The 144,179-nt window shown below is 36.4% G+C and overlaps 4 protein-coding genes and 2 long non-coding RNA genes across 8 annotated transcripts; all 6 read left to right on the top strand.

Annotated features, from left to right (window-relative positions):
- Positions 1 to 47,195: 47,195 nt before the first annotated feature.
- On the top strand, positions 47,196 to 52,846 carry LOC132614114 (cationic amino acid transporter 7, chloroplastic-like). The gene is made up of 5 exons (XM_060328479.1): positions 47,196 to 47,735; positions 47,966 to 48,188; positions 48,503 to 48,854; positions 49,567 to 49,798; positions 52,032 to 52,846. Exons 1-5 carry the CDS (start codon positions 47,354 to 47,356, stop codon positions 52,598 to 52,600), a joined length of 1,758 nt encoding a protein of 585 aa, XP_060184462.1. The 5' UTR covers positions 47,196 to 47,353; the 3' UTR covers positions 52,601 to 52,846.
- A 32,440-nt stretch (positions 52,847 to 85,286) lies between these two features.
- Positions 85,287 to 88,396, top strand: LOC132614312 (uncharacterized). Of its 2 annotated transcripts, none has more exons than XR_009572252.1 (2): positions 85,287 to 86,500; positions 88,137 to 88,396. It is a non-coding gene; the product is annotated as an uncharacterized LOC132614312 (long non-coding RNA). The 2 variants fall into 2 exon arrangements; XR_009572251.1 differs by having other exon boundaries at positions 88,143 to 88,396.
- A 9,098-nt stretch (positions 88,397 to 97,494) lies between these two features.
- On the top strand, positions 97,495 to 100,338 carry LOC132614549 (uncharacterized). The gene is made up of 3 exons (XR_009572337.1): positions 97,495 to 97,702; positions 98,227 to 98,283; positions 99,406 to 100,338. It is a non-coding gene; the product is annotated as an uncharacterized LOC132614549 (long non-coding RNA).
- A 1,366-nt stretch (positions 100,339 to 101,704) lies between these two features.
- LOC132615596 (pentatricopeptide repeat-containing protein At5g04780, mitochondrial) lies at positions 101,705 to 108,909 on the top strand. Its single transcript, XM_060330207.1, has 2 exons — positions 101,705 to 104,086; positions 107,670 to 108,909. The coding sequence occupies exon 1, from the start codon at positions 101,818 to 101,820 to the stop codon at positions 103,693 to 103,695; it is 1,878 nt and encodes a 625-aa protein (XP_060186190.1). The 5' UTR covers positions 101,705 to 101,817; the 3' UTR covers positions 103,696 to 104,086; positions 107,670 to 108,909.
- Positions 108,910 to 110,231: 1,322 nt separating this feature from the next.
- LOC132614138 (small ribosomal subunit protein eS17) lies at positions 110,232 to 112,260 on the top strand. The gene is made up of 2 exons (XM_060328510.1): positions 110,232 to 110,386; positions 111,616 to 112,260. Exon 2 carries the CDS (start codon positions 111,643 to 111,645, stop codon positions 112,078 to 112,080), a length of 438 nt encoding a protein of 145 aa, XP_060184493.1. The 5' UTR covers positions 110,232 to 110,386; positions 111,616 to 111,642; the 3' UTR covers positions 112,081 to 112,260.
- Positions 112,261 to 114,107: 1,847 nt separating this feature from the next.
- On the top strand, positions 114,108 to 124,695 carry LOC132613633 (pentatricopeptide repeat-containing protein At5g04810, chloroplastic). 2 transcript variants are annotated; one of them, XM_060327741.1, is made up of 10 exons: positions 114,108 to 115,031; positions 117,261 to 117,380; positions 118,101 to 118,241; positions 119,469 to 119,555; positions 119,776 to 119,929; positions 120,377 to 120,436; positions 121,492 to 121,920; positions 122,210 to 122,505; positions 123,181 to 123,310; positions 123,952 to 124,695. In XM_060327741.1, the coding sequence occupies exons 1-10, from the start codon at positions 114,142 to 114,144 to the stop codon at positions 124,471 to 124,473; spliced, it is 2,829 nt and encodes a 942-aa protein (XP_060183724.1). In that variant the 5' UTR covers positions 114,108 to 114,141; the 3' UTR covers positions 124,474 to 124,695. The 2 variants fall into 2 exon arrangements, with proteins under 2 accessions (XP_060183724.1, XP_060183725.1); XM_060327742.1 differs by having other exon boundaries at positions 114,108 to 115,014; positions 117,253 to 117,380.
- The last annotated feature ends 19,484 nt before the right edge of the window (positions 124,696 to 144,179 follow it).

The raw sequence follows: 144,179 nt of genomic DNA on the forward strand, positions 1-144,179 counted from the left end.
TTTATTCTATTATTTTTATTTCTTTTCTTTTTTCTTTTTAATTATTTTTATTTTTAAAAATGTATTTTTCTTTATATATATATATATATATATATATATATATATATTCATTTCCTTTCTTTTCATTCGCAACCTTTATTTTTTGTGATTTCATGTAATTGCTCGTATTTTTTATTTTTTATTTTATTCATTTAGCATAACCGTGTTATTATTCTAATATTTGAAACTACACCTCTTAATATTGGAAAGAATGAGTCATTAACAAACTTGGTATAACCTCAAGTGACATTATTAAAACTTATATAATGTTGGAATTTGACATAAGAATATTATGTTAAGCTTTTTCTTTTGGATTTTGAATTTAGGTTATATTTTCAATATTAAGTTATTTGCTTTAGTACTATTGACTTGTCATTTCACATTGCATGTTGTTTATTTTTCACTTACAGTTGATGGATTTTTTGTGTCAAACATTTGAATAATGTTATGGCATTATATTTATAATTTTTTTTTTGTCGAACATCTAATCCATGACGTTCTCACAGAAAAAGTCTTCTTTTAAGTTTTATAATTAATTAAAATTAAATATTATTAATTCAAAAAATATATATCAATTATTTTTACCATTAGTTACAAATATATGATTATTAGTTAATATATTTTCAAGAAACAATGTGTTATTAAATAACTAATTTATAAAGTCAAATATTAATTTTAATTTTTTATAATTAAACTTTATTTTTAAATTAAACTAACTGTGTAGTTACACTTGCGCAATCAAACAGCACGCTTGTAGTTACACCGTAATTAAGTTATGACAAACAAGCAGGTCGTTGTAATTACATTACTGTGTGATTACTAGGCTGTGTAATTACAACCCTAGTAATTACACCAATTCCAATTACCATGTGGCTTTCCAAACAGGCCCTAAGGTGAATTCGCACCAAACGGTAACTTTTTAGTTGTAAACAAAATGTGAGGAGGATCAGAGATATCAAATTTGAATCCGAGACAAAAGATATTAGGTTGTTTTTTTTCATCAACTTAAATTTTAAGGATGTTTAACTTGTGCCTGATTACTTATGGTGCACACATAATGATCTGAACACCATCTTGATCAACAACAAATTAAGATGAGTTTCTCAAATTTCCCATCATATAGGGTGAATGCTGATAAGGGGGAAAAATTTCCAAAAGTAGAGGAAGGAAAAAAAAAAAGAATATGAGCAAGAGACATGACTAATAGGAATTGGCCATTGGAGCCTTAAAAGGGCAATGACACAATTGATTTTCTCTAGATTTTAAGTTGGAACAAGACCAGAATGTCCAATGTCCAACTTAAAATACATTAGCCAAAAATAAAGAAAGGAATTGAATGCAAAAGATTGATTGGTTATGGAACAGCAAAAATGAAAAGAGAAAAGCGAAAATGATGATCTCATTGCCCCATACTGCTACTAGTTGCCAACCACTAACTAGCTAAAGCTTCTCCCAGCCTCCATTTGTGCTGTGTTGATAGACAATTAGCTGTAGAGTGCACAGAGCTCTCTGCAACTTTTGCAGTATATGAATGAATGGAAAAGGGGTTGGTTGATATATATGACACACACATACTTATCCACTTACCATTTAAAAGGAAATGGCCTCTCTCTCTGTGTTGACATGGAATTGGGACAAGGACTAGCTCCCACCCCATATCTTTGGATAAATTATCCACTGGACTCATCATCTTCAGTTTTTGACCCCTAAAATATCTGGATAATATTTTTTTTTTTTGAAGTTTGAGTCAACCGGAAATAATCTTTCTATCTCACAAAAGTAAAGATAAGGTTTGTGTACACCTCCACTCTTCTCATACCCTAAAATAATTTTCTTGAGCCAAGGTCTATGATAAACAATCTTTCTACGCCATGCAAGGTCTATTTGCAGCCCACTCTCTCCACACTCCATTGGTGTGGACTATATTGGCATGTTGTTATCGTTATTGCTGTTGTTGTTCTTTTTTTGTCAATTTTCAAAAAAAAACTTTATTATTTTAACAACGGAAAAGGATAAAAAATGTCCCTAATGTATTGTAAGTAATTCAAATTTGTCTTCCTTTCAACTATTGGATCATAATTGTTCTTAATAATAATTTTTGTATTAAAAATATTCACTCTTCCACCTATTGGACCCTAATTTGCCTTTACGGTTAAAATGTTCTTCCTTTTAAGAGAATTAAGAGGTGACATATGTACGACTTTAATTAAATATGTGGTACTGGTTTATTGGTCCACATAGCTATTAGACTCAACTCATCAATATTCAATCCACTCAAATTTATTTGTTTAAAATTGTTGGAGATGTATCTCTAACAACCCACCATTGTTAAAGGATGCAACAACATACCCAGTTAAACGATGAAGAAATAAAATTAAAATAGATCTGGAATCGGCTGGAACTTATTTGCACTGATTTTGAACCAAAAATTACAGCTTCAAATGAAGGAGATATTTGTCTTTTGAATTCATTCAGTGCAAACCGTGAAGTCTTCAAGCAACTTAGAACAAACAAATAATTTTTAGTTGTTTTGAGTTAACCCAAATAGGTCGATTTTTGTGCTTTGGGCCATGTGGATCAACAAATATGTGTTACCTATTTAATTATAGTCTCACATGCGTCTCATGATTTCCTTAAAAGAAGGAATATTTTTAACCCAAAACTGATGTTAATGACAAGTGGGTTCAATAAGTGAAATTAATGAAGGAACATTAAATTTACATTCGACACCAGAACAACATTCAACACATACATTGGTAAAAACCACGAACAAACTTCTTCAAAATAAATACTGATGGGGCTTATAAAGGCTATGAGCACATTGGTGGAGCAGGAGGACTTATCCTTGGTGCCTCAGGACACTGGAGAGAAGAATTTTCCAAAAGAATCATATCATATTCAACATTTTATACAGTAATTCAGGCACGTATCATTGGACTGGAATTAACATTTATTAAAAATTCATTTCCATTAATTGTGAAACTAAACTCTCGGGCATTAATAAGCCATTTCATAAATAGGAATGTCACATGTGCTTACACAAATGTATTATTGTGTTGCAGCTTCCTGCTAATAGTCATGGAGAATCCTCTAGTACAACACAGGATACATGAGGCAAACAAGGTCACTAACAAGCTTGTAAGTTATTGATGCTCCTTAAATGTTCAAGTGATAGAAGAGGGAGAAATAATATTTTGAAATGTTTCTCCCCATTTTATCATTTCATCGCTAAATAATGATTTTTTGAAGGACTCTTTAGAGATAGCACCGTTAAGATCTATCTCAGCTTTGTAATGCCTTTAATTTTCTGCTTTTATTTTCATGCTATATAATTCCGTCATTTCTGCAAAAAAAAAAAAAAAAAAGGGTTAAAAACTATCATGGTCCAATAGGTGAAAAAATGTCAAATCCTTTTAGAGCGTTTTCCTTTTAAGATTTTTTTTTTAATGAAATTAACATTTTAGAGAATGTTGGGTAACTAATTTTAAATAGCTGGTAAGTTTCAAGTGATAAAATTAATTATATATTATATTAGATTAAAGTGTTAAAACTAATAATAAATTATTAATGTGTTTAGTAAAAATATATTTGAAATTTAATTTTCTGAATTTTTAAGATCGAAATTTATGACGTGATAATTTCCTTATTAATGACTTCATTTAGTAGTAATTCATTTTCAATTGATGATATGACTATCCAGTAACCTCTTTTATGACATTGTTGATCTTAACTAAATTTTTTATTGATTTTAATTATAAAAAGCTTCTTTCCGTAGATAACAAGTACTATATTACATAGTTGATACAACATACTATAACTAATACCGAACATGCTGCAGTATAAACTTTATAGCATAAAATAAGTATCCCAATTAAATACCACACCTAGGCGACGGCCAAACAGATTCTTTGGGGTGGGCAGCAAGTGTCAATTGGTTGTGTGTGTTCCAATTTTTTTTTTTTTTTTTAAAATGCTAAATTTCTCTATTTTTTCACACGTAAAGGTTTAAAGAAATATTTTTTAACATCCGTTTCAAAAAGATTGTTTTCCTTTCTTTTTTAATCTGTTCCAAAAAAGATTGACACCTTTTTATATTTAGAAATAATTTAACTTTATGAGATGTTTTACATGCCACACAAATATTTAAAGCTTGTGTTGGACCACACATTTCAAAAGTCTTCCTTTATTTCTTAAACTTTGTGTCAAGTCAAATTAAAACAATCTTTTTGGGACGGAGGGAGTAATATTTCCATTTAAATTATAAATAATTATTATATCATTTCCTCAATCTAGTTGCATTTAAATCCGTGTTTTTTTCCAAAATAACAAAATCCGTGGTTATCTCTTCTCCCACGAAAAAGCGACAGAACATAATCGTACTTTTATGGCACACGTGTAATCACGAGAAAGCTTAGTTGGCCCCCCACTGAATTGCCGTTATGGTTTTATTTGCTTGTTGCCTACCTTAGAATGTTTTCATTCTGTTACGATAAAATCATCTGAATGACTTTTGTCAAATTAGGTATCACTTCATTCTTATAATTAGAAAAAGAGAATGCATCTCATTGTAATTTGGTTCAAATGGGGTATAGTTGTAAAGTTGGTAAAAGTTGTTTTCGTATGATTTATAGGTATAGTAGAGTTAGAATTTACTCGGAGCAATAGTTTGCTTGGCCAAATTTTTAAATTTGTTTGTTATAAAAATGCTTTTTACATTTTGTGTTTAACAATTAAGTTTCAAAAGCACTAGAGAAGTAAGCTGTGATTCTTCAATGTTCCAAACGTAGTTATGAGAAAAAATTACATCTTTTAGCTTCTGAAAAAAATCTTCTGCTACAGCTCAAAGCTCCTTTTTTTCTCTTTTTTTCTAGAAGCTTGCTTGAACATATACCTTAACTTTTAGTTTTTTAGAAGTTTCGCCAAATAGGCTATAAGTGAATTCAGATTTTGAAGAAGCAAACATACAAAGAAGCTAAAAGAGATTGAATCTAATATATATATACATAAAAATAATTTTAATTTTATATGTATAATGTAATTATTCAATGGGGTTCGGATAAACCCGTTTGCAGTACCTTAGCTTCGCTCATGATTTATAGGTTACAAGTCCAAATCGTGAAACGAATCACCAATTCTTGCGTCACGATAAAATGTTTATATTATACCTCCTTGAGTGCAACCCTTTTTTATACGCTACGCTTCATGCACCAAGATGAGTTTTTAAAGTTAAAATAGGGTAGGCTAGACACAATATTAAGTTAATTGCCTCATTTGTAATTTCATTGTAGGCAGTAGGTTGCATTTGATTGTAATTTGGTTAAACTAAGTAGGCGTTTGGACATGCGATTTCATGTCATGAGATGAAATCAGCGTTTGGACATGCGATTTCATCTCATGAGATAAAATCTCAAATCATTCAAAAAAGCATGATTTGGGATTTCGAATCATGATTTCAAAATTTTTAAATGTAAAACTCGATCCATAAGTTTATATTTTATAAAAAAAAACTTATAAGTTGGTAGATATTTTTAACCATTACTCCTACCAACCATTTACCAACCTCATTAACTTCTACCAACCTTTATTTATATTCTAACTTCTACCAAGTCATAGTTACATTACTATTCATGTTAAATTTTCATAAAGACCTTCTAGTAGCGTATTAATTTTATTATAAACTATGACTTGCTCATTTGGGAAAGTTTTGATAGTTTTCACAACTTGTGGAGTTTTTATGTCTATAAGAAAAAATACAACTTAAGAAATCCAAATTGCATGTCCAAACATGATTTCATCTCGTGATTTCAAATCATGTCCAAACGGCTCCTAAAATATGCTAGACACATTTTAAGGAAAATTGCCTAATTGATTCGCTAGAAGATAGACTGCCATCATGTGCCACTTGTTTTTATTTTTTCCACCATCCATGACATTAGTTTTTTAAATTCATTAAATTATATTTACTAAACTATGTGGATTTTATGTTACCCCTATCAATTATTCAATGATCCTTTCATGAATTTTATTAGGTATCAAGTAAAATCAAGTCTGGCTTAAAAAATGACGTTTCTTTTGATAAATAAATAAATAAATTACTTTGTCAATTTTTGGCAAAATTATTTTTCTTCGTGACATTGTAGACCAGCGATCCTTTTCCATCGTTAAGCTATTTGCCAATAAAAGTAATTAACTCTTTGCCTTTCAACATTGAGATTTCCTAATACAATTGAGTATATTTGTCTACAACTTGTTAGAGTAGCGATCTTTGATGTGCATTAAAAAAGAAAAGTAACAAGACAGTCGAAATAAAATAAATAATATCAAGATCTTGCTTTTCTCTTGGCGGTGTCCTTGCCATATATTTTAACAAGAAACACGTAGAAGTCCAACCTGACCTTTGTGTCGCGTATTATTAAATCTTGATTAGCCGTTAATGTATACTAAGCGATGCTGATTAAGTAAGGAGTCTGGAGCCTAAAGGGTATAAAAATATACGGTATAAATTAAAAGGGAATGATCAAAAATTTACATACCAAAACGGGTATAACGTGGACTAGTCTAGTCCACGTTATACCTCAAAATTTTATTTCACTTGTCAGAACTGATCACCGAAAAATTAAAATAAAATAATATTAAAAGGTATAACGTGGACTGATTCACGTTATACAAATATATGTTGTAAAACGTGGACTGATCCACGTTATACAAAATTATTTGTATAACGTGGATCAGCCCACGTTATACAAAATTATTTGTATAACGTGGATCAGTCCACATTATACCTCTAAAGTTTTTTTTTTTTTTTTTTTTTTTGCATAGCGCAGTAAAATACTGCGCTATAGCGAGCACTAAAAAAAAAAATTGGTAAACTTTTTTTTTTTTTTTTTTGCAACACTTAGTGTGTTTTTTCATACTTTGACCAATGATTAGTCGTGTGTGAAGACTCCGAAACGTCAATATTTTATATAGAACCTGCTATTTTTTCTACGTACAATAATATAGGATCAATACATCAAGGATACGTAGACGTTCGGATCGTCATTTTAGGGGTTGAAAAGGTGCCCGAAGTAAGTTTTGTTTGAAAAAACTTAGTGTTTTTTCATACTTTGACCAATGATTAGTCGTGTGTCAAGACTCCGAAACGTCAATATTTTATATAGAACTTGATATTTTTTTCTGCGTACAATAATGTAGGCTCAATACATCAAGGATACGTAGACATTCGGATAGTCATTTTAGGGGTTGAAAAGGTACCCAAAGTAAGTTTTGTTTGGAAACTTTAGGCTGTTTTATTTTTTAAGATTTTGATTTAAGCGTGTTATTTTTTAATCAAGACATAACTTTGTTTTGAATATAAATATAATTCTAAAAAAAATAGGGACAAAAACTAGTTGTAAAGTTGTCAAACTTTAGATGGTCATAACTTTGCGCTCGAACGTCCGTTTTACGCATTTTTTTTTAACTTGTGTATTTTTCCGAGATCTATGCGGACAAACTGCCACAAGGCGGTTTGGCCGAGCCGATTTAAAAAAAAACACCTTTTACCCCATTCAATTTCGATTTTCCCCCAAATTGGCGTGAAATTTTCAGTTTTATTTACTTATAAGATGATGATACGCAATAGATTTCAACATAAAAATCCGGGGTAATGTAGCTGTGAATGTCAATTTCACTTCTATGGTTTCAATTTTTGAAAATAAAGCTGACTAATTTTCTCGACATATAAAGTTGACTAAAATAACCTTATAGTCAAACACTAAGTTTTATCAAACAAAACTTACTTCGGGCACCTTTTCAACCCCTAAAATGACGATCCGAACGTCTACGTATCCTTGATGTATTGAGCCTACATTATTGTACGCATAAAAAATATCAGGTTCTATATAAAATATTGACGTTTCGGAGTCTTCACACACGACTAATCATTGGTTAAAGTATGAAAAACACACTAAGTGTTGCAAAAAAAAAAGTTTACCAAATTCTTTTTAGTGCTCGCTATAGCGCAATAAAATACTGCGCAAAAAAAAAAAAAAAAAAAAACTTTAGAGGTATAACGTGGCCTGATCCACGTTATTTGTATAACGTGGATCAGTCCACGTTATACCTTTAAATTTTTTTTTTTTTTTTTTTTAATTTTCCGGTGATCAGTTCTGACAAGTGATTTTTTTTTTTGGGGTATAACGTGGACCAGTCCACGTTATACCCGTTTTGGTATGTAATTTTTTTGCCATCCCCTTTTGATTTATATCGTGTATTTTTATACCCTTTAGGTTCCGGACTCATTAAGTAAGATTATAAATGCAGGAAACAAGTAATTTGTTTGCAAAGTGATGTGTAACGTACGTGACTTTAAGAGGACAGCAACAAAATCTATTGCACTTTGCTGGCTTTATATATTGTGTCTATTGTCGCCTTATGTTTAGTTTTGTTTCTTGCTCTTTTGTGTGGCTTTGTGGACATTACTTTTAAATCTGTTCTTTCTGGTTTCACTATATTATTATTTTCCATGTAAGCATGTTATTGTCTCTTTGTATTCCCTTTTGCTTTTATTGATTGTCAAGTCTTAATCTTGTAAAGCTTTAAATTTGTCTTAAATGATTATTACCTCTTCATGTTGTTAAACATCAGCCAAAAAAGTTATTGGTGTTTTGAGCACTCCTCTCCATTACCTCCAAAGGTTTTTAGATTGAGAGATTTTCAAAAAAGAAAGCACGCATATTGTCGCCTTACTTTACTCAAGATTTATTTGTTTTCTTATGCATAAAGAAAATCTATACACACACTCATGTTCCTTATAATATGGGAGGTGTTGGATTGTAAAGGTTTCTTTCTCCATCCGACGTTCATAGTTTTGGAGTTCAACTAATTTGAATTCGCGCTGGAGGTAACTTCTCCTAATTTTCAAGGTCCCAATCTGAGACCTGATTAAAAATAAAGAGGTAACTACCACCATCAATAAAGTAGAAGTAAATCAGTAAGATTCTCAACTTGTCCATGTCTGATCCCTGGGACAAAACTTTTCAAAGAGGAGTGCATAACGACATAATTAAAGCTTCACGCGACTTAAGTAGTATAATAAAAGAAAAGTTGAACCAAAGTAGTACAGAAAAAAAAAATACATAAATAGGATTCACGTACGAATTTCGTGCGTGAAAGGACCAAACTGCAAAAAATAATAGTTTGGCCTTTCACGCACTAAATTAGTGCGTGAATGAGCCAACCAAAAGTCACCCCCTTTTCACCTTTTCAACCAATGACATTTGTTGTCATTAGCTGCCCACTTGTCTTCTCCTCTTCTTCTTAAGTTCTCATTGCACTGCATCGCATGGAGTCCGGAATCAAAATGTCCCCAAAAAAATCACTTTGAACCAAAATATCCCAACAAAAAAAAAAAGTTACAAAACTACCTTTAGCGCAGTAAAATACTGCGTTATAGAAACAGTACCAAAAAGCAAAAAAAATTGGCCAAACTTTATTTTTTGCAACATTTAGTGTTTTTTTCCATACTTTGACCAACGATTAGTCGTGTGTCAAGACGTCAATATTTTATATAGAACCTGATATTTTTTTCTGCGTACAATAATGTAGGCCCAATACATCAAGGATACGTAGACGTTCGGATCGTCATTTTAGGGGTTGAAAAGGTGCCCGAAGTAAGTTTTGTTTGAAAAAACTTAGTGTTTTTTCCATACTTTGACCAACGATTAGTCGTGGGTCAAGACTCCGAAACGTCAATATTTTATATAAAACCTGATATTTTTTTCTGCGTACAATAATGTAGGCCCAATACATCAAGGATACGTAGACGTTCGGATCGTCATTTTAGGGGTTGAAAAGGTGCCCGAAGTAAGTTTTGTTTGAAAAAATTTAGTGTTTTTTTCATACTTTAACCAACGATTAGTCGTGGGTCAAGACTCCGAAACGTCAATATTTTATATAGAACCTGATATTTTTTTCTGCGTACAATAATGTAGGCCCAATACATCAAGGATACGTAGACGTTCGGATAGTCATTTTAGGGGTTGAAAAGGTACCAGAAGTAAGTTTTGTTTGAAAACTTTAGGGTGTTTTATTTTTTAAGATTTTGATTTAAGCGTGTTATTTTTTAATCAAGACATAACTTTATTTTGAATATAAATATAATTCTAAAAAATATAGGGAGAAAAACTAGTTGTAAAGTCGTCAAACTTTAGATGGTCATAACTTAGGGAGAATTTTTTTTGCTTCTATAACGCAGTAAAATACTGCGCTAAAGCAGTTAACGGCTCCAATTTTTTTTTGCTTTTTAGTACTGTTTCAACCCCTAAAATGACGATCCGAACGTCTACGTATCCTTAATGTATTGGGCCTACATTATTGTACGCAGAAAAAAATATCAGATTCTATATAAAATATTGACGTCTTGACACACGACTAATCGTTAGTCAAAGTATGAAAAAAAACACTAAGTGTTGCAAAAAATAAAGTTTGGCCAATTTTTTTTTGCTTTTTGGTACTGTTTCTATAACGCAGTATTTTACTGCGCTATAGGTAGTTTTGTAACTTTTTTTTTGTTGGGATATTTTGGTTCAAAGTGATTTTTTTGGGGACATTTTGATTCCGGACTCCATACGATGCAGTGCAATGAGAACTTTGAAAGTGCAAGAGGGGGGGTGAATTGTTAAAACTTTTCGCTCTGTTAGTCAACTAGGTTAAACCAGTAGTCGACTACCTACTCAGTGAATATTAAGGTAAGGTGCAGAAAATAAATGACACACGTATTTTATACTGGTTCAGATTCAATGTGAATCCTAGTCCAGTCCCCTTGGGTTGCAAGGGTGATCTCTGCAGCTCTTTTATAAGATTTGGTACAATAAAGGTTTTGAATGAAGTTCCTACGTCTACACTCAAAACACTCTTATTCTTTTTGATACAAGGCCTCACAAACTATAACTCTCCTTTCTCTCTTGTTACACTATGAATCACTCAGACTAACAATGTTTGTTTGAAAGTAAAGCAGAGCAATGGAGGTAATGAGACAATTGCATAAGTCTTGCGTTTGTGAAGCAGCCCTTTTATAGTGTTTTAGGCTCTTTACGCAGATGTTCAACCCAAGGGATTTGATCCTTGGAAATGGAATCAGAGATCCTATTTCCAAGAATAAGGCTGAGCTGTTGCTGCTTTCCTTGTGCGTCGAGGCAGCAGCAGATTTCTTACAGCTCATGAGATATGCCTTTGATACTTTTCCTTCTAGAAACGATTTGATGCTGCCGAAATATTTCCTCTCTATTGTGCAGATGTGTTTTCCTTTTCTTGAAAGATATGCGGCTGAAGCTTACAACTGTTTGCCCTAACCACGTTTGGGCTAGGAAGCCATTTGTCAAGTGAGCCCAGCTCGTTGGGGTTGTTCTGTGGGCTTCCAATTTGTTGGGGCTGTTTTGTGGGCTCACATATATTCCTTATGTGATTTAATTACTATACCTGCACAAGTAAAATTGTCATCATAAAAACTTGACACTAACGATCTCCCCCTTTTTTAGGATGACAATTTTAGACAAAGTGTAGTCAACTTCCCTGTAACGGATGCTCCCCCTGAATAGGTGGAGGCTCCCCCTGACTAGTCAAATAGTCTTTGTAGGCTCCCCCTGAGCAGTTGACTGTCATTCTCCCCCTTTGGCATCACTCAAAAAACAACACAGCAAGGCAAAGGCAGAGGCAAAGAACCAGCAAACAACACAACAAAACAGGCAAAAGCAAAGAACAAATAGCAAAAAAAAACAATAACTAGCAGCACTGCTAAGCACAAGTTCCACAAAAACATTGTTTAAACAGTTAAAAAGAACTAAAAACTATTCTTGACGGCGGAAGACTGGACTACGAAGAAAGTAGGCTAATGTATTCACAATAGCATTCTTCATGTCCGGCAGCGGGGTAGTAAGACGTTCAGGCATAGCAGCAACACTAGCTTGAAGCTTGGTGGACAGTTTGACCGCTTCCTTAATAATAGCATCCAGTTTCAGCCTCAGCTTAGAGACATCAGCACCTGTTTTCTTAGTCACATCACGAATCTTCTCTACTTGAAACAATGTGGATACCATTAAGTCTTTGATGGACTCAATTTTTTCATCCATAGTAGAAAGTTTGGCGAGAAGTTCTTCATAGCATTCAGTGGAGATAGCAGAGGGATCTGATTTTTTCCCTTTGGTGGAGGGACCAGGTTGAGATGCCTCATAGACATCCTTTAACAGCCAGGAATCATTGCTCAAAACATATCCCATGCTACCAAACGCCCTAGAGTTGTAGCATTGCTTAACTGGAGTGATGGGATAGTCGACTAAGTCAATTTTGTGGACTTCTAGTATGCGGGAGATAAGCATACCATATGGGAGACTAGAGGGATTTGAGGCGCACTCAATCATGTAATTGATAACAATGGAGGACAAATTAATTTTTTTCTTGGACAGAAGGCAAAATGCAAAAATAACATCACGCTGTGAGATAGTAGAGTAGGACCCAGCACGAGGAACAATGGTAGTCGCAACCATATGAGCAAGCACACGAGCCTCAAACGAGATATTGGATGGACCAATTTGAGCAGGAACAGAGGTGGAATTTGAGAGGATTTTTTTTAACATCGTCAAAAGACACTTCAAGAGATTCAGACCAAAATTTTTTGGGTAATTCCGAAAACCAGAGCAGGTGCAACAAAAAATAGAGTCAAGAACAGAGCAATTTAGCACAATATGAGTGCCAAGAACCAATGTTTCAAGTTCATTAGCTTTAGAAGACCTAAGATTGGCATAGAACATGCGAACAGGAATTTCATCGACATGAGGAGGGGTTTTAAAAAAGTTTTCCCATCCTTGATAGACAAATAATTGTTTAACCTTACAACTTAGAGAGAGCATAAGGTCAAGATCAACATTCCTACCAGAAACGATGGTTTTGTCTTCAAGAGACGAGAACAGTGCCTGATGATGGTCATCCCAAAATTTCTTCCGAAGATCAAGTGGTTTATCACAGATTGTTTTAAGTTTCTTGGAGGAGGTGAAGCATGCAGCCTCAGAAAGGGCTCGCTTACCAAGATTACATATGGGAACTGAGTCGGAGTCGTCAGATGAAGCAGGGACATCGGAGATGACGGGGTCATGAGGAGGAGAGGGAAGATGCTTACCCATTTCCTGGAGCCTTGAGCTTTGACGGGTGGAGGGAGTAAGTGTTTTCGCATTTTTCGCCATTGAGGGGATGGGAAGATGAACGGAAGGTTTGGAAGAGAAAGGTGGGGAGAAAGGTGAAAAGGGTTTATGGGGATACGGGTAAGAGGTTTTGTGGAAAAGTAAAAGGTTTTATGGAAAAGGTAAAAAGTAAATATGGGAAGATGGGAATATAATTTATGGCAAAGATTTGAGTAGCCGAAAATCTTGGCACGGTTTGTTAAGAATTTAGACAGATTTATCAATAATTCCCAAAGAGCTTCTTAGCATGCAGAAACGTTCCTCTAGAAGGGGTTTAATAAAAATATCAGCTAGCTGGTTTTCAGTGTTAACAAAAACTATTTCAAAATCTCCCTGAGCAACATGATTTCTGATAAAATGATGCTTAATATCTATATGCTTGGCCCTAGAATGATGCACAGGATTTTTAGATAGACAGCTAGCACTCGAATTATCACAGAAAATTTTTACAGGTTTAAAAACAAGTCATAATCACTTAGTTGATAAGACATCCAAATTAGCTGTGTGCAGCATTGACCAATAGCTATATATTCAGCCTCAGTAGTAGATAAAAAGACTGATCCCTCTTTTTTGCTATTCCAGGAAATAAGAGATTTTCCTAGAAGCTGGCAAGTACCACTGGTACTTTTTCTATCATCTTTATCACCTGCAAAATCTGCATCTGAAAAACCTTCAAGCGTAAAATCAGTGGTGTTAGGATACCATAAACCATAGTTAGTTGTTCCATGAAGATATCTAATGATACGTTTAACGGCAGTAAGATGAGATTCCTTTGGAGCAGCTTGGAATCTAGCATATCTGCACACACTGAACATAATATCTGGTCGACTAGCAGTTAAATAAAGCAATGATCCAATTATACCGCGATACTTGGTTTCATCAACAGGTTTTCCTTGTTCATCCTTATCAAGAGAGCAAGTAGGACTCATTGGAGTTCCCATAGCTTTTGAGTCAGACATCCCAAATTTTTGGACGAGTTCTTTAGCATACTTAGCTTGACATATAAATATTCCAGTGTCAGTTTGATGGATTTGTAGTCCCAAGAAGAATTTTAAGTCTCCCATCATACTCATTTCGAACTCGCTTTGCATAAGATCAGAAAATTCCTTTCACATAGAGGGGTTAGAGCTTCCAAAAATAATATCATCAACATATATTTGTATGATAAAATTTCCTAAGGAAGATCGTTTACTGAAAAGAGTTGTATCGATCTTTCCTCGAAAAAATCCATGGCTTACCAAGAAGGAGCTTAAGCGATCATACCATGCCCTAGGTGCTTGTTTAAGACCATATAAAGCTTTACTTAATTTAAAAACGTGATAAGGAAATTTTAAGTTTTCAAAACCTGGCGGTTGTTTGACGTATACCTCTTCTTCAATGAACCCATTTAAGAAAGCGCTTTTGACATCCATTTGAAAAAGTTTGAATTTTTTAAAAGAAGCATATGCAAGCAAAATTCTTATGGATTCCAACCTGGAAACAGGAGCAAAAGTTTCATCATAGTCAACACCTTCCTGTTGTGAATATCCTTGAGCAACGAGTCGGGCTTTGTTTCTAACTACTTCTCCAGCCTCATTTAGCTTGTTTCTGTATACCCATTTTGTGCCAATGATTGAAGAATTCTCAGGTTTGGGAACTAGATTCCACACTTTGTTCTTTTCAAATTGATCAAGTTCCTCTTCCATAGCCTTGACCCAGTATTCATCTTTTAAGGCATCACCAACTTTCTTTGGTTCGCATTGAGAAATAAGAGCAAGATTTACATTATTTTTGGTAGATGCTCTAGTTTTCCTCCCTTCATGGATGTCTCCAATAAAAAATTTCTTTGGATAGTCAGGTTCACTTCTCCATTCGTTTGGAACTGCTCCAATAGTAACATCAGTCGACTGAGGTTCATCAGAAGTCGACTCACAGGGTGCCTTTTCTTCAGTGGGTTTTGTAACCACTGCAGTAAGTATTTGAATGTCTTCTTCATCTGCAATTTTCCTTTTCTCGGCCAGGTTATTAGTATCATCAAATACAACATGAATAGACTCTTTAATAGATAAAGTATGTTTGTTCTAAATTCTATAAGATCTACAAGTAGGAGAGTAACCAAGAAATATACCTTCATCACTTCGAGGATCAAACTTGCCAAGCTTTTCTTTCCCATTATTGTGAACAAAACACTTACATCCAAAAGGATGGAAGTAGCTAATATTTGGTTTCTTACCCGTCCATAGCTCATACGGAGTTTTCTTAAGAATTGGTCTAATTAGGCATCTATTCAAAATATGACACGCCGTACTTATCGCTTCTGCCTAAAAGTGATGTGGTAGGCTTGTTTCAATGATCATTGTTCTTGCCATATCTTGAAGGGTTCTGTTCTTTCGTTCAACTACACCATTTTGTTGCGGAGACCGAGGTGAGGAAAAATTGTGTGTGTATCCTTGATCATTACAGAATTCCTCAAAAGCTTTATTTTCAAATTCTCCTCCATGATCACTTCTAATGGAAGTGATGTAATTTCCCTTCTCACGCTGAATTTTCTCACAAAAAAACTTAAATTTTTTTAAAGTATCATCTTTATGAGCAAGAAATATTACCCAAGTAAAATGAGAGAAGTCATCTATTATAACAAATGCGTTCCTTCAATGCTAGCAGTTCTAGTAGGACCGACTAAATCCATATGAAGTAATTGCATGGGTTTTGATGTAGACACAATATCTTTAGAACTAAAGGAGTTTCTAGTTTGTTTACCTTTTTGACACGAATCGCATAAGTGATCTTTTGTGTAGTTGAGTTTTGGCAATCCTATTACAAGATCATGTCTTGCTAGTTTTTCAATTAATCGCATACTAGCATGCCCAAGCTTCTTGTGCCACATCCACGGATCTTCTCCCATTGATGCCAGGCATATATGACCTTTAGGATTTTTGATAGAGTCCAGAGTGTACACATTTTTAATTCTGCTTCCTGGAAGAATCTTTGTTCCAGAGGAGTCTTCTATGACACAACCTAATTTACTAAATCTTATCTCAAGATCTGAATCGCATAGCTGACTTACACTTAACAAGTTATACTTAAGTCCCTTCACCAACCAAACATTTGAAATGTCACAGGAATTATTAAAAGCAATAGTACCAATACCAATTACCGTTCTAGTTGAATTGTCTCCAAAAGTTACCAATCCTCCATCATAGTCAGCGACTGATTTGAATAGATTTTTGTCGCCTGTCATATGTCTTGAACACGCACTGTCTAGATACCATTTTCCTTTTTTCTTTTTCTTATGGTGTTCCTGCAAGACAAAATTTTTATTCTTGTTTAGGTACCCAAGAGTTCTTGGGTCCTTGATGGTTAGTTTCAAAATATTTGATTTTCTTGGGTTTCCATATCCAACCAGGTGCAGTTGAAAAACGAAATCTATAGTTATAATAGTTATGCCCAAGTTTTCCACAGCAAAAAGACGTTTGAAAAGATTTTCTTTCCATAATATAGGAATCGGCTGAACTATGCATTCCAGATTTCCTTTCAGTTCCTTTAAGAGTTCTAGTTGACTTATCAGTGTTCACATAGCCATTTTTCTTTCCTTCAAGAATGCCAGTTATTTGCACAACCTTTTTCCCAGTGAACTTGTGTGTATAAGTTGATTGGTTTGACTTGGCATGGTTATGGTTGGAAGGTTTTAATAAGATATCTAATCTAGATCGTAGATTGTAAACTTCATTTTGAATTGAATTTTTTTCTTTTTCACAAATTTCTAATCTTGATTCCCATTCCTTTTTCTCTCTCTTCAGTTTTCTATATTCATCAAAGACATTATTTAGATCTATAAGAGTTTGATCTAATAATTCTTGAGTTTCTTCACATTTAGCACAGGAATGAGATCTTACCTTGCTACCTTCTTCGAGAGCCATGAAACATATATTTTCACCTTCTTCAGATTCTTCATCTGATATCTCATCTTCACTCCAACTGCTGAAAGATCTTTGTTTTTGATAGCCTCTGGTTGGTTTCTTTCTTATCTCAGGGCATTCAGACGCAATATGGCCATATTTTCCACATTCATAACATTTTCCATCATTCTTTTGCTGTCCAGTGGGGGTCTTGCCTTTTCTAAAGTTTGAGCTTCCTTTTCTATTACTTCTTGATCTTCTCATGGCTTCTATCACATGCCTCGAGATCATAGCTGCTTCTCATTCTTTAAAATCATCATCAGATTCTTCAACTTGAGCCTTGAATGCAACCACTTTATTCTTTTCGTCCTTCTGGTATATTTGGATATGATTCTTTTCAAAAGCTATAAGATTTCCTCTTAATTCATCATAAGTGAACTTATCCAGATTTCCGTCTTCAAGAACAATGGCTTTGGTTTCCCAAGTCTTTGGCAGACTCCTAACAAACTTTCTAACTTGTTGTGAGTTGGTATAGGTTACTCCAAGCGATTTGAGTTCTCTAATAATCTTGCTAAATCTTGTGAATATTGATTCGATGTTCTCATCATCTTTCATCATGAAGGCTTCATAGTCGTGTCTTAGAACATCAATTTTTGTTTCTCTTACTTTTGATGTTCCTTCATAAGTGACCTCAAGTTTATCCCACATTTCCTTGGCCGTATCACAGTTTGAAATTTTTGCATACTCTTCTCCACTCACTGCACAGTAGAGCAAGGCTATTGCCCTTGCATTTATTTGTAGAGTCTCTTGTTGTTCTTTAGTAATGTCGTGTGACTTTAGATCAATTGCTGAAACTTCTGCATCTTCTTTGTTTTCAGTGTCCGCTCTGGGAATGGGTTTAGGTCTTTTTTTAATCACGACCCAGGCTTGATAATCAGTTGATTGCACGAATATTTTAAACCTTTCCTTCAAGTGGCCATAATGTTCTCCATTAAAATATGGTGGTCTTGTTGTGGAGTGCCCATTTTGCAATATTGCTCCAGGAATCTGATATCCAGCCATTTGATCTTTTCTCACGTGCGGTTAAGCACTGAAGGTGAGACCTCGCTCTGATACCAATTGAAAGTGCAAGAGGGGGGGGGGGGTGAATTGTTATAACTCTTTGCTCTGTTAGTCGACTAGGTTAAATCAGTAGTCGACTACCTGCTCAGTGAATATTAAGGTAAGGTGCAGAAAATAAATGACACACGTATTTTATACTGGTTCAGATTCAATGTGAATCCTAGTCCAGTCCCCTTGGGTTGCAAGGGGATCTCTGCAGCTCTTTTATAAGATTTGGTACAATAAAGGTTTTGAATGAAGTTCCTACGTCTACACTCAAAACACTCTTATTTTTTTTGATACAAGGCCTCACAAACTATAACTCTCCTTTCTCTCTTGTTACACTATGAATCACTCAGACTAACAATGTTTGTTTGAAAGTAAAGCAGAGCAATAGAGGTAATGAGACAATTGCATAAGTCTTGCGTTTGTGAAGCAGCCCTTTTATAGTGTTTTAGGCTCTTTACGCAGAGAGTTCAACCCAAGGGATTTGATCCTTGGAAATGGAATAAGTGATCCTATTTCCAAGAATAAGGCTGAGCTGTTGCTGCTTTCCTTGTGCATTGAGGCAGCAGCAGATTTCTTACAGCTCATGAGATATGCCTTTGATACTTTTCCTTCTAGAAACGATTTGATGCTGCCGAAATATTTCCTCTCTATTGTGCAGATGTGTTTTCCTTTTCTTGAAAGATATGCGGCTGAAGATTACAGCTGTTTGCCCTAACCACGTTTGGGCTAGGAAGCCATTTGTCAAGTGAGCACAGCTCGTTGGGGCTGTTCTGTGGGCTTCCAATTTGTTGGGGCTGTTTTGTGGGCTCACATATATTCCTTATGTAATTTAATTACTATACCTGCACAAGTAAAATTGTCATCGTAAAAACTTGACACTAACAAACTTAAGAAGAAGAGGAGAAGACAAGTGGGCAGCTAATGACAACAAATGTCATTGGCTGAAAAGGTGAAAAGGGGGTGACTTTTGGTTTGCTCATTCACGCACTAATTTAGTGCGTGAAAGGCCAAACTGTTATTTTTTGCAGTTTGGTCCTTTCACGCACGAAATTCGTGCGTGAATCCTATTTATGTGTTTTTTTTTTTTTTTCTCTACTACTTTGGTTCAACTTTTCTTTTTTTGTACTACTTAAGTCGCGGATTCATGAACCAGTTATTCAAGTAAACAACTAAATCACGGTTAAAGCAATATAACAAATAAGCTCAAATTGCTAAATTAGACAAAGAAGATATAAACCATGCATGATTGTTGAAGCGTTTGCAACTAGAACAATATTTTTTTTAAAAACGATACACAATAGATCGTAAATGATGTTTTACGCTCTTCTGGACACATCAAGTCATTAATGAATTTATAGGTGAATGAAAGAAGAAAATCTCACTGTCCACACTATCGTAAAGGTTTTGGAGTATAAGGTCTGTATTCTGTAATAGAGGAAGCATTCACTATTTTTGACTTGAAATCTCTTTTCTATTTATACATACATATATATTAACGTAAGATAGTTGAAATAATTTTGAATATTATAATTTAAACAAAATTTGACTTCGTTATCTCAAAGAAGTAGCGATTCTCTTTCTGATTCAAAATTCTTGAATTCATCTCTACGAAATACTATGAGATTAAGGGTGTGTTTTGTATGGTACGGTTGGTCAAAATATTTTTTCTAGAAAAATAAATTTCTTTAAAACGAGAGAAATGACTTCCCTATGAAAGTAGGAAAAACAAGTCTTATAAGTGGCATTCCAAGTTCTGTTAGAAATTAGTACAAACGGGGCAGAAAAATTCGGCTTTGATAGAGTAGTCTTTGTCCTTAAGGAATTTAACCCTCCACTTTGTTGCTGCAGGGATGATGGCTAGAATTCCTCGAGGATTTTACAAAGCCTGTGGGAAACTTGAATTTCCCACAAGAACAAAATTGTGCTTTATATTGAGTATTTAGAGAAGAAGAGAAGAAATCAATATTTGTTATTCTATAATCGATTTGGAGGAGAAACTATGTATTTATAATACTTTAGGAGTCTTTTTTTTTTTCCGTAACAGGCACATCATTTAGGAATAGACACTTAATAAATACCATAAACCAAAATGTTTTAACTAAAAAAGAGTAACTTTCTTCTCTCATAAAAGAGCAACTTTCTTTTGTTTACATAATTCATTCTCTCATATACACCCATCGCCATAACTATTCCAACAAGTTCATTGTCTCCTCCTAACTCACTCAACACTCCCGATTCAAGTTCAGAAATTGAATGTGTCATATTTTACTTCTGAATCAGCCCATTAATTAATATATATATCTAGATAAGAAAGAATTTTACCAGAAGTTCCAAGTCCAAAGATAAGACCATCGAGAGCAACATCCATCAAGAGTGAAGACATTAACTTTTGGTGTTTTTTTCTCCGCAATTCTGTGGAATTTTCTGCCTTTTCTGTTGAGTCATTCATTGTTTGCAGTTGTTGGTTGTTTCATTAAGGTAACGTCTCTGACTAGCCTAACCAAAAGTTTGTCACAAAATAAATAAGTTTCTTTTTCTTGGTTAACTGGGGTAGATATTATAATTAGCAACACAATAATGTCACACAATAAATAAGTTGCTCCTTTCGTTTTCCTTTCTATAGGTAATTATTGAGGATACTCACATGTTAGCTTATTTTTAAAATTTAATTAGAGTAAATATACTGTATACGGTGAAAACCGGATATGAGCCAGAACGGTGATAAGGTAAATTGGTGATGGAAAAGGAGCGAAAACATACCGGATCTGTTCAGTCCTACTCGGAGAAGGCATCTGTACCGGAGCTAAACGAGTCTGTCTTCTCCGTCATCGAAACGACCAAGTCTGCTGATCCGAGCGTCTGTGGCCGTTGCCCCGAATAGCCGTTTGACCGAATATCCGTTTGACCGAATGGCCGTTGGACCGGGTGGCCGTTGGTCCGCGTAACCGTCGCCCGCGGGCCCCGCACCAGTGGCGTGCTGTCATAGTCAACTACCTACCATGCGTGTGTCAGACGGCGCCGTCAGTCTAATCCCATCAAATCCGTGCAGGGCTTCCATTGTCATGATTATTTTATTAGTCTCCATTTGTATGAGATCCAGAAGGTGGCACTATAAATAGGGCATGTCCTCCTTCCTTAAGGAGGTTGGTTCACACATTTCTCCAAGAACACTTGTAATAGAATAGCCCATATATACAATCTTTCCTTCAATTTCTGATCCGGCCACGACCGTTTTGTTCATGTTTCTGGCATATTTAATCCATCAAGCCTTCTACGCTGTTCATAAGTATTTGTGTTCGTAAACAAACCACCATTATTAGCCATTTCATTGAAGAACTCTTACATATATATTTTCTCTATCTCATATATATATTAAGACCCAAGCACATATCCTATACCCGCTTACAAATTCAATTGATTATCCGATTTCGGGGTAAACAGTTTGGCGCCCACCGTGGGGCTAGGATAATAGTGGCTTTCGATCTTGACTTATATCACATTCATCGAAATCGAAAACACCCCTGCCCGTATCTACGAAAACGGACTAAATGGCCGACGCTGAGCAATCCGGTCATGTCAACAATACCGAAATTGTGGCGGAAAACGCAGGCAGCGGATTACGGAGATTGCCAAACCCCGCTGACCCGAACCCCGTCGATTCAAGGGAGGGACTCGACCGGCAAAACACCGTGGATCAAGAGAATGCCGCCCTGCCGGCCACCGATCCTCTAAATACTCACAATTCCGCTACATTGTCTCGGACCCAGGGCCGAGGAAACCCGGATGCGCCAAATGACGGTGTGAGCTTACGTTTAATTTTTGAAATGTTGCAGGGAACAAAGAGCGGCGATTGCCGAGCAAGCGATAGCGATTGCCCAGTTACAGAGCGGGAAAGGTAAACCGGGGCCGGAAAAGGCAAGGGATACTGCTGAGATCGGAAGAAATGAGACACGAATGGTTGAGAGCGACGGTTCCAGAGCCGGCTCCTCTACCGAGGTTCTAAAGATGATCGAAACTTTGGCAAAACGGATAGATTCGACCGAAAAGAGGGTCGAGACATACAATTCTCGGGTAGACGAAATACCGGGGGCCCCACCTTTATTGAAGGGGCCGAATTCGAAAAGGTACATTCAGAGACCTTTTCCGCCAAGTGCGGCCCCAAAACTGATCCCGAAGAGATTCAAAATGCCCGATGTACAGAAGTATGACGGCACAACGGACCCGCACGAGCATGTGACCTCATATACCTGTGCCATAAAGGGCAATGACATGGAGGAAGATGAGATCGAGTCAGTGCTGCTGAAAAAATTTGGCGAAACTCTGTCGAAGGGGGCGCTGACGTGGTATGACCACCTACCCGAGCATTCGATCACTTCCTTTGAAATGCTCGCCGATGCCTTCGTAAAGGCACATGCCGGTGCCATAAAGGTGCAGGCCCGTAAGGCCGATATCTTCCGAATAACCCAAAGGGACGACGAGCTGCTGCGGGAGTTCGTTAACCGGTTTCAGAGGGAACGAATGGAACTCCCCCCGGTACCTGAAGAATGGGCCGCGCAAGCTTTCACAAAGGGGCTCAACATGCTAAGCTCAGCTGCTTCGGCCAAATTGAAGGAAAATTTGTTGGAATATGAGGCCGTAACATGGGCCGACGTCCACAATCGCTACGAGTCAAAGATTCGGGTGGAAGACGATCAGCTCGAATTCTCTCCGGTAAACGTAAAAGTGAATGGAAGCTTCGAGAAACCGAGGAAGGGTTATGAAGGGAAATCTGAATCATCTAAAGAAAGGTTTCGGCCCTATTCACACTCGGAGAGATCAAATTTCAGGTCGGAGAAGCCAAGGGAAGGCCCGGGCCACTTCTCAGGTCGAGGTAGCAAGCAGGTCGAGCGCCCATCAAACAGCCGGGGGCTCTCGTTCAGGAGCGACACCGGAAGTTCTGGCAGCAATAAGGTTCCACCAAAGATCTCGGAGTACAACTTAAACGTCAGTACCTCGGATCTTGTCTCGGCCATCGGTCGCGTCCCGGATGTGCGGTGGCCGAAACCACTAAGGACAGATCCGGGACAACGGGATCCAAATATGGTGTGTGAATATCACGGAACCCACAGTCACAAAACTGAGGATTGCCGCCAGTTGAGAGAGGAGGTGGCCCGGTTATTGAAAAACGGCCACCTCAGAGATCTATTGAGCGAGCGAGCCAAAAACCATTACAAGGAAAGGGAAGCTCAACGGACTGCCGATCTAGTTGAACATCAGCATACAATCAACATGATATTAGGGGGTATTGACATCCCTCGGGGTCCGGTAATGAAGCGGACAAAGATTTCCATTGTTCGGGAAAAACGCACCCGGGATCATTTACCCGGGGGTTCTATCTCCTTCGACGACGAGGACGCAGAGGGCGTCATTCAACCGCACAATGATGCGTTGGTAATCTCTATACTTATCTTTAAAACTAAGGTTAAACGTATCTTGATTGACCCAGGTAGCTCAGCCAACATCATTCGGTGGAGAGTGGTCGAACAGCTGGGGCTGCTTGATCAGATCGTACCAGCAACCCGGGTACTCAGCGGGCTCAACATGGCGAGCGAAACCACAAAAGGGGAGATCTCGTTGCCCGTGAACATTAAAGGCTCCATTCAACAAACTCTGTTCTACGTGATCGAAGGGGACATGAAGTACAATGCATTATTGGGCAGACCTTGGATACATAGCATGAGGGCAGTGCCTTCAACGCTGCATCAGTTGTTGAAATTCCCCACCCTAGAGGGGGTGAAAACCATCCACGGTGAGCAACCCGCAGCAAAGGAAATGTTCGCTGTGGAGGAATCAACGCCCCGGTCCAGGGAGCCGGCTCACGAAGAAAGGGGCGTAACCGGAGGGGAAGCCCCCCAATAGCAATCAAAGAATACCGGGTCAGATCCGGTATATGAAGAGGATGACTTCGGGGTACCTAGATCTTTTGTCATGCCGGATGACTCGGACGCGACCAAATCGACCGTGGAGGAGCTGGAGCAGATCATCCTGTTCGAGTTCTTATCGGACAGAAAGGTATACCTGGGCACGGGGCTCACCCCGGAGCTCAGGCGCAAATTAATTGAGTTTGTTCAGGCTAACGCCGATTGCTTTGCGTGGTCGCATATAGATATGACAGGTATATCACCAGAGATAGCATCACATAAACTCAGCTTGGACGGGAGGTTTCCCCCGGTGAAGTAAAAAAGGAGGCCCATGGCGGAGCCAAAACACGCCTTCGTCAAAGACGAGGTAACAAAGCTTTTAAATATAGGTTCCATCCGGGAGGTAAAATATCCGGATTGGCTCGCTAACGTGGTGGTGGTGCCCAAAAAAGGTAACAAATTTTGAATGTGTGTCGATTATAAAGACTTAAACAAGGCATGCCCGAAGGACACATTTCCGTTACCTCACATCGATAGAATGATCGATGCGACGGCCGGACATGAAATGTTAAGTTTTCTCGACGCTTACTCCGGGTATAACCAGATCCGGATGCACCCGGAGGATCAAGAGAAAACGTCCTTCATTACCCGATATGGGACTTACTGCTATAATGTCATGCCTTTCCGATTAAAAAATGTCGGTGCTACTTACCAACGCCTAGTTAATGAAATGTTCGAAGAACAAATAGGGAAAACGATGGAAGTTTATGTTGACGATATGGTTGTCAAGTCCCTGGAAACAGAGGACCATTTAAAGCATTTGCAGGAAACCTTCGATGTGCACCGTAGATATGACATGAAGCTCAACCCGGAGAAGTGTGCCTTCGGGGTAAGGTCCGGTAAATTTCTGGGTTTCATGGTGTCAAACCGGGGAATTGAAATCAATCCGGACAAGATCAAAGCCATCGAGGACATCGAAGTTGTGAACAACATAAAAGGGGTGCAAAGGCTCACCGGAAGAATAGCGGCGTTAAGTCGCTTCATATCAAGGTCCTCCGACAAAAGTCACCATTTCTTCTCCTTGCTCAGGAAGAAGAACGACTTCGCTTGGACATCGGAGTGTCAAGAAGCTCTACGGGAGTTGAAAAGGTACCTGACCAGCCCTCCGTTGCTGCACACGCCGAAGGTCGACGAGCCGCTTTTCCTCTACCTAGCTGTCTCCAAAGTAGCGGTGAGTGGCGTTTTGGTCCAGGAAGAATCAGGTACGCAATTCCCTGTCTATTATGTAAGTATAACTTTGGGGGATGCGGAAACCCGGTACCCTCATCTGGAAAAACTGGCACTAGCATTGGTGAGCGCTTCCATAAAACTCAAACCTTATTTTCAATGCCACCCTATATGTGTAGTGACCACTTACCCTTTAAAAAACGTCATGCACAAACCGGAGCTGTCCGGTAGGTTAACAAAATGGGTTGTAGAAATCAGCGGTTACGACATCGAATATAAACCACGAACGGCCATCAAATCCCAAATCTTGGCCGATTTCGTGGCAGACTTTGCCCCAACTATGGTCCCCGAGGTCGAAAAAGAACTTTTGCTGACCTCGGGAAAAAGCACGAGCATCTGGACCCTGCACACGGACGGAGCCTCGAACCTTAAAGGTTCCGGGCTAGGAATCGTCCTTAGAAGTCTAGTCGGGGATGTCGTTCGACAGTCCATTAGAACTGCTAAATTGACTAACAATGAGGCCGAGTATGAGGCTATGATTGCAGGTTTGGAGTTGGCTCGAAGTATGAGGCTATGATTGCAGGTTTGGAGTTGGCTCGAAGTATGGGAGTCGAAGTCATCGAAGCTCAATGCGACTCGCTCCTGGTCGCAAACCAAGTGAACGGCGTTTTCGAGGTCAAGGATGAGCGAATGCAAAGGTACCTCGAGAAGACCCAGGTGCTACTTCACCGATTCAGAGAATGGACCGTGCAGCACATACAGAGGGAACAAAACAGCGAGGCTGATGCCTTGGTAAATTTAGGATCCTCGGTCTACGGGGAGGAAACAACCCCGGGACAACGGTGCACCTGTCAAACACGGCCATAGAAAATGGACACGCCGTGATAAACGCAATGGGCCTAACTTGGGATTGGCGCAACAAGTACATTGACTACTTGTGTGATGGTAAGCTCCCAAACGACCCAAAGGAATCACGGTCGTTAAGGACAAAGGCAGCCCGATTTTGCTTAGTAGACGGTCAATTGTATCGACGATCTTTTCTCGGCCCCCTGGCTAAATGTTTGGGCCCCGGCGAAACGGAGTATGTTATGAGAGAGGTGCACGAAGGAACCTGTGGCAACCACTCCGGTGCCGAGACTCTGGTCCGAAAAATCATTCGGGCCGGTTATTATTGGAACCGGATGGACGAGGACTATAAGAATTTCGTCCGGAAGTGTGACGGATGCCAGAAACACGCCCCGATGATTCACCAGCCCGGGGATCTACTGCACTCGGTGGTCTCGCCCTGGCCTTTCATGAAGTGGGGAATGGACATTGTGGGCTCGATACCACGGGCACCAGGTAAGGCCCGTTTAATTTTGTTTATGAATGTCTATTTTTCTAAGTGGGTTGAAGCGCAGGCCTTTGAAAAAATCAGGGAAAAGGAAGTCATCAACTTCATATGGGACCACATCATCTGCCGAGATAACTTGTGATAATGGCCCTCAGTTCGTAGGCAACAAGGTCAATGGTTTACTCGAAGGCTTGAAGATCAAGAAAATCGTATCAACCCCGTATCACCCATGTGCGAACGGGCAGGCAGAGTCCACGAACAAAACAATAATCCAAAATCTGAGGAAGAGACTTGAAATATCAAAGCACCATTGGAGGGACGTGTTACCGGAAGTGTTGTGGGCCTACAGAACCACATCTAAATCGAGCACCGGGGAAACTCCATTCTCGTTGGTTTACGGGGCCGAAGCCCTTATCCCCGTAGAAGTCGGTAAACCGACCCTCCATTTCAGGTATACCACCGGGGAGTCAAACGAGGAAGCCATGGCCGTGAAACTCAATCTCACAGATGAATTACGCGAAAGCGCGTCTGTCCGCATAGCGGCCCAAAAACAGAGAATGGAAAGGTACTACAACCGAAGAGCGAACTTTCGACATTTCCAAGTCGGGGACTTGGTGCTTCGATAGGTTACCTTGCACACCGAGAACCCCAACGAAAGAAAGCTGGGTCCGAACTGGGAGGGCCCATACAAGGTAACCGGTATATCGGACAAATGATCGTACCAATTGGAATCAATGGACGGGCAGCGTCTGCGCAACAACTGGAACGTGGTCCATCTAAAGAGATACTACTGCTAAGGTATGGCCCGTACTCTCTCATTGACTTTTCTCTTTTACAGGGGGTCGAGAACGGGAGAAAAATAGAATTTAGGTCTGAAAACACGTGTTGCACTCTTTTCCTTGGTGCGGTTTTGTCGCAAAAAGGGTTTTCCGACAAGGTTTTTAATGAGGCAACAAGTACAACGTGTTACTGAACAAACAAGAAGAACATAACAGCACTCACCCGACCTAAAAAGCTCGGATCAGTGCTGGGGGAATACTATGCCCATACCGAAGAAGACACCGATCAAAGTAGACGGGGAGACTCAACATATGCTACGGTAAAACAAAGGCCCGGCCACCGGCCATAGCCTTCAATATAAGGACCAAACGATCATAATAAATCGTGTCCCATCCGATACTTGCTACGGCAAAACAAAGACCCGGCCACCGGCCATAGCCTTCAATGTAAGGACCAAACGATCATAACGAATCGTGTCCTACCCGATATTTGCTACGGCGAAACAAAGGACAGGTCACCGGCCACAACTTTCGATGTAAGGACCAAACGATCATATAGAATCGTGTCGCATTTTTACACTTGCTACGGCAAAAGAAGAAAGAGTCAAAACTCTCATATGAACAAACGTTTTGCAAAATCAAAATTGTCAAAATTTACTAAAGTTAGCAGCTTTTACTAAGGCCGAAACTCGGCAAAGGCAACTGGCCAAAATTTGACAAACTCCCCAAAGGGGGGCTGCCACATCAAAAAACTTTTCTAAGCCAAGGCTGAAAAGACACCGGTTCTAAAATACAGTTGAAGAAAAATATCGGCTCTAATAAGACGCTCCTCGAACATTCGGAGACGACGAAACTATCGAAACATCGGCCAAGACCCAAACAGTACCGATGGATGAATCAACGACTACGAGTCACCTCGTCCCAAAACGGACCAGCAATAAACAACAAAAATGAGGACAAACAATCAAAATGAGGAAGCAGAAAGATGCACTTTTCATTTATACAACGAAAGATTCTTTACATCAAAAGAAGAACAAAGCACTATGAAAACAAAAATACCAAAGTACTGGCCCTATGCTACCCGGCACGACTAGAAGAGGATGAATGCTCGGACTCGGTCCGCTCGGAGTCGTCTGACTCGGACCCGAGGGCAAGGTTAGCCTCCTTCTCCATTCCTTTAGCTTCAAGTATCAGGGCCGGAAGATCCTCCAGGCAGAGCTCAGCTTGCTCGAGAGTAAGACGCCGAGACTTCCATTTCTCATATTCAGCGACAATAGCGGTATGAGCCTCGGCCGCCTCCACACTTTTCCAAGCTTCCTCCAAATCGGCCTCAGCCTTGGCCAGTTTGGTTTCCAAATGAGCTCGGTTCCTCTCAAGATCATCCCTCGTAAGATTGGCCGCATCCAGCTCGGCCTTAAGGATATCATTAGCGTTAATCGCCTCCTCAAGCTCAGTTCTAAGGCCCTCGCATGACCGAGCCCGCTCCTCGACTTTCTCTTCGAGTACCCTGCTGCGCTCGTTGAACAAAGCAGCCTCGGACTCATGCTGCCGGTTTCTCTCGGTCAAGCCCGTAGCATTAGCCTTCACCGAGTCAAGTTCTCCCCGAAGTTGGGAAACCGTGGTCTCGAGTTCATCTAACCGCAAAGAAAATTGGGTTTTATCCCGGCAAAGGCCGATCTTCTGGGGCCTCGAGGCTCCGATTGTAATCAGTCATGGCGGCCAGATCACTCTTCAATCGACGGTTTTTGTCATTAACCGCATCAAGCTCGGGGCGGAGGTTGGCCAGCATGACCGCCCGGTTTCATTCTTCTTCCTTCTCCCGAAGAAGGTGTTGGTATTTTTCTGTCTCTCGGCCCTGAGCATCGAGTTGGCCCCGAAGATCGTCTATCTTATGTCGGGCACGGATGAAAGCCTCATTGACCAGCACCACACTCTGCAGATGAAACAAACCAAAAGACTTAGGCAAGGAAAGGATGACATTCTCAAAATGAAATCTATAAGAGGGGCTAAGAATCTTGCCCGGTTTCCCGCGTGCATGCCCTCGTTAATAAGGCATTCCCAAGTAACCCCGGTCATTTTGCGTCTGTCTGAATCTGATACAAGGGGACGCAAATAGCTCGCTACGCCCACCGGACGTGATAGGAAGCTGCAGTCCTCGGGGACGGTGACCACTGCTGATCGGGTTCTCCTTGGCTCCACGCTTGGGGATGGGAAAATGTTCACCAAGCTATCCCTGGTACCGGAATCGGAGGCCCGATAAGCCGGCCTCGTGGCTCGAGGGATAGGAAGGTGACCGAATCCCGCTGCTTCACAGGACGCGGGGCGAGTTCTCGAGAACATATTGTCGAACTCATCCACCCGCGTAGCCGGGGGAGATGAACTTGGAGCAGCCTCAACAAATTCGGCAAAGGCCGAGGGCTCCACAGTTGTAGCGGGCTCGTTCTCGGGAGACGGACGCGCGCCTGTGGGGGCTTCGATCTCCGGTACTGGTTCGGTCCTTTTTTCGGTTTCAATAGCAACCGCTTCCCCGGACCTCTTTCTTTGAAGGGGATCATCTTCCGAAGAAGTTTCACCTGAAATGTCGACAAAGTCAATCGACCGAAGAGGAGCTGGTGAAAGTATTTCTTCCGCACCTGGATGGGGAGCGGGAACCAAGAGGCCTTCGCCAATGCAAGGAAGGGGCGGAACGGAGATCGCCTCTTCCGGTATTGAAGCCACGGTGGGGACGGAACCGACCCTTCGAACAATGATGTCGAGCTCTGCCTCTTCCCTCGAGGGGCGGGCAACGCTCCTTGCTTTCTTTCCTTTCGGTGTCTGCCCCTTTTCGGAGGGGCCGCTTCCTTTTTGCGGCCTCGGAGAGGACGCGGGAGGAGCCTGCTGTGTCAAATTCGGGCGCCGATGCTGATGGGGCGGTCCCCGATTCCGACCTAGGGGCTACCGAGCCCTTAGGCAAACCTGAAAACACGAGAGGTTAGCAGAAACCAGAGGGCGAAACGAGTAAAAGAAGAATACGGTAGGATAAGAATAGAGGGTTACCGTGATTTTGGGCAATCCATCGGCCACGGGACAAGTGGGCCCATGTCCGGTCTTCGTAGGGATGCTGGGCGAGAAGCACTGTGACCCAGTCATTCAAATCCCGGATGAGCGGAAGAACGTACCCATTGGCTAGCAAAAGTAAAGAATTTCAAGGAATGATCAAAATTTGACAAAGCAATTATTCGGGGCTTGGAACTTACGCTTGTTATTCCATTTCTCCGGGAAAGGCATATGCTCGGCCGGAATTATGTCCTCGGTCCTCACCCGGACAAACCGCTCCAACCATCCCCGGTCCCTGTCTTCGTCCATTTTCTCAAAAAAAGGATTCCGGCTGCGCTTGGCCAGTTTCATTAAGCCACCCCGGAACATCCTCGGGGAGTAAAGGCGTATGAGGTGGGCTAGTGTGAACTCCTTCTCGGCATTGTTGGCCAATGACCGGAGACACGCTACGACCCTCCAAACATTCGGGCCAATCTAGGCCAGCGTAACGCCGTAGGTGCGGCACATGTCGAGAATGACCGGATCCATCGGAGGGTTTAGTCTGAGAGTGAAGGGGTATGTGTAAACGGACAAAAACCCTTCACGGTGGTCGGTAACGGATTCATCAGGTCCGGGAGCGAAGACCCGAACAGGATGGGTGTCCCACCCGCAATCGGCCCGGACTGTGTCAAGCTTCTCCTCGGTGACGGATGAGGGTTACCGCCTCACGTCGTATCCCCTGTCTGAAACGGAGGAAGGCTTTTCGACCTCAAGGTCTTTGTTGAAATTAAACTTGGCCGGTATGATATCCGATGCAGTGGGCTCGAATTTAACCGGGGACGCAGGCTCGGCTCCCGAGGACGATATCAATGGGGCATCATGGGAAGTCGATTCGGACATCCTGAAAATATGAAAGAAAGAAGGCCGAAGAGAGGGATTTAAGAAGAACGAAAGAACTGGTGGTTCAAATAGAAGGCAAAATTGAAACAGCAACGCTCGAACAAAGGATACTCGACAGCAGCAGTGATGAGGTTGACTCCTGTGCACACGATATGAAGCAACAGATCAATAGGGAGACCAGATCTGAAGTTAAGTTGTGTGTTGAGCAAGAAGAAAGAAGAACACAGAATTGGAGTAGGGTTAAAGAGGAGGCAAAAACGTGAAAATGGCAAAGTAAAGGGGTAGAAGGCCTTATATAGGCATGTTAGGGAAGGAACGGCTCCCGAGGACGGCCAATCAGATGGCGCCACGTGCCCCATCATTAATTTGAAGCGACTCGAAACGACGTGAAAAAGGCGGTTGACAGAAGCGGACCACCAGGGTTGAGACACGTGGCAAGTAAGGGGCATGCATTACGCGCTCGTTCCCGCCAAAATACGAAGGTGAGGTCGGGATGAGAGAGCCACCGATTTAGGAACTCATCCACTCCCCGTCACTCCGATAGATCGGGGATCCGGGGAGTGGAGGGGCTATCTGTATACGGTGAAAACCGGATATGAGCAAGAACGGTGATAAGGTAAATTGGTGATGGAAAAGGAGCGAAAACATACCGGATCTGTTCAGTCCTACCCGGAGAAGGCATCTGTACCGGAGCTAAACGAGTCTGTCTTCTCCGTCATCGAAACGACCAAGTCTGCTGATCCGAGCGTCTGTGGTCGTTGCCCCGAATAGCCGTTTGACCGAATATCCGTTTGACCGAATGGCCGTTGGACCAGGTGGCCGTTGGTCCGCGTAACCGTCGCCCGCGGGCCCCGCACCAGTGGCGTGCTGTCATAGTCAACTACCTACCATGCGTGTGTCAGACGGCACCGTCAGTCTAATCCCACCAAATCTGTGTAGGGCTGTCATTGTCATGATTATTTTATTAGTCTCCATTTGTATGAGATCCAGAAGGTGGCACTATAAATAGGGCATGTCCTCCTTCCTTAAGGAGGTTGGTTCACACATTTCTCCAAGAACACTTGTAATAGAATAGCCCATATATACAATCTTTCCTTCAATTTCTGATCCGGCCACGACCGTTTTGTTCATGTTTTTAGCATATTTAATCCATCAAGCCTTCTACGCTGTTCATAAGTATTTGTGTTCGTAAACAAACCGCCATTATTAGCCATTTCATTGAAGAACTCTTACATATATATTTTCTCTATCTCATATATATATTAAGACCCAAGCACATATCCTATACCCGCTTACAAATTCAATTGTTTATCCGATTTCGGGGTAAACATATACTTGTAATACGACTTAGATGCAAATATACATGTTGTAATATTTGCACTCCCTATACTATAGATTTTATACACGAATATTTATTGGTTTGTAATACTTTTTTTATGTTACAAGGTGCTAAGTATTTAGTTTTGAAAAAAGTGATATATATTTGTAACTATATTTTGAAATTAAAATAATTAATTGATAAAAATAAATAAATTATTGTAATTAATTTTATGAATTTTAAAATAAATATGTTTGTTTAACATTTTATTATCGTCTTCGATTAAAAAAGATAATAAATATTTCTTGAGACATGTATGCTTCTGATCTCTTAAATAGAACACGACCACATAAAATGGAGTATCAATTATTAGTAATAATTTATGGCATTTTCCTACCCAAAAAAAAAATAAATTTAACATACAAGAATTTCTCATTTTTCTATTCTAGTTTGAATTTTTTATTGGTTCTTTTCAAATATTTTAAATTCATTAGTTGGATGATCGTTCTTTTGTTTATGATTCCAATATATAAGGCGGTTTAAATATTTGATTTTAAAAGGATGGATAACGCCATTAGATTTGGGTAGGATTTCTATAATATTGGAGTGTAATTATTTGATTTTAAAATAAAAAGGACGTATCTACCTCTGAGTCATACTGTGGGAGTGTGTAGTTTAATTTACCAAAACGTTAATCTTTCTTAATATACTTTCTTATGCTTCGAACCAAAAAAATAAATAAAATTACATTCATTATTTGCGTCCATATGACTGCGGACCCTGAGTTTACCCAAGCTTTTACAAAAATAACATGACATCTATTTAGATTTTGGTAGATCAGGTTATAATATACGTAACGTCTTGTAATCAGCGGCCAAGTCATGAATTTTGATAAGAATGTCTAAAATTTGAAATATTCACTTAAAATGTGCTTTATTTAACTCAATACATAATATAATTTTCCAGAAAAAGATATTGTATTGACCATCCTTCACACTGTTGCTCTGCCCCTGCTCGTAATAACCAGACACTGATTTATGCATAACTCTAGACTTAGAGCCCGTTTGGATTGACTTATAAGTTGCCTATAAGCTGTTTTCAGTTTTTTTTTTTTTGTGTTTGGCTGGCCAGCTTAAAACCATTTTGTGCTTAAAATAAGCTCAAAAAATTAATTGGACTCGTTTGACTTAGCTTATCTAAAGCAACTTATAAGCTGAAAACAGCTTATAAGCCAAAAAAAATAAGTTGGACTACTCTAATTTTTTAATTTTTTTTTTGGCTTATAAGTTGCTTTTTTTAAGCCCATCCAAACAGGCTCTTAATGCATTTGCTATTTGTTTAGGCAAAATTACAACTAATGCTGGTTTAAGCTATAAGGGAGTTGAATGTGAACATGTGAATTATTTATTAGGATTCTATCTTTGTTCTTTGACTTTTGGCCAATGGACGATTACGCATTTTCTTGTCTTATTGTGAACTTTTATCAATTCTCTTGCAACATCTTAATCATATGTAAGGTTTCCATTTGTCTTATATGTTCATTTGAAAGTTCATTTTAAAAAATCTTGCAAAGTTTATGTGCTCTGCTCCCTGTTTTCTGTCTCATTTAATTTCTGTCTTTAACGTTTTTTCTGATTTTCTTTTAAAAAATAGAAACTGATTTGAGTAAGTTACTGCTTTGAACACTTAGTAATAACAATATGTTCATTTAAAAGTTCATTTTAAAAAATCTTGCGAAGTTTATGGGCATTCTTTGCAGTTTACTTGATCATTCCAATAAACTTTTTAGGCTCAATTTCCTTTAGAATGCTCAAATTGCACCAGCAAAGGTTATATATCGACTTAAATAGTTTTGGTCAATTTGTATATTACGAAGGGAAAATTAGTCAAATGAAAAATCATTTTACATTAATGATAAATATGATAAAAGAACTATTACAAACAAATCGAAGAAAACCCTGAAAACAGATCTTTTTGTTATAAAATGAAGCTAAAAAAATAATAATATTAAAGGATGAAAACTATAAACATGGAGTGACAAAGAGGAGAGATTTTATTATTCTTCCAAAATGTGTTTCAAGTACATTACATATGAAAACTTATGCCTCTATTTATAGTGCTACATATGCATTCAATATATGAGATAATGGAAGAACCATTAATATGGTGGAAGATAATGGAAGAACCATTAATATGGTGGAAGATAATGGAAGAGGCATTATATTTGTGTAGTGGACATCCATTCTATATTTCATAACACTCCCCCTTGGATGTCCATAGATGATGTGTATCGTTAAAAACCTTATAGGAAAAACCCTGTGGGAAAAAGCCTTAATGAAGGAAAAAGAGTACACATATCTAGTAATACGCTTTGAGAGCTGCCTCATTAAAAACCTTACCAAGAAAACCCAATGGGACAAAACTTGGTTAAGGAAAAAAGAGTACAACGCGTATTTCACTCCCCCTCACGAAGACCAATATTCAGATGTCGGAGTCTTCGCATTCCAATCTTGAATATCATCTTCTCAAGAGTTGAAGTTGGCAAAGATTTGGTGAACAAATCTGCAGGATTGTCACTTGAACGAATTTGTTGCACATCAATATCACCTTTCTTCTGGAGATCATGTGTGAAAAATAACTTTGGTGAAATGTGCTTCGTTCTATCTCCTTTTATAAATCCTCCTTTTAATTGAGCTATGCATGCAGCATTATCTTCATATAATACTGTGGGTAATTTTGTATCACACTTCAAGCCACATCTTTCTCTGATGAAATGTATCACTGATCTCAACCACACACATTCTCTACTTGCTTCATGAATAGCTATTATCTCAGCATGATTCGAAGAAGTAGCAACAATGGACTACTTTGTGGATCGCCATGATATAGTAGTACCTCCGCATGTAAACAGATAGCCTGTTTGAGATCGAGCTTTATGTGGATCAGATAAATAACCTGCATCTGCATAACCAACAAGATCTGTACTACCTTTGTTAGTATAAAACAGACCCATATCGCAAGTTCCTTTCAGATATCGCAATATATGCTTAACTCCGTTCCAATGTCTTCGTGTAGGAGAAGAGCTATATCTTGCTAGCAAATTAACATAGAACGCTATGTTAGGTCTTGAAGCGTTAGCAAGATACATAAGTGCACCAATTGCACTAAGATATGGTACTTCAAGACCAAGAAGCTCTTCATTTTCTTCTTGAGGTCGGAACGGATCTTTACTCACTTCAAGTGAGCGAACAATCATTGGAGTACTTAAAGGATGCGCACTGTCCATGTAAAATCGTTTAAAACCTTTTCGGTATAAGCAGATTGATGGATAAAGATCTCATCTGTCAAATGTTCAATCTGCAAACCAAGACAAAGTTTTACTTTTCCCAGATCTTTCATCTCAAATTCTTTTTAAATATTCAATCGCCTTTTGGAGCTCTTCTGGAGTTCCAATTAGGTTTATGTCATCAACATAAACAACGATTATAATGAACTCTGATTTTGTTTTCTTAATAAAAACACATGGACAAATGACATCATTTATATAACCTTCTTTTACCAAGTATTCACTGAGGCGATTGTACCACATGCGCCCTGATTGTTTTATACCATACAACGATTTTTGTAATCTGATTGAATACATCTCCCGAGACTTTGAGTTAATTGCTTCAGGCATTTTAAACCCTTCAGGAATTTCCATATAGACTTCATTATCAAGTGAGCCATAAAGGTAAGCTGTAACCACATCCATCAGATGTTTTTCAAGGTTTTCATGTACAGCTAAAATGATGAGATATCGAAATGTTATGCCATCCATAACGGGTGAATATGTTTCTTCATAGTCGATACCGGGTCGTTGAGACAATCCTTGTGCAACAAGGCGTGCCTTGTATCTCACAATTTCATTTCTCTCATTCCTTTTTCGCACAAAAACCCATTTATGGCCAATTGGTTTTACAGCATTAGGCGTTTGGACTTCAGGTCCAAAAACCTCACGTTTGGCAAGTGAATTCAATTCTGATTGAACTGCCTCTTGCCATTTTGGCCAATCATATCTTCGTCGACATTCTTCGACAGATTGGGGTTCCTGATCGTCAATGTCTTTCATAATATTTAGTGCAACATTATATGCAAAAACATTATCCACCATAATCTTCGATCGATTCATATTTATCCCATCACCAGAAGAACTCAATGATAGTTCTTTATTTACTTGAGTCTCGGGTTCCCTAATATCTTCAGGAGTATCAGGACTAGTCAGATCTTGAATATCTTCATGATATTTTTTCATAGTGTCATTTTGATCATTTTTCGTGTTTCGTTTTCTAGGATCTTTATCCTTAGAACCCAATGTCCTACCACGCTTCAGGCGTGCATGAGATTTAGAGGCTATGACACTAGTAGATTTTTCCTTTGGGACATCAATTCGGATAGGCACATTCTCTGCAGGGATATGTGACTTAGTTATCCTTTTCAAATCAGTAAATGCGTCTGGCATTTGATTTGCTATTTTTTGCAAGTGAATGATCTTCTAGATCTCCTGTTCACATATGGGGGCACGTGGATCAAAATGAGATAGTGATGGAGCTTTCCACACAATTTCTCTTTTGTTTTCTTTTCTCTCTCCCCCTAATTGTGAAAAATTTATTTCATCAAATCGACAATCTGCAAATCGGGTAGTGAATAAATCTCCCGTCAATGGCTCAAGATAGCGAATAATAGAGGGTGATTCAAACCCAACATATATACCTAACCTTCTTTGGGGGCCCATCTTAGTACGCTGTGGTGGTGCTACAGGCACATATACAGCACAGCCAAAGATTCGGAGATGAGCAATATTTGGTTCATGACCAAATACTAATTGTGACGGGGAGTATTTATTATAATGAGTCGGTCTGAGACGAATAAGAGATGCTGCATGTAAGATAGCATGTCCCTAGACGGTAGTGGGAAACAGTGTTTTCATAAGTAGTGGTCTTGCTATCAATTGTAGTCGTTTAATAAATGACTCAGCAAGGCCATTTTGGGTATGAACATGTGCTACAGGATGTTCAACTTTTATCCCAACTGATAAACAATAATCATCAAAAGATTGAGACGTAAATTCTCCGGCATTATCGAGGCGTATAGCCTTAATGGTATAATCCGGACACTGTGCCCTTAAGCGTATTATTTGTGCCAATAATTTCGCAAACGCCAGGTTTCAAGACGATAGGAGGCACACATGAGACCATCTTGAAGATGCGTCTATTAGGACCATAAAATATCTGAATGACCCACAAGGTGGATGAATAGGTCCACATATATCCCCATGTATACCTTCTAGAAAAGCAGGAGATTCAATGTCAACTTTCATTGGTGATGGCTTAGCTATCAACTTACCCTGATAACAAGCAGCACATGAAAATTCACCACTTTCAAGAATCTTCAGGTTCTTAAGTGGATGCCCATTTGAATTTTCAATAATTCGTCTCATCATTATTGATCCAGGGTGACCTATTCGGTCATGCCAAAGCACAAAAGTACTTGAATCATTAAACTTCTGGTTTACGATCGAGTGTGCTTCAATTGTACTAATTTTTGCATAATACAAACCAGAAGACAAAGTTGATAATTTCTCCAAAACATATTTCTGGCCGGAGACATTCTTTGTAATGGCAAGATATTCATCATTTATTTCGTTTAATGTCTCAGCGTGATTTCCATTACGGCGGATATCTTTGAAACTTAACAAGTTTCTTGGGGATTTAGAAGAGAATAATGCATCTTCTATAACAAGTTTCGTCCCCTTAGTCAGAAATATAGTAGCTCTTTCGGAGCCTTCATCTTTGAATATGGCATGTGTTGTTCCACTATCAATCACACAAATATCTTCATGATTGGTCATTGATCCAAATAAAATTTGAAGAATTTCCATAGATTCTTCAAAATGAAATAATAGATAAAGTGAAAATCGAAGTAGATATTATGATTAGGCAAAGCATTACACACATTTTATTACATATATTACTATTTAAACAAAGCATTACTGTCACGACCCAACCCCGTGGGCCGCGACTGGTACCCTAACTGGGTACCCGTACATACCTACTTGACCGAATTTCGTACCACTCAGATTTTTTTTTCTTTAAATAGATGTTTACGGAATCAGGCTGATACAGATACGGCACGCGCGCGAACATATATATGTATATACCTGAACATGCAGACATTTACAGATAAGCCGATAAGGCTAACATACAGACGAAACCCGTAACCCACACATCTATCTACAGGCCTCTACAGACATACAAAATCATATGACGGGACAGGGCCCTGCCGTACCCCAAAATACCATACATACAGAGTCTACAGATAACAGAAGATATATATACCAAAAGTATTTGCTCCGGATCGAAGGAGCTCTTCAGGATAGCAGAATCCGAGCCCTAGACTGGCGGCGTATCACCAAGTGCGCCTGTACCTGCGGGCATGTAACGCAGCCCCCGAAGAACCGGGGGTCAGTACGAAAAATGTACCGAGTATGTAAAGCAGAAATATATCAAACATAATCATGATCTGGATCGGAAGCACAGAAATATAATAGATAGGCTCATAAGCCGGACGGACAGAGTCATAGTCTCGACAAACGGACAGGATCATAGTCCAGACAGACAGAATCAGAGTCCATGCGGACATACAGAATCGGGATCCATACGGACATACGGAATAGAAACCCGTCGGTCAGATAATCCAGACGGACAGATGGAATCGTAACCCGTCGGGCAGATAATCCGGACGGACAGACAGAATCACAACCAGTCGGACAGATAATCCGGACGGACAGACAGAATCATAACCAGTCGGACAGATAATCCGGACGGACAGACAGAATCATAAGTCATACAGACAGACAAAATCACACATAGGGTACAAGAACGTGGTCACCACTCCTGCCGTTGGCACCACAACACGTCAGATATCAGAAATTCTTCTCGGTGTCTATCGAGTTAGACATTACCTTACCCTTACTAGTACCCGGAAGAAGGAAATCACATGACGTAACAAAATACAGACTTGTTCATACACACATCCCTCAAAAGAGATCAGTAGCATACCTGGGTGTGCACTGGAAGACGCTCTTGGGTCCTGCCGCGACCCCTGCCACGACTCGCTGGCGCTGGTGCTGGTGCTGGTGCTGGGGCCCCTCGCCCCGTGGGGCGTATGGCTGCCAAAGGAGGGGATGAGCCAGCAACTGACCCGGTAAGCTGGGTTGAACCACCTGGACCACCCCTATGTGGACACTCTCTCATCGTATGGCCTTGTTGGCCACACGAATAGCAGGCACCAGTGGCACGATAACACTCGCCGGGGTGGCGCCTCCTGCAATGAGGACATCGAGGTATGGATGGCCCCATCTGACTGAAACTCCCATCTGCTCGCGAACTCGAAGCCATGGAGTTTTGTCCCGAAAACTGTGGGGGCGTACTGTATGCTGGCTGGGACGGATACCTGTTACCCTGCCACTGAGAAAACTCACCCTGGAATCCCCCTGAATATCCGGCCGATCTGGCTCTCTTAAGTCGGCCCCTATTGGGACCCCTATCAGGCCGACGCTCCCTACGCCGGTCCTCCATGCCCTGGGCATATGCCTGTACTCGGGCAACATGCATTCCTGGCTGGGAAGCCATCGCCAGGCAACCATCAATCAAATAGGGGTCTAGCCCCATCACATACCGGTGCACCCTGTCGGCCATCTCTGCTACTATAGCGGGTGCATACCTAGCCAATGAGTCGAACTCCAGGCTATACTCTCGAACACTCCTACCGTTCTGCTTTAGATGCAAGAATCGATCAACCCTGGCTCTCCGTAGCTCTGGAGGTAGAAAATGCTCAAGGAAGGCCTTAGTAAACTCGACCCATACTGCTGGGGGAGCTCCGTCACCCCTGGAGAGCTGCCAAGACTCATACCAGTTCGCCGCTACCTCGTATAACCGATACGAAGCCAACTCAACGGACTCAGTCGGCGAAGCCTTAATCAACCGTATCGTGCTCTCCATCTTTCTAATAAACTCCTGGGGGTCCTCCTCAGGTTTTGTTCCGGAGAATTCTGGAGGATTACATGTCAAGAACTCACGAGCCCTGGAGCTTTCATATCTGTCCGCACGACCACCCCCAAATCCATGTCTACGAACCTGCTCTGCCATCAGCGTGGTCAACAACTGGACCGCATCTCGCATAGCCCTACCCTCCGCCCCTGCCTGTGGAGCTGGAGGCTCAGGCACTGGAACCTCGGGAGCTCGCGGTGGAGCCGTCTCCTGATCAGCAGCTTCTGCTGCTCCGATATCCTCCGGCAAGGGGGGTGTAACAGATCCAGATGATGGGGGCACATCCCCAAGTGCAAGCTGCACACTGGCCCTGGTAACCCTCGGGGCCCGGTTGGTCTCTCCTGCCTCAATCCTCGCCTTGCCCTTCTGGGCAGTTGTTGCCTTCTTCGGAGGCATCACTGAAACATAGCAGATCGTTAGGAGAGGATCATCCTACTAATACAGTTCTATCGCACGATCTAAGAATCCAAAGAAGGGTAACATCCTAAATGCCCTGTAGCTTCCTGTTTATAGATGTGGTGCACAACACATTGATAAACAAGACTCTACTAGACACGGCCTGTAGACATTCCGAGGACTAACCGCTCTGATACCACTTCTGTCACGACCCAACCCCGTGGGCCGCGACTGGTACCCTAACTGGGTACCCGTACATACCTACTTGACCGAATTTCATACCACTCAGATTTTTTTTTTCTTTAAATAGATGTTTACGGAATCAGGCTGATACAGATACGGCACGCGCGCGAACATATATATGTATATACCTGAACATGCAGACATTTACAGATAAGCCGATAAGGCTAACATACAGACGAAACCCGTAAACCACACATCTATCTACATGCCTCTACAGACATACAGAATCATATGACGGGACAGGGCCCCGCCGTACCCCAAAATACCATACATACAGAGTCTACAGATAACAGAAGATATATATACCAAAAGTATTTGCTCCGGATCGAAGGAGCTCTTCAGGATAGCAGAATCCGAGCCCTAGACTGGCGGCGTATCACCAAGTGCGCCTGTACCTGCGAGCATGTAACGCAGCCCCCGAAGAACCGGGGGTCAGTACGAAAAATGTACCGAGTATGTAAAGCAGAAATATATCAAACATAATCATGATCTGGACCGGAAGCACAGAAATATAATAGATAGGCTCATAAGCCGGACGGACAGAGTCATAGTCCCGATAAACGGACAGGATCATAGTCCAGACAGACAGAATCAGAGTCCATGCGGACATACAGAATCGGGATCCATACGGACATACGGAATAGAAACCCGTCGGTCAGATAATCCAGACGGACAGATGGAATCGTAACCCGTCAGGCAGATAATCCGGACGGACAGACAGAATCACAACCAGTCGGACAGATAATCCGGACGGACAGACAGAATCATAACCAGTCGGACAGATAATCCGGACGGACAGACAGAATCATAAGTCATACAGACAGACAAAATCACACATAGGGTACAAGAACGTGGTCACCACTCCTGCCGTTTGCACCACAACACGTCAGATATCAGAAATTCTTCTCCGATCTCCGTCACTCATCATAACATAACCACGGTACCCGGGGGCGGACAGATAACACAGCACCCCGAGCCCGGACACATCATACTTCGTAATATATCCTCGGTAACCGGGGACGGACATATAACACAGTACCCCGGAACCGGACACATCATACTTCGGAATTCACATATGGGGCTCGGCGACCCACCGCACGAAATACGTACCGGCCCGGGATCCGGTGAAAGGAATCATAGCATGTGCACGAACTGATTGATGAGAAACCACATACATATAGATCGTCATACAGAATCAACAGAACGGAAGTAGGCCAACTGGCCGATCGAACCAAAGTATTCGGATAGTTTTCAGACTACGCGCCTACACGTCACTTGGGGAGGCACGACAGATTATAACCAGGACCAGATTTCCAGATGTCAAGAGTTATTTTATAAGATTTGTATAAAAACAGTCATAATGTGATCAAAATAGTAGTCCAGATGTTTTCTGAGAAAATCGGACAGAATTAAGGTAATTAAGATCATACAGAAGGTATCGGGCCTCGTGGGCCCGCCTCGGGTCAACTCGAGGCGACATATGTAAATTACCGATAGTATACCTTATGAGGTCATCCATAATCATCTGGAAGTGTTCCGACTCCGTTTGGGAAGGTTTCGTGCAAAAGTTCACTTTGAAGGCATTTTATAAGAAAAGGGTTTCAATTGTACTGAAGGAATTGGAGCGGATTTCCGTCTCGAATTCCGAGGAACGGAGTCGTACTTAAGGCTCGCGGCCGAGCCTATCACATCCAGAACATGCCTAAGAATAAAGGGAAAGGCCTTACATACCTCGATTGCGCCTTACGCTCGCTTGGCTTCCACTCCAATCTCGTCAAAAATCTAGAAATGGTCAAGTTTACCAATTGTTAATTTCAAACTTTTCAATAATCCAAACTTGTTACATACTTGCCTACCGAAATTTCGGCAGCATTTCCCCTATATATATATCATCCCCGAGACTTAGCTCGGCTTAATATATCAACACAGCAACCCAGAAACAACATCAATGACAACAACATATATCACAAAATACAAGGTATGGCATAACTAGCCATCTTTCCGACATAACGAAACATCTCTCATTTCAACCTTACACTTCCAAACCAACCCTACCATTTTCATATTCAACACTTATCAAGATCATTACAACATATTTCGGAGGCATATCATACCATTTTCACAAGATATACATAAGATATACGCAATATACAAGTTTCCTACCAAGGGCATATTTCACACACAACTTCCAATCTTTTAGTATAAACATCCATAACATATTCTTACCTTCCAACTTCATCAATGATAACCGTAATTCGCATCTTCCTACTTTCACTTCCACATTTACATAATTATAATAAACTTGCATGTTTTCCTACTACAACTTAATAACCATTTTTCCATAACAACAAAAACCATTACTCTTTCATTCACTTCACAATTAACACAATTAACATACTAACAAAATTTAGTTCACATTCCATAATCAACATAATACCACACGGCCATACCTTACTTTTCCGACTTCCACTAAATTCTTTCAACTTTCAATTCCAATACAAATTCCACCATAACCACAACTAGATTACAACATAAAAATTCAACTCATTATATCCATAAATTAACATACATACACAACCACTTTCATACAAACACACCCACTTTGCAAACTTTCATATTTTCGTAAACTCTACTCATTTCTACATATCACAACATCAACCAAACCTCATAACATAAGAAAATGAATTGATTCTTACCTTTCCTTCAAGTTCTTCACTTGCTACAAAAATCACTTTCTTGCCAAGATACTTATACCACCTTGTAGAGGACCTTGCACTTAGTAGTATTACACCAAAATTACAATTTTTGGGTTCAAGATTGAAGGGCTAGAATTTTTTTTTTCTTTTTCTTTCCCTCTTTCTCCTCTCACCCGAAATGCTCCTCTTCTTTCTTTTGTTCTTGGTTTTTCTTGTTTGTTCTTGAATGTTCTAAGGATATGGACAATTATATAATGTCACATGGAAATTAATTAATCCATGGGCTTGGATCCTTGTATGGCCGGTTGGGCCTTCCCTTTTGGGCCTTATTTCTTATTTATTTTTTTTGAGCCCAATTGTTGGCTAATTAATTGTAATTCATGGAGCAAATTTCTAAAATTCCAATTTTTGCCCTTGGCCTCCTTTCGTAATTCCACACCAACGTATTCATAGCCGACACATTCATCCCAAGTAAGGCCCAAGTAGGGTCCAAATATGGCCTTATTCATTACAAGTCAAATTATTTCGAATTTTTGAATAAGCAAAAATGTCGGATGTAACAATTACACACACTTCATTTACATAAACATGGAAACATAACCACATACAAACGACACGTATGAAATATCTAAGTTTTTACAGATTCATCACCGATCAAATGATCTATTTTTCCTTCAGGGAGTTCAAAGAAATGTGCCACATATGCATGGGCTCAACATTATCTTCAGAAATAAAATTTGCTTCGGCATCCTTTTCTGCCCTTTTGAGAGAGGCTTGATACAACATAATTAGGTACTTTGGCGTACGACAGGTACGTGACCAGTGCCCCTTTCCTCCACATCGGAAGCATTTATTTTCTGAATTTTTCTTTTGCCCAGTTTCATACTTTTCATCCTTCCTTTTACACTGCTGCTGGTGAAGGGTATTATTTGGTGCAAGACGAGAATCATGATTAAAATTTCTTCCTTGACAACGGCCATGACCACGACTGGGGCCACGACCTCTTCCACGCCTAGAATGGCGAAAATTTGTCTCATTCACTTCAGGGAATGGGGCAGTACCAGTGGGTCGGCTTTCATGATTTTTCATTAATAACTCATTATGTTGTTCAGCCACTAGAAGATGTGCGATTAGATCAGAATATTTCTTGAACTTCATTTCTCAGTATTGCTGCTGCAGGAGCATACTCGAGGCAGGAAAAGTGGAGAATGCTTTCTCCAGCATATCATGATCAGTGATATTTTCACCGCATAATTTCAACTGAGAAATAATTTTAAACATGGCAGAATTATATGCTTTAATAGATTTAAAATCTTGTAGCCTTAAATGAAGCCAATCAAAACGTGCTTGTGGAAGTATGATCATCTTCAGGTGGTCATAACTATCTTTTAAATTATTCCACAGAGTAAGAGGATCTTTAACAGTGAGATATTTCATTTTCAAGTCCTCATCAAGGTGATGGCGAAGGAATATCATTGCCTTGGCACGGTCTTGGTTTGATGCCTCATTTTTATCTTTAATGGTGTCTGCCAGACCCATCGCATTAAGGTGAATTTCGGCATCAAGAATCCAAGACATATAGCTATTGTCGGATATATCTAAGGCTACAAATTCACGATTAGTAAGATTTGCCATTAGTAAAGGGAAATAGAAAGTCAATACCTTCGAGGCTTTTAAAGTATTTGCTCGGAACGGCAGAGTCTCGTGCTGATAACGTGTTATAAAATGAAGCTAAAAAAGTAATAATATTAAAGGATGAAAACTATAAACATAGAGTGACAAAGAGGAGAGATTTTATTATTCTTCCAAAATGTGTTTCAAGTACATTACATATGAAAACTTATGCCTCTATTTATAGTGCTACCTATGCATTCAATATATGAGATAATGGAAGAACCATTAATATGGTGGAAGATAATGGAAGAACCATTAATATGGTGGAAGATAATGAAAGAGGCATTATATTTGTGTAGTGGACATTCATTCTATATTTCATAACACTTTTAAAATTATCCCTATATTTTATCAAATGCAAGGGGACTATTTATATATTTTATTCAAACTTTAGGGGCCATAATGAAGGAAAAGGTGCGTATCGCATTTCGAAATTGCTTAATAGACCTTTTCATAGAAAGTTTAATCTAACTTATCTATGTCATATTGTTTGTTTTCTTATATACTTTTTTTCTTGGCTTTTCGATACCGTTTTGACGCTAACTAATTTGAATTCACATCGAAAAATCTCACTTTATTAAAATCCATATGCTTATGAACAGACCCACTATGGGTGGTTTAGCAATTAAATCCATAGATTTATAATTAAAATGTTTTTGTTTCACAAAAACTACACAAATCTTAAAAAAAAAAAAAAAAAAAAAAAAAAAAAAAAAGACAATTATGAGATCATTAATACTCAAATTTGTACATTAAAATTCGGATTGTGCATGTTAAGCATTGGGCCTTGTAAGCAGAGACGGGTCATTTTCACTTTTGCCTCTATTTTGTGCTGGTATTTAATTTTTGACTTGATAATAAATAATTTTATTGCGGAGTATAAATTTATACTTTCGCATCATAATTCAATAAGTTATGTTCTGCGCCCTTAAAAAACTTATGTTAGACATAAATTCGATTTTGAAGGATAAAAATTAAAGACCAGTCCATTTGAAAGGCAAAAAAAAGACACATTTGAAGAGCAAACCGTGCAATTTCTTCCTGAGGAGGCGGATGTTGCATTCTCTATCGAGTTCATTTGAACCCGATGTGAATTTTAACTAATATTATAATATATAGCAGTAAATATGAATTCATAATTTTAAACATATAACGGTTCAATACAAAAAAAAATTTAAAAATTACAAGAACAACACACCCAGTTAAATCCCACAATGAAAAATTTGAGGAGGGTAAAGTGTCCGCGAACCTTACCCTTCCTCGGATGGTAAAAAAAATCTTAAAAAATTAAACAGGTAAAACAGAAATTCTAAATCCGCATATAATCATAAAGAGGAAAAAAAGGCAATTTGTTTTCCTTTAAAAACGTCAGTGGATGTTAGTTCGTTGATCCAATAGGTATCAATATCAGCCATGTTCAGCAGTAAGTATCAACTGCAAAAAACTCTTTAAATACCCATTCATTCTTCATTTTCCTCCAATTCAATTCCATTACTTATACTAAAAAGAAAGAAATAGTTGTGGTCCAAATTTTTTTTTGAAAAATGGAGACCCATAGCTCCTCTTTCACTAATATCAAATCTTACCTCAAAGCACTTTCAGATACCCCAAACCGTTTAGTTCGCCGGGCCGGTTCTGTCTCGACTAGTTTCGAAGAAACAAGTCGAGTCAGGGCCCGGTCTGGTGGCGACATGAAGAGAAGTCTCCGTTGGTACGACCTTATCGGACTCGGTGTCGGTGGTATGGTTGGTGCCGGTGTTTTTGTTACTTCTGGTCATGCTAGTAGAGTATGTGCTGGCCCTGCTGTTGTTCTGTCGTATGCCATTGCTGGCTTATGTGCTCTGCTCTCTGCTTTCTGTTATACTGAATTTGCTGTTGATATGCCTGTTGCTGGCGGCGCTTTTAGCTATATCCGTATCACTTTCGGTCCGTTTCACATTCCAATTTGTTAAAAAAAAAAAAAAAAAAACACACATATGACACTACATCGCCTTTTTAGAGTAAATTTGATTAAACTTATAACTCAATATTTTAAAATTAAAAGTTATATATCTGAAAACTAAATAAAAAATACTATAAGTTAGCAACTTTTTTTATATTAATTTGATATCAAAGTTCATGCAGTTTGAACCTAATCAATGTCTTTTGTAGTGCAGGTGAATTTCTAGCGTTTTTGACCGGTGCAAATTTAATTATTGACTATGTATTATCAAATGCGGCGGTGGCGAGGAGTTTTACTGGATATTTTTGTACAGCGCTCGGCATATCTACAGAAAGCAAATTGAGAATCACCGTTAATGGCTTACCAGAAGGATTCAATGAGATTGATGTTGTTGCTGTGTTAGTGGTTTTAGCCCTCACCGTAATCATCTGCTACAGGTAAGCTAAAATCATGAAAAATCTCAATCCAATTAAATACCCGTCTCTCTGTTTAGGATGGATTCGATGGTGTTTTAATAAAATCAGTGGTTGAAGGCCAAATTTTAATCCGAGACCTTAGTATATACATATGTACGAAAATGTAGTATTCATAAATTTTGGGCCAAAAGAAGATGTTTTACTAGCCTCACCGTTGAGCCGCCCTTAAATGGATTGAATTCATAATTCATTGAATTCTTTTTATAATGTTAACTAAGTATCGTAAGTAAATTGCTCCCAATTGTTCAATCATTTTGATTTTTCTTTTTTTGCAGTACAAGGGAGAGTTCGACGTTGAATATGGTATTAACGGCGTTACATCTAGTGTTCATAGTATTTGTGATAGTAATTGGATTTACAAGAGGGGATACGAAGAATTTTACAGAGGCAGGGGATAAGAATAATCATACGAGTGGATTCTTCCCATTTGGTGCTTCAGGTATGTTTAATGGAGCAGCAATGGTGTATTTGAGTTACATAGGGTACGATGCCGTTTCAACAATGGCTGAAGAGGTCAGAAATCCAGTTAAGGATATACCTGTTGGTGTCTCGGGTTCCGTTATACTCGTGACAGTTCTTTACTGCCTCATGGCTGCTTCAATGTCCATGCTTCTTCCTTATGATATGGTAAAATAAAATAAAGTTAATTCTCCCTTTTTCCTCTGCTTTTCTTCTCCTTTATCATCAGTATATCTGCTTATGTTAAAGTACATTTATGCTCTTTCTATTATTTATCTATTTTTATTTAACTATATTATAGTATGGTATATGGTCTCTCTACTTCCACGAGGTGTGGGTAAGGTCGAGCATACACCAAACCGGCCAACCCTTCGATGTTAGAAATCATTTATGAAATTACACTGAGTATGCTCTCGTTGTATTATATGGTATATGGAATTCATTACTTTATTTAATCTGAATTCGTGTTGCTGAGCCAATTTAAAGGAAAAACGCGCACTACCCAAAAACAATACCATTCAGAAACTTGAATCGAATAAAGTGATGAAAATCTCACGTAAAGTCTTGCCAAATGGTTGTGAGGGTGATTTATCTATCAATTTTTTCACTATCACCCCCAAAAAAATCGAATCTGTCATACGTAAAGTCATCAGAGTACGATGGACCACTAAATTTGAATCTAACCTTAAATGTTGATTAAAAATAAAGAAATTTTATTCATTCCAATTATGTTTCTATGATCACCATATCCCCACGACGTTACTATTATTTAGTACTGTACTTTTTATTAATGTACATTAAAAGCTGGTGTGTGAAAGGTCCACATAAATTGTTAAATAGTACACATTGTACTTATAATTGAAAATGTTTTGATGAACAGATTGATCCAGATGCGCCATTTTCGGGAGCATTTGTGGGATCGGACGGCTGGAGATGGGTATCAAATGTGATAGGTGTTGGGGCTAGTTTCGGTATTTTAACATCTTTATTAGTAGCGATGTTGGGCCAAGCTCGATACATGTGTGTGATCGGACGGTCCAGCGTAGTCCCCGCTTGGTTTGCTAGGGTCCATTCTAAAACATCAACGCCTGTTAATGCTTCCGTTTTCCTTGGTACGTATTATATTCAATTCCTTATTTTAATGCACTACGTATACCCCTTAAGTAGGATATTTAAGGCCCTTAATTATAAGGATCTTGACTTAGATGATAAATATCTACTCGTATTTCGTGTTTGGTGTGAATATTGGTAAATTGAATAGCCATTATTGTCTCTTGAGGTTTCACTAATTGAAATAATGAAGATAGCTTTATCGATACCAATGATAAATGACCTCTTATTTCTTTTAAATTAAGTGCCCAATTATATAATCAAAAAGAAATAAATTATTTTCTTCCAGATTTATTTCTATTTAGATAATTGAGATTTTATGTAACCAAGAAACTATATTAATTACGTAGTATTTAATTAAGGTAGTTTAGTTATATTACGTATTTTTTTAAGATTTAATATTTTCTTAAGGGGTATGCAAAAAAGCTAAGTGTCTGCGGGGTATAAAATATACTTCCTTCGTTTCAATTTATGTAAATTTTTTCGAAGTACGAGGATCAGACTTTGTAACTTTAATCGTAAATTTTGACATAAAGTTTTTAAGTTTGTAAAAATAAAAATTATATAAAAAAATATCATAAGCCATGATAATCTATAATTTAAATAATTTAGAAAAAATATAACGAAATATGGTCAAAGAACCGGTTTGAAAATTTTCAAATAGTAATAGATTCATCTAAATGAAAATAGAGGGATAGTAATTAGCTAGTCAAATTGACTTGATATTTTGAAAACGAGTAGGCACCAACCATTTTCGGTTATGGTATTTTATTATGTTACGTATTTTGTTGTGAATCACTTGACACTTGGTAGAAATACGTGTGAGTGTGAATGTTTTCCTTTTATTGCGTGAATGTGCTGTTTGTATTATTTGCTTTGCCGTTAGAAAGTAGGGGGTCCACAAAAGAACCGTTTCGGTTGAGGCAATGTAGCTTTACATTTTCGGGAAAAATGGTCATAAGTTTATCATGGGACTCATGATGATATTCGGTTAACTATTTTTCTGGGTTATGTGGGACCTATAGTTTCATGTCAAGATGATGAGTCACTCATAATCACACAAAGAGTTGAGAGATTTTTAGTGAAGGGACTTTGACTGATTTTTTTTTTTTAATTAATGTGGGTCCCTTTTTAGGATAAAGCTGGGGTCATTTCCCAACGTTTCTCATGAAATTGGCCTTTCTAATTTTCTTTGTCCATTTTTCAAACTTTAAGTTGTTGGAGAATATAAATTTCAACTTTTTAGTTGAAATTTGATTTGATAGTAGGTACTCTTAAAGATTTGATTTCAGGTATCATATTGAAGTGTACAACTATATCATTTAAAAACTTTTATTTTTAGAACGAGCACATTTTCATTTTCTTAACTATATTCTCAACACTATAACAACTAAAAGTTTCAAAATAACGAAATATATGTATTTTAAGGCTATGTTGCTTTGACTCTCCAAACTATTGCCGCACTTTGTTGGAATTTCCAAAAATTCATTAATTTTGGAGTGCCTGACTTGCACCGATCGGCATGTTTAAAGAGTCTGAGTAACATATCTTCGAGAAACAAGATTCCATATAGGTTTTAAAAGTTGTATATATCCTGAAACAATCTCATGTTGGGAGACCATGAGAGTCAAAAATAGTGGTGGCAATTACCGCCCAAAGGGAATTAAATCCTCTTTTTTTAATCCCATCTTTAGTCTATGAACTAATTCGTGATAATAATGCATCGTATAAACCTTATATTATATATAATAAGTAAGATTCCTTATTAGTTCGAGAAGCCCAAGAAAGATTTAACTGCAATTATTGGTCCAAACAATATAAAACTAATAAGGTTCCTTCCATCATTATCTAAACGAATGTTCTCCACATACTTTGATTCACTATTGAGTCAGGTATTTGAGCTCAGCAAAGTATAAAACTTTTTAAGCTGCTGACCAATTTTAAATTTTATTCTTTGCAAAGATTACGTGTGTGACTTACGGTACTGGAGTAAGAATAAGAATTTGGTTAAATGGGAATGTTAGATGACTTAAAAATAGAGAGTTGAAAATGCTATAGATGGTACGCTTTTGAAGATCTGGTCATGTGCTTTCCTCAGACCCACAATCTTGCCAGAAAGTGTTTACATGGCCGCAACTTTTGACTGAAATAACAGTCTTTACCAATTTGAGAATAAATTCTTGCTGGGAATTTCCTACTATTGTGCTAATACAGGATCTGTTTGGTTTTTTTCAGGAGTTTGCACAGCAGCAATTGCCCTTTTCACTGATTTACAAATACTACTCAACCTTGTATCAATTGGTACACTGTTTGTATTTTACATGGTAGCAAATGCTGTTATCTACAAGCGTTACGTCTCGGTTGGAGTAACAAATCCATGGCCTACACTATCATTCCTTGTTTGCTTCTCATTGACATCCATTTTATTCACCTTGTTATGGCAATTAGCACCACCAGGCAAGCCAAAAGCCTTCATGCTTGGGGCCTGTACTGCTATCGCCATCGCTGTGTTACAACTGTTCCACTATATGGTACCACAAGCGCGAAAACCCGAGTTTTGGGGTGTCCCATTAATGCCATGGATTCCTTCCATATCTATCTTCCTCAACATATTCTTGTTAGGTTCACTTGATAGGCCATCCTACGTGCGATTCGGATTCTTCTCAGCTCTTGCTGTGCTAGTGTATGTTCTCTATAGTGTTCATGCTAGCTTTGATGCTGAGGAAGATGGGACACTTAGTGAAAAGAACATTGAACTGGTGAAGGAATCTATCGAGGTCCAGGACCATACTCTAAAAGTGTAAAAATGTTCTCTTTTTAAGCTGACTTTTCCTTTAGACTTTTAATTTTTTTTCTTTTTGAGGGGTGGGGGGCTTAAGTTATGGATACCTAACATAGAAATGGGAGAAGAAATATAGAATGGAATATTCTGCAGATTTTGTAGTGATCAAGTTGTATAGTTTATTTCCATTAGTGGGTTCAAGTTTTGACCTGTGACCCCCTTGTATATTTTTGAGTACTTGGTTAAGTCAACTATTGATCTTTCACAAGCTCACGTGCCACAAAGTCAAAAACATCCATAAAGATTAACAAGACGAGGGGTCAGGGATAACCTGTTCAATATTTCACTTTAAACTTTAAATAGTATTTCACTTGCACTTCAAAATTTCTAAGATCAAACTTCAACTTACAAATGATTGATTCAGCATTCATGTATTTATTTCAAATGTGTGACATCATGTATTCAAAGTGAAAGGCCCTACTACCCTTCCAAGTATTGGAGAAATATAGGTCCAGTGTGGGTTGTGCATAATACTGCATACCGACCTCAACAAGATTTTAGTTAGTACAATTAGTAGGTGTTTGGGGCTCAAATCTGAAGTTTTGATTTGAAATTAGCGTTTATTTATGAAATGTGGAAGTTCATTCATTGTCGAATCTTATCCACCTTGAAATTGAAAACGAAATAAGGTATAGATCCAGTTAAAGATTCTCCCTTTTGGAGTATAAGAGGGGAAAAATAGGAAAAAAGCTTTGAATATGAGGATGGAACAAAAAGAAAGATGGATAGAGACTAATGAACCCCTTTTAACTATTTCCCTTTAACCCTCAGAATGTGTGCTAATGTGCGGTGAGATAGATGAGATTCATTCACTCTTAATTAGAGGTTACATTCACCCTTAATTAGAGGTTACAATTTTGAATTTCAAGCAGAGTTAGATTTATAATTTGAAGTTTATAGGGTCTAAATATTGAAGTTTATTGGTTCTTAAATTTATTGTATACACATATTTAGTTAACGGCAAAGCCTCTAATATGCCCCTAACGTTTGCGAAATTGTACACATTTGTCCGTCGTTAAAAGGTTGGTGCAAAGATGCCCCTAACGTTTTTCTTTTTGGCCATATGTGCCCTTGAGTTAACGGAAAATATTGGAGGGCATATTTGATCCATTGAAATTCCTAATATTATGACACAAAATATTATTGCATTCCAAAATATGAAAAAAACATTTGTAATTATAATTCATCCACCATTGCATTACATCAAAATTATACAACTAAAAGAGCAGATTCAATTACAACCATCTTCTAAAGGTTGTTTTCACAAACAAGAGCACCATTTCCCCTTTTCAAAAGTTTTTTTTTTACTAATGATAATACCATTTTTATTTTTCAATTCGTTGATGGTCTGGATAGTTCTTTCTGGATATTTTTCCTCTTCTCAGTCGCAATATCTACACGATAATGGATGCAACAATTGCCGCAATAAAACCATAAACATAAAAAAAAAAAAAAAAAAAAAAAAAAAAAAAAAAAAAAGATAACTTACCTTAGACTTATGACACATGAAAAAATGTCTCCCGCAGTGCTCAAAATGTTGATAGTAATAATAGAAAGAGTATCACATTTTAAGCATTTATACAGTTTCTTACATAACATTCAATGTGGTTTGGCCCTTTCACAAATTTCACGCATAACCGAAATTTAGTAGAATTATTTGAAGTCTATAAGTGAGATAGAGTGCAGTAACTCCACGTCCACAAACCCTTTCACAACTCCACATCTACAAACCCTTCCACAGCTATTTGAAAAACTCGAAGCTTACGACATTTCATAAACAAGTGAAAGAATAAGAGAGAAAAGTGAGGGGTTGTACGATAAGTGTGGAGTTTCAAAATGCAGTTGCAATAAATCATTGGTTAGCATAAAGTGCACTACAAAAAAATCTGAGAACTATTTGTGCCATAATATTCAGGAATTTCAATGGATCAAATATGCCCCTATACTACGCGAAACTGAACAAATATGCCCTCCAATATTTTCAGTTAACTCAAGGGCACATATGGCCAAAAATAAAAACGTTAGGGGCATCTTTACATCAACCTTTTAACGATGGGCAAATGTGTATAATTTCGCAAACATTAAGGGCATATTTGAGCCTTTACAGCTTTATCTCATATATAGAGTTTAGACTAAATTATCAGTTCGGACCTAAATTCAAACTTTTCATGCTAGATCCGTTCATATAGGGAAAACTACCTCCTTCTTTAATGATTTGCAACGTGAATCTGAATTAATTAGATAAGTAAATAGGAGAATCATATCTTGAAAAGAGAGGAATACCATGATGACAAGAGATAAACATGAGAGGATAGGGGTAAAAGAAAACATGGCCCAAGCCTGCAGTATATGTTACTATCATCCAATGCGGCGTTTCACCTTTTTCTGTATCACAATTGTTTCCTTTTTGGTCGGTTCTTCAAGTCTCTATTGGACCTCTCAACACAAACCTTTTTATACAGTGTCATTTCATTTGGATCATACAGCATATGGAGTCCCCATTTATTTCATTTGGTCATGTAGATTGCCTTTTACAACTTGCCTGTCACACTAGTCGCTTTTTCCCCTCTTTGGCTAAGCTGTTCATTTTATAATAATTGCCCTTACAGTGTTAAGTTTAAGGATGAATCTATTGAAAATGGGTTTATCAACAAGTATCTTTAGTCAATTTAAAAAATCGCTTTACTTTGAAAAAGTAAGTTGCCAAATATTTCAAATATACATGTTGCCAAATATTTCAAATATACATGTTGCCTTTAAACAATATAGGGATATTTATATTACACACCACACAACAAAAAATAACCTTAGTCTTTATTGTTTTTACAAATTTTAGCCAATATAAATTTAATTATAGTATAATATGTATATAGTTGGTGTATAAATGTTATGCACTGAGTATATACCGACGACAACTATAAACAGTTATGACTATGCGGATGAAAATTTTCTTAACCGTCTTGGCTAATATTGTTAATATCCAGCAATATATTTGAGTGGATTCAAGATGGTCCTGCAGTCTTGAACCTCGTTCTTCATTTCTCCTTGTGGTTTGTATTTCAGTATTCAATTTATTGGCCATATAACTATCAATATATGAAATATTCTCATTAAAGGGGGAAATATTTTTTATTAGAGTTTTTCATTTTCAGGGTCTCGAACTCGAAACGTCTGATTAAATACGGATGACACTGCAAGAAAGTATAGAAATCGCAACAAAATTTTTTATATTTGGCAACAACTTAGTTTATTGTTGGCAAATGATTTTTTTGTTGCCAAAGAATTTAATTTTGTTGTCATAGTATTGATTATTGTTGCAACAAGTACTTTTGGCAACAAAAAAAATAGTTGTTGCACGCTGTTGCAATAACAGCCGTTAGGGAAAAGTTCATGCAATTTTTTATTTTTTTTTGGTTGCCAAAAGTACTTTTTGCAACAATAATCAATCTATGACAATAAAAAAAAAATTGTTGCCAAATATAATTTTTCTTGTAGTGTGAATTCTTATATGGAATCATGGACGGGATTAAGGTTCCTAACTGAAACATATCTTAGAATTCCATCAAAAGCATGTGCCAATGAACTATAGTTTAGTTGACAACGCCTATCAAATTGGTTAGATTCCACTAGGAAAGTCAGAAATGATAAGAAAGTAATGGCTTTCCAATTGATTTTGACATGAAATTTTGTTCATGTGCTATTATGCTTTCAGTATTAATCCACTTTTTATCCACAGCTGAATATTTGGGTGAAGAAGGGGAATTTCTGCAAGTAACAGCTTTGACTTATGCAATTATGTGAATATCTTTATATATATAATAAGAAGAAATTGTAAACAAAGACTAATAAGTAACAGATCGAATATGCTTATCAGTCTGAGTCAACCAAAAAATTAGAAATATGTAGAGTGTTAGAAATTAACTTTTTTAATTAGAGAGACTCATTGTGTCCTGCATATTAGCCTATATGGTAAGTAATTAATACTAATGTTTATCTTTCATTTACACATTAAGTCAAATAATATTATGTAATTATATTTGCAAAATATTCAATAATTTTCTTGATGAGATAAAACATATAGGAGTAGCTTATTAGGAATTCTTAGGGTTACTGTATTTTATTGGGAGATATATTTTCTATTTACTATAAATATCTCTAGCATACTTATATAAACATTGTGTTTTATGTAACAGATCATTTAAAATGTAATTACAAATCTAATCATATTAAGTGAAAATGTAAAATCAGTAACTAGAAAAATCCGGCAAGTAAAATTCTATAAAATACAACTGTAATTCTAAAAAGAACCCTTTACAAGAAAGATAAAAAATAAGGAAAGTTTTTATGCATCATTGGTGATGTTTCCATTGGGTCAGAACAGACAGTAGAAATGCTTGAAGCCAACTTGAAAATTTGCAATTACAAAAGCAGCCACGAGATTTGCATGCACTTGTCCACTAAGATTTATATATATGGGTGGTGGAAAATATTCCACCAATTTCTATCTTAATGATGTTCTCATTATGCTACTGAGTTCTTAGTAGTTAATTGTAGTACTTACTAAGTAATATTGCCATCATGATGCTAATTAATTAATGCCACTTCCCTCACCTTCTTTCTCCTTCATTCCTTTTGCTAATCCAATCAAGGATTAAAGCCACAATGAAAGAAGTTGCTCGAATATGATCACATGGATGGCATATCATTCTTAATAGGGCAAAAGGTGTAAATATATCTCTCAACTTTGCGATTTGGAGCAGATATGCCCCTCGTTACAAAAGTGGTGCATATATACCCCTGCCATTACAAAAATGGTGCAAATATACCCCTGCAGTTACAAAATGGTGCAAATATACCCTTTTTCACTAACGGAATTTTTTTAAAAAAATCATTTAATTTGTTTTTTAATTAAAAAAAAAGTCTACCTATATTTTCTTTAGTAGACATAATTTTCTAAAGCCACATGGTAATTTTTTTTTCTGGTGTGTCGGGTCTGGTAAGTTTTAAAAAATATCTCCGTGACTTTAAAAAAATAAGTCTACTCATTTTTTTAAGGGGAAAGGGCCTGGATGGTAATTATAGTTTCATTGGCACTTTTCGTGGGTTTCATTACAACTCCAATGATGAAGTGATTACCCTTACGAGACTAGTATTTATGTTTTTGGTGTAACTTGAAAAATATTATCATGAAGTTGTTTTAAATGCCTTTGTTTGGATGAATGTAATGTAATGCCCTCGTTTGGATAAATTGTTGTTATAATATGTCCATTGTAAAACCTTCTTTTGGATGAAGCAATGTCTTACTTTTGCATAAAATTATTGTGTATATTGTTCTTTTAGCAAATCAGAACTAGTTACGAAACCTGCAACTTTATCTAAAAATAGAAGAATCGGCAATCAAAGGGAAAAGGGCCTGATTTACCCCTCTACTTTGGGAAAAGGTTCATATTTACCCCCCGTTATACTATGAGGGACGGGGGGTTAAAAATAGGGGCAAATGTTTCAACTATTGTAACGGTAGGGGTATAAATGGGTTGATAGTATAACGGGGGTAAATATGAACCTTTTCCCAAAGTAGAGGGGTAAATCAGGCCCTTTTCCCTTTTTTTAAACTTACCAGACCCGACCCACCAGAAAAAAAAATTACCATGTGGCTTTAGAAAATTATGTCTACTAAAGAAAATATAGGTAGACTTTTTTTTAATTAAAAAATAAATTAAATGATTTTTAAAAAAAATTCCGTTAGTGAAAAGAGTATATTTGCACCATTTTGTAACTGCAGGGGTATATTTGCACCATTTTTGTAACGGCAGGGGTATATATGCACCACTTTTGTAACGAGGGGCATATCTGCTCTAAATCGCAAAGTTGAGGGGTATATTTGCACCTTTTCCCTTCTTAATATGTGCTTGAATAAACAAAAGTTGAGGGATGGCTTAGTAAAATTGTTTTTGGAGAATCATATCTGCATAAAGAATTAAAAAGAAGGTTGATGATGAAAAATGAGTATTTATAATTGAAATTATGTTTGAACATGAATTTCACTTGAAATATTCCTCAAAAGTTTTTTTTTTTTAAAATATCTATTTCAGGTTAAAGTTGAAATAATGTGAATTAAAATTGGAAAAAGAATATAGATTATAAGAATTAATTAAAAACAGAATGAAGTTTACCGAACATTAATATGGAAATAAAGGTCTAACATTGATGATAAAAATAGTTAAATAATTTTATATTATATTATACAGTAGTAGTCATTTTTGGGTTCTCATGCTTTTTAGCCCTAACTAAAGAGTTTTTACTTACCTTCGGATTAATAGTATACTTCAAATACCTATAGTGATAGTAAATACTTAAGGGATTCAGTAAATAATTGTTGCACTATCATTGTCGTATATTAATCTTTGTGTTACATTATGAATCTCCTCATGAAATATTTCTGAATATCAAATATATTTCTGAATATCAAATGAGCCCTTATAAATGTTTTCTACTTACCGTTTGAGCATGTAGCTCAATCGAATAGGTTTAGGAAACGTATTTTTGAAAAGACTTTAAAAAAGTGTATTTTTATTAGTTTTAAATTTTAAGAAATTTGTTCCCTTCCGAAAAGGTAATTTAAAGGTATAACTACATGATATAACAAACATATAGTGGGTATTGACATTTAGTAACTATATTTTAACGTAATTACTTCTCATAGCAAACATTTGTGTATTAATACCATTTAGTAACTATATATATATATATATACGCACACAAAATAGAATACTCATCCCACTATTCACTTCCAACCCATCCCTTCCATCTCTCTCCCCCCTCTTCTCCCTACTGATCCGCCGCCGGAGCTCCGGCAAAAATGTCGTGCCCCTTCACCACCGTCACTGCCAGCCCCTTCCCCTTTTTCCTTTCTTCTCCGGCCGTAGCCTTTTTTCCTTTCTTCTCCGGCGCCAAAAAGGAAAAAAAAAAACTCAGATCTACGCCGGAAAAGCGCCAATAGCGACGAATCTGAGCAGTGTTGGAAGCAAAAACGAAAAAAAGCTCAGGTCTATGATGGATCTGAGCAGTGCAGCCGACAGTGGCTTCTCCGAAGAAGAAGAAAAAAACTCAGATCTACGTCAGAAAAAAAATGTTATCGTTGTATTAGCCGGAATTTTTTCCGGTCAGATCTGGAAAAAATCTAGATTTTCGCTGTATTTGTTGTATATTTACCGTGTATACAATATTTTTCGCTTGTATTTGTTGTATACATACCAGAAAATATGGCGTACTTGTTAATTTTTTGTTGTATCTATATTGTATACAGTATTTTTCGCCTGTATTTGTTGTATACATACCGGAAAATATGGCATATTTGTTAATTTTTTGGTGTATGAATGTTTTATCTGTATTTTGTCATCTGTATCTGTTGTATAAATACCGGAAAATATGATGTATTCGTGTAATTATTGGTGTATATGTATTCAGTTTTTACTCGTTGTATTCATGAATACAACAAGCCAATTTATGAATACAGATAGTTATTTTATGAATATAGTTGGAAAAAAATTGTTGTATTCATGAATACAACTAATAAAAAAAATTGAATACACATGTGGGAGCTGAGTTGATTTGCTACAGAACGTAAATATTGAAACATTAGTTATGCAGCTTGATTAAACCCCAAATGTTTGCTATTTATGTAAAATGCCCTAGTTTAAAAGTGCAAGTGTGTAAAAAAAAAAAAAAATCAAGAAACTTTTTGAACTGATTTTAACAAACACATGATAACTTAACAAGTACTTTGTTAAAAAGTTTGTGGACCTTAAAAAGAACGTTTCTTCTTTAACTTTTTTGTCTTCTCGAAATCTTTCGGTGTCAACAATGAAGAACTTATATAGCTGGAGCCCAACATGAGGGTAAAATAAATACACTTTTCGTTTATGTAATGGAAAGGCAGCCACTTTTATGAAGTTTTAAATTGCAAAGATTGAAACTTCATGATATTTTCTCTGAGTTTCACCATGAAATTTAAAACTATATTTCATTAGCTATTTTTAAAGACACGGGCCGAAATGTGGTTAATGGATGCTATTTTCATTTTTTTGCGCGGATTGCCCTTCTTTTGGGGTGGTCTTTAAATTTTGCCCCTCATATTTATGGTCTTTAAATTATGCCTCTCATATTGCTAGTCTTTAATTTTTGCCCTTCGCATTACAACTCTGAGCGTTCACGCAGAAATCATGAGGTTCTGAGTTCGAACCCCCGCTCAAGCATAAATTAAAAAAAAATAAAAAATTGCAAGGCAAGGTTTGGGTCGCGTGTATGCCGGACCCGGTATATACTTGTTAAGGAATTACCAAATTTATGCCAGACCCGGCATACTCATGCCTTATGAGCAGACTTGGCATAAGTATGTCGGGTCCGACATAACTTTGATAATTCCTTAAAAAGTTTATGCCGGTGGGGGCATACTTTTAATGGGCAAAATTTTATGCCGGACCCGGCATAAACTTGTGAAGGAATTACCAAAGTTATGCCGGACCCGGCATACTTATGCCAAGTCTGCCCATAAGGCATAAGTATGCCGAGTCAGGCATAAGTTTGGTAATTCCTTAACAAGTTTATGTCGGTGGGGGCATACTTTTAATGGGCAAACTTTTATGCCGGACTCGGCATAAACTTGTGAAGAAATTACCAAAGTTATGCCGTACCCGGCATACTTATGACAAGTCTGCCCATAAGGCATAAGTATGTCGGGTTCGGCATAACTTTGATAATTCATTCACAAGTGTATGCCGGTGGGGGCATAGCGAAATTTAAACTCTGCCTTGCGATTTTTTTTTTAAATTTTGACTGTGTGGGGGTTCGAACCTGGAACCCATGGGGTTTAGCCGAAGGACAAAATTTAAAGATTTCAAATATAAGGGGCAAACTTTAAAGACCACCCCAAAAGAAGGGCAATTCGCTATTTTTATGACAGAAAATGTAGGATAATTAAGGGGAGCCTCGGAGCAAAAAGAGAAATTTAGTAAGCGAAATTAAGCAGAAAACTCTTTTTTCTCCAAGAATTTTATCCACTCTCAACTTACAGAGACATGCTATAATAATATTAATACTAGTAATAGTCCAATTTATGATTATATGAAGTTTCTTATCTGAATAATAATAAGACGGGAATCCAGAAAATTTTAAATTGCAACTACTTGATAAACAAAATGAAAATAAAGACCTCTTCGGCTTTCAAAAACCTCTTGTGAGTCTTCTTTTCGATTATAATCGATGGAAGCGACCATTTCGCTACATAAAGAATAATCGATTTGAACAGGCCGTAAGAACGAAAATGTCACAATATTTTTTTGACACATGTAAAAGTGATAGAAAAGAAATAATATCTTTTACGTACCCGCCAAGTTACGTTCATCAACTTTTTGGAAAATGATAAAAAGAAGGCTACTCCCCGAGCCTTCCAAGCTAACGACGCGGGTTCGATTCCCGCTACACGCTCTATATCTATTTATTCTAAATATTTTAATCTATTCATTAAATCAAATTTAGTTTATTAATATTAGTAGATCATTGAATATACACTGACCTGCTTTCATAAGCACTTGTTGGCAAGTTGGGAAGAAGGCTTTGAGGGGAACTAACTCAATGTGGCTCCAGTTCGATACTATAGGTCACTGGTTCGAGCCGTGGAAGCAGCCACTAATGCTTGCATTAGGGTATGCTGTCTACATCACACCACTTAAGGGGTGATGCAACCTTTCCTCGGACCCTACTAACGCAGGATGTTTTGCCCACTGAGCTGCCTTAATGTAGGGTAACGAATATCAAGGAATTTAACATAACCTCTAAAATTTGAAACTCCATGACATTGACTACGTTTAAAGATATAGTTAAAAAGGTGATTAGTAAACTCTATTTGTACTAACAGACAATGTAGGGTAACTTGTGAAGTTTTTTTAATTTCTTTCTCTTTTTACATTTTGTTTGGTAAGGTTAATGTAGATGTGGGAGACAATGACCAAACCTTAGTGGGGTCATGACTCTCCATCCATCACTAAATCAAAAATTACATGTAATTTGTCGCTATGAACAACTTTATATGTATACTGTGACTTATGGATTGGTGTGGCTGCTTATCCACCATGAAAGAAAATGCTTTATGCGCTGTTTGAGTAATATTTTCATGAGTGGAAATCAAAGCTTTTCTATCACTGTCTTACTAATCCTAGTCAAAGATATACTATAATGATACGTGTTGCATACTTGCATCTATATATATGTGCATGTGGGTAATGATTTTTATGATTGTTATTAGGACTATTTGCGATAAGAATTGGATGTAAATATAGACAACGGCGGGTCCAATTTTATCTAAAATTGTCTCATGACTTTTTTTAGGCCCCATAGCTCTTTTTGTGTTAATGGGATTTTTCTTTTTCTCCTTAATAATTCTTCAAAGTCAATTGGTTGCTAGTGAGACTAGAATCATGGTGGTTTTTTCAGAGAAAACAACTTTACACAAGAGAAAGATGGCTAATTGGTTCCTTCTAGTTTGAACTACTTGTTGAAGTGTAACTTTCATATGTTAGAGTTGTACCTAGGGTATTGTTTAGCTGGTGGCGAAGTTGGAGATTTCATTGTATATATATAAAGTAATTTTTATCTTATATATAGTCTAATTTTCTATATACACAATATAATTTTTTGACGAAGAGTATTCAACTAATTAGTCACCTTTCATAATATATATGTGGCTACACCGCTGATCTAGGCGGCAATAAAATGGGTGAAAGATATATAGACGTCAAGATTCAAATCCCAACTAAGATAAAACAACGTTAGGTGTCTCTGTCATCAATTTAATCATTTTGCTGCGTAAATAACTTGATATGTATCTTAATAGAAGATACAGATATTCAAGTGAAATATATAGTTGCGGTACGCAAGTTAACTTGACCACCATCATTGTCAAAGAGAAAGCTATCATATGCGGTAATAGCAAATCTAGCTTATCAAGATTTCCATGATATTATGGAAGAGTCTTTATTTTATGACAGCAACATTTGTGATCGATGTTGAATGTAGCACCTCATATGGTGATATTTGGATAAAAATGAAGCAAAGTACACCATGTATCGCCATTAAGTGCATTTGTGGGATTATGGAAGGAGTATTCATAAGATAAATTCGCACTATGTGGTATTAATATTTTCTATTATCGATAATAGTTGGTGGGGTAGATATGACCTCATCCAGAAGCGGATCCAGGATTAAGAGGTTCCGGGTGCCACTCTACAGTGAAAGTAGACGTATTGCAATTTACATGGTCCAAATAGAATAAAACATTTGATCGGTTGATCAACTATGGCTTGTAGTTCGAGTTGTTTGTCTTTTCGATTTACATAGGAAAATATTATATAGAACTAACTCAAGTTTACAAGCATAATTACTCCTCCTCTAACATAAAGAAGATTTCTTTTCTAAATCAGCGTGAACCAAGGGCAGCAATAGAATCTGTGTATACTAATTTTTTTTAAAATCAGCAGGGGATCGAACTTGGGTCCCAAGGGTGGTTAACTTGGCGATTAGCCACTGGCACCACAAACTGTCTTTATTCTCTGGGTGGCACAAGTAATATGTATAAGATTTCTTATACATATATATACAGAGTTTCCACCGAAGAGTCCGGGTGGCGTGGCACTCCCCGGTCCTACATAGATCCGCCCACAATCTCATCGTCTTTGTTACACCCCGTACCTCCGTACCTCGGAGAAGCACTGGTTAAATTTGAATGTAAGTATGTCGAGTTACGACTAGATAAAATAAATTCGGAGTATGAGGAATGAGGCATTATTAAGTATATTGTTTAAATAAAGGATGATTACTATCTCGTAAGCCGTAATCGGGAAAGAGTATTTTGAAACACGAGAACATGGAAATTATTAGTATAATAAGTGATAAATATCATGTATGGAGAGTTTCGGAATACTTCGAGATTGAGCGAATTGAAGAAAATAAGTTCGACGAAAATTTGAGAAATGCTGGAAAGATTTTTAGTCAACTTCAGAGGGGTATATCTCCATGTATATTTGGAGTTTTAAGGCGTTTCAAAAGCCTAAAATGAAGTTCGTCGAGTCTAGTTTGTAATACAACAAACCGCTCGTTGATAGGACGTCGGAGCAGAGAATTATAGACGTTACAAACTGAACTGTCGCGCAGAAACAGCACTGCTACAGTACCGCTACAGCACCGCTACAGTATGCCGACTTTTGCCAATTATATAAAGGGTCAAAACCCCCATTTTTCAGCATAAAAATGGTCCAAAACTTCCAGAAAATTCTGCACAAAAAGGGGGCTTAAATCTCTCATAAAATTGAGGATTTTGAGTGAAATTTGAAGCTACAAGTACTAATCGAAGTCCGGGCAACGCATAGTCACAAATATGATTTCATTTTGGAGTTGGAGGAGCTTGGAAGCAAGTGATTTATTGAAAATTTTGTTACTTTGGTAAATACAAGGTATGAATCATTAAATTTCTTTCTTTATCAACATGGATTAAGGAATAATTGCAAGAATAAAGGTTATATTTTGTTGTGTTGAGGTTGTTGAATTATGGATTGAGGTTTGAAGAAAATTTTGGATAAAATATGTATATAATCATCTTGTAGAATGTTTAGGATGTTGTTATTGATGTGTTGGTATTGTTGTTGATGTTGTTGGTTATTGAATTGGAATTTCGGGCGAGGCATATAAACAGGGGAATTGCTGCCCGAATTTCGACAGAATCTAAAGGGATTTTAATTAAAGTTTCGAGTCGAGCGTATGATGATGATTCTAATGATATTATGAATGGTTATATATGTGAGGTGCAAGACGGGAAGTAAGTTAGAAGTCGAGAATTTTCTTCCAGATATGTTAAGGCTCGTCCCTTTCTTTCAAAGGCATGATCTTTAGTTTATGGTTTCATAAATGCTTCCGTATTTTCCTCGTCATCAATAGTTAAATGTCCCAGATTCCAAGGCATAATTTCCTTCTTGATATTCCAGTAGTGTTTTCCAAAATATTCGTATTTTCCAAACCAAAGTTTGTGTTTTTGTGAATTCTTATGATAACGACGAAGGATATGTTTTTCAATGACAACGATGATGTCAAAAGTGAGAATATCATTATGATGACTATGATGAGAATGACTCCATGCTTAAAGGTTCTAAGTTTATGATTCCAACGACGATATAAGAATGTTGAGTTATTTACTGATTTCTCAATTCACTCATGGATGATGACTAATTTCTTTTAAGATTCCAAAAATACATGGCTTGATGCCTTATGAGATTTACGATCCTATTCTATGTTTTCTCTTAATTCTATTCTTCATCGATAGTCTCACCTTAAAATAATTGTTCCTTCAAGGTGAGACAAAGCGACGATGAGTATTCCATAATATAATCGGAGGCTACCGACCTTACGTCACTCCGATACAGTTGTGGCTTTTGATTGGGCTCTTATGCATGCTTTATATATATATATATGTATTTTCTCACACCGCGACGCGCTATAGTCGGCCGGGCAGGCACGTAGATGTGCACACCACTACAGTGGGCATGTTATGATATTGCCCCGGACGCGGGAGGCCTGGACGCAGGCTAATGATGATAACACCGAGCCTTAATGGCCGGGCATGTTACTATTTATATATCACACCGCGCCTTAATGGCCGGGCATGTTACTATGTATATGTATAAAAATGTTTTTTTAAAGACTAAGCATGCATGACATCCGCCCTACGAGGCATCCAGATGTATAGGTTATCTCTCTTATTCCTTGTTATTTTTCATATCTATATTATGTTGTTACTCATGCCTTACATACTCAGTACATTATTCGTACTGACGCCCCTTCTCGTGGGCGCTGCGTTTCATGCCACGCAGGTGCATACAGAGGAGTAGAGGATATTGCTAGAAGATGTTCCAGCTGGATTGGCGAGCTCCATTTCTTTCCGGAGTGTTGCCGAGTCAGAGTACCCATGTCATGGTATAATGATTTATGTTAGAGACTTTGCAGACAGAGTCACGTATATAGTATGTCATTCTTGTAAGCGGCTATTTAAGCCGAGGTATCATTATGCATTATGTTACCAAATTTCATACGATTATAGATTTTGCTTGATTGGATAAAGATAAAAAGAATGTTTTTGTTAAGACTTTCCCTATGCATTTCAGTTCATGACTTAAGGATTATGAGTACGATGAGATCCAGCGGGTTCGCTCGGCTCTAAGTAAGGGTCGGGTGCCCGTCACGCCCTTTCGGGATTGGGGTGTGACAGTCTTTAGTTAAAAAAAATTGTATTTGAATTCTTAAAAGAATTTTTTTAATCTTGGTAAGGATCTATTTCGACTTTAGTGGGCCTTACTCGAAAAACTTAATCCGAATTAGTCAAGATTCCAAAACAGATAGATTGCTTTGCAAGAATGGTTTTCAATGTGGCTGGCCATGAATTTTTGACTCCTCTTGCCCTATGGACAAAACTTCAAGTTTAAGAAGCAATGCTACAATGGGCATCACTTTTGACCTTAAAGGTTGTCCATGAGGCAAGCGGGGGTCAAAACTTCAAGACCGTCTTATCCGCATACTCTTTTTGTCTACTTTGAGCTGCAATAAGCTTTTCCCGAATCAACTTTACCTTATCCAAGGACTCCCTCAATAAGTCAGTACCCCAAGGTCTCACTTCAAAAGCATCAAACCATCCAATAGGAGAACGACACCTCCTACCGTATAAAGCCTCGAATGGCGCCATATCAATACTGGAGTGATAACTATTATTGTACGCGAACTCCACCAAGGGTAAGAACTGGTCCCAATTACCACCATAATCAGTAACACAAGCCCTCAACATATCCTTAACCACTTGAATAGTCCTCTCGGACTGACCATCTGTTTACGGGTGGAAGGCGGTGCTAAGATCCAACTGCGTTCCCAATTCCTTTTGCAAGGTCCTCCAGAAATGGGAAGTAAACTGAGTGCCTCTGTCTGAAATGATGAATAGGCACCCCATGTAATCGCAGTATCTCTCGGATGTAGATCCTGGCCAACTTCTCCGCGTTATAAGTAGTCTGAACCGGAATGAAGTGCGCGGACTTAGTCAACCTATCCACGATAACCCAAATCGAATCAAACTTGCCCATAGTCTTCGGAAGACCAACCACGAAATCCATAGCGATCCTTTCCCATTTCCACTCGGGAATGAGCATCCTCTGAAGCACACCACCTGGTCTCTGGTGCTCATACTTAACCTGCTGGCAATTCGAACACTGAGCAACAAACTCCACAATGTCTCTCTTCATTCTACCCCACAGTAGTGTTGCCTCAAGTCACAATACATCTTTGTTGCTCCTGGATGAATGGAATATCTGGAACTATGAGCCTCTTTCAAGATCAATGGAATCAAATCACCAACTCTAGGAACGCAAATGCGCCCCTTAATCCTCAAAACATCCTCATTATCAAGAATATCCTCTTTGGTTTCTCCACTTAGAACTTTATCCCAAATCTTGCACAATTTCACATCCTCAAACTGCTGGGCCCTAATCTGTTCCAAAGAGACGACCTCGCCTCCACACAAGCTAGAACCTTACCAGGTTCTGAAATATCGAGCCTCACCATACTATTAGCCAAACACTGAACCTCCCTAGCTAAAGGACACTCTCCCACAATCAAACGCGCCAAGCTGCCCATACTCACTACCTTTCGGCTCAAAGCATCAGCTACCACATTAGCTTTTCTCGGATGATAAAGGATAGTAATATCATAATCCTGGAGCAAGTCCATCTATCTACGCTGCCTCGAGTTCAGATCTCTCTGACTAAACACATGCTGAAGGATATGATGATCTGTGAAGACCTCACTATGAACTCCATACAAGTAATGTCTCCAAGTCTTGAAAGCGAAGACTACTGCAGCCAACTCTAAGTCATGAGTGGGGTAGTTTTTCTCATGAACCTTCAACTGTCTCGAAGCATACGCGATTACCCTACCCTCTTGCATCAGCACACAACCCAAGCCAATCCGAGAAGCATCACAATAAACAGTAAAGTCCTTTCCCTTCATAGGTAAAGTCAAAATCAGGGCTGAAGTCAATAAAGCCTTGAGCTTTTGAAAGCTCTCCTCACATTCATCGGACCACTGGAAAGGCATATTTTTCTGAGTCAACCTAGTCAAATGGGAAGCAATAGATGAAAATCCCTTTAAAAATCGGCGATAATAACTCGCAAGGCCTACGAAGCTCCGAATCTCAGTCACTGAAGTAGGCCTGGTCCAATCTCTAACCGCCTCAATTTTCTTGGGATCAACCATAATCCCATCCTTGGACACAACATATCCCAAAAATGCTACGGAACTGAGCCAGAACTCATACTTGCAAAACTTGACATACAATTTCTTCTCGTTCAACAGGCCACGCACGATCCTAAGATGCTTCTCATGATCTTCCTTAATCCAAGATGTCATCAATAAATACGATCACAAATGAATCCAAGTAAGGCTTGAAGATCCCATCCATCAAATCCATGAAAGCTGCAGGGGCATTAGTAAGGCCGAAAGACATCACGAAGAACTCATAATGACCATAACGGGTCCTGAAAGCAGTCTTTGGAACATCCTCCGCTCGAATCTTCAACTGATGATAGCCTGACCTTATATAAATCTTAGAAAAGATCGACGCACCCTGAAGCTGGTCAAATAAGTCATCAATGCGGGGTATTGGATACTTATTTCTGATTGTAACCTTGTTTAATTGGCGATAACCGATACACATCCGCATGGTACCATCTTTTTTCTTCACGAACAGAACGGGAGCACGCCAAGGAGAAATACTGGGTCTAATAAATCCCTTGCTGAACAAGTCTTGCAACTACTCCTTCAACTTTCTCAACTCTGTCGGAGCCATCCGATAGGGTGGAATAGAAATAGGTCGGGTGCCTAGCTCCAAGTCAATGCAAAAGTCAATATCTCGATCAGGCGGCATACCAGGCAAATCTGTAGGGAAAACCTCTGATAACTCACAAATAACTGGCACTGACTCTAGGAAAGGAGTATCCACACTAGTATCCCGAATATGAGCCAAATATGTTAAACATCCCTTATCTACTAACTTCTTTGCCCGAAGAAATGATATGATCTTCTTAGGTGCTGGACTAGGAGTACCCTTCCACTCTAACCGCAGAATACCTGGTATGGCCAACGTGACTGTCTTGGCATGACAGTCTAAAATAGCATGATAGGGAGATAACCGGTCCATGCCTAAAATAATATCAAAGTCCACCATATCCAAAATAGCCAAGTCTACCCAAGTATCATACCCTATAAACGTGACCACACAATACCTATAGACCCGATCTACTATCACAGAATCTCCGACAGGAGTAGAGACACGAATAGGTACATCAAGCATATCACAAAGCATATCCAGACCCGTAGAGAAATAAGTGGGCACATAAGAGAAAGTAGAACCCGGATCAAATAAGACAGAAGCTGATCGGTGACAAATCGAAATAATACCTATGATAACCGCATCAGAGGCCTCGGCCTCTGGTCTACCCGGAAAAGCATAGAAATGGGCACGCCCACCCTCGGACTGTGTGCCTCCACGACCACCATGGCCTTCCTGATATCCTCCTCTCACTGACTGAGCGCTGCCCCTACTAGACTGATGACCACCTCTGCTAGGCTGATGGCCACCCCTGCCCGACTGCGAACCCCCTCTACTAGAATATCCTCCTCCTCTAGCTGGCAGTGTTGAAGGCCTAGATGTCTGAACTCTGGAACCCTGTCTGGATTTAAGACGCTCTCTCGCGTAATGCCCTGTCTCACCACACTCAAAACATGCTCCTCTGGCCATAAGCTGCTGAACTGTCATAGAAGAACCAGAATACTCTCCGCGGTCTGAAGGTCGAGAGTAAGAACCTCGGGAAGTCTACTCAGAACTGTGCCCGCTATAACCTGAAGAACTACCTGCTAAAGCCTGTAGTGATGACTGGATGGGGCGGCTGTAGGGATGATAACGAACCCTGTCATGGTGTCCCCCGCCTCTAATAGGACCTCTGAAACTGTCAAATCTACGAGCTTTCTTGTCGCCACCCCCACTATGTGCCCGAACCATCTCTGGCTCAACCCTTCTGGCATGCTCTACTACTGACTGAAATGAGGCCCCAGAAGCCTCCAACTGTAAGGTCGCCAGCCGAAGTGAAAGGTCCAAACCCTTTACAAATCTCCTCACTCTCTCAGCCTCTATGGGAAGTAATGTCGTCGCATAACGGGACAAAGCGAGAAATCTGGTCTCATACTCGCAACCGACCTACCCCGCTGCTCCAATGTCGAAAATGCATCCTTCCTGTTATCTCTCAGAGTACGAGGGACATACTTCTCTAGGAACACCTGGTAGAACGGGGTCCAGGTCAAAGATGGCAATCCAACTGGTCGACACTCCATGTACGATCTTCACCACTGCTTGGCATCCCCAACTAACTGAAAAGAAATATAATCGACCCCGTGAGACTCCACTACACCCAACTTATGAAGCATCTCATGGCAGCTAACAATAAATTCATACGCATCCTCCTCGGGAGTAGCATAGAACCAAGGAGGAGACATTTTGGTAAATCCCTCGAACAATTTTCGTTGCTCACTGGTCAACACTGGCCCATCCATAGGCCTTAGAGCAAAATCAGGTGCTAGAGTAGCATCAATATGGGGAGCCACTGCTGCTGCCGGCAATACCCTCGATGTTCGAAATCCTGGAGCAACCGTAGCATCGGGAGTATGACGTCCCACTCTAGTCTGTGAGCCATCTGGAACAACTGGAATTATGCCCGCCTGAGCCACACTATCAAAATACCCCAACACACGAAACACAACCTCCTAAAAATCAGGAGTAGCAGCGACCCCAGGCTGTGTGATAACGTCCAAATCCACTCCTCAAAGAGAAAGCGTACACGACCGTATACAATATACTTTACCCAACTATGAGTCGGGGTCGATCTCACAGGGAACAATATACTAGGTGATTCAGAAAGTAAGGAACTTTCACTTACTAAGCTAAGCCAAACGATAGATAATATTTTGGTTTTTGGAGAAAATTATAACTAATGCGGAAATGTAAACTAACCTAGAAAGCAAGTAAAATGATCAATGAACACAAGAATGGATACAAACGAAACTACGCTCAAGTAACGATCCAATGTATTTCATGATTTACAAATAATTGTGAGTTTATATTACTTTCCCTCAGATAATGACTCTAAATTAGCTTCTTCCGAAGACTAACTAGACTACCTAATTGAATATCCCTAAAGCAATTAGGAGCATTATGAACACCCGAATATGGCTACAAGTGGTGTCGCCTATCGCTAGGTCGATTTCCATTAGATGAGGGTTAACGCCCCAAATTCTTGTTAATTATTCTTTCCCAATCTCGAGTTTGCCTCTTCCAAGTTTAAACCGAAATAGATGGGCGAGTCCTAGGGTTAGCAATTCCCTTAAAAAACATTAAAGAACAAGAATAATTAAAACAACATTAACTCACTTCTATGGATTATAAAATCATTCAACACATAAGCAAAACAAGAGATTCAATCCAAACTTAAACAATGTATACTTCCATAAACAAGGTTCAAGTATTGAAATGAAATACTACACACATAAATATTCAATAAATAGCAAGAGATGAAGAAATGGGTAAAGAATTTCTCATTGGTTGCCTTCAAATCTTCTCTTCCTAAGTGTGAGAATGAAACTCTAGCTCTCCAAAGCTCTCCAAGACTTGTGTTGAAATGTCAAAGATGATAAATAATTTCACCAAGTCTTGCTTTATTAGTTGCCTAATTTTTCCAAGTCCAAAAAATGACAAAATATGCCCCAGATTTCAGTTTTTGCAGTTCTGCCCCTTTTTGCAAATCTGTCCAAATTGGCCTCTTTTTGACTTTATTTTCACTTGGTTTCTTCCGATCACTTCTAAATCACATAAAACCTGTAAAATAGATGTAAATGATATTAAATGCACTATTTTCTCAATAAAACATAGCAAAAATATAAGATTAAATAAGAGATAAGTTGGTAAAATACCAACTTATCACTGTGCCTCAGCAGCCCTAATCTCCTCCTCTGGAATGTCCTCCAGCTCCGGAGTTAACTCTCTGTCAGGGTCCTAATTAGGTGCTGGTGCTTGGTCCCTACCTGGAATAGCTGCACAGTCTCTGTGCCTGCCATATCCTCTACCACGTCCCCTGTCTCGCCCACGGACAACGGGTATGGATGCGGGTGCGGGTGCAGGCTCTTGGCCTCCAGTAGCGATCGATCGCGTCCTCACCATCTGTGAGAGAACATAGAAACGAGGTTAAGATACCAATCTGAACAATCTCGCACGAAAAGAATGAACCAGATACCAATCGGATTGAACTAACATGAAATGAGAGAAAGAAGTGGAGTGTTTCCTAAATGTCCCATAGCCTTTCAAGGATGGGTACGGACGTCTACGTACCAATCCGCAAGAATTTACTAGACATTGCTCTTGTACTCATTAGACCAATTAACCTAGAAGCTCTGATACCAACTTGTCACGACCCAATTCGCGAGTCGTGGTGGCACCTACACTATCCCTCCGAGTAGGCGAACCACATTACTATTAACATGTTAAATAAGCGAAAAACTGAATAAGAATAAGTTATCAAGTCTTAAATACTTATCATAACTAGAAATGTCACGACAACCCCAAAATTTGGTCAAAGGGTACAAGAGCGCTAAACATAGTCCGGAATACAAGTTTGAAAATACCCAAAGGCTACATATTGTTTGTCGAATACAAGAACAAAAATAAATAAAGGAGGTCCTTCAGGGGCCACGGATGACCAAGTAGCTCACCCTGAATGACTGAAAGATGTCACCCTCGCGCATCAGCCACGAGGTGTATAACTGGAGCTTGGATCGTACTTTGTACTCAACAAAGTGCAGCAGGAGTAGTATCAGTACAACACTAGTATCAGTAAGCATCATAGGCTAACAATGATTAGATAATGCATGAAGAAGTGCAAACTAACAAGTAGCACATAGAGCAAACAGGTATGGTCACGTATCATATACAAGTAAAGTGTAAAGGAATCATGAAATCAATCAAGACAGATATAGTTCACTAGATGATCAGTCAAATATATGAGTGAATGAATGCAATGCAATGCAACAGTCACCTGTCTCACTCCACTCTCGTACACACATGCTAAGGGCAGTGCCTCGAAGCCATGACCCATGGGGACCCGCAAAGTCCATGTACCACTCGTGCTCTCCGGCAGAAACCTCGAAGGCGATCAATCACTCTCAATCTCTGGCAAAGACCTCGGAGTCTCTTTGTCACTCTCAATCTCCGGCAAAGACCTCGGAGTCTCTCAATCACTCACCTCACCAATCATCACAACAATAATATGGAAAGCATGTCATGCATGATATCATTCTTAACAATATCACCAATATAAAATCAACAAGTACAAGTCATATTACTGTCCACTGTTCAATTATCAATATTACCATTCCTTTTTATGTGATGAGTGAGCTAGTATGTGACGGAGATACAAACAGGTGGTAATCACAGAAAATAACACATACGGAGACAAACCCACATAACAGCTGACAGAACCAACTTAATTGGAATTCACCTCCACTTCATGCCCGAAGGCCTATCATGCTATCCCCCTCACTTTCTACAACTACATACGATTCTCTAATCAGAGTCTAACTAAAGTAAACTGTAACCTACCTCAATGCCGAACAAGTGCCACGAACAATCAAACTAAAGCCTTCCCTTTGAAGTAGAGCCTCTGAACGATCGAAATCTATCAAATATGCGATCTACGTTAGAATACAAATCTAAGGACACCCATATTTCTATACTTATATCTGAAACCCAAAAACGACCTTAAAAAGTGACCTTAACAAGGGCAGAACTGAAATTTTATTGAAAAATCATATCACCCATAACCTAAGGGTCATATATCCAGAAAATTAGTCAATTTCATCCATAAATAGTCTCTCAAATCCTAAATTCTCATCTCTTAAGACTAGGGCTTAAAACCTTCAATTATCTCAAAATCTTAATTGTCATGAATTTGAAGGTGTGCATATAATTCAATACAATTTATGAATATCCAATAGATTAATTATCTCATCCCAAAAATACTAAACATGGAAGAAAATTACTACATCTCTGTATAAAAGTGAAAATGCGGAAGCTTTTAACATCAACACTATTTGAACGTTCCATGCTAGCAGTTCACTTAAAAATCATAAAAATATGCATCCCACCAAGTAACCTCTCACTGCCCCGTTAGTTAGTACCCCATCATTACCTAATCATTTGCTAAGTTTTGTTGGTTAATGCTTTCCTAATTCAATTCATTTATTTTCTTTTTAGCAATCTGAAAAGATAAGTCCAGAGTGTGCATAGCAATAGGTAATAATCCAATGATGATACAAGTAACAGCAATAGGTACGAGATACTGATTGTAAACTAGTTGTTCTTTGCATTTTGTATGTTGCAATTTAGTTACTAGTAACATCAATAATTACTCTTAAAAAAAATATGCACGTAGAACAATCTGATATTTTCCTTAGTAATAGTGATCAAATGATCTTCCAAATCATTGGTTCATTAAATAAATTATGCACTTTCCAAACGCCTCTATATAATAATCAATAAATAAGTGCATGACATGAACCAACACCAAGATAATACCTGAAGCTTAAAGCCAGTGAATTAATCACTGTGTCGTACGCCAAAACCTCTTGAGCAGCCCCTTTGTTTATTTTTCTTCAAGAGTCAAAGCTCATTTACCCTAATATTTTTATCTCCACAACCACTATAACGTGGTTTTAGCTAGAATAAGTAATGGTCTTGGCCCACTTCTTTACCACAATAGCCTCCCTATTTCACTTATTCAATTAACTACTTTGTTTTATTTAAAAATTATTCACTCTGTCAAATACTATATTTACCAACTTATACCTTATATGTGTGAAACTCATATTCTTATAAATAAACTATTCACACATATTAAATATATATATTTCAAAAAGTACCCGCCAATTAAATCGCCGTGCCACCAGTTCCCGCAAGTCAAGAATACCATTTAAAGCCTACGGAAAGGGTATTCTAACGAAAAAGAGTCCAAAAGTCCTAAACGACCAAACGGATCGTTACAGGTATAGACTCAAAGTCATCCCTACTCTTTTCGCGTGAACTAATAGTTCTTTATGTTAGCTATATTGATGCACTTTTCGTCCATCTCCAAAATTCCCTAACTTTCTTTAACATTAGAGAAAATTTATCAGTTAAGACCCTACCCCAACAATAGAATTTAAACTTAGAAACATAAATATCTTTGGGAAAAAGACATGGTGTCGCTTCCAGCAAATTAAATGGCGAAATTTTGCACTATATGTCCTGAAATACACTTTAGGCCCAAAATAAAAATAAGTTATAGCCAAACATAGAATTCACCCCACACTTTCTCCTATCTGTTCTTCACCGATGATTTTTTTTAAAGAACACTCTCGTCTCTCCTGTCCCTTCTCTCCTAAGTCTCCTTCGCTCGCCACCGGTGCTAATGAGCCACCAGCACCGCCCCCATCTCTATTTTGGTCTCCCCTTCTCTCTTCTTTCTCTCTGATTGTCGCCCAGGAGCTGACTATCAATTGAAGTAAACCAAGACAAATGCAGATTTGATATTTTAAAATAGGCAGAGCAGTGGACCACCAGAGCTGAAGGTTTTCCGACCAAAAGAGCTGCGAGGGAGACAAATCTAGTAGCGGAACTTTAAAGCTCGCTGACCGCCGGTTTAAAAACGCAATAGATCGAAATTTCTAGTCATATCCTCTTTTCTTTATCTCCCCCGTCTCGCATATCATCAGACCGTCGTGAACCTCACCGAAAATATACCTAAAACTTTCAGCTCTAACTGAAAAATTAAGCAGATCTGAAAGTCACCGCCGGAGAATATATTTTTAGCGGTCAAGTTTGTCGTCATTAATACATTTTGTCAATAGTGCAACTGTATGGTATGTGTATAATTAGTGTGTATACATTATACACTGAGTATATGTTGATTATACATTTATTATACACAAATAATAATAAAAAAAATCTATATAATATGTGTATATATTGTATGAAAAGTGTATATATGAAGTGTATAATAATGTATATGTATTGTATATATAGTGTATAATATACATTTAGGCTACAATATGCCTACTGGTTTTTTGTGGTCATCTAGTTGTCAATATTTTCACCGGATGACTACTTATATTCTTGAACCAATATTTATCTAAATAAAGTATAGACATCAAAAGTTATTCTTTTAATTGCACACTTTGCCTTCAAATGAGTTGGTCTTTAATTTTTGCCATTCAAATCGAACTTATGCCTAGCAGAAAAGTTCTTTAAGGGCGTTGGGCATAACTTGTGGGATATTATGATGTGAAAATATAAACTTATGTCCTCGCGAAAAAGTTGTTTGTTATGATGAATAAAAATTAAAGACCAGCACAAACTAGGATAAAATTGCAAATGACCTGACGTTATTTAAGCAATCTATTCGGGTCGTTATCGGGCCATTTGTCGATTGAAGCTTCATTGAAAATTGGCCCAGTCCAAATGCAAATGGATAAGTTATAGTGGTTAATCATGACATTTCTTTTGCACGGATTGTCCTTCAAAGGCGCTGGTCTTTAATTTTTGGCCCTCAAATTGCTGGTCTTTAATTTTTTACCTTCGGGTGGCCAAAAATACCCCAATATTCTGTGTTCGAACCCCCGCTTAGTAAATACATAAAAAAAAAAATCGCAAGGCAAGGCTTCGCGAAACTTCTGGCTTAAGACAGGTTTGCCTTGCGAAATTTTGCGAGGCAGCTTTTTTTTTATTTATTTATTTTGCTGGAATGCTACAAAAGTTAGGCTTTAAGGCATAACTTTTGTCCGAATAGGCTTAATTTTGCTACCAAATTCTGCCTTACAATTTTTTATTTTTTTTTACTGAGCTGGGGTTGGAACCCAAAACCTCAGGATACTTTAGGGGAAGCACAAAAATTAAAGACCACCCCCGAATAAGGCCAATCGTGCAAATTGCCCTAATTATGATATACAAATCCAAAAAGACCATGAAAAATGTTAATGTTGATGGGCAAAAGCCTGCATATTTTTCTCTAGCAGCTCGTAGGACTTATTTCATGGCCCATTAATAACTTGACCCCCATAGGGACTTTTATTGACTTCTAACCTAGTTTCATGTGATTCCATTTTTATGGGCCAATTTGTTTCGTACTTAGATGAGGTTGCACGGGCCCAACAATTTTAACACTCAATTTTTATTTTTTTAATTTTTTTGGGGGGATTTTCTCACTTGATATTCGATACCGACTTTGAGACCCCTTTAATTCGTATTCAGGCAAGAAAATCTCACTTTAAGAGTTAAAGCGGTCTTTGCTAAATGTGATTCCATACCTAGAGTTCAAACCCAAAAATCTGATTAAGAATGAAGAAGTACTTATCACTTCACCATAACCTTTGATGATTTTTGACAGTCAAGTTGCTCTTTCTTCTCCTTATTATCTTTTAATGTTCTTTTAAGTAAATTTTAAGTACATATAGTCCATTGATACACTACAAGCAGGTTCCTCATCGTGATGTAATTATAAATTATTTGATTTGCAAACAAGCACTCTCAGAGATTCATAGACCACTTTTTGATTTGTTTGTGACATCCTCTTATAGAAGCGATGTTAACATTTTTTGTCATTTTAATTTTAGCTGATATCATCAAATGGACGTTTTCATAAAAATTATCAATTGCTAAATTAAAATAAATCTTCACTTTATTGATCATGCTCTTATAGCTTATTTCATTGTGTTCGTTAAATATTTGATTGTATGTTTATTGAAGTCAAAAGAACGATTCTAAGTATTTATGTGGAAGTGGTACTTTCCTTTTCAACAGCAAGGAAAGTCATAAGACTTGTAATCTTATGTAAGTTCTTTAGTTAGTAATCTTGGATTTCATTGTTGCTGTAAATAAATTTTATGCGATGAACCTAATTGTCAGATTTTTCGAATTGAAGCTCTTTCGCACCTAAGAATAGAAATTAATCCTCTGTAGGAAAGAAATAAAATATGAATATGTAGAAGCCTTTTCATTGTCATTTTAAAATACAAATTTCATATATTTTCTTAAATATGTGCAGAGAATATACACGTTTGCTTACCTTATGATATTTTGGTAAAAAATTCCTCACTTAAGGTATACATTACAATAATATAAAAAAAAATTATGATACTTCATGTGCGAATCTTCTTTACTTTAACTTTTTTACAAAATTGTTAATCAAATCTATTAAAATATAAATGAATGTTCCGAAAGATAACTTGATTCAACTCAAACTTGGGTAGTATTAAACAAGTAAAGCTCGTTCACTTTCTAGCTAGGCTCTTTTATCTTGTGAGGATTTAAGTTTTACATATATAATCATAAAAGCCTAAATCTATCAAGTACATAGAGTATTATATTTATTTCCTCACGTTTATATTATGTGGTAATTTTTTGCTTTTCCATTTAGCCATAAATGATCTTTTATATAATCAAAAAGGTATTAATTTTTTTTTAAATAAGTGGATTTTTACATAACCAAGCAATCATATTAAATATGTATTATTTAATTAAGGATAATTTAGTGAATACACCTCTTAGTTTCTAAGAGTGACTATATTTCTTAGGCAGTGTGCTCAACCAAAAAATATCATATAATATAGAATGGATGGAGTATTTTTATATTTGACATCAAAGAATCATTATTCTAATTATAAGTCAATTTTTTATTCAAAGTATGCATATACTGTAATAAGGTTTTTCAAATTGTTTGATATATACGCTGAATTTAGTTGTCTTATCAAATTACATTATTTGTCATGTCATATATTTATAAAATTAATTTGAGCAAAGAGATAAATTATAGATTTTAAAAAGTTTTGAGGTGACGATTTGATAATTACATACTATTACATTTTTTATTTGGGATATACTTGAGAGGGGTTTAAAAAATAAATTTAGCTACAAATTGATGGACTGTGGAAATAAAAAATTCGATTGACAAGTCGTATTGCTATAATAACTAAGAAAACAATGAATGAACTAAAATAGCCACGTGGTCTCCAAAATAATTTTACGCCTAAACATCATTTTATTAATTTTCTCAATTATTTTTTTTAGATTTGGCTTTAAGAATAATCATCATTTTGAACTGAAATTTGGTATCTTTTAATTGGATTTTTGGTTTGTCTCAAGAAAATAGAATAAATGGAATCGACATAAATGATATGCTACGATTTATCTTTTGAGATTCATACATGCATAGGAAAAATCTTTAAGTACACACGCTGAGCTTTCTTTTTTTTTTTCTTAACTTGGTGATTACCGTGGAAAAAATTGTGATTGACGTTAATATAGATCATTTTACTAATCTTCTTTTTTTTGGGTTGCATCTATAATCTCCTAAATTTGATGTATTTATCCAACCTTCAGTTATTGGCTAATACTCCCTCTGTTCACTTTTAGTTATTCGGTATTTCAAAAATAAATTTTCACTTTTACTTGTCACTTTTAGCATATCAAAAGAAGACAATTTTTTTTTTCTGTTTTATCCATAGTATTAATTACTCACTTCAAATCATTTTTCAAATCTAATAAAAATATGCATCAATTAATATGGGTACATTGGTAAATTATGTACTTTATTTGTTATTTCTTAATGTCACGACCCAAATCTGACACTTAGGCCGTGATCGGGCACCTTTCGAGCTTCTACCCATAAGGCGAACCCTCTAAGCTAATCATGCGAAAATTAACGAATAAAATGAATAATACGCAAAGTCTCATAATATAACGAAAAGTGCGGAAGCGAAATACAAATACTGAGTCTTGCCCATAAACCCCATAAAATGTCTAAGTCATGGAACTACTTGTCTGAATAGAAAAGTACGAGACGAAGCTCGGAATACTACTAAGTCAACTAAAGAAGAAGAGGCCGCCATAATCTAATGGTGGTTCACCTCTACTGAACTGGACTGAACAAAGCTGGAATGAATCAAGTATCGGCTACCTGGTCACCGTTAACCACACCTGCCCACATACAACATCAACAAGTGTGAGTCTAAAAGACCCAGCAAGATCATCGACACTCTCAGCTTACCCCTGGGGCAAGTCTTTGAAATCCCTAATAATGCATAAAAACAATTACACAGTACAAGTATATTAAATATATACAAACACTGAAGCTAAAGCTAATATCATGAAGCACAACCAAGCAAAACATGAAATACTCTAAATCTGAATCTATGCTCACGGGACATAGTACGTATTTATCTATGTCTTACCCCGTTTTTCGGAGAGGGCATTATTTACCCCCATCTTACCCGGACGAGCAATACATGAAATACACTGAATCTGAATGTATGCTCACGGGACATAATACGTATTTGTCTATGTCTTACCCCATCTTCCGGAGAGGGCATTATTTACCCCCATCTTACCCGGGTTACTTAAAATTCTAGCATCTATCTCTCACTGAACATCAATGGGACCTGTGAAAGTATGCTCCTCTGAAGATATGATAAGTGGAACATACATCCATTCAATACCAATTCTAAACTTTACATTTATATAACTAGTATCTATTTTAGCGAAATTATGCTAAAGGACTCATACGGTCATTACTTTAGAAACTTGGAAATTATCCAATTTAGATCGTGCTTTCCCACTCACACGAACTAAATGGTTTAAATGCATACATACAACACAAACCATATGCTTTTTATGAAAAGCAAATAAACTAAGAGTTTAAGCCTCACTTGCCTTATAACCAGAACGCAACCTCTCCGAAAGTGCCAAACTTCCTTCAAACAATCTCCAATAGCCTCAATCTATTCAATACCATAAATAAATGGTCCAAATTAGTCTAAGGAAACTAATTCCATAATTTTAGGTTTAGAACTAAATTTCAACATTCTAAACCTTAATTCTTTTAAAATCTCAATACTCTTTAGTAGAAAATATGATCTAATCCCAAAATAACAATAATCACAGTCTACTACACATATATAAATCAGGACTAGAACACCGACAAAAAAAAAAGTAGCAATATCACTGATATCACCATTGCCATGACTATAACCCGTGTAAACCGTGTGGTGATGCCTCATTCATTTATTCTTCATTGTATTGTAGTAAATAGATAGAGAAGGGAAACTAAAACAAAGATAAAAATAAAATAAAAGGACACAGTTCACGAGTAGAACAATTTAGAGAATTGCAGTAAAATAGTTTTCCCACTTTCAACACCTATCTTGTCTTATTTAAAATCCCACCACTAATCAATCTATCACTATTTATAGCCGTGGGTCTCTCTAAACATTGGGGAATTATTAACTCACGTCTAAACTTTTCTTATCTTCACTATTATACTCAATTAAATAGTTACATCCTAACACCAACACTATGTATAACTAAAGATAATGAAATATGTACCTGATTTCCTTCAAACTTGTGGAAAAGTTCATTGTGTGCTACTAGACACAGCAACTGCAATGTTCTTGTTCGACCCTTTTTTTTTCTTTCTCCTTTTAGGTTAGAGGCAAGTTAATATTTTCCTTCTTCCCCTTAGGAAATATAAGGTGGCCAGAACTAGAGTAATGGGCCTAACCCACTTACTCACTTAACTGCCTTTTCATAAAATATATCCTATAAATTATATATACAACTAAATATATCTACATACATATTATATGAATATATTTCATAATTATCTGCTTTGGTACAAGACCGCTAAAATTAAATAAACTATGAATATGGAAGTAATTCAAGACACTTGGAAAAATACCGGCTTGTTACACTTAAATAGCGTGAAAAGTCTAAAGTGGACAAGTAAAAATGAACAGATGGAGTAGTAATTTATATTTGCACGTACAATTTGATGTATTTATCCACAACGTGACCTTTCTTCTTCACATGTGTCAGACGTTGCATGGGAGAATGGACCTAGCCGTGGGTCCTTCCATTGAGAAACAAAGTACATCAAGGACATTTGTCTCATAATTAAATGAGATGGGTTTTTTTATCAAAACAGTAGAAGGTACTCTTTCCCATAGATTATTATACAACAGACATAGCAATACCTTTTGATAAATGACAAGACTGCCCTTGATCAACGATCCTGCCTCCAAACCCACTCTTCTATATAGTAAAAATAAAAATTTGAGATCCAAGAAATTGCTCGAGGTATCTCTTGAAAGATTGATATTCATTTTTTTGTTCCTGTTTCTATATATATATATATATTGCAAAAATTTGTATATTAAAGTTTTCGACCAAGGCAAACAATATATGTGCCCTTACTATAGAAGTTGGAATAGGCTTCTGGAACAAGTTACGGTCCGAGCTAACAACGAACTTGTAATGATCTGATATTATATGTGACTAATCCAATAAGACAACTTGATTGAATATAACATGAATTATACCAATTTATCATGGCACAATTCTTAAATGTATTTTTTTCCTTTTGTAGCTTTAACATCTTAAAAGAGAGGCATCATGAATGAATGAAATAAATAAAGGAGAGGGGTGTTATGAGTGAAATGGAAAAAAATAAAGGGGAGATGCGTCATGAGTGAAATGAAACAAATAAAGGAGAGAAGTGTATTCAATAGGACATATATGTTGAATATAGCATGAAGTCATATCAGTCTGTCATGAATTGCATGCCATGAGACTAATTATATTTTTTTGTTTTGAAATTATAATAGAGAGGTATCATAAATGAAAACAGAATAAACAAATGCGAGAGATATCACGAGGCATTAAAATAAAAATAAAATCGCATAAGTTAGACGAGGTGCCACGAGTGAAAGGTTGAAATCATAACGATCCGGTATGGTTTATGAGTAACCCAACATGATAGAATGATGAATTTAACATGAAGCTATATCGGTCTATCATAACTTACATGAGACCGTTTTCCGATTTTGGTTCCTCCTGTAACACCTCGCACCTCTACACTAAGCTATGATTATGATTCAGGACTTAGAAAACCATACGGGGAGTGTTAGGATTAAAATTTCGTTTCAGTTTAGCGATCTACGTTTTTACGTCAGGTTTTACGGACCGTAAATTATTTTATGGCCCGTAAAACGGACCGTAGAAAAACCTCAGGAGACCAGCTCACTGTAACTGATTTACGGTGGGTTTTACGGACCGTACTTTGCACCGTAGAATATTTTACGGTCCGTCTTTTGGACCGTAAAAGAGGAGGAGAAACATCAAGTCACTGTAACCGATTTACAGTCACTTTTCACGGATGGTAAACCATTTTAAGGAACGTAAAAGGTACCGTAAATCAGCCCGACAACTGAAAAATATATAAACACGTTTTTTAGTTCTTTTTTCATATTTTCATTCTCTCCAAGCCCTAGAACGAAGTTTTTCTCCTCTCCTCATCCTACTACATCAAGGTAAGTCTACTCTAAGCATCCCAAGTAAATTCCAACATATATTCTTGAGTATTAATATAGGAATTTATTGTTATAAGACTAGGGTTTTCAAAAAGTCCCATCACAAGGATTCAAGATTAAAGCTTTTGGATTTCTCCTTCAAGTTCAGACCTTTTTTCAAGTTGTGGAGCAATTAAGGTATGTAGGGTTTCTATCTACGTGTGGAAATATCATTGTTCTTGCCCACACCACGTTCTTCCATGATTATACGAAAGTTTACCAAAACTAGACTTCTAGACGTGTTCATGATAACCCTAAGTATATGTACCATGATATACCATGTTTGTATGATTAATTCGTTATTGTATTCTTAATATTCCATTTTGGTTATTGAGAATCTGTTTGTAATCCATGAAAACCCATACTTTGCATTCCATGGGTTCTTAAATGCAAGATATGAACTTTTATGTATATTTCATGAAATTCTACATGCATCCATGTTTTCATACAAGTTGTACTATATACTTATATCCATACAAGTTATACTATATACTTATATCCATGCTATACTATACTAACGAAATCATGTTTACAAGCCATGTTTATGAATCAAGTTTTCAAGTCATGCTTACAAGCCATGTTATACAGACCATTGGCCCAGATGCCAACTATATACATGTTTATGTTTTGGGAGTAGCATAGGTAAACTACGTATGCCAACGCAGGGAAGGGTCGATCTGAGATTAGGACGACACCTTCAGACAATTGAATTGGATTCATTTTCATGTCATGCTTATGTCTCCTACCCTAGCAAGGTGTGGGGCTGCTCTGCTGGTCGGGCCAGGTACCAGACTCCACGTACCCACGTGGTGATCCCGTGTTATCGGTTATACTACGGCTCTCCCACAAGACACACACACACACACACACACACACACACACACACACACACACACATATATATATATATATATATATATATATATATATATATATATATAACACCTCGTACCTCAGTGTTAGTGTTGACACCCAATTTTGCCCCTCCTTTATTCCTATTTATTTCTGCGGGTTTCTAAATTTAGTGACGAGCTAAACACTTTATTTTCACTATTATTAATTTTCACTATTTTACTATCAACATTACTAGCATTACTTTATCACAAATTTTAAAATGGTTCGTCGTCATTTTATTTTCGGATTTATGCTCATTAAATTAATTATACTTTATCAAGTCTTTTATTTTTTACATATTAATTTTACATAGTATATGGTGTACTAGTCATTAAATTAGAAGCCCAATGGAATTTATATGGAGGAAGAATTTCAGCCAAATAAATGGCCCAATTAATCAGCCCACTTGTTTAAATTCCACCATCCCCACATTTTAAATCTATTATCCCTTCCGCCCATTTTCGCCAAAAACCCGTCAGCCCACAAATACTTTCAATGACCCAGCCCATTATACTCTACCTGACCCGGCCCAATCGACATCTCATCTTCTAAACAAAAGAAAACCTAATGGCAGCCGCAGCCCTCTTCATCCCTCTTTTACCTCTTCTCTCTTCCCCCTTTTTACATGAAATAAACCCTAATCCCTTTCAAATCTTGAACGCCGCCAGCTCATCTAAATCGATTTTTGGCAAAGATTCGTCTGCATTTCATGTTACCAGTGCTGTTTGCCCATTTCGGGTAACACATTTAATGTTGTTGTCTTCATCCTCTCCATTTAACGACTCCAACACAGAAAAGTGAATCCTCTTTCCCCTCCATCTTCAGAAAAGCTCAGTCTCCCTTTCGCACTCACAGATTTGTTTACACCCATTTGCGTGCAAGATTTGTATCCTTATGCGAATGACGATACCAGCATAAATCTCTGCTTTTTCAGCCATGTCTGAGCCGAATCACGTGACCACCTGAAACACTTTCAACGTTCAGATTTGAACGGGCCATTTTGACTCGATTTGAATCCGATACCGAAAGTCCCGCCCAATTTCGAATCCAAAAAACCTAAACATTCTACTATAAATGTTCGTTTTCGTTACCCATTTGGGGGAGCTCTTTTCAGCCGCCTCAAAATTTCTATATTTCTCATCACTATTATCTCGGTGATGTGCATTTAAAATATTGAGGGTTTTATAAAATATAACTGGGTTTCAACAAAAATCCAATTTTCAGTTGCGACTTCCCTTGAGTCTACATTTAGTCTACGTTTTTTTTTTTTTCTGTTTTTGTTGAGTTCGGGTTCGTCGTGATCGAGCGAAGATCCGTGATCCCGCACCTCAGTTCACTGCACCCACGAGAGGTAAATACAATCCATTTATCCATTCTGTCTTCAGTCCGAATTGTGGTAAAATGAAGTGAATGATAGTTGAAACGTGATTATTGTTTTGTTTTAGTTTGGTTAATTTGGAATCTGGTTTCTTGCTATGTTTGAGCCATGTTGTCGAAATGTCACGAGGAAATTTTTGCCTACGGGATTTGTATTCTCGGATGTTGTAAAGTCATATTTATTCGTTTAAATTAAGATCGTCTTGTCGGGCTGTGTATCGGCTAAGGTATGAGTGTTCGACAAACATTTGAGAGTGTTCATATGCTTTGTGTTGTCTAATACTCTATTCCCTTTTATGTCTTCTGCACATTTTTTTACTTTCCTCTGTGTACTGTGTGTTTTGTGTGCTCAATTCTGTTTTATCATGTTCATTTCATTAATAGATTAGTTCAGTTATGTGCGTAGTATTCAGGCTTTGTTTAGTTTAGTGATCATGCGTAGCATGGTTTAATATTATCACTCGTTTAGCATAGAATTTATGCCCGGACTAGCACGGTTATTAGGTTCAGTCTGTTTATCCCCTCTACGGCTGTCTCTGCATTGTTCAAGCCAAGGAACTGCCCACAGAACTTGTTCATCCCCCTCTATGTGGTTAACAGTAGCTATTAACACGTCCTGCATTGCTTGTGGCTGTTTAAAATTAAAAAAGAAATGACAAATATCCAATGCATATCGGATGACTATTTGCTTGCCCGAAATAACGATGAACTTGACTTAGCTAGTTTGCTTCGGCTATTATGTCCAATGGAACTGCTTTGGTGATAAGAGTTGTTGAGGTTCTCTGCATAGTATATCTTGTTGTATTTTGCTGTGATGGTCTGTTTTAATTACTTTAAATCATCCCCTGAATTCATATAAGTAGATCCGGCTTGATTGTATATGAGTAATAGATGTTATAAGCTGAAAGATCCCGAAATCTTATGTTGATCCCCTCCTATCATCTTCAGCTTTGGTCCTGCGTCTGTTTGATGTTTTAGATGTTTGGGTTTGTATCCTGCTTCGGTCAGATTCCAGTTCAGATCGCTTGATTGAATTTTTTAGTACCTAGCTTTAATCGGACTCTGGAATGTTTTTGGTTTGGGTTGTGCTTCCCTTTCCCTAATTTTGAGGTCAATCTTCCCAAAGCAGGCAGTAGGTATAATCGGAATTAGCAAACACCATGACTATAGACCTTGGATTGCAGTAATGTTCATTTTTAAGCCACTCGAGACAAAGCTAAGATAACGCTCTTTAAACACATGGCTTTCGTTAGAGTCCTGATGAGTGTCAGTTAAGAGATATTATCTTTTCAGTTTTATGGGCATTCTGTTTGGGTATTGGCCCAACATGAGAGCAACGCATAAATGTCAGATTCACCAAAAGTTTAATGAATTCATAAGATTACTCATGCATTTGCAACTTCCCATAGAGCCTGTTTCTTAGTTTATTTGATGTGGAAATTTGATTAATTGTTCCCGTCTTTAAAGTTCTCATTCGTGTATATGACTTTTCTTGAATTTATGAGTTGTAACTTGAACGATAATGTTACTTTGTTTACTTATTTCATAAAAGAATCATATCGTTACTCTAATCTTCTGTTATTTTCTTTGTTTCGCATATACAATTGGAGCCAAAGAGTTTCACTTCGAAACTCAACGACACCGCTTATGGAGTCTGTGTATCGTTCACTGTCTGCGCCCCAATCTTGCTTGAACCGAAAATCACGGAACATCTCAATCTCTTGTGAAAGTCAAAAAATGGCTTTTAACCTTTATATCATCTTCGTCATTTCGTTTTCATTCTCTGATATTTTTTTTATATGTTTGGTGTGACTAACATCTGTTTGTATGATTATTTGCTGAGGTTTAAGCTGCTAAATTTTAAGACTAAGCTTCATTTGAGTTTGCCTTAGATATCAATCGGTTATCCCCCTTTCTAGATGGAACACGACATTTAGATAAAAGATGATAAGTTTGAGCAGGCAGTCGGCCGATGGCATGTTCTGTTAACTTTATCCCTTAAGTCGAGTCTAAGTGTTTATGCCAAGAAAGCATATTTTATAAATCAGCCATCTTTCTTGCTATCAAAATCAGTTTTCTTTCTTTTTCAAACATAAACGTTTTCTTTTGGTCATCAACTCCAAATATAAATGATTTTTCAGGTCAATAACGTGAGGCTATATTTAACAGAGAGGAGTTTTTGTGGGCTTGTAAAATCATTTCAGGTCTTTACTAAAAATGAATTTTCATAACAAAATATCAATTTGATATCTAGCGTCTATATATATCTATACTTCACACTTAGCCTAATTAATTCATCTAAGTCCGGTCGGTTAACCATTGTTAATGGAATTTAGAAGATGCCTAATACCTTCTCTCTAGATTAGTTGAACCCGTACCTAGAATCATTTGGTTTCGTAGACGTTAAAACAAATTAACTTTAGATAATTACTTTAATTAAACTTAGGTGTCCTAATTCACCATCATCAATTATCCGGATGTTATAAACTATTTTTATTCTTACTCTAATAAATATGATTTTATATAGTCATAATAATTGATATACTTTTTGGATATGCTTTAAAGTATATATATGAAATGAGGTAGTTCATAAATGGGTGTTTCTTTATTATAAAAATAGGAATCATTTTTTTCATTTGTAAGAAAAGAAAGCTATTTTTTTTTTTCCGTTTTGAGAACTTATAGTACAAAACTTTGTACTGTTGACATTAGATCGGAGATAATAGAACTTCATAAAATATATTTTGTAGAAATTTTAATTTATAATGTATGTATAATTTATTAATAATTTTAATGGAGAGATTTATAATTCTAGCTACGTATTGAAACCATGAAATACATTTAATAAGTAGTCATGAGTGTTACTTTATTAATTTAGTGTAGAAGATAATATTTTATGTTGTTCCACCACCTATAATTATTACTAGATGGCTTATGCCCGTGCGCAACACTTCGGATTATAGTATATCTATGTATATGTAGTTGTGTTTAGATAGTGATAATATATACATACATACATACATATATATATATATATATATATATATACTATGTTCAAAATACGATTAATATAACATTATAGTTTGTGCTCCGTATTTAAAACTTTATTTTATTTAAAAGTGTAAAATACTTATTATTTTTTATCAAATTTTGATTTGGATAATTCTAATTCTAATTATTAAATTAATTTTACATGTTTGAAACGAAACAAAGTAGAAATTAATTTTCTATTTAAACGAAGAAATGTTATTTTTTAATTTTTGGTAAATATTCTCGGTTTAATTCATTTTACTTGTCATGTTGTCTTTTGCATGGTTTTTAAGGAAACGTGAATTAGAATTATAATTTGACTAATTTACCTTATTCATTATTTGATCTTCATTTGATATTAATCTCTTTTCACATTTATTAGAGTAAGAATAAAAATAAAAAAATAATTAAATTTTATCTTATTTTTTAAATATATATATTTTAGTAAACATAACAAATAAATGACATGGTGGAATATCAAATACAGCAATTAAATATTTTGAAGAAAAGTAATAATATGAGGTCCATATTTTTTGCTGTGCAATAATTTCATTTGCTCTCACTAATGGGTTAATATGCATGTGGCAATGAATCCACTATTATTGACTTGATGGGATACTTTGGGAATTACATGAATATTGTTAGTATATGGGGTGCGCGTTTTTTTTTTTTTTTTGACGTTGCCTTTTTTCTTTTTTTTTTCCACGGGTTTGGAGAGGGTGGGATCCACTTTTTTTTCATGAGTTTGGGGAGGGTGGGGTCCAGTTTTTTTTTTTTTTTTTTAAGATTGACTGTCGACGAAGCATGGGTAAACCGATGCTGCTATATAGTAGAAAAATAGAAATATAATAAAGTATATCTATCTACTTTTTAGAAGAGTTGGTAATATAAAGTATAAAACGTCATTTTTTTGCCCTTAAATAAAAAATTAGGACCGAACACGGACGACGATATTGCCTCTATAAACCGACTCTTCTATATAGTAGTAATAGTGAAGTAATACATATAATTTTTTTATCAAATTTTGATTTTGATAATTCTAATTCAAATTATTATATTAATTTTACATGTTTAAGATGAAACAAAGTAGAAATTTGATTTTTTATCTAAATGAAGAACTTCTATTTTTATAATTTTTAGTAAATATTTTTTCTTTAACTCATTTTATTTGTATTTTAAGTAATTAAATTCTAACTTATTTTAATATATAATTATTTTAAGTATGTTGCTGTACAATAATTTCATTTACTCCCACTAATGGGTTGATACGCACGTGGCAATGAATCCATCATTATTGATTTAATTGTTTGATTTTCTAAACATTTTTTTTAACATTGTTTGGTTTTTTAATATGGGATTCCTTATTTTTTATTATTAATATTGCTTCATTTTGTTAATATGGGGTCCACTTTTTTTTTCCCGTGAGTTTGGATGTGGTGGGTTCCACTTTTTTTTTTTTTTTTTAAATACTGGTTGGTGTTTAATATGGAGCCATGAAGAACTTCTATTTTTTAATTTTTAGTAAATATTTTTTGTTTAACTCATTTTACTTGTCATGTTGTTTTTTACATGGTTTTTAAGGAAACGTCAATTAGAATTATTTTTTCTTTTATGACATTAATCTCTTTTCACATTTATTAGAGTAAAGAAAAAATGAAAAAGTGATTAAATTCTATCTTATTTTAATATATAAGTATTTTAAGTATGTTGTTGTACAATAATTTCATTTGCTCCCACTAATGGGTTGATACGCATGTGGCAGTGAGTTCATCATTATTGATTTAATTATTTGATTTTCTAAGCATTTGTTTTTTAACATTGTTTGTTTTATTAATATAGAATTCACTTTTTTTTTTTTAATATTGCTTGATTCTGTTAATATGGGGTCCACTTTTTTTTTTTCCCGTGAGTTTGGATGTGGTGGGTTCCACTTTTTTTTTTAATACTGGTTGGTGTTTAATATGGGGCCCACAATTTTTTATTTAACATTGTTTGTTTTTTTAATATGGGATTCACTTTTTTTTTTTTAATATTTCTTGATTTTGTTAATATGGGGTCCACTTTTTTTCCCGTGAGTTTGGATGTGGTGGGTTCCACTTTTTTTTTTTTTTTTTAATACTGGTTGGTGTTTAATATGGGGCCCATATTTTTTTTAAATATTAGTTGTTGTTTAATATATATGGGGCCCACAATTTTTTTTGCTTGATTCTGTTAATATGGGATTCAATTTTTTTTTTTAACATTTTTTTTTTAATATGGGATTCATTTTTTTTTTTAATATTACTTGATTTTGTTAATATGGGGTCCACTTTTTTTTTTAATACTGGTTGATGTTTAATATGGGGCCACATTTTTTTTTTTAAGAGTGACTGTCTACGAAGCATGGGTAAACCGATGCTTCTATATAGTAGAAAAATAGAAATATAATAAAGTATTTCTATTTACTTTTTAGAAGAGTTGATAATATAAAGTATAAAACGTCATTTTTTTGTCCTTAAATAAAAAAGTGGATGGGACCACAAAGGTTTTTTTACACTTAAATAAAAAATAGGACCGAACACGGACGACGATCTTGCCTCTATCAACCGGCTCTTCTATATAGTAGTAATAATGAAGTAATACATATAATTTTTTTATCAAATTTTGATTTGGATAATTCTAATTCAAATTATTATATTAATTTTACATGTTTAAGATGAAACAAAGTAGAAATTTTATTTTTTATCTAAATGAAGAACTTCTATTTTTTAATTTTTAGAAAATATTTTTTGTTTAACTCATTTTACTTGTCATGTTATTTTTTACACGGTTTTTTAAGAAAACGTCAATTAGAATTATTATTTTACTAATGTACCTTATTAATTATTTGATCTCCATTTAATATTATTTTTTCTTTTATGACATTAATTTTTTTTCACATTTATTAGAGTAAGGAAAAAATGAAAAAGTAATTAAATTCTATCTTATTTTGATATATAAGTATTTTAAGTATGTTGTTGTACAATAATTTCATTTACTCCCACTAATGAGTTTATACGCATGTGGCAATGAATCCATCATTATTGATTTAATTGTTTGATTTTCTAAGCACTCTTTTTTTTTAACATTGTCTGTTTTTTTAATATGAGATTCCTTTTTTTTATTATTATTAATATTGCTTGATTTTGTTAATACGGGGTCCACTTTTTTTTCTCGTGAGTTTGGATGTGGTGGGTTCCACTTTTTTTTTTTTTTTAATATTGGTTGGTGTTTAATATGGGGCCATGAAGAACTTCTATTTTTTAATTTTTAGTAAATATTTTTTGTTTAACTCATTTTATTTGTCATGTTATTTTTTACACGGTTTTTTAAGGAAACGTCAATTAGAATTATAATTTCACTAATTTAGCTTATTAATTATTTGATCTCTATTTAATATTATTTTTTCTTTTATGACATTAATCTCTTTTCACATTTATTAGAGTAAGGAAAAAATGAAAAAGTAATTAAATTCTATCTTATTTTAATATATAAGTATTTTATGTATGTTGTTGTACAATAATTTCATTTGCTCTCACTAATAGGTTGATACGCATATGGCAATGAATCCATCATTATTGATTTAGTTGTTTGATTTTCTAAGCATTTATTTTTTAACATTGTTTGTTTTATTAATATGGGATTCACTTTTTTTTTTTAATATTGCTTGATTCTGTTAATATGGGGTTCACTTTTTTTTTCCCGTGAGTTTGGATGTGGTGGGTTCTACTTTTTTTTCTTCTCTTTTTTTTTTAATACTGGTTGGTGTTTAATATGGGGCCCACATTTTTTTTAACATTGTTTGTTTTTTTAATATGAGATTCACTTTTTTTTTCCCGTGAGTTTGGATGTGGTGGGTTCCACTTTTATTTTTTTAATACTTGTTGGTGTTTAATATGGGGCCCACAATTTTTTTTTAATATTAGTTGTTGTTTAATATATATAGGGCCCACAATTATTTTTGCTTGATTCTGTTAATATGGAGTTCAAAATTTTTTTTTTAACATTGTTTATTTTTTTTATATGGGATTCACCTTGTTTTTTTAATATTACTTGATTTTGTTTATATGGGATCCATTTTTTTTCCTTTTTTTTTAATACTGGTTGGTGTTTAATATGGGGCCTATATTTTTTTTTTACAATTTTTTATTTTTATTTTTTATGGGCCTGTTTGATATGAGACCATATTAAGTAGGCCTTCCAAGGGTAATTTCGGAATTGTATGATTTTCGTGCCTTCAGAATATTGTAATTAATTGCTTTTTTAAGTGTACTTTTATCATTTTTGGACATAAAAACCGCTCATTATTTTATTTTCAACTTTTTTGTCCGATGAAAAAGCTGCACCTTACTTCAACTTCCTATGCTATGGGGCCCATCTGCTTTTCCTATTTTCACGGCTCTTTGGTTCCTTACATTTTCTATAACATCAGTGGACCCACCTCTTTATTTTGTATAGACAAATTCCATTTCTCTTTACTCTGTATTGCTACTATTAATATGCTTATTAATTTAAGGGCCCGCAACCGGACGACGACGGATGACCAAAAGGGGCACCAACTGGTGCTTCTATATAGTACTAAACGGCCTATGTCCCTGCGCACGGCCAACACTTTAGATTATAGTGCATTTATGTGTATCTAGTTATTTTTGAATAGTGACAATATATTAATGTTTGCTATGAACACAAAATCGGCAAATTTATTAATATTTTTTAAAAGAGAAGACTTGTTTAAAAGGAAACTATTTTCTTCTCTTTGAGATAAAAAAATAGCAATATTTAAGCATCAGTTGATACTTTTAATTTTAATTCGATTAATTTAAAGGTGTAAAATACTTATTATTTTTTATCAAATTTTGATTTGGACAATTCTAATTCAAATTATTACATTAATTTTACATGTTTAAAACGAAACAAAGTAGAAATTGATTTTTTTATTTAAACGAAGAAATAATATTTTTTAATTTTTAGTAAATATTCTCGGTTTAACTCATTTTACTTGTCATGTTGTCTTTTGCATGGTTTTTAAGAAAACGTCGATTAGAATTATAATTTGACTAATTTACCTTATTCATTATTTGATCTGCATTTGATATATTTTTTTTAACGACATTAATTTCTTTTCACATTTATTAGAGTAAGCATAAAAATAAAAAAGTAATTAAATTCTATCTTATTTTAAAATATAAATATTTTAAGTATATTTATTTTAGTAAACATAACAAATAAATGACATGGCGGAATAGCAAATACAACAGTTTAATATCTAAATTAGATCTCAGGCTAATATAAAAAAAGAAAGAAAATTGTATGGTTTGACTACTTAACCTTTTGAAGAAAAGCAATTTCATGGATTGACACGCACGTGGTAATGATTCATCATTATTAACTTAATGAGATATATTGGAAATTACATGAATATTGTTTGACTTTTTAATAGGGGGTGCACTTTTTTTTTTTTGGGACATTATTAATTTGCACTATTTTTATGCATATATATATATATATACACTATGGTCAAAACACGATTAATATAACATTGTAGTTTGTACTCCGTATCTAAAACTTTATTATATTAGTGTTTACTACGAATACAAAGTCTGTACTTTTTTTTTTGACATTATTTTTTTTTTTAATATGGGGTTCACTTTTTTTTTTTAACTTGATTTTGTTAATATGGGGTCCACTTTTTTTTATCGTGAGTTTGGAAATGGTGGGATCCACTTTTTTTTATATTGCTTGATGTCGTTTAGTATGGGGTCCACCCTTTATGGGGTGCACTTTTGTTTTTGGACATTATTAGTTTGTACTATTTTTATGCATATAATATATATACATATACTATGTTCAAAACACGATTACTATAACATTGTAGTTTGTGCTCCGTATCTAAAACTTTATTATATTAGTGTTTGCTACGAATATAAAGTCTGCACTTTTTTTTAACATTATATTTTTTTTAATATGGGGTTCACTTTTTTTTTTTTTTTTTTTGATATTGCTTGATTTTGATAATATGGGGTCCACTTTTTTTTCCTATGAGTTTGGAGATGGTGAGTTCCATTTTTTTTATTGTTCGGTGTTATTTAGTATGCCCCCCCCCCCCCCCCTTTTTAAGGGACAACGGACGACGAAGCATGGGTTTAAACCCATGCTTTATATAGTTTTTTTTATTTTTATATATTGCTTGGTGTTGTTTAGTATGAGGCCCATCCTTTTGGACATTATTAGTTTGCACTATTTTTATGCATAATATATATATATATATATATATACACACACACACACAATGTTCAAAACACGATTAATATAACATTATGGTTCGTGCTCCGTATCTAAAACTTTATTATATTAGTGTTTGCTATGAATACAAAGTCTGCACTTTTTTTTTGACATTGTTTGTTTTTTTAATATGGGATTCACTTTTTTTTTTTATATATTGCTTGATATTGTCAATATGGGATACTATGTTCAAAACACGATTAATATAACATTATGGTTCGTGCTCCGTATCTAAAACTTTATTATATTAGTGTTTGCTATGAATACAAAGTCTGCACTTTTTTTTTGACATTGTTTGTTTTTTTAATATGGGATTCACTTTTTTTTTTATATTGCTTGATTTTGTTAATATGGAGTCCACCTTTTTTTTCCCGTGAGTTTGGAGATGGTGGGTTCCACTTTATTTACTTCCTTTTAAAAAAAAAAATATTGGTTGGTGTTTTTTTTATTTTTTAATATTGGTTGGTGTTTTTTTTTTTGAATTTTTTAATATTGGTTGGTGTTTAATATAGGGACCGCACTTTTTTTTAAAAGTATTTTAAGTATGTTGTTGTACAATAATTTCATTTGCTCCCACTAATGGGTTGATACGCATGTGACAATAAATCCATCATTATTGATTTAATTGTGATTTTCTAAGCACTTTTGTATTTTAAGTATGTTGTTGTACAATAATTCCATTTGTTCCCTCTAACGGGTTGATACGCATGTGACAATGAATTCATCAGGCTATATGGGCCCACAATTGTTTTTTCAATTTTCAAAAATTGGAAAACGGATATATTTATAAGTATTTTAAGTATGTTGTTGTACAATAATTTCATTTGCTCGCACTAATGGGTTGATACGCATGTGACAATAAATTCATCATTACTGATTTAATTGTTTGATTTTCTAAGCATTTTTGTATTTTAAGTATGTTGTTGTACAATAATTTCATTTGCTCCCTCTAATGGGTTGATACGCATGTGACAATGAATCCATCATTATTGATTTAATTATCTGATTTTCTAAGCACTTTTTTTTAACATTGTTTGTTTTGTTAATATGGGATTCATTTTTTTCAATATTGCTTGATTTTGTTAATATGTGATCCACATTTTTTTCCCGTGAGTTTGGATGTGGTGAGTTCCACTTTTTTTTCTTCTCTTTTTTTTTTATTATTGGTTGGTGTTTAATATGGGGCCCACAATTTAAAAAAAAAATATTAATAGTTGTTTAAAATATGTGGGCCACAATTTTTTTTTTAAATATTAGTAGTTGTTTTTAAATATTAGTAGTTGTTTAAAATATGTGGGCTCACAATTATTTTTTTGGGCCCACAAACGGACGATGAAAAAGTGGTGGGTGGACGACCAAAAGGTGCCCAAACCCACCTTTCTATATAGTAGTAATAAGGTGCATATATGTATATATATATATTGAGTACTTTTATGTTAAAGAACTTAACTAGTAATTAAGTTAATTTTGACCTAACATTTGTTTTTAAAAAAAAGGTTCAATTTTATCCAAAAGTGATATACTCCCACCGCCTATAGCCTTTAGTGGGACACATGGCATTTATGTGATGGTCTTATCATTTTTTTTAGCAAGGAGTAGAATATATTCTACTTCATTTGTTGGCAGCCACAATTCCCATTGGGACAATTTATTATGAAGAGCAAAAATTTTTAGCAAGTTGGGACAATTCATTTTTGAAGAGCAACAATGCTCAGAAACGTGTTACTTTGGACTACTCCTTTGTGAAAGCTCTCGGCCAACTATCATGTTTTGTTATTGTTCAAGATTTCAACAAAAAAATTAAGAAATCAGGAGTATAAATTTATATTTTCTTTCATTTATTGAGGTAAGATCTCATTCCTAGATTCGTCTACAAGTTTGAATAAGTGTTTCTAGTATGTTATCAATAAAGGACTCATGGGACGGTGATAGGAAGCCGCGAGTTTAGGTTGTGATAGTTATGTAAACTGATTATGAGATGTTTTTATGTGATTTGGAGGTTGGGGGGTTTGGTAGCTCGTATGGAGCTTGTTTGTTGTTAAAAGGAGGTCGGGTCTGGAGTACACCATTGTATAAAGTCTCGGGAGCTTGTCGCTCTTTGATTGCTTGACAACAGTGTGGGTATAACTGTATTGTTTGGTTGGGCTGTTTTATATGGTTTTTGTTGTGTTGTTTGGAGTTGTGGTGATATGGATGGGATCGTGTTGAAGAGGAGAAGTAGAAAAGTAGAATATGGTAGCGTTTTTGCGGGGAATTAAGCTACGAAAGAGTCTATGAATTCACACCCATGAGTTGCTTAATTAAATGTCTACGTGAAGATTCCTATAAGCTATGAATTGGTTTTGATCTCAAATGGTTCATATTATGTAGGAAATCATTCGTAAGGAATTCGAGGACTCGGGAAACGTATATAACTCCATCAACAAGGTATGTAGGGCTTTTCTCTCCTTTTCTTGGCATGACTAGAATTCAAATGCATTTCTTTTTGAAACGTTATCCTGTTAACTTGTGTCGATCATATCCAAGAATGAATGAGCTAATCTCTACTTCCTATATGACTTGTATAAAAGAAATCTCCATGCTTCCATATTCCGTTTGGTTATCATTTCTGTTAAACATGTATCGAGGGTGTTCCAAAATAATTAACCTTACTTCTTCTCATGAATAGTTAACATTGAAACACTTTCTCACATTCCTTATCCTTCTTGTTTACCGAGAGAAGTATAATGTTCATCGTGATACTTTCCCCGTTAAAGTTGAGTTGAATTCACTCCCTAATGGTGAAGGTTGTTTCCTTGATTTATATATGGCTTGTGTTGTAATACTTTCCCGCACCTCGTATCTTTCTTGTCGTTTTTGGAAAAAGGTTGTTCACTATGTTATTCTTCATGTTGAAGTTGAGCTAATGGTATTTTATTCAGTTGAGCCTATCTTTATCACTTATATAATCCTTATTGAAGTATATCTCCTATTCTCCACATGTGTTGTCTCTTGAATTGAAAAGATAAAGAACGTAGCTACAATAATGATAGTCGGGGGAACAATGACGATAGGTCACTCCGACTCTTTCTATGATGTCTCCTCTGAGGTTAGTCTTGCATTGTATATATATATATATAGACGGATTTCTTTCTTTACCGAGTCGTGTTGTAGGCGGCCGGGTAGGAACGTAGCAATGCACCTAGATGTATTTCTTTCTTTACCGAGCCGTGTTATAGGCGGCTGGGTAGACACGTAGTTGTGCATTGTCACTGATCAGTTGGGCAGAGATGATGTTATGATGATGAGCTCACCCCACAAAGGGATTTATTATTATATGATACGATGTGCCTCCACAGTGAGAGATGATTTTACGAGCATGCATTTACATTTATGTCATGGTTATGGTCGCCCTCAGTGGCCTCGTTCAGAGTTTCAGGTTGTCTCTACATCTCTTTCCATGTTATCTGTATCTCTTATGCTTACGTTATGTTTATGCTTATCGCCTTACATACTCGATACATCTTTCGTACTGACGCCCCTTTTTGTGCGTTGTGATCATGCCCACAGGTACAGATAGACAGATTGGTGCGCCTCCCAGTAGGATGCCAGAGTCCAGCAGTGATTGTCACACTCCGCTTCTCCGGAGTTGTTTGTCAAAGTCATTGAGTAGGAGACATGCATGCATATATACATATATGGTTATGGGTGTGTCGGGGCCCTGTCCCGACCAGTTGACGCATTGTAGTACTCTTAGAAGCTTACAGACTATCAGTCAGTGTACATATGTTGTGTTTGGCCTTGCCGGACTTCTGACTAGTTATCTTTCTTGGTTGTGGCCTTGTCGGCCCTAGTTATGCATATATGTGTTGTTGGGCCTTTTCTGCTTGCAAGTTGTCATGATATACTTCTTACAATTATTATTCAGCGGCCTTGTCGGCCTATGATTCGTATTACAGAGTTTAGATATCACAGTTGGTTCGCTCGGCCCTTCGGGTGCTGGGTGCCGGCCACACCCCCCAAGGTTGGGGTGTACCAATATATATATATATATATATATATATATTCATGTTCAAGTTATACATTCCTTAATGTTAGATGATGCTCATGTTTATGTTCAGCTTACAACTTACAGTTTCAGTTCAATTATTTCATGTGTCGTATTTATTTCATTCAGTTGTTTTACATACCAGTACAATTCAAGTGTATTGACGTCCCCATTTTTTGCTTGGGGGCCTGCATGTCACGATGCAGATTTACAGGACGACAGATCAGCTCGTTAGGACTTTGCACGTATCAGCTATTAGTGAGCCCATCTCATTTGGGGTTTTATCTCTATTTATTTTTATTTCAGTTATGCAGTTAAGGTATGTCGGGAGCCTTGTCCCGGTAAACAGTTTAGCAGTCAGACTCATGTCAAAGGTTTCATAGACTAGATTAGTTCAGTTATGCCATGTCAGATGTTTAGAGTCGTATAGCCAGTATTGGCTCAGCGTTTATTATATATTTTCAGACTTATAATTATTTAATATTATGTTTTACTCTCACCATGCATGTTTTATATCATATTCTGCATTAGCTCATGCCTCATATTGATTCAGCAAGCTATGTGGTTCGCTTGGTCGCATGCAGCAAGGCACCGAGTGTCGTGTTACGCCTAGGCCATAGTTTGGGGCGTGACACCTCCCGATTGCCATTTCTGCTGCTCCACTTAAGGGTATTTTACTGTGAGTGTTTTTTTATTAAACGTAAGAAGGTCATTTTCGCACAAATGCCAAAACTAAGGACAACATTTAAATAGCAATGCAAAAGTTTTTTTTTTTTTGTGCAAATCCCCGTTGTGATCCACCCAAAAGAACCCAACAAGCGAAATCAAACAAGGCATGACATACTTGTACGATTTCATGGTATATTCAACCTAACTATTCTGATGGATTGCTCACAAATCATGTCAGATCATCATGATTTTAGAGTTACAAACCAAAAATAGGAAAAAATTCATTTCAGAACAGTGGTATACAAATAATGCTAGACTTATATGACTTCATTTTGTATTCAACCTGTTACCTATTGAATTACTAAGGTGTTTTTACTTTTTCATTTTGTTTCAAAAAATCAACAATACATTAATTTTTTTCTCCCAATTTTATCCTTATTAAAATGAATGGAGTTTTACATAACAAAACCATTAAAGATCTACTTTTTCAAGACAATTGATTAAGGGTAAGTTAGTAAAAACACTTCTTACTTTCAAGAAGTGAGTAATTATTCTTAAGAGGTGCGTTCAAAGTAAAAAACACCATTTATTAGAAAACAAAGGGAATATTATGATCTCAAAACTACAAACAAAAAGGTAATTTAAATCCATAAGGACATTAAAGGCCTCGACCAATAAGTAGTCCGTCCGTTTCAATTTTTTCCTCTTACTTTCCTTTTTAGTCTGTTTAGAAAAGAATGTCTATTTTCCCGTTTAACAACTCTTTAATTCTAACTTTTCATATGACATATTTAAAACCACAATATTAGAGATATTTTGATACATTAAGCCCTCGTTTGGCCATAAGAATTATTCACTTTATTCCGGAATTTTTTTTCACTTTTTTCCGGAATCAGCGTTTGGCCATGAAAATTCCGAATACAACTTCAGAATACCAAAAACTCAAAAAACTTGTTTTTCAAATTTTTTTCACTTTTTTACAACTATATTTCACCAAAAACTACAATTTCAAAAAAACTATGACCAAACACAACTCCAACTCCAGAATTTCAAAAAAAAAAGTGAATGTTTTTTGGTATCTATGGAAAAACGGGGCCTAAATATATTTTTTAGTTTAAGATCACAAGATAAGTTTATTTATTTTTTTAAACTCCGTGCCTAGTCGAAACGGGACAAATAAATTGAAGTAAGTGAGTATTTACAATATCGTTGAGTTTATTTAAACACTTTGGAACTCCAAGGTGTTTTGAGCAACTGTGAGTAAAATGCATGAAATGAAAGCCTTACAAAGATGCAAGATTTTGAGTCTATATATTTATTCTCACAACAGAAATTTATTCTCAGTGGCCAATGCTACACTTGACAAAGCTGAGGAAGAAGTAGACATCATTTGTGAAAACAAAGATTCAAATATTTTACCATATTTACACGACATAGTACAAGAATGTGCAAAAGAAAAGACCCCAATGAATGGAAAATCTGCGCATGGTCAGATGATAAAGTCCGGATTTGCAACTGATACATTGACGACAAACATGCTCATCAATATGTACGCGAAATGCGGGTTTGTTGATTTAGCACGTAAGGTGTTCGACGAAATGCCTCAAAGAAGTGTTGTTTCTTGGAACACCCTGATGGGTTCGTATATCAAGAACGGAGATGGAGAAGAAGCGTTGCGTCTTTTCGTTCAAATGCAAAGAGAAGGGAATCAGTTTAATGGGTTTACTGTTTCAGGTGTTCTTTGTGCTTGTGCTGCAAAGTTTGCTGTTTTAGAAAGCAAACAATTGCATGGTTTTGCTCTTAAGGTGTCGTTGGAATCGAATGTTTTTGTGTCGACTGCTTTGCTTGATGTTTATGCGAAATGTGGGTTGATGAAGGATGCTTTTCGGGTTTTTAATTCAATGCCTGAGAGGAATGATGTTACTTGGAGTTCAATGGTCGCAGGGTATGTCCAAAATGAGCTATATGAGGAGGCTATAATGTTTTTTCACAGATTACAGAAATCGGGGATAGAGCATAACCAATTTACTCTTTCTTCGATTATATCTGCTTGTGCTGCAATGGCTGCTTTGTTAGAAGGGAATGAAGTTCATGCGATAATATGGAAAACTGGTTTCGGTGCCAATGTTTATGTGGGTTCCTCTCTTGTAGACTTATATGCAAGGTGTGGAAGTATTGACGAAGCCTATATTGTTTTTTCAAATGCTGAGGTGAAGAATGATGTGATATGGAATTCGATGATTTCTGGCTTGGCTAGAAATGCGCGGCCTTTAGAGGCTATGACGTTGTTTGAGAAAATGCAGTTAGCCGGATTTTATCCGAGTGAGTTGACTTATGTCTCTGTGCTATCTGCTTGTGGTCATATGGGTCTTGTTGACAAGGGGCGGATGTATTTTGACAAGATGAAGAGAGAACACAACTTATCTCCCAATGTATATCATTATTCATGTATGGTTGACATTCTTGGTAGAAAAGGCTTGGTTGAAGAAGCTAAGGATTTAATAGAAGATATGCCTTTTGCTGCAACTCCTTCCATGTGGGGTTCTGTTTTGGCCTCTTGTAGGGTCCATGGAAATGTTGAGGTGGCTGAAATTGCTGCCAAACATCTGTTTGAGCTCGAGCCTAATAATGCTGGGAACCACGTCTTGCTTTCAAACATATATGCTTCCAAGAAAAGGTGGGGCGATGTTGCCTTAACGAGAAAGCTTCTTAAAGACAGTGAAGCGAAGAAAGAAAGAGGCAAGAGTTGGATACAGATAAAAGACAAGGTTCACACATTCATGGTCGGGGAGAGAAATCATCCAAGCATTATGGAGGTTTATTCAAGATTGGATGAATTGTTGGTAGGTATGGAGAAGTTAGGTTACAAAGGTGAAACTGAACACGACCTGCACGATGTGGAAGTGAGCAGAAAACATGAACTTCTGAGGCATCATAGTGAGAAGCTTGCTTTTACTTATGGGTTGATGTGTTTGCCTTCAAGTGCTCCTATAAGAATTATGAAGAACCTCAGGATCTGTGGGGACTGTCATTCTTTTATGAAGTTTGCTTCAAAAGTAACAGGGAGGGAAATAATTGTAAGAGATGTTAATCGTTTTCATCATTTAACTAATGGATCATGTTCATGTGGAGAATTTTGGTAAAGAATGCAACTGCTTGGGTTTTAAGATCCCTTTTTGTTTGGTTTGGAAAGGTGGAAAAAGTAGTTACAAATCTGGTTTGTTTAGACCTCAACATATATAAAAAATTTGAGGCATTATATCACGGAAAAGTTTGTTACCTGTTATCTCAACATGATGGCTGTACAACAAAAAGCTGGTGAAAATCCACTTTTCCTCTGAGCATTTGATGTGATCACAAACTATGTAAATAAGCTGGACTCTGGGCAATGCCTTTCCCATAATGATGATGAGCAAAGGCCACCAGCTACATCTTCTAACACCGCGAAGTTAAATTCTTATGATATCCAGCCAGGGGTCAGAATGCTCTTGCTGACTGTCAATCTGTCATTCCTTTTGCCAACAATTATGTTAGGTGAGTGACTTTTGTTTTCTCTTAGTGGTCGTTTGGTTTGAGGTCAAAATAGTCCCGGGATTACAATTCCGGGACTAATTTATACCATCTGTTGGTATTATTTTATACCATCTGAAAGATGGTATAAAATAGTACCAGTATAAGTGGGTTATGAAGGTATAAGTTGAGTTATTCCAGCACTAATTTTTATACCACGTTTGGTACAAGGTATAAAATAATCCCGGGATAAATCTATACCTTATACCAAACGTGGTATAAAAATTAGTACCGGTATAACCCATGTTATACCTTAAACCAAAGATACTATTCTCTACTTTCAGAGAATCCTTTTCATTCTTAGATTATCCGATCTAAATTTAGGTAGTTGGCTGACGCCAGTTTTGCTTTCTTTTCCGAATAACCTAGCTCATTTAAATAGTGATTTTTTAATTTTTTTTTTGTATACAGAGGATTCCCCTCTTTTTACTTATAAGGGAACTCAAGAACCAGCACTTAGTACTTGGTTATTCTTTGTATTAGTGTTGACACCCAATTTTGTCCCGTCTTCCCCAAATATTTATTTACGCTTCTGATATTTTGGTAACTTTTAAAAAATAATTATTTATATTTTTACTATAATTATTAGCTTTTATTAATACCGTCATTTCATTATTCTATTGTAGTCACTAGCTATTGTTATTATTACCGTTATTACCATTATATTACTATTATTATTATTTATTATTATTATTACTATTATTATTATTATTATTATTATCATTATCATGCACACGCATCGCATTTATCTTCGCATAATTAAATGTTAGCGTTTATTTACTGTTGACTTTCAAAATGTTATTGCACGGCTATTACGACATCATATAATTTTATTTTTTATCTGAGCACCAATAATTACATACTTTTATATTAAATAATATTTTGGCACCCGTTAATATATAATTTATTAAAGTAGGTTTTTTACTTAAATTTAGAAGCCTACATTTTAATTCATCAACCCAATTCCATAAAAAATCAACCCACAAATCTTTTATCCGATCAGCCCAATTCGTACGAGCCCATTTTAATACCTAAATCGACCAGCCCATATAGCAGCAATAGCCCACAGCAATACAATGAAATTACTGGGCTGAAGCCCAACAACAATCTGATCATAGCAGCCCTAAAAAATGGGCTGAGCCCATTTAACTATATTTACTCCTCCATTTTATTTTGTGCATTTAATCTTATGTTGTTGACTAACACTTTGTTTTATTGTTGTTTTACTTAGCTTAGATGAATTATAAGGGGATTAGTATGGGAATTAGTTTTAATAACGAGTAGTTAATTTAAGGAAAATTAACGATTAATTCCAAAAGTTTCATCCTTTTTATTTTACTTATAGTATTTGTCTTCATTAGAATAATTGATTTTCAAAAGCACGACTACATATTTCGAGCTAAGGAATCATGATTTATTACTACTATCTTAAAAATTTCAAAACGTCACTAATATGTAAATAGTAACTTAAGTATATTTTATTAACTTTGTTTCCAAGATTCATCTAATCATACATATTTTTAAGTCAAATACAGTTAAATAAAGTTAGTAAAAGAGAAAGAAAACTCATACCCTTTCCATCACATTTTTAAGAAAATAAGTTTAGGTATTTTTACATCACCATATTGATATAATATAAATTTTATCTAAAGTTCGCATTTGCTAAAAGGCTATTATTTATAGGTGAGTTGTTATATTTTTTGCAAGTCTTATTTTCAATAACATTACTACACTTTCATTCAAGGCTTTAGCAATATGTCCAAGTTCCATTTTAAATAGCATTTAAAATCTTCTTTTTACGCAAATCATTATATTTTCTACAAGTATTATTTTAAATAGCATCATTATTACTTTTATTTAAAGCCTTAACAACATTTATAAGTCTTATTTTAAAATGGCAATTAAAGTCTTATTTTATACAAATCATTATGTTTTCTGCAAATCTTATTTTAACTAACATTATTTTCCTTTTAAAACGTTAGCAATATTTGTAAGCCATTTTTGTTAAAATTTAAACACTATATTTAGCCTTAATTAAATTAACTTAAGTTTGGTCGGTTAACCGTAATTAACGGATTCTAAAGGATGTCTAACCCCTTCCCTTTAGGATAACATAGAACCCTTACCTAGAATCACACTGATTAAGCAGACCATTAACGGAAATCTAGGTAGCTTTACCTTAGTTAATAATTAGGTGTCCTAATTCACCTTTAAAATCAATTAGGTGGCGACTCCTTAAAACAAGCAATATAGGAATCTCCAATATGTTATACTCTAATTTAACTCGTTTTAAATGGGGTATATCAATTAGTATTACTTATCAAAAACTTAAATATTTCTTATTTAGATGGCTAATGTTTGGAAAAGTAGCAGCAGTTATTGCTATTATTTGTTGTATTAGTGCGTAGGAAAAGAAATGATCGGTCCAATGTCTGCATTGGACGGCCTGGTAAAGTGGAAGCATTTGCCTTCTGAGGTTCTAGGGGGTTAGACAGGCAAAACCAACACTTAAGTTCTCCACTGACCTTTGTGTTTCTAGTGCACAACTTTGTAAAATCAAACACACTCTCCATTCTCAAGATGCGGCCTTTTGTTAGATTAAGTTGAATCTCATAAGAAATTCCGAACTTTCTCATGAACACTGTATGTAGTGAGATTGCATATAGATACACATCTTCTTCTTCTTCTTCCTTTTTTTTTAAAGGAATAAGACTATTCCTCCCTGTTGCATTGTGCGTAGAAGTTTTTGTAATACCTCTTAGCAGCAAATGACAGAGATATTCAAAGAAATTAGGAATGAAACACAACCAAAAGAAGGAAAAAAATTGGGATAATTACCCTGGTGTGGCACAGGGTAGTTTGTTTTGGCACTTAACTTTTAACGAAAGCAAATATATGAACTTATGAAGAGAGAAATGATGCCACTATAATTGAATTCCATTTTCCTGTGAGTGTATGGCCATTAAGACCTAGGCCCATTTCCTAAGGTGATACACTAGGAGAGCTTTCTCTTTTGTTAGTTCCTACTATATAAATGGGATTTAAAACAACCCTTGTTTTACTAAACTAAACGTGAAAGAATTATGGTAGTCACGAGAGACAAAAAAGATCATAGTAGCTGATTTTTTTTGTAAAGAAAGCTATAGTCTTGGAGTTTCATCTTGATCAGGAAACACAGAAGACTAACCAACATAATCCACTTTGTATAAGTTTTTTCTAAACTAGGCTATCCCACTTGATTATATATATTTTCATTTGTAGTAGTACCTATTTAATAACTTTGGATTTGATGGAGAGGCAGAATCTAGGCGTTTCCTTTACTTGCATGAACTCTTACGTTTAGTTATATGTCCATTTATCATGACCACCCTCCCCCCCCCCCCCCCCCCCAAACAAAACTACCCTTTTCTTTCTCCTTAAGAAAAAGAATTATAGTCTTAGGAAACTAATTATAGACACTGTTACCTTCTCAAAAAAAAAAAAAAAAAAGGAAACTAATTATAGAACTCTACTAGATTCCAAAGGTGCTCATATACCTGTTTCACAGGGTCAGTGGTGGCAAATCAGTGTCACCAAAGGAAAGCTATCCATAATATGATCAATAGATGAATCACCGAGTCATGAATCTTATGGTCCTTGTGGAAAACAAGAGTGTATACTTCGTGATAATGGAACCAGGCCCAAGAAAATTCTTTTTTGCTGCGCAGCTGCTGATCTCTGACTACTTTCAGTTGGAAAGTTTGGAGATTGAGAAAGTTGAATCATAACATTACTTACCTCAGACCACACCCAGCAGGAGGGATCATTGTTACTTTTGGATCGAACAAGAACTGATAGCGTGACTGGACTGATAATGGTGGTAGCCTGGTTGGTGAACATAAAGAAATATTGTTGGCTCGCGAAGGTGCACAGCTCATTTACCTCCTGAATTTAGGACATTTCATTTACTGGATGCTTGTTAAATTATCGGCAAAACATTAGCAAGTGGAACAAAAGGATATGATGGAGAATTAGGATAGTAGCTCTTCTAGCTGTTATTTTTTGGCTCAGAGAAGCTATATGCATTGCTCCTCAGTGTGACTAGAGGCTGTAATAAGATAGCCCATTTTCTGATGAGGAGTTATATGGATGGGGTTCTTTCCAGGACTAAGTTCAGGTCATGAACGTAACCCATAAAAACTTAAATTATAAGTTGTTCATGCACTAACTATTACTCAACTTTAATTTAGGGGTTACTATCAAAAAACTAGAAATTTATTTTTATATGTTAGTGTTTAACATTCTTTTCTTTTCTTGATCAGGAATCCTTGTTATAAATTTTGAAGTGTTCCATTACAATGCTTGAATATATCTTCAGGTGTGTGACAGGGACATCATCTTATATATACACACACGCATATACGTCCGTGGAAAAGACACAAGTATAGTGATATTAATAAAGTCGATAGAAATATTTTTGGATGTGTTTGATATGAAGAAAATATATTTCAGAAAATGTTTATTGGATACCACGTCATTCTCTAGTGTTAAATTGTCAAAAGATATGTTCAAGAAAATTGTTTGTTTTATGAAAAAGAGGGAAACTTACTTTTAGGGTGGAAATCATTTTCCTTTATAACGATATGAATCCTTAGCTTTGTTTGTTTCCCACTCGATGTTCGGTACCCTACCAAGGATTTTTAACCATATACAGGGCTCGAACCCGAGATACCTCTATTTAAGGGAGGAGCAGCCCCCCATCTGCTGCACCATATCTTTTGATAACTAATTTTCAATACTTAATCAAAACATCGTCATTTTAGCTAGCATTATTTTCAATCTTTAAAGGCATTTGTTTTTTCGCGAAAAATTTCTCACTCCCATCAACCGACGAAAAATATTTTAAATTTTCTTATAAATAAAATAAGTCATGTTCTGAATATATTGTCGATTCTCAATCATATACCAAACACAAAGTGCTATTTCTTCCTGAATTATGTTTTTACCAAAATATTAGATTTAAATGTTTTAAAGGAAAACTTCACTAATTGTCCCCAAGATACAAAATATTTACCCGTTCATATCCCCTCTCAAACTATTTTCGCTTTTATTTCCCACCGACTGAAAATATTTACCCGGCATACCCCTCGGCCAAACCCCTTTCTCTTCGTGATACCGTCGCAGTATATTTATATATCATGATGGTATCACAGAGGACTAATAGAAGGATTGAAATAGTCTTCCATGATACCATGTTAGTATATTTATATAGCATGATGGTACCATGGTCCTGAGGAGTGTCTCATTGAAGAACTGAAGCAGTCCTTTATGATATCATCACGGTATATGTATATAACACGATAGTATCATAGAGGTTTTTTTCGAAAAAAATGTGTCATTTCTAATAAATGAACATGATTATTCATAATACCGTCTCGGTATATTTATATATCATGATGGTATATCATGAAGGACTAAGAGAAGGACTGAAGTATCTTCCATGATACCACCTCAGTATATTTACATATCATGATGTTATCATGGAAGATTAAGAGAAGGACTGAAGCATCTTTCATGATACCATCTCAGTATATTTATATACCATGTTGGTATCATAACTGAGGGCATCTCGAGTAAATATTTTTAATTTTTTCTGGGGGCATGAAAATAATGGGAGTATGGATGGGTAATTTTTTTTATTTGAATGGGCTTTCATGATCTTTCCCCTATTTTAAAATCATCAAAATCCATTTATGCAGGTTTTTTGGCATTTTTTTGGGCGGATTGTCCTTCTTTTGGGGTGGTCTTCAATTTTCGTCCCTCAAATTGATGGTCTTTAATTTTTTCCCTTCGCCTAATACCCCGAAGTTCTAGGTTCGAACCCTAACTCAGTAAAAAAAAAAAAAAAAGGAATTCCGCAAGGCAGAGGTTTTGATTCGCAAGGCAGAATTTTGCCTTCAAAACTTTGTCTTAAGGTAGAATTTTGCCTTACTGAACGGGGATTCGAATCCGAAAGCAAGAGATTTTTAGCGAAGGACAAAAATTAAAGACCACCAATTTGAGGGACAAAAATTAAAGACCATCCCTAGCGAAGGACAATCCTGCAAATTGGCCCTTTTTTGGACATACCGGAGCTGCCCAAAACCATTGTGGCCCAAAAGGGGGTCGGCCCATTATATCCAAGTGATACTAAAAACCCTAATCCCCTTCAGTTGCCTTGTCTTATATTTTTTCCGCTGTAACCAACCATACATTTGCTCAGTTGCCGCATCTCCAAATCTTCAAGTAAATTTTCTTTCTTTCTGCTTTATTTTCCTGAAAATTAGTAACCAGAATCTGCATTTTTACTGTTTTCATTCTATATACTATAAAAAAGGAACTTGTAATTCTTTCTATATCGTTTTTGTCACAACGTTGAATGCTCAATGAATGTATTCTAATTATCTGTTTTGTTGGATCTAATTATTCCATTTTACAATTGTTTCTTGTTTATGCTATAAAAACTGTTTGATATTCTACTATGTGCTTCTATTTCTGAGTATGTTTTTAGGCAAATACTGAGGCTAAATTAGTACTATTATATAATTAAATGAATTCGCTTAGAAATTTGGTATGTTGAACTTGGCACTTACTTTTTTATTTTTTTATTTGAAGGGGATTGAAGGTGGGTTTGTTGATTAGCTTGCTAGTGGCTTCTTTCATGGTAGCATTAAGATTGATAAATAAGCTTGTAATATTAAGCAACTAGAGATTAGAACAGTTAAATCTATGGTTTGTGTTAAATCTGCATTCTGAATCTGTTAAGCAGTCTCTTGCTAAAGAAGATAAGGCCAACAGTGTAATTGTATTAAAGATACTGGATCTTGTCTATTAATATGATTTGTTTACTTGACAATTTTAGGTAGATCTGTGCTTTAAGAATGTTTCACCTCATTAGTCTAAGGAAGTAAGATGCCGTGTCCTGTAAATTGGGATTGTCCTCTGAATCTCATTAACTGAAGTATATCATTATGATGATAACTTTTCCAGAAATTCAATCAGTTTAACAAGAATTTGAATAAAACCCGTGACAAGGAGTTCCCGTGTTGGATATTTTTTTAATCTTTTGAATTGGTTTGTTTGAGTAAACTGTTGGTCTTGTTTTTTTTTTTTGAATGATGACATATTGTGCAATATATGCTTCATGTGTTAGAGACTTGATTGATATGCTTTAAAAGTCAATAATTTATAAGTAGTTTTTGGAGGGTGTGCTCAAGATGGCCTGTACATCGCTGTTATAAAAAGGTAGTAATATTTGGACTGATTTGAGCCCTAATAGAGCGCATGGTTATAGAGGATTCATTTACTTGTCCCTTTGTTTGTGATTGAGGCATTGTAGTTGATGGATTGATATGTTTGATGGGGGTCTTAATTGGTACCTTGCGATTAACTGATTCACAAGAATCCAGTACAACATCTAGCTTCCTATGAAGAACCTTGTGACAGTAAATATTCTTGTTTGGTTTATTCAACAGGTATCGTACTAGGAAGCTTCAGCAAGGATGGGTCGTGTACGCACCAAGACCGTGAAGAAGTCATCGAGACAGGTAATTGAGAGGTACTACTCAAAGATGACCTTGGATTTCCACACCAACAAGAAGATCTTGGAGGAAGTTGCCATCATTCCTTCAAAGCGTCTCCGCAACAAGATTGCTGGGTTCTCCACCCACCTTATGAAGCGTATTCAGAAGGGACCCGTTAGAGGCATCTCCCTGAAGTTGCAAGAGGAGGAACGTGAGAGACGTATGGACTTTGTTCCTGATGAGTCTGCAATTAAGACCGATCTGATTGAGGTCGACAAGGAGACCCTTGACATGCTTTCAGCCCTTGGCATGTCTGACCTTCCTGGTGTTGTCAAGCAGGCTGCAGAACCACAAGCAGTTGCAGCTCTCCCAACCTATGGTCGTGGTGCTGGTGGTTTTGGCGGCAGGAAATACTAAGACTAGAATATAATATGTTGTGAACAAATTTAAAGTGAGTTTTTGGTAGACTATATGTTCTAGTTCTCCCTAATTTTGTTCAAGGATTGTTAAGAGGCCAAGTTCATGTTATTTAGTTTTTGAGAGATGATGGTGAACTCTTGAATCTTGGTTCTAAATGCACGCAAGTTATTTCCTTAATTACACACCTGCTGCTGGAGAGTGTTACATGGTGCATTCTCATTCTTATATTTTGTCGATCGCCACCTTCATGAAGTGGTAGTTGGTCATTCTTTTCCTTTATAATTTTTGTTTATTGGTGGCTTTAAGTTTTATGGCTTACAACTGAAAAACTGAAAGCATTGACTTACAAGGGGCATATTTGCTCTTTCGAGCATGCATAGGAAATGTCAGATGTGCTTTCAGCATTTCTTGATTTGTTGGTAGGATATGTATCCCAAGAAAGGTTGGCTTCTGTTTCGAGTATAATAGCAGACATTTGCCTTATAATTTCATGCACTCAGTATTATATTACTGGTATTTTGAGATGGATTATCTTTTTCATAACATCTTCTGTGGATCTCGATTGGATTTCTTAAGAATCAGTGTAGTGCATCCTGTGGTGTTTAGTCCAACCTTGTGTTGCTAATGCAATGATTGATTTTCCGACCTAGTCATTGTACTCTCATCCAAGCCCTCTCTTAATACTGAAAGCGGTTCAGTGCCAAGAAAAAATTGTTTAAATTTATGGGATTATCAAAAATGAAAGATAAAGACAAGAAATACGAAGTTCCATCAAAAAAAAAAAAAAAAAGAGAGCAGGAAGGAAGGCTAAGGACGGACAATGGATACCATACCTTAGCTTCAAGTGGTTAAATTCCATTGCAACATCATTTGGTGCCGTGTAAAATATCATATCAAAATATCATCCGAAGAAAACACCAAAGTGCATAAAATGCACAAAATACCTTTTTTTCAGATATCTAAACACCATATTATAACTAGGATTTAACTGATTTTCATCGACATGTAATTAAATGTTTACATTATACATACAAAAGGCTATATTTTATTTTTGTTACTAATTCCAAATATTATGAAACAACATACTTAAAAATGATTTGTAATTACGTTTGAAGTAAATTGATATCATAGATAATTTTTACGAAAGTTAGACCCTTGCTATTTATTTTTGGCTTAATGCATATGCAGACCCTAAACTTGTCCCTTTTTTCCAATTTGACACCTGAACTAAGTGTTATTCCCATTGAATCCTTGAACTCATCCTCAAATGTGTCTATCAAACACAATTTGACTTACGTAGTATTCCATCTTCAATGTAGCAACATGCTAATGTATATTCTAATTTAATTATGTCATCTTTTAGTTAATATTAGCAGCAAGTGAGAGGGCAAAAAAGGGTAGCTCTTAATTAAGCTGGCAGTGGAAAATCATAGGGGGTTTGATAGACACACTTGAGGACGAGTTCAAGAGTTCAATAGGAACAACACTTAGTTGTGACAAAGTAAAAAAAAAAATGACAAGTTTAAAGGGCTGTATATGCATTAAGCCTTTATTTTTTATATGATATTCAAAACTCTTTAAGGACCCAACTAATAAGAATTTGAATCGAAAAGTTTCAGTTTTGGGGCAAAGCACGGTGTATCAAAGGCGATTCTATTATCATAGCTCGAAAGACTTTTCGGACTTTTCGTTAAGGATGAAAAGATACTTATCTCTATGTCACACTTTTTGTGGTTTAAATTTGGAATCGATTAAGTTTGAGTTTGTCACCAACGATTATGGTGGGATGGTTATGACCCGTGAAAAGTTTTGAGAGCCTGAGTATGAAAAAAAATTCTGGAAAAGAACGCTTCCGTCTTTAACAGGTCTTGCACGATGCGATTTCGAATTAGCCGGACCTAATTAAAAAAAAAAAGTTTTGAGTTCTTTGGTCGTTAAGTTAGGCAAATAAATTACCAAAACTACCCCTGAAGCACCAGAGAGGAATAGGATGTTAGCATTATGAACTCTCTTAAGTCTTCAAGTGCTGTTCACTCCCCTAGTGGAGTTAGATGATAAATGGACACTAGTGTTATCTTCTCCCTCTCTTCCACCTCACACTACTCTCCATCTCCACCACACTTCACCACTTCCATCCTTACCTTAAAACACCATCCCACCACCACAGTTGTCTCCCTCAAGACTTCCTCATCTGACTCCCAAGAAAAACCCACCACCTCCACCAGCCTCAGGCGACCCAATCTTGAATTTACCAAAAACCCCTTAAAACAGCTCCTTAATACCCCTCCTTCCACCACCAAGAAACCCCTTAATACCCCTCAATCTCAGAATCTTAAATTCACTAAAAACCCCTTAAAACTTCTCCTTAATTCCCCTCCTGCCACCTCACCACCACCCCCACAAAGCCTCACTAACAAACTCTCACCACCATTAGAAGAAAGTGAGAGTGATTTGGATAACTTAGATGTTGAGGAAATGCAAAAGAGTAGTGAGTTTAGGGAAAAAGGAAAGATCTTTATTGGAAATTTACCATTATGGGTTAAAAAAAAGGAGCTTGGTGAGTTCTTTAGACAATTTGGGCCAATCAAGAATGTAATTTTAATAAAGGGTCATCATGAGACTGAAATGAATAAGGGGTTTGGGTTTGTGATATATGGGGGTTCAACTGCTGAAAAGGCAGCAATGAAGGCTGTTGAGTTTGATGGGGTTGAATTTCATGGGAGAGTATTGACTGTTAAGTTGGATGATGGGAGGAGAATGAAAGCGAAAACCGAGGAAAGGAAAAGGTGGGTTGAAGGGGAAGATGATGTGGAGTATAGGTCTAAGTGGCATGAGGAAAGGGAAGGGTCAAGAAATGATTTTAGGAAGGTTTTAGATACGCAGCCGGATAATTGGCAGGCCGTCGTGCAAGCATTCGATAGAATCAAGAAGGTATTATGCTTACTGAGGTACCTCAAATTTACTTTTCTTGCATTGCTCTTAGGACCTTGTAAGTGTAATTCAGTAAGAGTATATGATTTAGTTCTTATAGCAACAGTTTTGGCGTTAAATATGTATTGCTAATGTGTTTTGCAAATGAGAATGTGACAGGCTTGGTCGTATTAGCAAAGCTATAAACTAGATTCTACAGAAGTGACGTAGGTTGTGAACATGTTTCATAAGCAGCGAGTGTCTTTTACTTGGTTCTTTCTATTGCACCTTAGACAGTTTGTTGATTGACGCATTTTTATGCCCAAGAGACTTGGAGGTTAGACCAAAATATAACTTTGAATCTTAATATGCCAATAATGCTACCATTATTAGGCTGCAAAACAAAGAGAATTAATTCTCTCTCAGTAGGATTTTGGATACATGAAGGAATATGTTTGATTGTCGATGCATTTTGATTGCTCGTGCTGTGCAAGCTTCTACTGTATATTGCTTATCAGTGCGTTGTACAACTTGTTTTCCCAATATTGTTTTGGTAACACAAGGATGCAGTAATATGGTGTTGTTCAGAACAATGTTTATATAGTGATATAAAGTTTCTAAGTGATCTGTTAGCTCATAAGCACTACTCCCTCTGTCCCAGTTTATGTGATTCACTTTTCTTTTTTGTCCGTCCCAAAAAGAATGTCACCTTTCTATATTTAGAAACAATTTAACTTTAAAATCCTCATTTTACCCTTAATGAGATAACCTATAGCCACACAAATGTCCGGGGCTTGTTATAGACCACCCGTTTCAAAAATCTTTTCCTTCTTAAATTTCATGCCAGTCAAACAGTGCCACATAAATTGGGACCGAGAGAGTACTTCATTTGGTTCAAAAGCAAGTCCAAGAGTACCGGTTACATAATTTCATATGAGTTCCCAAACACTTACTTGCTGAGATAAGCATTTATAAAAGTTTAATTATGTACCTTAGTTTGCAGTTGTCTCTTGAAAGAATTCTCAGTGTTGTTTCTTGTTAGCTCTAGAAACATACCCATATATCCCAGATACTTATGGAAGATGTCATACTCCATTTAAACTTATTACTTACAGCTAATGTCCTGCATTATGTGTCCCTTTTCCTTTCCTGGGTTGCCTAAAATGGTGTGACTTTTCGTAAAATGAATTCTTCTTTCATTACTCCTTTTACAAGATCATTGGCTGTTGCATTGTTTTGTTGTGTAAGTGTAGCATTGTGTCATGGCCTACTCTCTTATTAAACTATGTGAAAAACCATAGGGGACAGACAATTTGTGACTGATGGAGAACTAACCAGTTATACATTCATTGACATTTATACAGATTTCTTCTCTCAACCCATATGCTTTACCACGTTTCTTTTTCTCCCGTAACACGCATTCAAGTTTGATCGTCAAAGACTGTACGTCTCTCTTTTAAAGGCATGGTTAGTAGGTAAAAAAAGGGTCTATTAAGTTTGATCATAGAGACTGGTTTACGTGAAGATCTTATAAGAAGCTTGATGTCAGATTTATTACACTTGAAGGATTCCGTTAATCCTAAGACATATACTTGTAGACGTAGTGCCATTGAGCCACTTCGATGGATTTTCAATTAATGTTTACGTCGATGTCGTAGCTTGTCCATCCTAATGATACTCCCTCCAAGCCATTGTATGTAAATGGATTTAGATTCTTAAAACTTTTGGATGTTGTACGGAATAATATAATTAGTAGAATGGTGGCTAATGGACCCCCATTGCAGAAAGCGTATTAAATATATTTGGATAGAGGTTTTAATATCACCAAAAATATGATTTCTCTGCACCCAAGGGTGTGGCCTAGTGGTCATGAAGTGGGTTAAGAAATGAGGTCTGAGGTTCACATCCTAGCAGAGACAAAAAAACACTAGGTGATTTCTTCCCATCCGTCCTAGCCTTGGTGGGCAGAGTTAAATAAAAAAATGATTTCACGATTAATGCAAGTTGTGATTATATCCACTTGCTCTTTTTATTACTTATCTTCGGTCTTCAATGTGACTGTCAAATGACAAGCATCTTTTTTTCCTTTTTAATCTATATTTGTTTGAGTCTCATAAGTTTCTACTCTATGAAACACTGGATTTTACTTCGGTTGACAGGTAATTAGCTACTTTATACTCAAAGTGGGTAAAGTACAACATGCTTCTGCTGAGCACTTGATCATATTCTTTCAGAGGAAGTGATACCTTCTTTTTGTAGCCATCCAGGAAAGAGTTTGGTTTAATGGTGAACTATTATGGACGGCGTGGTGACATGCATCGTGCACGTGAAACCTTTGAAAAGATGCGTGCTCGAGGGATAGAGCCAACAGTTCATGTATATACCAAGTAAGTCCCCTGCCCAATTGTTGCTTCAGTTTCAATAAGTCCTTTATTAGGAAAAGTGTTATCGGATAATTAATCCTTGTCAACACTTGTGAGCAGATATATTGGACCATTCAGTTTTGATATTCTTTTCCTAAAGTGAAGCCAGCACTCATTTGCCTCTTCCTCTTTTTATCTATTGATTAGGACTAGTGACATGATCCTGGTGAAATACGATTGATCAATAACTGTCTAGCCTTTTCTACGTTCTGCTCTTTTTAGTTTTTTTTTTTCCTAATGTTGCATATTCTTTTTGGAATCACGCCTAGAATAGTAGTGTTACCTTTATCAAGAATCTCGTCTAGATTAGGAGTTACAAACAACTGTTTAAACACTTATTTCAATTTTTTTTTAATTGATTATCGATTATTCTCATTAGTAGTTTTAACATTATTCTTGCTGGGATTTTCTCTTTTCCCAAGGTTTGAAGATGAGTTCCTTAATTCCTTTATCAAGTTTATAGTTTGCTCTCCTTCGTTTTTCTTCTCTCTCTCTTACTAAAAAAAGCAAAAAAATTCAATGCATAGGTTGGAAATATTAATTCAGTAAATACTCAAAACTCTTATGCTTATTCTCTTAGTATGACTAAAGCATCTGGGAAACTTTTACAACTTAAGTCACTGTGCTTCAAGTTCGTTGCTAAAAAAGTTCTAATTTTACCATTTTCTCTGTATTCTATTGCAGCCTCATCCATGCTTATGCAGTAGCTAGAGACATGGAAGAAGCACTATCTTGTGTGAGGAGAATGAAAGAAGAAGGAATTGAAATGAGTCTGGTGACTCACAGCATCCTTGTTGATGGATTTGCTAAACTGGGAAATATTGAGTGAGGATTCCACCCACCTTTAATTGTTGTTCACTCAGCGCTGTATCTGTTATCTCTTCTTTTAAAGCTTTTGTCTATGTCAATATTTGATTTCATGTTTCCAAGGATTTTTTTTTTTTAAGTTTGTGTTGTTTGAAAGTGTTGCTCTCATCTTGGTTTAGTACATGACCTTGGAAATGTAAAACTAAAAACTGAAGGGAAGTTACCCGCAAGGGTGGCTTAGTTGGTTGAGCATAGGGCTTTCATAATGGAGGTCTCAGGTTCGAAACCCCCTGCCTACGAAAGTAGGGGATTTGCCTTCTGGATTGAGCTCGTCGCACATGGCTTGCCTAGTGCGGCTTATCTCTCCTGTGTGGTTTGCGGGCTATTGCACAGGAGCGGGGTTTGCGCACCCAAAGGCGGCTGCGGGTTCCCTTGTCATCAAAAAAAAAAAAAAAAAAAAAAAAAGATTAGAGAAGTTAAAAGTTCAATCTTACGTCAGTAAACAGTTTTATTAACTGAATTGTAAGTGTGGATATATTAACTGTGCATAATTGTATTACTGAGTTTTTTGCTGGAATATAGAAATATATAACTTATTTCTAGGTTTTATATAATGTGTATATAATAATTAATATGTCGAGTAATCCTGACCTCAAACTTTGGGCAAATCATTCTCAACTACAATGATAGGATGTGTTGAATTTTCAAATGTCAACTTGTAGCTAATATACTAATTTACATATTTCAATTTTCTGTGCTAAATAGTTAATAGCATATCACGTAGCACTCTGTGTTAAAAGGATTTGAATTTGATTGTTTGACATGATTTTGAATTTCACTGATCATACGTATCTATTTTCTAATTGTCAGTACACAATTTCAAGTGTTATATTGGCTAAGCCAACACAACCCCTTATGTTTTCGCCCTTTCTCAACGCCTTACACTGTGGGAATATAATTATCCTGTCTCAAGCTGAAGAGTGCTTGCTATTGTATTGGTAGCTCATGAAATATCTGAAACTGATGGTACACAGTTACTTTTTGCCACAATATCGTCTCGATTAAATTCTGGAGTAATATATCTGATATGAGGCCATCACATGGTACCTAAAACAGTGTCTTCACACTAAAGCTAGTTTTGTGCTATCAAGATTTTTCGGAGAAACTAGTTATCTCAACTTTTATTTGGGCTACTTGGTGAGCATCTTGTTCCTAATCTATCATTTCTCTTTCGTTTTGTGGAAGAGCTGCAGAGCAATGGTTTAAGGAGGCTAAAGAGAGGCATCCGACTTTAAATGCTATTATATATGGCAGCATTATCTATGCTAACTGGTATGTTTCCTTTGATTTTAGCCTTTCCGCTTTTCAATTTTGACTTGGTGTTCGCTATGGTCTTATATTATGCATGCAACTTTGAACTTGCAAGCCATTTTTCTAATTCCCATTGTTCACTGAAATTCTACTTTCTTCAGCCTTCCTGATATTTCATGCATGTTTCTTGGATATCATTGCAAGTTAATGTCATTTCTTTGGTTTTTCAATGAACTGACAGCCAAAGATGCAATATGGACCGAGCTGAAGAGTTAATTAGGGAGATGGAAGAAGAGGGTATTGATGCTCCAATTGATATCTATCATATCATGATGGATGGTTATACTTCGATAGGAAATGAGGACAAATGTCTCATTGTATTTGATAGACTTAAGGTAAATATTATTCAGTATAACTGCATAGATGAATAAAAATTATAACTTATGCTTGTTCAATACTAATCTTATGAAAAATTGTCAATCTACAAACTGAATGCATGATGTCACTGTTTAGTATGGGTTTTCCTCATACATTATACGCTCTATCATAGGTACTATATTAAGAGACGGAAATAAGAATTATTTGGAACTTCAGTAAGAGAAGCAAACTCTTCATACAGAAGGAGAAAATATTAGTGCCTTGTTTTTTTTTTTTGGAAGAAGTGCTTTTCTGAACAATGCTTTAAAAGGAGAAAGAAGTAAAACCTTTCTGACAGTGGTTTGAATATGAAATAGTTACTTCTGATTAGAAACCTTGCAATGGTCAGTGGACAGCTTTGCGTGCTCTGAAACTTTATTTTGCATGCTGACTTATCTAATGTGGTAATATAATTTCTCTTGCAGGAGTGTGGATTTACACCTTCAGTTGTCAGCTACGGATGCTTAATGAATCTTTATATCAAGGTGGCTTATTGTCATTGTTGCTAGTTTACTTGTAACTTTCATTTCTTATCATGCTGATTTTGTCTTCGTGTGTATTTTTTGCAAGTCATTCTTGGTTCAATACTTGCAACAGAGTTCATGTAAATAGTAGCAATGGGCAAAAAGGATAATTTAGTTCTACTGTGAGTCACCATGGTCTCCAACTTAGGGCCCCAGAGTCTGCCTCCTCAAAACCAAAAGTTTCAACAATATGGTTGACTTAGCTTGTGAAATTCTTGAACCAATGAGTCTAGCAATTTTATAACAACCAAGTTCCCATAAGGTGCCAGAGACTAGAGTCGTGCATCAAGTCAGCGTTATTTTACTAAATTGAATTGCTTGGTCATATTAGCTGTATTCTCCCGTCCCTTTTTATTGCAAATCAAGAAGTACCAGTCTTCAACATTGTTCACGTCATAGATGAACATGTGTTATCTGCTATCTAGATATTCTTAATTATGAGGTTATTGCATGCTCTGACTTTTACAGCTTTCCTGGTTTTAACTGTAAGTAAAGACGAAAAACGTCTGGTAACAGTCAAAAGTGGTATCCTAAATCATTTATTATTCCCACTTATCGGCAAAATTTTTACTATTTCCATGGTCTAAAGCTATGGTATTCTGCAATATGAAAAATTTAGCACTTTTGGACCTGGACTTCTAGTAGTTAATTACCAGAGGCGGATGTAGGAATTGAAACTTGATGGTCCGGTCTTTTAAGGTTGAACTCATTATACAAAAAAAAATAAAAATTACGGGCTTAGATCTGGTGCTTGTTGAAATTTTAGTGGATTTCACATATATATATATATATATATATATATATATATATATATATATATATATATATATATATATATATATATATATATATATATACACATATCTATGCTCCACATCGAAAATATTGTGTTTGGATGAACCCAGTATCAAAAGGTTGCATCTGCCCCTGCTTATTACAATATATTGAAATTGCTGATGTGTTGTCACACAATGAGGTAATTCATTTGAAATTTGTAAATTGATAAACCCTTGCAGATTGGTAAAGTTTCCAAAGCTTTTGAGGTCAGTCAAATGATGAAGTTGGCCGGCATAAAGCATAACATGAAGACATATTCCATGTTGATCAACGGATTCATTAATTTAAAAGATTGGGCAAATGCTTTTGCAGTTTTTGAGGATGTGATAACGGATGGTTTGAAGCCAGATGTGGTCCTTTATAATAACATTATCAGAGCATTTTGTGGCATGGGTAACATGGATCGTGCTGTACGTATAGTTGAGGAAATGAAAAAGGAGAGGCAAAGACCTACTTCGCGAACCTTTATGCCAATTATACATGCCTTTGCTAAAGCTGGAGAAATAAGAAAAGCACTTGACATCTTTGATATGATGAGGAGGAGTGGGTGCATCCCAACTGTTCAGACTTTCAATGCATTAATTCTTGGCCTTGTTGAGAAGCGTCAGGTAAACCTAAATTCCAGAACCTGGTTTGCATTTAAACAAGCTTAAAAATGAGGACATATTTGTGTTACTTGTCCATTGCTATAAAGAGTATTGGACACGGACTGTGTACTGACTGATAGATTCCAGAGATTTGTATACATAATTGATTTATTTTAATAACTGCTTAAATCACCAATTATGAACCACTAAATGCAAAATTTTAATTCCATCTTTGAAAATAGTAAGGTCTATTTAACTTCCTTCAGTAGACCCTTTTCATTTGTTTGCTTTTATATTTAAATTGATGCAGATGGAGAAAGCTGTGGATGTTTTAGATGAGATGTTGCTTGCAGGAATTAGGCCAAATGAACGTACGTATACAAGCATTATGGATGGTTATGCATCTCTTGGTGATACAGGAAAAGCGTTTGAATATTTTTCAAGAATTAAAGATGAGGGTCTGGAACTTGACATATATACATATGAGGCATTACTCAAGGCATGTTGTAAATCAGGCAGGATGCAAAGTGCTTTGGCAGTTACAAAAGAAATGAGTGCCAAAAACATCCCGAGGAACACCTATGTGTACAACATATTAATTGACGGGTATGGCCTCTACATATTTGGTTGGTATCTGCTTGCAAACTGTTTTGCAGCATCATAGCATCTAGGGCTGGCAAAATGGTTAAAAACAAGTAACCATCCAATCCGACCCATTAAATATGGGTTGGAACTGACCATGTTACATTAGATCAAATATGGATATTGCCCATATTTTCCACGAAAAGATGGATAGTATGGATATCCATATTATCAATTCCCATTTGTCTGCTTGTTATTTTTCACGAGTTCTTTCTTTTAGGGAGTCGAAGCTTATTTTGGCTTTTAGCTTGTGTTCTCACCTGACTATTCTTGAAACCATGGATAAGATGAATCAAATATGGATATTATCCTTAACCATTCTCAAAAAAAAAAAAAAAAATGGATATTATCCATCAGTTAACCCATTTTTATCCGTGGTAGATATGGGCAGGTCGAATATTTTAAACCGTTTTTGTTTAACTAGTTTTCGACCCTCCCATATCCGATCCTACCCGCCTGTTTGCCACTCCTACTTGCATCTGACTTTGGACCGTGGGGGAAGTGGAGGAAGGAACTAAATGCTGATTAGCACATTGCCTTTAACGGATATACCCCTTTCTATTTGATGGTATTTTGCCTCTATGGCTATCCTTTTATACTGTATCCCTCATATTTGCTATATTTTTCTTCTCCGCGCAGATGGGCTCGAAGAGGTGATGTTTGGGAGGCTGCTGACCTGATGCAACAAATGAGACAAGACGGGGTTCAACCTGACATCCATACCTATACTTCTTTTGTAAATGCTTGTTGTAAAGCTGGAGACATGCAGGTATGCATATCTATATACAACTCTTATGTTGCTAATTCACTTTTGTTTCAACGCCTACACATGGATATGTTGATCTCATTTGTTGCTTTGTGTACTGTTCTATGCAATTGAGGTGGGTAACATTTGACATTTAAAGACTACTAAAATTTAGTAATGATTTGCATTATACCTTTTGGCCTTTGCAAGCACTTTCTATAAACATTCTGGAACTTTTTGAGTACTATCTGAAATATGTTTGAGCCAATGTAGGCGTTAAGTTACCAACTTCGTGGTTCTAATAATGCTTAAAAATTCATGATTTATTTGAGAAAAAAATTCTAAAATAAATAAAATCAGATAAGCTTTACCATTTGATACCTCGATTTAGACATTGAAATTCTTGGATGTCACCGGCTTAACTTATTTCCTTATTTTTGGACGCTGTCCTTTGCAGTGAAAGACCTTATTAGGCTCCTCTTATGTATATAAAAAAATTTGTGCTATATATATTTGCATCAGACGTTAGTCAGAGTTTGGGTTTAGTTGCCTTGAGTCGTATCATATGCTCTGCTTAATGGTACCTTTTCTTGGCAAAAGAATGTGTGTTCTTTTATTTTTCCAAATATCCAAATGACTATTAATCCATATTTGTTTCATTTCAGAAAGCGACAAACACAATTCTAGAGATGAAAAGGGTTGGGGTTAAACCAAATGTTAAAACTTACACCACTCTCATACACGGTTGGGCACGGGCTTCACTTCCTGAAAAGGCTTTAAAATGCTTTGAAGAGATGAAGCAATCTGGTTTGGAGCCGGACAAAGCCGTATATCATTGTTTAATGACGTCACTGTTGTCAAGGGCCACGGTTGCCGAATATTACATTATAGCGGGGATCCACCACGTTTGTGAAGAGATGGTGGTGTCCGGATTGACTGTTGATATGGGAACTGCAGTTCATTGGTCCCGATGCTTGCAGAAGATTGAGAGGACCGGAGGTGATTTAACAGAAGCACTTCAGAAGACATTTCCTCCTGATTGGAATTCCTACAGAAATCTTAATGCAGCTTCAAATGAAACTGGGAATAATGAAGGGTTAGACAACGGTGATTACAACGATGGTCCTTTCTTTGAGAACGACAGTGATATTGACAGTGACGATGATACAAACGCCCCTGAGATGTAATTAGAAGTTAGCGCTCTATCCATCTGTTTAGATGTATTAGGTTGAGCTATTTGTGTAGAAAATACAGAAAAGAGGTCTTAGATATAGATGAAATTTTGACGCTTAGTTCATGTCAATATATGCAAAATTCAATCTATCCTTGTTGTGACACAAGTAAATATAATTTTGTTTCCCTCCAGATATCTTGGAGAAATTGTAGCTAACAGAGTTCATTATTCTTCACCTGAAATGTACATTGTCATTTTGAGCAAGCTAACTGTCATGCCCCGAACCATGGCCTGGGCGTAACACGACACTCGGTGTCTTGCTGCATGTGACCGAGCGAACCACATGACTTGCTGAGTCTACATGGGACATGAACTGATGCGGAATATAAAGTAAACATGCATGAATTGTGAAAACATGGAGTTCAATAATCATAAGTCTGAAAATATTATTATTATTATATCATGAATGCGGAATTATGGTAATGTAGCCATTAAGGCCAACTCAACTGAACATGATAACTGACTAGTCTATGAAACCTCTGACACGAATCTGTCTGCTAAACTGTTCACCGGGACAAGGCCCTCGGCATACCTTAAATGCATAATTGACATAAATAGAGGTAAAGACACAACCCCGAATGAGATGGGGCGCACCAAAAGCTGATACGAGCAATGTCCTAACGAGCAAATTTGTTGTCCTGTCAATCAATACCTGCATCGTGAAATGCAGGCCCCCGGGCAATAGAAAGGGGACGTCAGCACATTGAATGTACTGATATGTAAAGCAATTGAAAGAAATAACACGGGACATGGAATAACATGATAAGAAGTGAAACTGAAAACCTGGACATGAACATGAACATGAATACATATAAGTAAAGTCTGAAAACAGTAAATCAATGGAAATACATGTATGTATAACTGCTTGTAACGTGGGGAGTGCTATAATATAACCGACAACATGATTTGGTACTTGCGTCCTACCAGCAAAACACTCACACCTTGCCAGGGATATGAGATTTAAGTAATAATAAGCATGTAAGGATCCAAACTACATAATGAAGGTGTTGCCTCCTTGCTGACAACCCTTATCCTACGGCGGCTACGTAGTTTCAGGCTATCTGAGCCTTCTCGGTTAACTAAGCAAATCCCAAAAATAACATGAACATGTAAAATAAGTGGCACTTGCTGCCCATGGTTTTCATGAATATAACTTGCTTGTACATGAATATCATGAATTATAGCTTGCTTGCATGAACTTGTAAAACATGTATTATTTTCTTGAAAATAGCATAATATATCATAAACTAGCATGCATGAACCCATGAAATGAGATATATGGGTTTTTCATAGATTACGGACAGATTCTTAATAATCATAAAGAAATATTAAGAACTCAATGATGGAATCATAACAATTTATACATACTATAATCATGGACATGGACCTAGGGTTATCATGAGCATGATATAGAAACCCTAGTTTTCGCAGAGAATCATAATTTATGGATTATGAGGCGTGGGGAAGAACAATGATGTTCCGACACGTAGATAGTAACTCTACGTACCTTAATCGCTCCAAAACTTGAAGAAAAGTCTGAATCTTTGAAGAAGAATTCCAAAAGCTTTGAATTTGGAAACCTTGAGAGGATTTTCACTGATTTTCGTAGCTACTGTTCGTGGCTCAAAGGGTACTGCTCCGAACCTCCAAATCCAATCTCCACTGTTCATATTTTAGACTTATGTGTTATGAACATGTGAGGAATCCCCTTGTGGGCCCTACATATTGGGGTATTGTCTATGCCAGGGTACAGCCGGTTCGCACCTTGATCCCTCTTCACGCTGCAGCGCTACGGGGTATCGAACCCGGAACCTCAGGCTCCTTTACATTCCCACAAGGGAATCGCCTCTTACCAATTGAGCTGCAGCTCAATTGGTAAGAGGCGATTCCCTTGTGGGAATGTAAGCAGCCCAATTGGTAAGAGGCGATTCCCTTGTGGGAATGTAAAGGAGCCTGAGGTTTCGGGTTCGATACCCCGTGGCGCTACAGCGTGAAGAGGGATCAAGGTGCGAACCGGCTGTACTCTGGCATAGACAATACCCCAGTATGTAGGACCCACAAGGGGATTCCTCACTGTTCATGGGCGTAAACTGCCATCTTACAACTGAACAGAGAAATTCTAACTCTCACATTCTTTATTTGATTTTCTAAGTCTAGGATCATGCTCATGTTCAAGTTACATTCAGTTTCAGTTCATGTCCTATACCTATGTTGTGCCTTGTTCTTCATTTCAGCAGGTTTTACATACTAGTACTATTCACGATGTACTAACGTCCCTTTTGCTCGGGGCCTGCACTTCACGGTGCAGATACCGATTTTCAGGAGCATACACATGCGCAGTAGGATCACTTCAGTTATCAGCTTATTGGTGAGCCCCACTTCTCTCGAGGTTCAACATGGAGTCTGCATTAGTATTCAGTTTATGGTAGTCCAGGGCCATGTCCTGGTAGTTAGTATTCAGACATGTTTTAGAGGTTTCATAGACAGATGTTAGTTCACAGAGTCAGTTGTGCATTCATGTTTGCAGACTATTATGTTTTCATGATATTTCATGCTATGAGATAATTTCAATACTTTATTCCGCAAATTACATTTTCATGACTCATTTAAATTGCATCATATATAGAGTATATTGTTTTGATGCCCATGTTAACAAGCAAGCCATGTGGTTCGCTCGGTCACATGCAGTATGGCACCGAGTGCCGTGTTTCGCCCAGGCCATGGTTCGGGGCGTGACAGAACACTCAGTTAAAATTTGGTCTTGATCCAACGGTTAGATTATCGGGAAACACCAAATTAATATGGCTGGTCGGAATGAAACTCAACAGAAAAATACTAGAGTTTTCTCCAACTTTTTACAACTCTTGATTTTTATAGGGTAACGGGATGGATGGATTTATTCTAGTCTTTGTAAATGATAAATCTTGTAGAATACAAAGGTTCTTGATTAAAATATTTACCTTGGAGGAAACCTTAGGAAACTAGATTGCCAAACCAAATTCTTGAAGGTTTCTTGATTTTTCTTGATTGCAAGAATGAGTTTCTTGCAAGATTGAAGTGTCTAGGTTCTTTAGGATGGGAGTAGAGAGAGAGAATAGTCTCTTAGGGTTTAGAATAGTGTTAGGGACGTTTTTACTTCATACAATAATAAAATAAGGAGTCCCAATTCGAGTAGGAAAAGGCTAAAAACGTAACCAAAATCTGAAAATTCTGCTCCAACCAGTGATAGTAAAACAGGCATAACTCTTAGCACAGGGCTTCGTTTGAGCTCCATAAAATACCTTTGGAAAGCTATTCCAAATGGCTACAACTTTCATGTTTTAAGTTTTCTCAAATTATCAACTAATAAAGGAGTTACGGGTGCCCGAAGTAGGCTGGTCAACCACTTTCGTAATACGTACAACTTTCAATTTTTTCTCTAAAACTCTAACGTTACGAGTCTAACATGAGTTCTAAGATACGAGGTGTTACACTAACGCACTGCTTCTTTTTTCCTAGTTGTGATTTACTTATTATATTTTGTATTTTACAACGGGGGTATCCAGGTCAACTCGCATGTACCTCAACTATTCCATCAGGTACGTGCCACTTTCCACCAACATAGGCATCCAAAGACTCTAGAGATAATATTAAGTTAGCTTTTTGGTCACTGTTGAGATTTAAACTTTGGTTTGTCATAGTTCACACTTTATTAATCGTTATGAGCCTGTTTGGATGGGCTTATGGCTTTTTAGCTTATTTTTACTATTTTGACGTAAAAATAAGTGCTTAAAAACACTTTTTTATTTTATCCATGCTTAAAAACTATTTTAACTTAAAAACACCTAAAATAATCCAATCCAAATAGGCTCTAAGTCACACCCTTAGGTGTAAGACACTTAATTATAGCTTAGCTTTTTAAGCTTCGGTTTCTCATAGTTTTCATACTTTATTAACCGTTAAGTGACTTAAGTCACATCCTTAGATGCGACACACTTAATTATAGCTATGAACTTTTACTTTTGACTAGAGTGTGCATGCAGTTTCTGCATAGATAGATTCCAGCTTCTAAGCTTTGCCAGATACATTTCTGTAGCTTTTTATAAACTGTCCCCCATAGATTTCACTAGTGGATTCCAACTCCAGATATTCCAAATTGAAAAAGTTTTTTGCCAAAAAAGTAGTAGGAAACAATCAAAATATATGGTACTAGAAACTAGCTTTGTCTCAGGCATGTTTGTACCATCAAACTATGGTAGCATGGGGTTGGTGCTAGAAATTTGGACATTCCTCTTGGATTTTATTATGTACTGAAAGAGATGCTGGAATAATTTCTGTTAGCTAAATTAAGAAACAAAGTTGTACTATATTCCGGTTAGACAAACAATACTTACTATGTTCAGGTAAAAGGTAAGAGATGGAACGGGAAGGGAATAAAAATCTTGCTGAAAGAAGATGCTTATACAAATGAAATGAGACCAGAAAATGGAAATAGTAAAAATTTAGTTCAAGTGGAAATGATCGAGGGACTTGTGACTTAGGTCACAGGTTTGAGCCTACGCGAACTAGTATTTAACTGGAAAAGGGTAGATCGGCAGTTCCGTTATCCCTAAGTTTCGAAGGCTGCGGTTGGTCCAAATATTGGCCCCAGACAGTTTTTTATAAAAAAAAATTATGTGATTGTTGGGGTTCAGCTTATATTAGAAATGACACCATATTTGCCAGAAGGTGCAAATAGCACACATTAAGGATAAAATTGTGGGGTCCAGTCCCCTATCCCATATTTTAAGGAAGGAAGATTTTTCTTCCTTTGACAAAATCACATTTGTAGCAATTGTGGAATTGGCCAACAAGTCAATTCTTTTGTTCACATTTTCGTGATGTAAGCGCTTACCTCATCATAGTCGTGACGTAAGCGCTTACCTCATCATAGGAAATTCATTCCTATAAATAGGCAGCTTATGGTTCATTTGTAATACACCAAGATCATTTGCTATACACACTAAAATCTCAGACAATACATCTGAGTGAGAGCAAAGTGAGGTGTTCCATAGACTGTAAGAAAATAGTCTGTGAAGAAAAATAGAGTGTGAGTGATATTGTAGTGAGGTGGGAAAATCAAAAGAGTGTTATTTCTTTTGAGGGTGTAGTGGTCTTAGGAGTACTTGTACTCGTTACTACACAGTGTAAAATTCCTTACTATAGTGATATCAGCTGCTCCTCTTGGCCGTGGTTTTTCCCTTATTCAGAAGGGTTTCCACGTAAAATCTTGGTGTCATTATTGCTGCATTTTATTCTTGCTGATTTAACCATAACTTAGTGTTCCGCGTTTATCACTAATACCGTGAATATTATTTTTGCGGATCTATTTTATTCCCATCAAGTGGTATCAGAGCCAAGGTTCTGTCTGAGTATGCTCTGTGGTTGCAGCACAGTCTGAACTTCCACATCAGAAAAGAATTACTTTGGTATTCGAATAAAATAGTATTTGTATTTGTGATAAATGATGGAAGCCAACACTAGTAGAATGGTTACTTTGAGTGGCGTAAATTATGTCATTTGGAAGGGCAAAATGGAAGATTTGCTCTATGTCAAGAATTTTCATCAACCTGTCTTTGCCAATAAAAAGCCTGATAATAAATCAGATGAAGAGTGGAATTTGTTGCATCGGCAGGTTTGCGGCATCGGCAGGTTTGCGGCTTTATTAGACAGTGGGTTGACGATAATGTGTTGAACCATATTTCTGGGGAGACACATGCTCGGACCCTATGGAAGCATCTTGAAAGTTTGTATGCTCGAAAAACTCGTACCAACAAGATGTATGCAATGGTATGCACTCGACCAGATATTGCTCATACAGTCGGTGTTGTTAGCAGATTTCTCGAAAATCCAGGGAAAGAGCATTGGGAAGCTATGAAGTGGATACTCAGGTATCTAAGAGGAAGCTCAGGGGGAGCTATACCATGGCAGTCGAAGTTGCAGAAGTGTGTCACACTATCAGATATGCTGACCAAGGTGGTACCGAGAGACAAGTTCGAATTGTGCAAAGAACTTGTCGGCATGCACTCAAATTAGAAGCCAGTGTACCCTCCTTCAGGTGAATGGGACTGGAGGGGGAGATTTGTGGGGTCCAGTCCCCTATCCCATATTTTAAGGAAGGAAGATTTTTCTTCCTTTGACAAAATCACATTTGTAGCAATTGTGGAATTGGCCAACAAGTCAATTCTTTTGTTCACATTTTCGTGATGTAAGCGCTTACCTCATCATAGTCGTGACGTAAGCGCTTACCTCATCATAGGAAATTCATTCCTATAAATAGGCAGCTTATGGTTCATTTGTAATACACCAAGATCATTTGCTATACACACTAAAATCTCAGACAATACATCTGAGTGAGAGCAAAGTGAGGTGTTCCATAGACTGTAAGAAAATAGTCTGTGAAGAAAAATAGAGTGTGAGTGATATTGTAGTGAGGTGGGAAAATCAAAAGAGTGTTATTTCTTTTGAGGGTGTAGTGGTCTTAGGAGTACTTGTACTCGTTACTACACAGTGTAAAATTCCTTACTATAGTGATATCAGCTGCTCCTCTTGGCCGTGGTTTTTCCCTTATTCAGAAGGGTTTCCACGTAAAATCTTGGTGTCATTATTGCTGCATTTTATTCTTGCTGATTTAACCATAACTTAGTGTTCCGCGTTTATCACTAATACCGTGAATATTATTTTTGCGGATCTATTTTATTCCCATCAAGATAAAATGTGAGGAGGTCGCTTAAAATAGTTTGGACATGTTCTGTGTTGATTAGATGTACCGGTTTATAAGTGTGAAAGTGTTAAAAGAGAGACGAGGTAGGCCCATAATTACATGGAAGGAAGTTGTCTCAAAAGACATGTAATGCTTATAACAGCACAGACTTAGCTTAATATAGGGCACAATGGAAGAAAAAGATCCATATCGGTGATAGCTACTAGTTGAGGATAGATTTTAGACTCGTATGAAATTTTTGATTTAGGGCACAATGGATCCAAAAGATCATTTATATATTTTTTATTTGATTTATTTTTAAGTCAGCTAGCTTATGATGAACCCCCCATTCTCCCAGCTCCTATTTCACGAGGGCCTAAAGTTGGCCAATTTTCGATCAGATTATTGGTTGGACTTCATTAATTATTTTCTCCATGTTAGATAAATCAACAAGTTTTAAGTTAATAAGTTATCGCCTTCAATTTTGAATAATTCACATCACTTCTATTTAAAACTTTACCTTATCCCCCTAAAAAAAAAAAAATCCACATCACTTCTATTTCTAGCGAAACACGAGATTTTTCTTTTTTTTTGTGGAAAAAGCCCGTATTAATAATTCTGATTTTATATGTGGACAATTCCTCATTGAAATGGTTATTATTTCATGAATTTACTATAACAGAAAATCAACTCGTAACAACTAATCAAATTTGTTTCGGAAAATTTAGTTTTGTAGGTCATATAACCCACGCAGTAAAATTTGTGTACATCCTTATGAAAAAATATTTAATAACTTAAATTATAAGAATATTGCCTAAACTACTTTATTTATCTCTTAAAAGACTAATTTAATTAACACTCTAATCACTAATTGTAGCAACAAAAGAATGAATGTGAAAGAAGAAAGTGATAATTAGATGCTTCTTATTTTTCGATGACATCAAATATTTTCGAACAAATTAATTTGCCGAAACGACAAATAATATGAATTGGATGTAGTAAAAAACTACAAAGGCATGCTATAACAATCTGGCATAGACTTTTGGACAAAAGCAGCATGACATTGACCTGAAACTATCAGAATTAATTTCTAGTAGTAATTTTTTCTAATTACGTTTCACAAGTTGGGTGCCCTTAATTTTCCCCGTAATCAAGAACTGTCCTATAATTATCACTTTCCTAAAGCATGCTATGTAATGTCAGATTTTTTAATTAATTAGTCACGACCCCCTTAATTGACTTATATATTAATAATCTCAAACCCTTCAATAATTATCTGAATTTGTTCATTCACGTCTTTATAAGGGGACATTATGAATGGTGATTATCTCTCAAAATCTTTTTAATTAATTGAAAATTATGAGAATAATGAAAGCTATAATTGAACTTCAATCATAGAATTAAGGTCAATGTACCCCACCCCACTGTCAATGCATTTCTACTAGTCATGAGGACTGGTAGAGAGGGAACAAAACAGATCACAATTTTTATTTTTTCGCCCCTTGAGAAAATACTTTTATTAAAAAGGAACCAAGACTATGAAGATAAGAATCTCATAAATTCCAACGTAAGATCTTCTAACTAATCACACGAGGGAAGGATCAGATGAAATTTCTTGACAATTTAAAAATAATTAAGACTAGAATAAAATAGCCAAGTTGGAATTTTGCACTTAGATATAATCCTTGAACTTGAATATATCACAACCCCTCCCCCACTTAAAAGAAGAATATTTGAAACTCATTTACAATATCATGAACTTTAGTTGGGAAAATTTTGTGAGCGGAAATTATTAATTCGCGTGTAGTAGTACTCCTCACATAATATTCAATAGCTCACCAATATTTTAAAATATCTGAGATTAATAATATTTGCAAGCACTAATGACCAAACTAATATTCTCCGGTCCAAAATAATTGAGGATTTAGCCTCTAAAAGCTGGTCCAAAATAATTGAGGTTTTTAGCCCATCAAGAAGGTATTTCATTCTTTTTTCAAATTTACCCTTGAAACATTCTTAATTCAATATAATTGAACAAAATTTTTATGGTTTCTAAGCCCCTCTTAATTAAGAATATTTTAGTCAATACACATCTTAATTTTTAGAAGTAAGTGAATTTTTTAATCCATGTGCCTAAATCTAAAACCTTAATTATTTTAGACCGGTGGGAGTATATATATATATATATATATATTGAAGTTTGGTTCGAAATACTAAAATAATAACTGATGTCCAAACGCCTATATCAAGAAAACTTACATATATGATGGCAAAGAGAGTGGGGTAGCTGGGTAGGCCGTTGGCGCAAATGTAGTGTATATGTACGTGATTCATCCGAATAATTCAGTAATTTTCGTTCAAGTTTTTATTGTTTGATGTACGTATTAAAAATTTACTAAATAAGTATAATTTCTATTTTTTGAACTCAGTAAAACGATTTATGTATATATTTTGTAGATGTTATCTAATACTAATGCACCCCATGCTTCAAAACAGTTGAATGGTGCACTTATTAGTTGGATATTAAGTTAACTAAGGGCTAAACAGTGAATCTGGTTGAGTGTTAATTTATGGGATAACTACGTATATATACATCTTAAGGAGAAATATTTACGAAACGTGATGATAGTTTTGTATTTACAAAACATAACATTACAAACCCTATACAAAACATGCTTTTTAAATATATATATATATATATATATATTTTTTTTTTAAATTATTTTTTTAAAATATTTTTTCGCTCAAAAATTTATGTATGAAATGCGTATATCTCGCTCAAGGCTTAAAAAGTTCGCTCAAAATTTAGTGTATGAAATGTGTATATCTCGTTTAAGGCTTAAAAAATCCGCTCAAAATTATATGTATGAAAATAGTATGAAATTTGTATCTCGCTCAAGTCTTAAAATTTCGCTCATATTTTCGTATATAAAGTTCATGTTAGATTTCTGTAAAATTAATACAACTACAACAACATTGTATACAAGTTTGATACAACATTCAAGACTTAAAATAATCGCTCAAATTTTTGTGTATGAAATGTGTATATCTTGCTCAAAGCTTAAAAAGTTCGCTCAAATTTTATGTATGAAATGTGTATATCTCGATCAAGGCTTAAACATTACGCTCAAAATTTTATGCATGAAAATGATATGAAATGTGTATATCTCGCTCAAGACTTAGAATTTCATTCACATTTTTCGTATATAAAGTTCATATTAGGTTTCTGGAAAATTAATACAACAACATTGTAACAAGTTTCATACAATATTCAAGGCTTAAAGTTTTCGCTCACAATTTTGTGTATGAAAATTATATTAAAAATTTTGACCACATATACACATTTCATACATGTTTCATACAACTTTCATACACAAAAAATTGAGGTAATTTTTTAAGCCTTTGAGCAAAAAAAAAAAAAAAAAAAAACGAAAAATATATGAAAATCCGTCATGTTTCGTAATATATCATTATGTTTTGTAAATAAGGAAAATTATCGTCACGTTTCGTAAATATTTCTTCTTAACATATATATATATATATATATATATATATATATAGTTTTCCCTTAGTTTATTTACCTGAAGTGGGCCGGATTGATCATTCGCACATTATACCTTTTTCTCCTCTACCGTGGTGCACTCGTGTTTAATTTTAGAAATGTAGATCCCTTTCTGACGGTAGAATCCAGAGATGGGTATAGCCTTTTGGCTATGGGTGTAAGAAGAACCCATAATTTTCAACAAAATATTGATACTATATTTTTAAAAATTATGAAAATTTCACCAATTATTACATCTAAGCTCATAATCTTAACAGTATAAATTCAGTTCTATAGTTTTTAAAGGTGAAACACGTTAACTTTAAATTTTAGATATCCATCTGAATAAATCCCAAACACGTACCCGTGAAATTCAATGGTGGGAACAGGGCACATGTGTTTAATTTTGTCCACAAGTTGAAAGAAAGACCCTGTATATTTTTAGGTTGCAACTTGCAACAAACAAGTTGATTCAGTATTACTAGGCTAGAGTCCATTTTTTCGATTATGACAACCTTTTATCAATTGGGCTGCATGCATTTTCTTCTGATTTTAATTTTCATGCATGGATATCTGATAATGATGACTTCCAAAACTACTCTCATGACCCCATTATTCTTGTCGTTCATAAGCAACGTACACTTCAAAAAATTTAACACAAAGATAGAAATTGAATGTCCCTGAGGAATTGCACATGAAATGCAGTGTTTGTGTGTGTGTGCAAAGACTAATTTTTTCTCTTTATTTGCTATTTTCTTGTCTTTTGTCAGTTGTATGTATTTGCTTAAACGTTCAAATAATGTCTTTGTAAAGATAGTCGAGCTATAATGAGTGCATATGAAACAAGAACAGTGAATAGGGAGATGATAAGCAATATATTGTATTGTCAGTGTTATCGGTACTGTACCCTCTAGGCTCTAAGTATAGTGTATGATGGAGACAAATTTGATAGTGATTTGTCCTAAAGCGTGCATATTTTTTAAATTATTGCTCTATGCTTTGACTTTTCCTACGGTTAATTAATTAATTATATAGGGAGAAGGGGGGCAGTTATGGTATTCTTAGATAACTGTGTAATAAACTTCTTTACCAAACTATTCCTTCACTCTCATTTTAACATGTTAACTGGAAAAACATCTAAGTATAAGGTATAGTTTATTAAACTATCTTTATTTATTTCTTATTTCCCCTCACTTTATTGCACTAGCTATTTGAAAGTGAGTACTACTATAAATCACTTCTAACCTCTTCAACAGTAAGCATTTAAAATTATTTTAAAAAATCGTGTTTCTAAAGCTATAGATGTTTTCACTTTTTTTAACGAAAACGATACGTAATGGGACTGAGGAAGGATATTATCGTATATTTTGGGCAGGGATGCTGTCAATGTCTTATATAAGACAACAACTCTAGTCTAAAGTTAGAGCCCGTTTGGATTGACTTATAAGTTATTTTCAGCTTTTTTGAGTGTTTGACTGGCCAGCTTAAAGTCATTTTGTGTATAAAATAAGCTCAAAAAAATAATTAAGCTCATTTGGTTTAGCTTATCTAAAGCAGCTTATAAGCTGGCAAAAAAAATAAGTTAGCCTATCCCAACTTATTTTTTTTAGCTTATAAACTGTTTCCAGTTTATAAGCTGCTTATTTTAAGCATCCAAACAGGCTCTATATTAGGAGTATTTTTTACAATATTAGAAGCATGAGTTGGGGGTGGTTTCGTCCTCCACCTCCAACTCATGTAAAAAAAAAAAAAAAAAAGAGAGAAATGGATTCCACCACCTCCAAACTCATGTAAATAAAAAAAATAAAAAAACGGATCCCATATTAAAAAAATCAAGCAATATAAAAAAAAAAGTGTACCCCATATTAAAAAATCAAACGATATTCATGCAATTCTCAAAGCATCTTCATTAAGTCAATAATAGTGAATTCATTGTCACATGCGTATCAACTCATTAGTGGGAGCAAATAAAATTATTGTACAGCAAAAAACGTGGACCCCACATTATTGCTTTTCTTCAAAAGATTAAGTAGTCAAACCATACAATTTCTTTTCTTTTCTTATATTAGTCAAAAATCTAATCTAGATATTTAACTGTTGTATTTGCTATTCCGCCATGTCATTTTTTTGTTATGTTTACTAAAATAGATATTCTTAAAATATTTATATTTTAAAATAAGATAGAATTTAATTTCTTTTTCATTTTTATTCTTACTCTAATAAATGTGAAAAGAGATTAATATCGTAAAAGAAAAAATAATATTAAATGGAGATCAAATAATAAATAAGCTAAATTAGTCAAATTATAATTCTAATTGACGTTTCCTTAAAAAAACTTGTAAAAGATAACATGACAAGTAAAATGAGTTGAACCAAGAATGTTCACCAAAAATTAAAAAATAATAGTTCTTCGTTTAAATAGAAAATCAAATTTCTACTTTGTTTCGTTTTAAACATGTAAAATTAATTTAATAATTAGAATTAGAATTATCCAAATCAAAATTTGATAAAAAAAATAATAAGTATTATTTAGGTCCAATCTACATACATTAACAATAGAATATTTTACACCTTTAAATTAATCAAATTAAAATTCAAAGTATCAACTGATGCGTAAATATTGTTATTGTTTTGTCTCAAAGAGAGGAAAATAATATCCTTTTAAACAAGTCTTCTCTTTTAAAAAGTGTTAATAAATTTTTGCAAACTTTGTATTCGTAGCAAACACTAATATAATAAAGTTTTGGATACGGAGCACAAACTACAATGTTATATTAATTGTGTTTTGAACGTAGTATATACATAAAAACAGTGCAAATTTATGTATGTTTATTAGCAATATAAATTATATATACACATATACATAGATACATTATAATCCAAAATATTGGGCACGTCATCTAGTATTATTTACGCATCACAAGTTAATTTCGTTTATACGAACAACTTTTGGATCAAAGGCAGAGATATTAATAAATAGTCTCTGCTGAAATTTTTTAATATGGTTGAGGCACAACCAACAATAATTGTGGTGGCACATTCTACATTTGACAAGTGTTTTGTGGGTCCCTTTTGTCAGCCCATTTTTCCTCTCCAGCACCCTTCTCCGAATCTCCTCTAATGTATTTTCTTCTTTTTTTTTTTTTTTTTTTTTTGACGTTAGACGACGAAAGTGATTTTAGAGTACTTTGAGGTGTGCTCTTATTTGCTCATTGATAAGCAGGAGATATTATGGTGAAACTTTAGAGAGATTAAAAGAACCCACCATGCAATTTAAGTGCTCAAATATCTTTCTTCTTTTTCATACTTGTTAGTTTCTCATTGATTTGACGTATATTCAATCACCACCGTAAATAGAGTGTTCATGGTTTGATTTGAATCGATTTTTCCTAAAAAAAAAAACCAAACCAATCAAGTCGAATTTTCAAGTTAAATTCAAATCAAACCAATTAAGTCAATTTTTCATCGTTTCGACTTTTGTCGGATTTGTTGATTTTTTAATAAAATGTATAATAATATACTTCCAAAGACACATAAGTGGACTATATTCCAACGTAACACTGTCAGATTAGTTACTCTTTAATAAGACAAGGAAACATAAGTTGTAATTAAGTTGTATATGTAGCTTCCTCCAAAATATCGTATACATTGCCAAAGAATTTAGCCATTTTCAGGGAACATAATAAAATTACTTACGTTTAGCTTATTTTGTATAAAAAAGAATTAAAGATTTAGTTGTGATATATCAAAATATCTTAACGATATTGAATTAAGTAATGAGGAATAATTAAAGGACTCAAAACAAGTCATTCTAAACATGAAATAGATTCTTAGAATCGTCAAAATAAAAATTACAAATCAAGCTAGAAGGTAAAGACAAAAAAATGGATATATATAATATTATAATTTTTAAATAGGTATTTTATATAATCGGTTTGATTCGATTTTCTCGATTATTTTTGTTTAATTAAAATCAAATTTAATTATGTCAATTTTTAAAATTAAAAATCAAACCAAAGCAGAAAAGTGGTGATTTTTTCCTTCGATTTGATTTGACTTTTCGGTTCCCTTGGGTTAGATTCAATTCCGTGAGATATAAAATGATAATTTTCAAAGATTTTTTTTAGGCGGTAAAAGTGTTTACCCCGAATTTGGTAAATCAATTGAATTTGTACGCGGGTATAGGATATGTGTTTGAATCTCGATATATTTGATGGATACAAGATTCGTATGGTTAAGATGTGAAGAAAACAATGATGCTTAGAGGACCACTGTGGATTTATACATCTACTAACATATAAGTATTATTTGTTTGAACAAGTAATAGAGATGAACACAATGATTCCGGACCAAAATCTAATATTGAGAGAGAGATTTGTATATATCTTCTAGTACAAAAATGTTGTTGATCCCGGGGAGCCAGCCCCTGCAAAGGAGAGGGATGTGCTCTATTTATAGTGTGACCTCCATGGGTCTCATATGATGTGAGCTAATAAAATAATATCAACAAGGACAGCTCTGCACGGATTTGGTGGGATTAGACTGACGGCGCCGTCTGACACACGCATGGTGGGTAGTTGACCAGGACAGGACGTTACTGGCGCGTGACCCGCGTGCAACGGCCACCCGGACCAACGGCTACTCGGACCAACGGCCACTCGGACCAACGGCCACGAATGCTCGGGTCACCGGGCTTGGTCGTTCCAATGACGAAGAAGGCAGATCAGTCGGCCCCCTCGCTCCACCGGTTTGCCTCGCGTCCGGTTTTTACCGTATACATATAGCCCCACACTTCCCGGATCTCCGATCTATCGGAGTAACGGGGAGTGGATAATTTCTAAAACCGGTGGCCCTGTCAGCTCGTCGTTACCTTCTTATTTCTTTGTTTTGAATGTTTGCCATTATTTTGGTCATGATCGTTGGTCCGTTTTAGGACAGGTCGACTTATAGTCGTTAATTCACCGTGCCCGTGGGACTTATCCGATGCTTCATAAGTTCAGATGCCTCCGAATTACGATAGGCATTTTCTTCAGGGTCGGTATTTTTTCAACCTTGGCAAAGTTTTTGATGTAGCAGTCCCCGTTTTGAGGGAATTTGCCAAGCTTTGGCTTAGGTCATTGTGACCTTGTCGCCTTTGTCGAATTTCGGGCACAATCCTCGATATAGAGTATGTGAGTGGGGCAGTGCCGGAATACGGCGGTTACCATCGGGGCGAAGTCCTTTTAACAGAAAGACACCCAAGATTTTGTTATACCAGTTTTTGCGTTTGCAAAATGTTTGTACATATGATAATTTTAATTCCTTTTGCCTTGTTGTAGTAAATGAAAAATGGGACACGATTCATTATGATCGTTTGGTCCTTACATCGGAGGCTGTGGCCGGTGGCCGGGCCTTAGTTTTGCCGTAGCAAATGTTGAATGGGACACGATTCGTTATGATCGTTTGGTCCTTACGTCGAAGGCTATGGCCGGTGGCCGGGCCTTTGTTTTGCCGTAGTAAATGCTGAATGGGACACGATTCGTTATGATCGTTTGGTCCGGTCTTGACTTGTTGAGCCCCTCCGTTTTCCACTAACCGGGGTAAACCTCGATGTGGGTATAAGTCCCCTAGTATTTATCCGAGCTGCGAGGTCGGGTGAGTGCTATCAAGCCCCCACTTCGGAGGGTGTGACCTCGAGTTTCCGGGTGCTGGTCCCTTATCTTTGTTGAGTAACACGTTGTACTCGTTGCCTCATTAAAAACCTAGTCGGAAAACCCATTTTGGGACAAAACCGTACTAAGGAAAAGAGTGCAACACGTGTTTTCAGACCTAGATTCTAACTTTATCCGGTACTTGACTTCCTGCAAAAAAAGAAAGAGGTCAAATAGAAAAACACGAGGAGTCCATACCTTAGTCCGACCTGAAGCTTGGTTTCTCCGGATGAGAATATGGCCGGTACCTCTCCCTCGACGATCTGGCCTCCGGTTCGTAATTCTTCCTTGGTCTCTCCAGACTTTTGTTCATATTTACGGGCCCCGGGGGAAGCTCGAGTTGGTCATCCTCCACCCGAATCTTCGACTCGTACCGGTTATGGACATCTGCCCATGTCACGGCCTCGTATTCCACCAAGCTTTCCTTTAATTTGAACGAAGCCGTCGAGCTCCGAACATTGAGCCCCTTTGTGAAAGCTTGTGCAGCCCATTCCTCCGGAACCGGGGGAAGCTCCATTCGTTCCCTTTGGAACCGGCTGACAAATTCACGCAGTAACTCATCGTTTCTTTGGGCAATACGGAAAATATCCGCCTTCTGAGCCTGCACCTTTTTGGCTCCGGCGTGTGCTTTTATGAAGGCATCGGCGAGCGTTTCGAAAGAAGTGATTGAATGCTCGGGCAGATGATCGTACCAAGTCAATGCTCCTTTTGCCAGAGTTTCCCCGAATTTTTTCAGCAACACGGATTCGATTTCATCCTCTTCCATATCATTGCCTTTTATAGCACAGGTGTATGAGGTCACGTGTTCGCAAGGGTCCGTTGTGCCGTCATATTTTTGGATATCCGGCATTTTGAACCTCTTCGGGATCAATTTCGGGGCCGCACTCGGAGGAAAAGGCCTTTGAATGTACCTTTTCGAGTTTGGCCCTTTTAGCAAAGGTGGAGCCCCCGGTATTTGATCCACCCAGGAGTTATATGTCTCGACCCTCTTTTCGGTCGAGTCTACCCGTTTTGCCAAAGTTTCGAGCATCTTTAGAACCTCGGTGGAGGAACCGGCTCCGGAACCGTTACTCTCGACCATCTGTGGCTCGTTTCTTCCGATTTCGACAACACCCTTCGTCTTCCCCGGGGTTGCTTCATCTCCTCCGTTTTGCAACCGGGCTATTGCGATTCCCTGTTCAGCAATCGCCGCTCTCTGTTCCTGCAACATTTCAAAAATTAAACGCAAGTCAATATTATCATTCGGGGTATCCGGTTCTTTCCGGACTTGTGTCCCGGACAAAGTAATCGAATTGTTAGTATTTAAAGGGTCAGTGGGGTTTGGCAATCCTCGCGGCCCGCTGCCTTCATTTTCGGCCACGATCTCGTTGTTGTTGACGTGACCAGATTGCCCACTGTTAGCCATTTGGTCCGTTTCTTCCGAGACGGACAGCAGATGTTTCTGATTTTGATGGGTAAGATAGAGATCAAGATCAAAGACCACTATTATTCTAGCCCCACGGTGGGCGCCAAACTGTTTACCCCGAATTTGGTAAATCAATTGAATTTGTACGCGGGAATAGGATATGTGTTTGAATCTCGATATATTTGATGGATACAAGATTCGTATGGTTAAGATGTGAAGAAAACGATGATGCTTAGAGGACCACTGTGGATTTATACATCTACTAACATATAAGTATTATTTGTTTGAACAAGTAATAGAGATGAACACAATGATTCCGGACCAAAATCTAATATTGAGAGAGAGATTTGTATATATCTTCTAGTACAAAAATGTTGTTGATCCCAGGGAGCCAGCCCCTGCAAAGGAGAGGGATGTGCTCTATTTATAGTGTGACCTCCATGGGTCTCATATGATGTGAGCTAATAAAATAATATCAACAAGGACAGCTCTGCACGGATTTGGTGAGATTAGACTGACGGCGCCGTCTGACACACGCATGGTGGGTAGTTGACCAGGACAGGACGTTACTGGCGCGTGACCCGCGTGCAACGGCCACCCGGACCAACGGCTACTCGGACCAACGGCCACTCGGACCAACGGCCACGAATGCTCGGGTCACCGGACTTGGTCGTTCCAATGACGAAGAAGGCAGATCAGTCGACCCCCTCGCTCCACCGGTTTGCCTCGCGTCCGGTTTTTACCGTATACAAAAAGGATTAATTTCTTTTAGTTGAGGGGAACACGGATTTTTTTTTTAATTAATTTAGTTGAGGGGCACAACATTAAGGGAGAAATAAGAGCCAAGTAATAAATTGGTAAAAGCACGAGGAGTACGAATAGAGAAGGGTAGAGAAGTAAATAATGGTGATGTCGATCTATTTTTTCGATAGGAGTATGAAAAAAGGGCTGTGAAAGTATAAGTGAAAGAAAAAAAAGACAGAGATAAAATAGAGAAGCAGTGTTGGTAAAAAGAAAGAAAAGAACTAAATAGTGAACTGTAAATATGCAATGGATGAGAATTTGAGGAAATGAAGGGGAGAGAAAAAGTGGGCTGTCAAAAGGGACCCACCAAAACACTTGTCAAATGTAGAGTGTACCCTCACACGACTATGTCCGGTTGTGCCTCAATCATATTAAATTTTTTGTCTTTGAATAGAAAGGCTAAGAGCAAAAATATAAAGATCGGGTATCAATATTTGCATGCAATCATTTTCTTCTATTTAAATTATAATTAGAGAAAAGAAATATATTATTTTCTCCTAATAAAATTATTATTGGACTCTGATATCTTTCTCTTACCCCGTGTATATATATTTCAAAAGATTTAACGTTTTAAAAAAAAGTCATATGTCCCTTACTATTTCGACATTTAGTGGTTTTTCCTCCTTTTTTATTTGCTCGTTTAAAGTCGATTTGGATTCTTCGATCAGATCCAGTTTATGATAATTAAAAATGTGTTTTCTTGTTCTGGTATTCTTTAATTGTGATTTATAAATTATTGGGTTTAGCTATTACTTCGATGCTTTTTAATTCTTTCAAAATAGCAACAAAATACCTTTTTTGCGATTTCTGTGAAAGAATCCTAGAGACGATAAATTTCGCGTTAAACATTTTGGATCGAAAAGTTTAATCAATTCTAAGGAATTTTTTAATTGAATTCTTTCAATTTCCATGCTGAAGATATATTTACGAAGTTGTTATGTACCATTATATTCCCTTCAGTCCCTTTTTAAATGTTGTTTAAAGCTTTGACACACCCATTTGAAAACATTGTAGCAATAATATATTCAAACAGTAGATGATTTATTGGAGAAATAGCAGATTAGAAAAAAAAAAAGAAGATATTTAATGTTTTTTTTTTTAATTTTTAAATCAACACTTATTTTGGGTCAAAATTTGTTTGACTAAAAAAATTTTGAAGTGACAAAAGAGTTGGTATTCTCCAATTATTGAATTGTCACTTCATCAGTTGGAATATCGCAGTTATTAATGGCGGTACTGCATGTTGACCACTTTACATTTTGGGAAAAAAATGCATCATGAATTAGAAGCGGCGTGAATTATGGCCATTGGGATGTCTGCTCGCAGTGGTAATAAGAGTTCAAAAAACAGTGAAATCTGTGAGTATAAGATAAGAGGTGCGTTATAAATGGCAATAATAAATGTGCTCATTGCAAAAAGAGGAAAGGTGAAAACTAGAAGCAAATTATACTACTACCACTTCACTACATAATTTTTGAATGTCAACAACATAATTTGT

This window comes from Lycium barbarum, chromosome 10 (genome assembly GCF_019175385.1).
Source record: "Lycium barbarum isolate Lr01 chromosome 10, ASM1917538v2, whole genome shotgun sequence".
Taxonomy (NCBI): Eukaryota; Viridiplantae; Streptophyta; class Magnoliopsida; order Solanales; family Solanaceae; genus Lycium; species Lycium barbarum.

Bases quoted from the DNA above. Each gene is read 5' to 3' on its own strand.
- LOC132614114 (XM_060328479.1), top strand. From the start codon at position 47,354: ATGGAGACCCATAGCTCCTCTTTCACTAATATCAAATCTTACCTCAAA. The intron at 47,736-47,965 runs GTCCGTTTCACA...TTTGTAGTGCAG, and splicing joins CTATATCCGTATCACTTTCG to GTGAATTTCTAGCGTTTTTG. The intron at 48,855-49,566 runs GTAAAATAAAAT...TTTGATGAACAG, and splicing joins TGCTTCTTCCTTATGATATG to ATTGATCCAGATGCGCCATT.
- LOC132615596 (XM_060330207.1), top strand. From the start codon at position 101,818: ATGCATGAAATGAAAGCCTTACAAAGATGCAAGATTTTGAGTCTATAT.
- LOC132614138 (XM_060328510.1), top strand. From the start codon at position 111,643: ATGGGTCGTGTACGCACCAAGACCGTGAAGAAGTCATCGAGACAGGTA.
- LOC132613633 (XM_060327741.1), top strand. From the start codon at position 114,142: ATGGACACTAGTGTTATCTTCTCCCTCTCTTCCACCTCACACTACTCT. The intron at 117,381-118,100 runs GTAAGTCCCCTG...ATTCTATTGCAG, and splicing joins ACAGTTCATGTATATACCAA to CCTCATCCATGCTTATGCAG. The intron at 123,311-123,951 runs GTATGCATATCT...GTTTCATTTCAG, and splicing joins GTAAAGCTGGAGACATGCAG to AAAGCGACAAACACAATTCT.